The sequence below is a fragment of the Crocodylus siamensis genome, chromosome 2, assembly GCF_052110815.1.
Source record: "Crocodylus siamensis isolate JL-2025a chromosome 2, ASM5211081v1, whole genome shotgun sequence".
NCBI lineage: Eukaryota > Metazoa > Chordata > Crocodylia > Crocodylidae > Crocodylus > Crocodylus siamensis.
Window position 1 is genome coordinate 147,164,886 of NC_143396.1, and position 144,179 is coordinate 147,309,064.

General features: G+C 42.7%; 1 protein-coding gene across 2 annotated transcripts; it reads left to right on the forward strand.

Moving 5' to 3' along the window:
• Nucleotides 1–7,812: 7,812 nt before the first annotated feature.
• Nucleotides 7,813–77,976, forward strand: MMRN1 (multimerin 1). 2 transcript variants are annotated; one of them, XM_090037071.1, is made up of 8 exons: nucleotides 7,813–8,410; nucleotides 31,374–31,493; nucleotides 35,512–35,621; nucleotides 42,706–42,804; nucleotides 46,818–46,991; nucleotides 53,366–55,345; nucleotides 69,607–69,750; nucleotides 71,138–77,976. In XM_090037071.1, the coding sequence occupies exons 1-8, from the start codon at nucleotides 7,866–7,868 to the stop codon at nucleotides 71,557–71,559; spliced, it is 3,594 nt and encodes a 1,197-aa protein (XP_089893197.1). In that variant the 5' UTR covers nucleotides 7,813–7,865; the 3' UTR covers nucleotides 71,560–77,976. The 2 variants fall into 2 exon arrangements, with proteins under 2 accessions (XP_089893197.1, XP_089893198.1); XM_090037072.1 differs by having other exon boundaries at nucleotides 46,821–46,991.
• Nucleotides 77,977–144,179: the final 66,203 nt, after the last annotated feature.

The following is a 144,179-nucleotide window of genomic DNA, read 5'->3' on the forward strand; positions in this document are numbered from 1 at the left end:
TTTGTTCAATATCTTCATCAGTGACCTGGAAGATAGAACAGAGTGCACCCTCAGCAAGTTTGCACGTGACACCAAGCTGGAAAAAGTAACAGATATCCTAGAGGATGGTGCTAGGATTCAGAGAGACCTCGACAAATTGGAGGATTGGGCCAAAAGAAATCTCGTGAGGTTCAATAGGGAGAAGCGCAAAGCTCCGCACTTAGAACAGAACAATCCCCTGTGCACAGGTACAGGCTGGGGATCAACTGGCTAAACAGCAGCTCTGAAGAAAAGGACCTGGGTGTTACTGTGGACAATAAACTGAATATGAGCCAAAAGCGTGACCTTGTTGCCAACAACACTAACAGCATACTGGACTGCATTGTTAGGAGTTTTTGCAGAAGGTCAAGGGAAGTGATTCTTCCCCTTTATTCAGCACCGGTGAGTGAAGCCACATCTGGAGTGCTGTGTCCAGTTTTCAGGCCCCCCACTACAGAAATAATGTGGACAAATTAGAGAGAGTCCAGCAGAGGGCAATGAAAATGGTGAGGGGGCTGGAGCACATGACTTATGAGGAAAGGCTGAGGGAACTGGGCTTATTTAGTCTAGAGAAGAGAAGATTGAGGTGGGATTTAATAGCAGCCTTCAAGTGCCTGATAGGTGGTTCCAAAGAGGATGGAGCTAAACTATTCTCAGTGGTGACAGATGACAGAAGGAGGAACAATGGTCTCAAGTTGCAGCAAGGCAAGTTTAGGTTAGATACTAGGAAGAATTCTCTCACTAGGAGGGTTGTAAAGCACTGGAACAGGTTACCCAGAGAGGTGGTGGAAGCTCCATCCTTGGAGGTTTTTAAGACCTGGCTAGACAGCCTTGCCCAGGATGAACTAGTTGGGGATGGTCCTGCTCTGAGCAGGGGGTTGGGCCTAGATAGCCTTCCAACCCTAATTTTCTAAGATTCTATATGAAGACTCAGCAGTGAAGACTGCTCTTGCCCTCTGAAGTATAAACCAGGTGTTGGGAGGGGACAGACCTAAAAAGAGCAGGACATAGAGGGTGATGTCCTGCTCCCACTGCCCCCACCCCCAGTCTTTTCTGAAACAAAACTTGTGATCAGTGATTTTCAATGGGGATGCTGCAAAATTCAGAAAAATTATGGGGGGTGGGTCTTGAGGCTAAGCAGGTTAAGAACCACTGGTCTGGAGACTCATCCTTTGCTTAAAGAAAGATGTATTTGGTGTCATTTTTTGAACAGTCTCTCTCAGTGCTGATACAAATTTCATCTGGCAAGAGAATGGACTATGTTGCATGTTTTGAAAAAAAAAGATCTATCTATCTTTATCTATCTATATAAAAACCTTTTTTAAAAAGAGTAAAGTGCGCCTCCAATTTTTACAAAAATGTACTGCGCAGTAGCTCCAGGTATCAAAATTTTGGGAAACAGTATCTTACACACAGCCCCTTTTCATGAGAGGGGCCTGAAGGTTGTGTTTTTTGATATTACCCTGTTCTGTAGCAAAATAACTCTAGACGGATATTTAGAAATGCCCACTTTTTGTGACTATCAGTCCAATAATTCTACAATGGATCTAAAAATGAGTAACAACATCAGCAAGTTTTATAGAAGCAGCCTGGAAGTAGGTGACTTTAATCTACACAAATTATGGTTTCATGAATCTTAAACAAACAAACCCCAACAGAATATTACAACTGATTATACTCTGGGGCTTCTATGTTTCAACAGTCTGAAAAATAGGTAGCAGGCTCTTACAGTGCTGTGCTTATAAATAAATTAAAATCTTCCCAAATTTTTATAATGTTTACTACCATGAATTATTAATCAAATAAAAATACGTTCTTATTTAAACGTGTTTAGGTAAGAGAATAAAATACCTTGTCATAACTAAGTACACTAATCACTAAAGCCCGGATTCTACTGTGCTTGTTTACTCTGCACAAATCCATTGATTTCAGGTGACACAATCCAACTTTCTAGGGATATAACTCAGACCAGAATTTGGTCCTAATCTTTTATCTTTTACAAGCTGTGTTTGTTTCACAATCATTCAAATATTCTAAATAAACAGAATATATACGTGCCACAATATATTAAAATCTAAATTACTTTTAATGTGTGAAAGATATGGACTAATGTAACCCTCCTTTTGTTTTGGGACCTCTGAAAAAAACTGGATGTTGAATGCTTATGCAGGTAAATAGCTTAATTCAAAATAGTGAGATCTCCTGTATTGTAGTTTAAATTATCCTTTAAATGAGAGTAGAGCATCACTCCATTTTGTACATGAAGCTCTCTTTTATGTATTTCCATATAACAAGGAGCATCGATATATTTTCATTACGAATGACAATTTAAAAATTAAGACAAAACAGTAAAACAAGAGAAATCTGGGAAAAGAAATCTCTAGGAGAGAACAAATGTCTCCTTTCTCAAACAAGTTATACCACAAAATAGTAGGTATTTTAAACACCCTTCAGGATCCTAGAAATGTAAAGGTACTGTACATATAAAACCCAATAACAGTGGCATATATTCTAACCATCTCTCCAAGGGCTGTGCAACCACTTACAAACAAAAAAAAAACAGGCTAAGCAGTTTTCATTAGTGGTTCAGTATGAGATGAGAGCTGTTGGTGGAGTGTATTTCATGTTCTCCAGAACTCGAATGTTCTCTCTCAATTGTGTCTTGAGTTACAAAAATGCTGTCTCCAAAGCACTAACTTTAGTAATTGACATTTTACCCCCAAACTAGAGAACAATATGATTAGGAGAACAATGACTACTGGATCAGTCCTGGAAAATGAGCTGGTTCATGACTGCTTTAGAGTGCACATTTTATATTTTCCTTCAGTGCTTCCATGTTAATATATCCCCACTCCTTACCCTCTTCCCTCCCCAAAAGGTACCTATATACATAAAACGTAGACTTCAGAAGGAAAAAATATTTCGTTTAAAGAGACTCTGGAACTCTGTGGTTAGAATATTCTTTCTGTCCATGTTTTTAAGAACACATACTATCATTTTTGTTGTTCTGGGCAGTAAGCTAGGGAAGAGGAGAAACATTACAGTAGCTATTACATGCTAGCTCATTGATACTGCATAGGAGCATCTGAAAAAAAAAAACTGGGGGACACTACTGCACAGTATTGCCTGTTACTGTGCAGTCATTTAGTACTTGTTTATGCCAGTCCCAGCCCTGCTTCCTGTATCCCTGCCAGCCCCAAACATAGAGCTTATTTGTTTCCAGGGGCCTGCTTCCTTCTGCTCCACTGACCATGTGCAGATGCCAGTTAATTTCCTCATTAGCTGGCTGCCCATGCAACCTGTGGCTGCGGAGCTCTGCTTAGCTCACAGGGCTCTCTGGGTAGGTGTCACAGCTGGGCACTGTGAGTATATCAGTTTAGTTGCAGACTGACTGATCACTGCAACTTTATTAGCCACTGGGCTTTTTGGTTCGGGATCAAGTAGGTAATGCTGGAAAGGAAAGCAATGACAAGTTTCACTTGCACAAAGGAATGAACTTTACTTGTGACAACAAAAGATATAGTTTGCATATATAATAATTAATAAAAAGGTTAAGCTAATAAACAGACAATATAACAATACAGATTAAAATTGACAGTGATTATAAAACAGATAAAGAAATTAACTAAGAGTTCCCACTTGGTTAATAAGTTATCCACAGTCCCTCGATTAGAAGATGCACATAAAGTTGATTCAACAGTCAGACGTTTCTGAACTGGGCTGCCCGAAGGAGAACCGGTGGAAGCCCCTCAGTCAGGATTTGGTCCTTGCTCTCAGGGAGTAAGAGAGATCGGGGGGTATGGGACAGCAATGACCCTTCTGTTCTGTCCTTCCCAAGGGTTACTTTGATGTGCGTGTTCTTTTATATCCTAATTATGCTAATTTTTAGTTATATAGCCATTCATAATATTATTATATAGCTGTTATCCTATGGGGTTAAGGTGTTAGAAATTATTATAATAAATTACTGCCTAAACTTGGATTTATCCAATAAGCAAACTGCAACACAGCATCTTCAGGTTTGAAATTAACATTACCCCACCTAAATCCAGCCCCTTCAGAACTTTCTGACTATGCTTTTTTGAGATGTGCTTTTTTGAAATGTACTGGATAAGCTGGGCAGTTGAATCTAGTTTTTATCATCATCACAGCTAAATTCTGAGTGTGAAAACTATTAGGTCAGCTAATTTCACAGCTATAGCTTTGTCTTTGAGGCCTAGTCAGTCCCACAAACAGTTACAAGTTACATTTGCAGGTTACAAAAATACAAGCTTCATATTAGACAGAAGTTCCAAATGCCTCCAAGAAGCACAGATTTATTGCTTATTCATTTCTTTGGTTCTGGCCATCACAGTAGGCTACTTCTACCCTCAAAGAGCAGGCACACCTTAGTGCCCTGTGACAACATCACCTAGGGATTCTTGAGGAATCCACCCAGCATGCTCCCATTACTGTAAATACTAGTGGACCTAAACTGATGGAAGCAAAATTTTGAGACCAGACCTCAGTGTAAAAAAAGGCCGTCTTTGATGCCAAATCAAGACTTCAGTGTGTATGGAACAGGAGAATTCATCACTTCTATCTGGGAATGCATAAACATTTCTATATTTTTTAACTGTTTTCCATAAATCAGGTACTGAGAGCAGGTGGACAAGTGCATTATAAGACAAGCATAGGTGTGGAAGCCTACTTTCTAATTCTAGATCATTAGATACCCATGTGTTCTCTCTTGTCTGCAGCATTTTGACAGTCACATTTACTTGTTTAAGATGCCTGAAGGAAGCTTTCAGGGGAAGGGCTATGATAAACACTAAAGTCTCTCATTTTGCACAGGTGTGATTGATTACACAAGATACGAGGCTGTAGAAAATGATGCCCACAATTATTTTAATCTCCCTCAATTCTTTTTGTTCTTAAAATACTCAGTATTGTGTTTGGACCATTTTAGACCATTATTTGTCTTTTAATACCACCTAGCACCAGTCAATCCCCTTTGTGCTGAGCACCATACATTCTGTGAGGCTCTGGGAAAGAAGGACAAATAGTTTTAAGATGGAACTTGCTACATTTTCAAAAGGGACTGTATCATGTGGCTGCCTGTGATAGCAGGGGGCTGAACTAGGTGACTCGGAGAATCCCTTCCACTCCCATTTCTGCATGCACACACATACACAGCTGGCTCTGCCCCTCAGAAGATTAACTTACATAGATAATGCAATGAAAGCTAAAAGAAAGGCAGTATCATCATCCTCATTTGGGGACAACAAGACAAAGACAAATGCAGTGACATGCCCGAGTTCACACAATCTGTGGTATTGGATCCTAATCCCATGCTTTAACCTCAAAACCATCCTTCAGCTTTGATCTCACTTTGACTAATAATATCTCGCATTAATTGGTGAGAAAATAACCAGTTTTGCCAATCACCCTAACAGCAGTAAGTAAATCACGCACCCAACCTCCCCCCCACAACCCCTTTAAAATACATGGAGAAGTTATGGGACAAGGAATCCTAGACCCAGGCCTAGTTGATCATTGTACAATCTTTCCTTTGGTTTCTCTCTCTCCCACCCTCCCAGCATATCTCCTTACTTATAAAAATTAAAGTGCTTGTTACTGTGCCCTTTGCTGTTCCACCTGATAATTTTGTGCAGTTGTGTGCAGAAAGTACATTTTTACCAAGAGTCTAAGGAATGTAAAATTCCTGCCAATTTAAATGTAGGAAAAACACTATTCACTTAAAAGAAACCCTGCATGGTAGCCTATTCCAGTATCTCTAGGCAACTGAGAAAACAAAAGTGTGAGAATCTTGTCTCATCAGTAAAGGAGGAAAAACTGCAGAAGGTAGGAAAGGGCCAGAAAAGGACCTGCAAGTTGCTTGAGGACTGGAAATGGAGATAAGGAAGGCATAAATCAGGTGGAAGGTAGGCCACCAAGCTGTGGCTTCATCCAATGACAGCTCAGAAAGAAATATGAGAGAAGAGATCAATGCATTGTCATGGTTTTAATCTGTACCTACCAGCTCTCTCTCCTTGGACACTCATAGGAGGAACAACTGGGAATGAGAAGGGAAAATGTGAGTGTGGCACTGAATGCTAGGGGCTGAGGGGGAAAATTAGTGGGAAAGATACTTTAAGTAGGGTACTCAATGTCTGTATGTTGCCATATTGGTATTTAAAGAGTTACTAGACATTGCTGCTTCAGTTCTCCAGAGAGCTTGTGAGCTACCACTGCTGTAGAAAGCCCACAATGTACAAATAACTTGATACAGAGATACTGGACTTCTCTAGTTTTGCTTTCTGTTAAGGATGAATGGGAGAACAGCACAAATGGAGTCTGTCTATGCTGCCACCTTGACTCTTTAACACCATGGGCATCAACCTAGTGTACATAGCTCACTGACCCTTCCTTGCTTATCTCTGGTCCTCCCCACTTAGTCCCCAATGCCCTGCTGACTTTGATAGTCTCACAATTTCTGCTCTCCCTTTCTCCTCAGCTCCCTCTTAGGTCACTGTTGCCTAATGCACTGTGGAACTGAAACACTATAAATGTGACCTACACACATAGACATAGAGCCAACACCCTTCATGACTGTAGAAGAATGCCCTCTCCTCTATTGCTCTACTTTTCTCCATTTCCTCCAATATTCATAGCCTCCCAGTGCTCCAGAGATTAGAAAGTAGCCAGTACAACTTAGCAGCTCTAGTGTCTTTTTTTATCTTGGAAATAAACCAGATTATAATGAGAATGGTCAATAGGTCTACTTGTTTTTAAAATGAAGTTCTATGGAAAGGGCCTATCTGCGCTGTGATGGAGATGCCTATGATGTTAACTGACACTTCTAGTCATTATGGTTCTTCAGACAGAACAAATGGGGGAAAAAAAAAAAAATAGGAAAACTTTAAAAAAGAGCTCATTCAAAAACATATCCTGTGTCAAAGATGGCAATTTTTTGTTTTATTTTATTTTATTTTTTTTTAAACCAAAAATGTGATATCATTTCAATCTGTCCCTCAAATACAAGTATGGCAAATTTAGAGACTAAACCTAATTGTTAAAAACAAAATAAGGGCTTTAGGTGATAAGCTTTAATACTGCCTTTCCTTTTTTTGCCAGTGTTTACATCCTGATAGGATTCAAAATACCTTGGTTCTCCAGGGTAGTGTTCTAAAGGGAAGGATTTGTGAGTGCAGGTTAGCAAATGGTATGGGGATTAGTTTTTACATTAAATGTTTTACTATATTCACTATTATTTCTCAGTTTTGTGCACTGGACATCTCTCCCTTCCCAACTCCATTCTTTCATAATGTGTTTGCTTGAACATTCAAATCAGAACAAGCAGTACAACATATCTTGAACCTCAAGGAATGTATCAGGATATCCAAGTCCTTTTCTCAGTACCAAATTCACATACATGAACAGCCAAGTGGCATGGTTGACAAATAATTTGTGTTCTCTATGTACATACACACAAAAGGAAAATTACTTAATAGTTTTGATTCCCCCCCCCAGACTGATTTCACTGACAGTATTTTCCCACATTTGTTTTGTGTCATTAATCTTCATTCTGTAGCTTCAGCAGAGCATCCTTTCTTCCTTCCCCTAAGGCTTTCCAGGCTTCAACACTCCAGGGGGGTCACAGGTTGCAGAGGAATCCACAGAAACAGGAAATCAAGCTTCCTTTGTCCATTTTGAGAGACTAAAACCTGTTTCCTTTCCTACAAAAAGGAAAGCAGCAGAGCTCTTTCCACATAGCCACTGCTTTCACAGTGATCCTAAGGAAAGATACTGGATCCTTGCACAAGGGATACATGTAAAGCATCTTGTGGTTCTTACTAACAAACAGCATGAAGAAGATAATCGTCTTGTTGCTTCTGTCACATTTACAGTTTGGCAGCCTGGTGGTTAGTACCCCAGCTGGGGATGGTGAAAGCCAAGCAAGCCACTCAGACTTTATTTCACTTTCTGCTGCAATGCACAGCTTCAGAAACCAGACAACACCATCAACATTTACCCTATCTGAGATCCAACCATCTGCAGTGAGTGCATCACAGGATCATCTCGAAAAGCTCACCTCTGCACCCACAGAAGAGGTTCCGGGATTGAAAGCATTGCCAGGGACCCAGGCAAAGAAATCCTCCACTCCAACAACCCAGCCCAGCAGGAATAGTACTAGTGGTCATGCTAGTGCTAAGCCAAGAACCCAATCCAGCAGCACAAGGACACTGCCACAGAGCATACCTAAAAAAGTACTTCCCCAGCAAGTGGTCACCAAAAGCCAAACTGCAACAGGGAACAGATCTCCCAGGCAGTCATTCTATAGCACTGACAGCACCAGCACTAAGCAGAATGCCAGCGTCCACAAGTCCAGCTTTGAAACTACTCGTGGAAAGTAAGGAAAGCTACATATTTTATTCTTTCACCTTAGTTTGCTTATAGAGTCTTTGGGCTATATCCTGATCCCACTGACATCAATGACAAGTCACTGATTTCAGTAGGGCTCAGCCCTGAGTGGTAGTACAGCAGTTTACACATGAGTGGCTGTTATACTTGCTAAGTTTAATGAATCATCTTTGGAGCTGTAGACCTGAAACTGGCTAGTTTTGTAACCTATTCTTTGTGCCTCAATTTCTTCAGCTTTAAATGAGGTAATAATACTTACCTACCTTAAAAAGGAGGCAGTGTGATGCTTAAACTGTACAGAAAAAAGTGCAAGATATTCCTGTTGTTCAGTAATATCCAAGACTCAGTGGTTATATAAAAGAGATTCCATTTTCTACAGAATGCATATACGTGTTGAAGTAGAAAATTTAGATTTGTTTTTAATTCAAGCAAAAGAGAATTTGCAAACTCCTGTACATTTCTCCATAGTATAACTACATTGCCTGAAGCTCTTTGAAGTCAGTGAAAAAATTTCCACTGATGTCACTGCACATAGGGACCTATGTGAACATGATCTCTCATAAAAAAAATAAAAGGAAGAAATACTAGTACTTCAGTAAGCGAGTGTTTCCTTAGAGACCTATAATGCAATGCTTCTCCAGAAGTGAATATAATCTGTTACAACACACACCTACCCACACCTTTTCTGGTTGGGTTAACTCTAGTGAAATTGGATCTCTTTACTGGTAAGAGGTCATATAATTTCATCATTGTTTTTATGAGGTAGCAGGTAAAAGCTTTAATATATGCTAATACTGAAGTCTATAGGATTCCCCATATTGATTATGTAGTCAGTTATGTAACAATTTACTAGGTACTGGAACTTCCAAGCATTCCTGAACTTGTCAAAAATGAAAGCCAGCTCTGGCAAAGCCACCTGTTCAGTATTCTAGTGAAATTAATCTTCACTACATTGTAGTAGTGAGGCAAGCATTGCAGACAGCATAATGGACAAGAGAGCTCAGTCAATTTGCACCTATACAAGCTTGGCTGTGGCTCAGAGAGATAAAATACACACATCTTAAATTGTATTGTACTTAAATTATACTGTATTTTGTGAGTGGTCCCACTGGGGATATGCGTAGTGATCCACGTAAGTCAGTGGCAAAGCCAAGATTAGATACTGTGCTAAGTGATTACAGTCACTGGGGAGTAGTATAGACCCTACTAGGGGTCAGAATGCCAACTTCCCACCCTGTTTCTCATGCCAGACTACCTGGCTTCTCACTCTGAATAGATAAAACAAACTTTTACAGTTCAGAGTAGATTGTCTGGTTGGTGAGGTAGAAGGTTAGTATTTTGTTTCCAGGATTCTTTACACTTTGTCTGTATATGGGTCTAGTTTCTAAAGTATGTACATGTATGTGTATTTTTACAGTAATTTTTAGAAGATCTATATTCTATTCCCAGATCTACTAGTGGTCTTTTAGATTATCTTTAGCAAGTCAATTTAATGCCTTATGCCTTGGTTTCCCCATCTGTATAGTCTTAGGCTGAATGAATAACATTTTCAATTTAGTGTAAAAATAAATATAAAAATCGGGGGGGACTTGGTCTGGTGAAACTGAAGCATAAATGTTTTTAAAGCTTAGTTTGAAAGGAAAAAGAAATTAAACAAACAAACATTCTCTTTCATTTGCAGGTTAATTTAACTGTTTTTAAATATCTTTTCTTTTCTAATTTATGTCAGTGTGTAAATGATGTCATTCTGAAAAGGAAACTGTACAAAACATTGTTAGTAAATAGAGGAAGGAAATATTTTGATTTTTCAAAAATGAAACATTTTCAAACTTTCCCCCTATTTTTGACAGTAATGATTAGCCAAAGTCTATCCGAATTAGCTAGTAGTTCTGATCTCCAACAATTCTAGTTTCCAACAAATGTATTATTTGTTGAAAACAATTGTTCCTGTAATGAATGATATTGATCCCTTCTGTAAAATATCTACTGTTGAAAAGCACTATAAGATTTAAGTGAAGCTTTTAATCTCTAAACCATAAATATGTAAACATAATCAAATATATCCTTTTTACCACTGTGATGTTAAACAAAATAGAATGATGCAGTCTAAAACTTTATATCGATACAGAAAGCTTGATGGATCTGTCTCTCATGGTATAATGTGAGCACAGCACAAATATAGCCAATGCAATTAATAGTTTTAAGGTCATCGTCTTGGATGATATTATACATATGACTTTCCCTTTATTTTATTTTGAATGGACATATTCATTTTTTGGTATGTTCAGTTTATCAAAGTGAATTTTCCAATGACCTTGTAGAAACCATTTGACAGAGTTATTCTTTGCAACAACCCATTGTGCTACCACATGGGTAGGGACACTGATGTGAAAAGGTTTTGTACACAATGCACAATAGGAAGAGGCAGAAAGGGGAAATAACAAAAGAAATAGTAGGGAAACCTATTGGATTTGTTATGAAAAATAAACACAAGACTAATTCAGTAATTCTGTGGAGAAAAAAAAAAAAAATCAGTTTCCAGTCCTGTCAAACTGGCACATCTGCTGAACAGTTCAGTCTGTATATATTAGTGCAAGCTTTAATTGTTCTAATAACCATCCTCTGAAACAAGGTTTTGTACCCTACTTTTGTTTTTTTTAAATTACAATGAAAATTCCATCAGTTATACCTATTCTCAGTTAACTGAATTTATACATCTTCACATATGCCATTTGGGTAATAGAAGTTGTACTATGTATATATTATGTAAACAGTCAGGCTTACTGAAAAATAGAATTAAAGTTTGAAAAATATTCATGAGAAATGCATCCCTTCTGGTACTAATTACATCAGTTTTTAGTAATCATTTTACCTAGAGTGTGTTTTTACAATCAAACCACCTAGAGTACTATACAGACAATCAAAACAAAAATATGGAAAACAAACCAGACAAAGAACTCAGAGTGATAACACAGAAGGGATAACACAAAATAGAAACAGAATTTAAAACTAGTTACCTACTTTATCACATATCTATAATCACATTATGATATATATTTAAACATGAGAGCTCACCGACACAGTTTTGTTGAAACCACTATATTTCTGCACAACATCTCCTGAATCCATGAAAAAGTTGTCAAATGTAACTGGTGAAGTATCTCAGGTTCAACATAGAATTTCTGGTTGGAAGAAAGGAACGGTGGGGAGAGAGACACCATGTTAATATAGTCAATGGCCTTTTAGGCTGTAGGAGCCTAACAAAAAATACCTGCATCAAAAAGTACAGTTGTTCTTAAAGGAATACAAGGTTTGTCTACATTGTTCACAAACTGGAACTACTATATTTTTAGCTATCCCTAGTGAGTATTTATGAAGATATAGGCTACTACTCCTTAAACAGGGAGCAAATGTGCTCATTACTACAAGACATTAACCTAAGACAGCACTTAACCCCAAGTACTTAATCTAGTAGAAAGAAACATGCAATGTAGCAACTGCCCTACTGGATCAGAGCAGAGGTCCATCAACTTCAGCAGTCCTCTGGCATAATAGCCACTGTAGTGGAATATTACGGGGCAACCTGCTCCAAAAAAAAAGTTTCTTCTTAGCACCCACTGATGAGCTTGCTATAAGTTCTGAAACATGAAGGCCTATATTCCTTCTGTGAGGCTGGGTCACACTGGGAAACCCAGAAGAAAAAATAATTAATGAATCATTCAGTTTGGGTCATTTCCCTGTTAGTCTTGCAAAAGAAATGAGTTTTAAAAGAGGAACTTGAATATATTTATTAAAAAAGATCTTAATACTCTTCTCTGAATGTAGTTAGAGAACTCTGGTCACCTTACCAAAGACCAGCAACCGTTTGGATTTAATTTCCAGGGGGAAGGAGTAAAGTTTAGTCCTTCAAATCACAGGGAGAACCACACTGTAGTGTTTGTGGGACTGAGTTAGAAGTGTTGAATGGTTAGTTAGAAGTGGGCCTGACCAAAAACGTTAGTGCCTGACCTGAAGTCCTGAAAAGGTCCAAGGAGTTTCAATCTAAGCCTCTCCTTGTAATTTGGTAAGGAATACTAATAGGGCACTTCACTGATTTGGCTTTACATTAGATTCATGTTGATTGTGGGAACAACAGGAACAGGATAACCTGAAACCAAAGCTGGTTTCCCAATGCAAGATGACTTGCTGGGTGATTTATGTGATTGTCCGGGTTCAAATTCTTAGTAACATTATTGGAAATTCTGAGCAATTCCTTTGATTTTATTGGAGGCAGCGCCTGCCACCGAATAGATTTTCCTCTTCTTTCCCCACCCCCTGCACTGGGCCCATTTTGGCTCTACTAACAGGATACTGGGCTGAGGATCAGGGCTATGTTCCTAAATTGAAAGGTGCATTAGAAGTACAAAGGATTGTAATTGCTTGACCATTTGCCTCAAAGAAAGAATAAAGATGTAATTTAATAATATCAGTAATTTCCTATTGACAATTGCAACAGTATCTTACTGATGTCAATTTAAAAAAAAAAAAAAAAAAAAAAAAAGGACAGAGAAAAAGACAAAGAAAAAAACCCTTAAAATTCACAGCAATCTAATGTGTGGTGTCTAATCAACATTCAAATGAAACGATGCCAAAAAGAATGCAAGTAAGATGCAATTAAAATTAAATTAAGCCTTGTTTTGAAACTAGATAACCGAGTCAGATTTGACCCAAGGTATTAATTTACAACAATGGGCAAACTACTGCAGTTTTTCATTCCAAGTTATGGTGTAACAGTTTTATTTACTAGGGAGCATAGATCTAGTCTGAAGCTAGTCTACACACCATCCCAAAGAGATGGAAAGGTGGGATTTTGATCTCAAGAACTCTTGTTAATTACTCATTATAGTCATTAAGCACAAAAAGGTTTAATGATAGATTTGTTTAGTTGTCACATCAGATGCGAGCGCTAGAAGAACATTGCACAGAAAAAACCAGAGCTCTGAAATTTTAAATGTATGCTAGTATATTGTTTGTGACATTATAAACCTAATGATATGTATAGTGCACAAATGAAATAGTACTCTGGCTGATTCAGCAACACAAGGCAGCTGTAAACCCAGTTCAACTGATTAGTTAGGCCAGGTTTATGGCTGCTTTGCAACTCAGAAGTCACATAAAGCATTTAGAAAGTATTGGCGAATCTAGCATTCAAGAGAGGATAGTTCTGGAGTGGGTGACTGAAGTTTTTGCAAGTCCACCTGCTATTTTAATCCTCTCCTCCATATTGCCTGGTGGTGGTGGTAGCTCTTTTACTATGGCCTGTGCGGGAGGCCCCATCATGCAAGGCTGAGTTTCTCAAGTAACTAAATATCTGGAGGTACTTGAAAAGTTAGTTGTCCTTACTGTTCCTTCCTACCATGCAAGTCCTTCCATAATGTTCTGCTCCTTTCCAACAGTGCAAGAATGAAAATATTTTTAACCCACCCTAGTATCCCAAGTCTAATACTACTTAATTTTTCTGTATATAGTGAGCACATGGGCTCAGCATACATGGTTTACTAAAGACCCAAGCAAATTATTAAGCAGAGTATTAGTTTTTGCCATTTTATATCCTGTGTAACAAATAAAATGCACCACCATTGCTGTTGCATGCAACTTGAATATGCCACTAAAGAAAGGTCTGTGTCTATGGGCAGATCCAGCTGTTTCCTACAGCCCCCAGCTGGAGCAGGACAGAAACAAGTCTGGGATTCCCCGTTACAGGGCATGACAGGCAGGTGACCCAGGGGGTTTCAATCCACTGCTGGCCTCAGACTCCCCCTTTTACTTGCATGCCCTGCCTTAGTGTTAAATAACTTGGAGAGCTTGCCTCATCAAGGGGTGGGGTGGTATGGATTTAAATCTAAGGGCCTTGTCCTTACCTATATTACTACTATCAGTGGTTGGGTCCAGGCCCCCAGCTTTTCAGTCTATAAAGTCTCTCCTTGCCTGAGCAAACAATCCTAGTTTTGTCCGTTCTGAATCTCAAACCTAGAGCTCTCAGCTCTGCAGGCTAACGGACTAACCTCTGAGCCAGGTCTGTGGATTCTCTACTTTCACTGCCTTGGAAAATCCCAGGGCTTAATGCAAGCACTCACAACCCACTTAGTATCAACTGCTGCAGAGTCCCATGTTTCAGTATTCTACTATGCAGGCTCCACATCTCCCGTTATAGTCATGTCCATTCCACCAGTTGTCAGAGATTTTAACAAGTTATAATGCCACTCTGGGCCATGAATAAAGTCCCAAACAAACTATCCCCCTGGCACAAAAGGTAACAAAGGAAAAAAAAATAATTATGCAGCTTACCCCCTCTAAGATCCACCTGTCTTCAGGTCCATTCCCTGCATGCCCCAGGGCGTCTCATGTCTCCCATCTCTCACTCAAGGGTAGTCTACCCTTGTTCTACTATCAGACCTTGCCTTCCTCCCCATGGGAACTTGGGTACCAGGTTCTATGTCCGGTGAGGTTAACCCAGGAGGTCCTCCTTGCCAGTGTGCAGTCTCCAGGAACGGTAAGTCTGTAGTTTGACCCCAGCTATGTTTCTTCACTGCTTCTGGCTTGAAAGATCCTCACTTTGAAAGGGACTTAGCCTTGCAGGTCTATCCCACAGCCTCTCCCCAGTAATGGGGATGAAACCCCCTGTGCCTGCCTCAGCTGGGGACAGTGGCAGGCAGGCTTTTTCAAGCACTTGCTCCTGGTCAGCAAAGGACACAGGACAGGGAGGTGGCAGAGAGCAGGTGCAGGAAGTGGAAGTGTGCCTGCTGCTGCTGTCCCCTGTACAGCTGCAGTATGTGACTGGAGTGGGGCAGGAGGACCTCTGGGGCTTCCCCGTGCCTTGGTCAGCCAGGAACACTGCCACAACCTGTCTATGTCTCAATAAAAATTGCATGGCCTGCTGAATACAGAAGTAAAAAAGGGTAAAGAGTTTTTAGAAAAGGATGCATGTTTTAAGAAAATGTTTGCTTAGGACTTCAGTGACATTGTTATGGAATTAACAGTAGTACTGGCCTATGGATATAGTGGACAGAAACATTGTTTAGGTCAGTTTTACTATTTACATTCCAAATACTTAGTCGCAGATGGAACATTTTTGGAGGAAGTATACATAATTCTGAAAGGTTCTCTGAATTCTTACAGAGGTTTTACAGGTACCACAATAAATGAACTCATCACCTGCATTTCCCCCTTCCCCTCCCACTGCCTTCTCCTAAGGCACTCTAGAAGAAAGGAAAAAAGAAAGCATTATGTAAAATGCCCCTGCAATTCTGAAAAGGTTAATGGCTGAAAACAAACAGTGGTTCAGAAAAAAAAAACAAAAAACAAAAAACCACACACCACTTTTTCTGAACAGCAAAATCTAATAGCAAAATCTAAAGGGCAGGTTTTTTAAGTTGCAGCTTTGTGGTGAAGATTACTAGGTATTATAAAAGCCAGGTCTGGTTTGAACTCAATGGGAAATTCAGTGCTAGAATAACCTAAACCCATTTCCAAGTGGCACTTGGGGACAGATGCAAGGAAAAACACTCATTACCTCTTCTCTTCACCTCTTCATTTAAAAGGCCAAATTTGGATGCTTCTTTGATCAGCTTCATCTGAGGCATTACTCTAAGTGCTAATGATTTTGCTGGCTCAAGTCTGTAATATTTTATGGCAGTAATAACTACTCCCACTCTCTTCATTATACTGATTACTTTTCATCTAGTATTCTAGATGTTTATCTGTGCTCTTATGCTTTGTTTCACTTACTATATGAGTTGCACTGATTAAAAACAAAAAAGGGTTTTTTTACATTAATGTCATTCTTTCTCATTACACAAATTAAGATTGCACTAACAAATTAGCCAGTTAATGTTAGGATTCAGTTTCAAAATCATTCACCTAGGTTGGACATTTAGATCTTTGCAGTATTTTAAGTCAACTGTTGCTTAAAATTTGCACAGAGAATATGGACTCTCATAGATATGAATTTAATTAACACTGTAGAAAATTAACACATTATAATTCCTAGAATAAATGTGGCAAGAAAAAGAACAGCAGCAAGGTACCTCCATATGTTCTCAGAAGGTGTTTTTCTTGTTGCTTATTAGAGAACAAAAGTGGTTTAAGGACAATTTCTATACTGACATAGCTGAGAGACAGATTCTGTCACCTGTACTCCCAGGACATAAATGCCACAGGGCTGGATTCCAAGCCACTCAAGGACATGAAATAACTTGCATCAAATTTCAAACAGATTTTTGGATCACACTGTTAATCTGTAAATCTCACTAAAAGCAATCAGGGAGAGAGTGAGGTTCTAGCCAGCAAGAGTAGGTAAGTAGCAGAACTAGTCTCAAGGTGAAAAGTAAGGCAATATAAACTTGGAGTTTAACTAAATACAAAGGTTCAGATTTGTTTATGGACTGGCTAGGCACAAGATCTGCAGAAAAGGACCTGGGGGTTACAGTGGACAATAAGCTGAATGAGCCAACAGTGTGCCCTTGTTGCCAAGAAGGCTAATGGCATATTGGGCTGCATTGGTAGGGGTCTTGCCAGTAGGTCAAGGGCAGTGATTATTCCCCTCTATTCAGCACTGGTGATGCCATATTTAGAGTACTGTGTTCAGTTTTGGGGTGCCCACTACATAAAGTATGTGGACAAATTGGACAGAGTCCAGCAGAGGGAAATGAAAATGGTTAGGGGGCTGGGACACATGACTTATGAGAAGAGGCTCAGGGGCCTGGGTTTATTTAGTCTAGAGAAAAGACGACTGAGAGGGGATTTAGTAGATTACTTCAACTACCGGAAGTGGGGGTGTTCAAAAGATGATGGAGCAAGACTGTTCTCGGTGCTGGCAGTTGCCAGAACAAGGAGCAATGACCTCAAGTTACAGAGAGGGAAGTTTAGGTTAGATATTAGAAAAGACTTGCTCACTAGGAGGGTATTAAAACACTGAAACAGGTTATCCATAGAAACTGTGGACACTCCATCCTTGAGATTTTTAAGACCAGGCTAGATAATCTAGTTGGGGATGGTCCTGCTTTGAGCAGGGGGTTGGACTCCATGACTAGATGACCTCCTTCCAACACTCATTTTCTATGATATAAACAGGCAATCCACCAGAAGGATGTTAGCATTTGGGACATCACACTCAGGGCTGATTAGAGAATGGGAGATAATACTCCAGAGGTAGAACCTTATTAATAAACTGTAATTAGGAGTTGTTTTTAAAAAAAAAAAAAAAAAACAACCCAAAAAGCCACAATGGGTGTTGGCTTGGACTCTCAACTAAATTTATTCGAACCATGCTAATGGAACTGATTTTGAAAACTTAACTTCCTTCTGTAGGAAACTGGGATTATTTTGACTGGGGTATGAAAACTTAGGTTTCACTCACTATCACTTGGGTGCAGAAAGTAAGGTCACACATAATGTCACAAGATAGTTTTTTCCTTGTCTAAGCCAGCTAGGTGATCCCTATAAATTACTACAAGAGAAAAAGTGGAAATGGTATATTAACACTGAAGCATCTGATAGAAGAAGATTTAACTCATCATAATATTAAATCAAAATTTGGATAGAACAAAGGGCTGTTCTGTTCACAGTCCAAGATTTGTACATGAAATCGGTGACAAAGGAAATGGGTGATGACAGTAGAACATGTGTTTTGGAGTATGCAGGACAAAATGTCAGGGCCTTGAATCCTGCTAAAAAACAAATTGTACTATTTTATTTTTCTCTATTGTGTCATATGCAAGTTACAGGAAGTGATTTTTCCACTTTTCAGTAGGCCTCAGCTGGAGCACTGTGTCCAGTACTGGTTCACCATACTGTGAGAAACATATGGACAAACTAGCTTAAGTTAAGCAGAGAACAAGAACAATTAGATATTTTGAAAACATGACACATGAGAAAAGGTTGAAAGAACCAAAATTACTAAGTCTAGAGAAGAGAAGACAGGGAAATTTGACAACACTTCAAATACAAGAAAAGGCTGTTTTAAAGAAGATGGCAATCAACTGTTCTCTGTTCCCACAGGGATCAGGATAAGAAGTCATGGGTTTAAATTACCATGAATGAGATGTAGGTTGGGTATTAGGAAGAGCTTTGTCTGTGGGTGATTCAGCAGCAGAACAGATCATACAGAAAAGTTGTGGAATTTCTGTTAGTTGAAATGTTTAACAGCAAGTTGGACAAGATTTTGTCTGGGACGGTATAGGTAGAGATATGATCGCTTGGATGATATGACCTCCTCAGGCTGCATCCAGTTATCATTTTCAATGATCCTGTAACCAGGTGCAATTTATGCCCATAGTCAGTGTCTATACCCGTGTTTAAATCAGTTTATTACTCTGCCATGAGATAGTACTATCCCCAACAGTAATATCTTACTGTGGTGTTAGTTAGTTTACTGTGGCCTAATAATATCATCACATGTGTAGACAGTGATGCTTTACTCCACAGCTAATTAATTAGTCTACTCCACAGTAAAGTGCACATGTAGATGTAGCCACCTTTATATACTAAATAACCTGAGCTGAAAAAAATTATGTGAAAATAAACATTTTTTTCCCTTATACTATTTGCTTCTTACACTTCAAATTCAGCATGGGTAATCAATTTCACAGTTGCTTTGACTTTTTTTTTTTTTTTTTTTTTTACCTAGAAAAAAGAACCAAATCTGACTTTTTAACTGGGATTCATGGACAAAAAGAAACCATTATGAGCATCTGTTCCGACTTCCTGCTTAACCCCAGCCAGCATAAGATCTTACCAAATACTTTCTGCCTCCAGCCCATACCCTCTGTTTAAACTATAGCATATCTTCTGGAAAATAGGCTGAAGGAGTACAGATTTTGGAGATTCCACGATGTCCATAGATATTAAACAGGTGAGGAATAGATAAAGACAGCCATTGGGAATCTTTGGATACGTCTACACATGCTATTAGCATGCAGCAATAAACTCCAGTGCATCTTGCACCAGAATTTATTGCTCCCAGGTATACAATTTGAATATTCACCCAGGACCACGTTGTACTGCATAGGGGCTGGCTGCGGCACAAGGGTGCTCCAGTGTCAGGCTAGCCAGCAGGCAGCCCCTGCACTGAAGTACCCTCATACCCTAGCTAGCCACATGAGCATCTACAAGTGTGGTGCTGAAGAGTAAAATATTCTGCACCAGGGTTGTACTTGTTTTTCCAAGTTTGATCCTGCTGCAGAGTTTATTAGTTCCCTGTGGCCCAGTAGGGCCACATGTGTAGACACAAGACATTTACTGCAAAGCTAATTAGTCTACTACACAGTAAACATCTAGTGTAAATGCACCCATTAAGAAGAAACTGTGGTCCTTGCATGTTGGCATCTCACAGAGTAACACACAAAAAAAAAAATCCCCTTCAATCTACATATTATACAATACAAATTAGCATCCTCTCTCAACAGAAAACTTGGGATCCTTAATGCCAAACTAAAAACAATTCTTTATTGCTTTTAGGGAATGTTCTTCATTTCATAGGCTTTGCAGTGTCTTGTTTCTATGCAACCCAAAAATCAAGGCTTAAATCAACCTAACAACACTCCCGGGAAATAGTCCCTGTGCTTGGGAAAATTATTATGAGGTTTAAAAAGGAAACACAGTAAATTCACTATTGCTCTCACAAGATTTCCCCATCAGCTTGCATTTTCTTTAACATTTATGCCTGGGCAGACTGGGCATAATAGAGAGACAGAATTCTTCTCTCAAGTCTTCTTGGTATGAATGCTTGGATAAAAATCACTTTTAAGATGAGTTTGGCAAAGTACTGCAAACCAACCTGTGGGCCCTTTAAAACTAATTCAACTTGATTCATTTGGCCTAGGAACAGATATTACACATAAACCAGTACAAGTGATCATAAACTGGTTCAAATCTGTAACACAACAGAAGGCCAGTGCAAATAAACTGCTTTCAAATGCCTGAAACTGGTTTAAGGTAAAGGCAAAGGATAGATGCAATATCAGACTTAACTGAGTTAGGTTAAAATTGGTTTATTGAACTTCTGTCCCAGATCCTCTCCAGACTCAAATTAACTCACCGTCGCCCAGCATCCCAAAATGCTTTGCACCTCCCCTGCAACCATCTCCTCCCCCCCTCCCCCCACAGGGTGAGTGGGTAGCCTTGACCCTAGCTGTCTGCTTTATCTGAGCCAGGAGGTGTGCTGTAGTGCCATCCATATTCTGGCCTGGGTCAATGTAGGCATGTGGCTGCATTTACAGAATCAAAAGTAAATGTCTGTTCACTTGCTTCAATGTATGCAGCTTAGACTAACCTGTAAGGATTTAATAGATTCAGCCTGTCTGTACTTAGCCTTCAATGTTCAACTGTATCCATTTAGAGGTACAAGTTATTGGAGAATTAGTTCAATCAGTCCATCTGCAGGACTATCTGGTAGCCGGCCTTTCAGTACTTTTCAAGAGGCCAATGAACTGAAGTAAAATGGAATACAGTAGGAAAAATTTATCAGTCTGCTTTTGCTTTCAGCTTAGCTTACTTATTAATAATATCATTTAACACACTCTAGCTAAAAGCTTTCAGTGTGAATTGCAAGGAAAATGGGTAAGTATTAGTCAGTAATGGAGACAGTCAGATCATGTGGATAAGTCTATAATTGCCTACTTAACTTGAAGTCAGTCAGAAAGTTCATGTTTAAAATGAAATCTCTGCTTCTGTGGTTTTCTGAATCAAAACCTGAAAAAGCAATCAAAAGAATTTCCTGTCTTTTTGAAGCAGTCAAAAATATTTACATAATTTGGAATATAGTCTCACCAAAGTAATATGGTGAGAGCACAGGGTCTAATACCTTTATCCTTACATTTTACTTTCATGCATTCTGCACCTGATTCTCCATGGTCCTGCACCTTGCAGGATCCTATACCTCCAGTGCAAAGCAGTTCTGATCTACAGTTCTGACTTGGTAAAGTTTTACAATCACTCTGCACTCCATTTACACTAGTGAAAACAATGGGCACCTATACACATGCTCTGATGCATTCCGATTAGAACACGTCAGAGCAGATTCAAATGGACACTTTAAAGCTCATTGAGCTAGCTTTAGTTAAAGCACCTCTGCTGCCATTTTGAAATACAGGACACTGAATACACAAGACATTGTGGGCATTTTAATTAGAGTGCCTCCAGAGAGCTGCTCTAATTAAAGACACCCCCCTCCCCCACCCTGGAACATATGTAAAAATGGCCTATGGTACCAACCCTTGTATATCCTAAATTGCTTCATGAAATACATGCACTGGAGACAGTCTGAGTTAAATCACAACTGCAAAGCCCTCTGTTGTCTTTAACAAAAGCTCCAGATCTAGTCTCTTTTGTGTTTCTTCAGTCACCCAGTAATCCAAATAGCCATGATTCAATGTTCAGCTGTGCTGATTCAGTATCACTTCTGGTAAAAGCTAAGTAATCCAATTTACTTCCCGACAGAAATAAATCTTTTCTCTGTGACAATGGAAAAAAGAATAGAACAAAACCTTTGGATTTTTGGGTGCTATTCTTTGGCATTTTGCATAGATTTGGGAACACTTGGCAGGAATTGTTCAGAAGCATTATCTGTATTTACAAGCATACAGAAGCACGTGAACAAAGATATGCTACAAGTTACGCAGTGTAGCTGAAAGGATTGCCAGCAGTGGAAACACAGTATGGAAGGGCTTATTACAGTCTTGCAAATCTTCACTCACTCGGTTCCCTTTTGGAAATAATTGTTTTTTGATGAAAAGTGAAATCTAATTTACTCTACCATTAGCATCAATCATTGTAGTATAAGGGAACTTACCCAAACCTTGTTCAAGTCTGTGGAAAAGACTTATCCAAGATGGAACAGAGACAGCAGGACACTGTGCAGGGAGATCAAAGTGGCAAAAGTGAAACTGTGGTGGGCAGAGCCACCACGGGAAAATTCAAAAAGGAAAAACAGAAGTGGCAGATCCCAAGAGAGCTGGGATTGGCATCCCCATCAGTGTGGGCATGCTTTATAGCAGTGTGCCAGGACCGATTGGGCAGCCAGACCTCCAGATCCAGGATAAGAAGCCCAACAGAAGACAAGCAGGGGGGACTGGAAGTGGCATCCCCAACCAGCCCAGAGGGGCAGAGAACATAAACAGTCCTAGCAAGGGGACCTGGTGGATACCCCAAGAAGGGGTCTCCATGACTACACAGAACCAGAAGGGGCCCGAGAAGTGGTTCACAGAGCTGACGTGGACCAAGGAACCTGGCAGCAGAGACTGGAGCCTGGCAGAACTCGGCAGAGTTGGGACACAGGCAAGTCGGACAGACGACAAGTACCAAACCCAGAGCAGAGGTGACGCAATGGGGGACAGACTGGTACTGAAGCTGGACAATGTAATTGGGAGGAGGAAGGTTGGGGGAGGTGCTTGGGATAGCAACATCTTTCACACCCAGCAGCTTTCATATTTCAGGAACCTGAGCATCAAAGACGGCACAGTACATGAGCCTGAACAACACAGGTGATGACATCAAGGTTGGCATTAGGCAGGGTGTAGAGGAGGTTAGAGCTGCACAAAGGTGAAGCAGCAAGAATGACCAAGGGAGAACGCCAAGGGGAGACAGGACCAAAACATCATCCTCCCAATCTGGAAGCAATCATTAGAGATGTGGCAGGCGAGGCCTCTTGGCAAACCGACTCAAAGTCGTTCCCATAATCAAGCTGTTCATCCCTAAGAATAACAGCGAGGCTAGAGAGGAATCCCCATACAAGACATACTGGAGAAAGACACGGAAGATTGCAAAGTCAAAAGAACAACTCCCAGCAACTTCTTGGGTCTTTGGAGCTAGCCTATAATACACAAGGCTGGGTTTGTCAGTGGGCTGGTAAATTTATCACAGATGTTTTGCCAAGCTAATCTTCTTTTATTAAAATAAACTCCTTCAGTGAGTATACAGTCCCCTTTTTCTTGCAAGTATTGAAATAAAGTGGATCAATTTTTGGTTATGTACAGGTCAGTTATATTTCCACGTGCTATACCCAGGCTTGGCAGTGTCATTTGCATCCTGCCCCGATTGTACCTGTGCAAGGAAATTCAGTGTGCTAAATGATGCGCTTAGGACTGATCTGATGGCTACCAGGGAATCGTATATAGTCACAAAATGTAGCCAAGACATTCTACTTCACTAAACACGCATAAAGGACAAAATCCTCAGTTAGTGTAAACTAAGGCATCTCTATTGCTGCCAGTAGAGCCATAATCTACACATAGGGTATCTGGGACTGTGACCACAAAGTTAGGTTTACAGGGGCCCTTTAACTTTAAAAAAAACAATTGTAATAACATCTCTTCCCTAATACTTTATGGAGTTATTTTTTAAGAAAATGTTATTATAAGGGAAAAAAAAAAAAAAAAAAAAAAAAAAAAAAAATCAGTAAGTCTACATATAGTGGGGGGGAAAGTGTTGTATAGGCCCAGGGAAATGGTTCAGATATAGTTAACAGGGTGAATATTGTCAGTGAAATGCAGTTTACCACATTCAGCTGTGTATGTTGGGAAAGACTGCCACCTACTGCCTTTTAGTGGTAATAGGAATGAACTATGCTGACTCAATAGATATTAACAGAGCAATTGAAAGTAATTTAGCAACTAAGATAAAGATAATTTTAGTACTTAAGAAAAAACCCCATACACTTTAAACCAAACAAGACCAGTCCTCCATAGCTGAACCCTGAGCTCAGCTTATTATCCTTTTACTGGGTGTTGGCAGGGTGTTCTACACTGGAGAGAATTTGATGCTTGTTCTACATACAACCCTATCACAGAAGGAATGAGTGTTATTGTTAAAATTTTAGTCCCGCAAAGCATTTGATCATGTGCTTAAATCCCACTGACTTCCAATGAGACTTAAATTGGAAATCATAATGGATATTTTACTTTCAATGAACATTTCTGTAGCTGAAATCCAGCTTGTAACCAGCTGTTGCTTGCTTCATTATATGTATTCCATTCAAGCTCCAGAAACCCAGACAGTCAATTAGGATAACTGTTTGCTGGTTATCAAAGGCAAAAACAAGTTACCAATGTATGCAGAGATACTAGACAGTTTGTATCTGCTAACAATGCAGCCCCTGCACAGGATTATAAATGCTACTTGTTTGTATTACACAGAAACAAACAGTATTTTTCCAAGTTCTGGATCCCATTGAAGTTCAAAAAAAACCAATGCTCATAACTCAGGTGACACACCATAATATCATGAGCTCGTAGCACATAACTCAGCCACCTCAGTCAGCTGAAGAAGGGGTAAACTTTTCAGGAATTTGTCTAACACATTAAGAAACAAAATTTTGCCAATTGAGGACAATGGATTGTTTCTGGATATTTGTGATGTCCTGGCACTATGCAAAAAGAGAACCCCTGCTTGGAATTAGAACTGGTTAAAAATTAATTTCATAATTAATCCTTCCATTTATTTTCTGAAGAACTATAGAACTGGTGAGTATGCCTCATGTTTTGAGCCTTTGACAATTTTATGAATTTTTTTAAACCATTTGTTATTCCTGTTTCTTTTCAACCACCCTTGTAATGAACAGGGAAGTAAGACAGGGAAGCCTAACAGAAGGAAACCAAGAGAAGGAATTGGAGAGTTAAGACATTTAATATTGACTTTGGCTCACTGTGGGTACCTCATGGAAGAGCTGGAATGTGGAGTATGTCATGCCTGAATGAATCAGAAAAAAAGGCAAAATTCATGCATGGGCAGAGAACTGGCACAAGAACTAGACTCATACTGAACTGGTTCCGCCTGCACAGGGATTGATTTCAGGGACACTTAGAGCAAGGATTCATTGTACACAGAAAATGGCACAGTGGTGGGTAAAACTGAAAGAAAGGCGGTCTGCCCAGTGGTTAGGGGACTATAGTAAGATTTGAAAGATTTAGATTCAAGTTCCTGTTCCACCACAGACTTTCTGTACAATTTTGAGCAATTTGTAGTAGGATTACATCTTTAAAGATAATTCATTTCCTAAACTAACTTCCCCAAGTTTACTATTTGGTGCACCTAACTCTATAAGTACTAACACTTTTACTGAGAGAGACATGTGAAATATTACAGCTAGTGAGCTACTTATAAACGTAAAAGTGATAGCCTCAAACTCTCACCAGCAGGACCCAAGACCAGAGACACGTTGTGAGCATGACTATGAAAAATATTTCCTGTACAAGAGACCCTTAGAATGAAGGAAAATATGCACGTTACTGAGGCAATCAGTATAGTTTTATCTACAAACCACCAGTTAACACAACCTAAATACAATCCCATGGGCTATAATGTGAACACCAACATAGAACAGCCTTCCACCCCTGCAAGAATAAAAACCCTCACTAACCCAGCATCTGGGACAGGCGCTCCTTCCCTGATGACAGCCAGGACAAGACTGCCCTGCTAGCTCCAGCCCTGAGCTTATATGCTCCCCTGGTCCTGCCTGTATCTAGTCATCTGACCTCTTCCAGGTGTTGGCTAATTATCCATTAGCCAGTTGCCCTGGTGATCTGCAGCTGCTGGCCCCTGCCTGCCTGCAGAGCTTGGTGGCTGGGCTGCTTTTTCTCTTTAAGTAACAGCGAGCCTGATGTTCAGGCAAAGTGTCCTTTTAATCCCTAATAACCAATTACTGTAGCCCTGATTCTCAGATCAGACTAAGCTGCACCTCAGACAGAACTCAAATATTGTGGAGCAAAGCTGGCTTTATGCCCAAACAATATTCTGAATGAGGCCAACAAACAGGTGAACATGTGGGTGAACATGTGTTCTGATCACTCTCAAACTAATCTAGGGTACTTAAAACATAAAAATTAGATCACTTCCACCTCTGGATTTTTTAATGTCTGTAACTTGCCCAAATGTGCGTGTGTGTTTACAGTGAAACAATAAACACACACATACTTTCTCACCTAGAACACCATTTTTTCAAAAAAAGCAGCTGCTAGAAATCGGGGTATGCATTATAAGCAAAGAAATAAGATAACAATAGTTTCTTCTGCTTAAGCTTCTGGGGGACAAAAGCAAAAGTAACTTCACACCTGATCCACAGGGAGCTGAACAATAAGCAAGCTTGGTTCCCCAGTTCCTGTTATTCAGTTACTTATTACAAGAAAATATTTGTTTTCCTTCATTCTGCCTTTCAAAAACAAAGTGAGTATCTTATTCTAGGACATGTTGTATGTGAGAAAATGTGGCATTTCACAATCCAGAATCAAATCAAAGCATCCCAATAGAAACGTGTTTCTGCAGATCTTACTAAAATCCAAATTTTAGGAATCTGTATTTCCAATGGGGACTAAATTATTCCATGAAAGGCAAGGAGGATTGTTAGGTTTAAGTTCTCTTTTATGCAAAGCAGCTAAGTGGCTGCCTTTGCATTACCCCTCCACCACACTTCACTTTCTATTTTTAAATCTACATTTTTTCAGACAATTTGGTTTTAAAATTATATTTACATTTTTAACATCTCTTAATGAGCTTATTTCATTGGCAGCGCAAACCTAATTATGAGTCACACCAGGGGCTCTTTTGCTATGGATATTTCCTCCAATTTAGGCTGATCAAAGATTACTAGGCCATAAGAGAACCACAACTTCAGACATTCCACTGATTTTTTAAACTGAAATAATCTATTGAGGTACAGTTCAATTTTTATAAAGATCAGAATTTTTAATTCAGAGGAGCTTTAAAAAAAACCCCAACAACTCATGTTCTGGGGTGAGTTTTATCCCCCGTCCTCCTCCCCATTAAAATATGTGTATAAGTTGAACCTCTAGTAACCTTTTCTTTGAAGGTAGCCACTCTCAACAATTATGATCATAAGTGGATTTGCATTATGAATCTTAAAAAGTAGGTTACATTCTTATAAACTAGACTCGCTGTCCTTCAGGACTATAATGTATTTTGAAATTGCTGCTTATGAGTGCTTTTGTTTATTTTTACTTTTTACTCTGAATATATATTCAAGTGTAAAAAAAGCATCTAATTAACAAAAATTTGCCCCAAACCCCATGCAGCACATTGACAATGCTGCCACATTTATCTTATTTCATCTCTTTCTTTGGGGAGGTATATAACCTGACATTTAAAGCACAGTTGTCAGCCCCAGGGGCTTTCACATTCTAACCTCACCCAGGCTCACTGTATTTCTAGGCAAGTCATTTTTTAAAAAATGCCTCTAATTTCAGGGGCCTCAGTTCCCAGATGACTAATTTTAGAAACAGAGAGGTCTGATGTTTCTTGTGCTCTCTATCCGCTACAGTTGGAATTGAAGGCATGCAACAGATTTACAAATCAGGCCCTAGATGGGTTGGGCACCCAACATCCTAAGTCACTTTTATGGAAAATGTAAATTTAGCACAAACCACTGCATCAGCTGGAGCTGCACTTCTTTATGGCTTTCCTAAATTTGTTCAGCCTTATTTTCTATATCTGTAGAACAATATAATGCTCACTTATTCCACAGATATACTGAGAGGCTTAGTTCATCTTTGTGCTGTATATCAAAGACAAAGGGCAATTTCTGATCTAATTTATATCCACATAAAATCTTCACCTGAGCCACAGTGGTAACAAGGGCTTGGAGATGTGATAATTCAGAAGCTGGAGATGTGCAGATTGATGATCACTATTCCACAGAGGAGTAATAGGCAATGCAATAGCACATATTCCTAGCTATACCAGATGCATAGAAAAGCCAGCAGCCTATACATGCACATAAAAGAGCACACAGGGCATGTCTACACATTCATTAATGCACTTTAAATATAGTACCTCCATTGTAAGGCACTAGAAAAATGTGCATTAGCCTATTTTAATGCACTGTAAAGGGACCCAAGCCAAGCAGCTACACTGGGATGGAGCCCATGTGCCACACACTCAGGGGACATCTCACTCTCTTATTCTTAAATCTCACCCACCATGACTTGGAGAGATGTACCAGGAGGTGGTATCTGATTGGAAAGGGAGATAGTTGAGATTGGCATGAGTCACAATGTCCTCAGATCTTCTGTTGGGCTCTTTCTCCCCTATACCCCACCCCTTTCCACTTGGGTGTTCTTGTTGATGCTTGATATGAGCACCTAGCCATACTAGGTGTCAGCCTCATTATTCAAGGCAATGAATCCATAACAGAAAGACAACTGTGTTTCCAAGAGTCAGAGTCTCTCAGCTGAGCTTTCTGGGCTCTGCTGCAGTTCTGGGTCAGAGGTACATGGCCTGCATAAGGAAATGAATAAAGTAATCTAGCTCAAACAGCAACATCCAAGCCTGTTTCAGGCCTTTCCTTGGCCTGGTAGTGTATCTTAGCCACCTTCCCTCAGGCAGCCCAAGCTCTTCAGGGTTTCCCCTGTACACAAGTTTGGCCAAAGTAGGCTGGTCAGTCCCAGTCCAAGCCCCTTTTTGTAAGGTGGGACCAGGGGTGTCATGAACCCTGGAGTAGCCCCTAAAGGTATCTGACCTCATATGGTAGAATTCTGATCCAGATTCTCAACCCTAGGCCTTCTGCCTCTTTGGGGAAACATGGTAAGCTAACCTTGCCCGTACCTGTGTTCCCACATCCTGGGGTTGGTGCATCCTTATGTAAGGGGTTTAGAACTGGTCTGAGCCAATCCAGACCCCTGCTCATTCCCACGTGCTCTGCCACTGCTGACAGATGCTGGTAGCCCTAGATGGGCCCATTATCTCCTACACCTGTCACCCCTAGATGCTAGATGGTGCCTCCTGTGCTGGCCACCTGCCTTCTTGTCAGGAAGCAGCCTGTACCCATGTGAGGCTGGGGTTCTGACCCTGCTCTAGGAGTGGAGCCTGTGGGGGTGTTGACTGCACTCTGACAGCCTCTCCAGCAGTGCAGCAGAACACATTCTGTGTGTGCAAGCTCATTGCTTCTCCACAGCCCAAGCCAGGGATCTGCTATATGAGGACTGTGCCAGCTGCCCTGAATCCAGTAAGTGCAGGGCTCAGCTTGGCCCCTGTTGCATGTGCATAAACTAAAGAACGTGGGTTTTTTGTTATGCTTTAATGCACATTAAAATAAGCTAATGCACCTTAAAGTGAACATGTAGACAGGGTCACTGTTTCCTTAGTATTGAGTGCATCTACACAAGACATTTAATGTACAGTATACTAAATAGATGTGCAGTAAACAATGTGTGTCTCCACGTGCGCCCATATTAGGATGGAGTAAACTAATTAACTTTGCAGCAAGATAGTACTAGTATTTACTTGTAAATACTAGTACTATCCTGCTGCAGAGTTTATTTACTCTGCAGAAACACTGTGCCAGCTGGCAGAGGCACAAGGGTGCTTCAGTGCAGGAGCTGCTTGCCAGCTAGCCCTGCACTGAAGCTCCCCTGTGCCCCAGTCAGCCCTTCCACAGCATGTTGAGCTGGGGAAGAGTAGGCTGGCCCACCCCCCCAATAGTCTACCATCCAGAGCTGCTTTGATCCAGATGGATGTGCTACAGTCCCAGATGCATGTGAAGACATAGTGCCTTGGAGCAGTAAACTTCAGAGCAATAAGCTCCAGGTTCATTTTTATGCCTTAATTTCAGGTGTAGGTGTGACCATTGTAGAATACCTTCAGGAGCATTAACTAGCCAGACCTCATTCATGGCAATCACTAGCAATAGAGTGTCTGGAGTTAATCTCTTCCTACTGTTGCATGGATGTGCTGAGAGGTTTCATGAGCTTTTTCCCCCTCCCTGTGTAAACATGTAGCAGGGCTTCACTGAAAGCATCGTTAATATTTTGATTTCCTATCCATTAATTTCTGATGTATTCCCTTTTTTCCCTGTTCCACTGGGGGGAAGTTTATATGCTACACAACCACAGTGTGGCTTTAAGTAATTTTATGACCTCACTGCTATATTTGGTTCTGTTCCTGCTTACAACAGTTATACATGAAAATAATCCCATAGATTTCCCTACAGTTCTTCCTGATCTGCATCTGGTAAAAAGGAGATGCATTTACACTTTACATTGACAAGTGAGGGCTGCATTTATCCTTGTCCAATATTTATTTTTGCAATTTGCAAACTGGCATGTAAAGGGAAAAAAAGGTACAAGTCCCAGACCTAGGAAAAGAATATAAATAGACCCTCATTCAAAGGCATAGAGTTTTTAAATCCCAATTAAAAAGAAATGTATCTTAATGTAAACTCCCAAGGAAGCATGCAGTGAGTGAGGGGAATAAGATCAAAGAAATGACACAAAAAACTCCCTTATAGAGCACATTCTTCAATAATTAAGCAACGTGTGCTGTGTCCTGGTGCTGCATAATGTGGTGCATGTAACAAAAAGACAGAGAGTCTCATTCTATTACCTTTACTCAATAGATCATTGCTTCATGGGTTGCCTCACTCATTTCATTGGGACTGCACATAAAATACTATTCAACCTAATTAGGATGAAGCATCAGGATCTGTATAAACAAAGCCAGTTGGGCTTGCTTGTCTTATTCTTCTTCGTGGCTAGCACCATTGCTTCCATTTGCACAGGTTTAATTGCAAAAGGGATTTCTCTGAGGTAAATGCTACTATTCTACATTTAAATGAGTACTGTTATATTGTGTTTATGGTTTCTACTTTTTCCAGACCATTGTAAGATGTTAGTTCTGGAGCTGGGTTGATAATACATGCACGTGTAAGTAGAGATTGAGAAAATGATCATCATTCCCATTTTGCCAGTGAGGAACCCCAAGGCACCAAGATTAAATGATTGGTCACAGGTAACACAGAAAGTTTGTGACAGGGCCTAGAACTGAACCCAGACCTTGTGTATTCTGGACCTGCAACTTAATTAAAAGAATCATGGAGAATTGTGTTTCTGTTCTATTTTGAAATAGGCTTTTTTATATAACAGTTTTGATTAAATGTGTAAACTGATTTTGTTCCCTCTTTTTTTATACAGGAACTGGTGTGCATATGTCCATACCAGACTCTTACCTACTGTGGTAATAGACAACCTGGAAACCTTTTCATCAAGCAGAGGGAAGCCATGTACCTGGATAACTGGAGGCTGTGGTGTCAGGTGGGCAATGCTATAAGAAAACAGGACTTGCATGACCTTTAAATAGAAACATTTAGGTAATTAATACAATCATGACTTCAAAAACATTGTCAATATGAACAAAAGATGGATATTCAAGCTTCATCTATTCACTCTGTCCTGGTTATAGACCTAATGGCCAGATCCAAGAAAATATGAACAACCCACAGGTCAGACACAAAGACACCTTGCTTTTAAACTTCTATCCCCTAAAGCAGAATTTAGAACTCCGAATTAGGTGCCTAGGCTTACTACATTTCCATCTACTTGGGATCTGAAGCCTAGGAAGGGACTGCATTTATACTGTTCATTCCAGAATAAGAGCATCTACAAAGGATGTTGATCAGGAATAAATATTCTGCTTTTATTCCAGTTTAATCCTTATTGTCTGTAAAGACAAGCCTTTACTCCTACAGTCTGAGCTCAGCAGGTTGAAGGGAATAAGGAGAGATACAATACAATATTATATCTCTTGTGAAAGGGGGCCAACACTTCAGAGTAAAGCTAAATAGCATTTTAGAGTTCACAGGGAGAACATTTTGGCTAGGTATAGACATTATATTTTTACCGGTGTAAGAGACTGGAAATCAGTTGTAGCGGGTTCAGGGAAATCATTTCACTCACACAGTCTATTGTGGTTTGTTTGAAGTTCACCTGGCTATTTATTGTCCCTATTTCCCTGGGCAAACTCCCTCTGGACAGGGATCTACATATACACTTAGCAGTGCAAGCAAACATACCCCATAGTTATCTAATTTCTCAGTCAGTTTCCCTCTGACAGCACACAGTCTTTGCTTAAACTCGCATGTCTCTATAGCTACAGACAGACATTATACATAAACCAGTTAAAGTAATCAGAAACTGGTTTAAACATGTAACAGAACAGATGTTCAGTGCACACAAACCAGTTTGAAAATAGCTGAAATAGGTTTGAGATAAACCTGGTTGAATGTAGTATCAGACTTAACTGATTTGGCTCAAACCAGTTTACGCACCATGTGTCCCAGACCCCTTGCTGGTTTAAGATAAACCAGACACCCCAACATCCTGGCATGCTCTCTGGTCTGGGTGGGACTGTCTGTTCCGCAGCAGGGCTCACCCCTCTCCTCTGCTCCCTGGCTGCAGCTCCAGAGACTGTGGGATGTTTCCCCCATGCTGTCACACTCCCTGCTAAGCAGGAATTCCCCCTTCCCCTCTGCGTTGCTGAGGAGGTGTCTGTGTATTAGCTAGCAGACCACATGCTGTCTATGGTCTATGCTGAGTCAATAGGCAGAATCAACAGGTAGCTGGTAATGTCCCTCTGTTTTCTTAATGGGGGGATAAACACTGAGTTTGGGGGTGATAAACACTGTTATGAATTCCCCGCTGGGCTAATTGGAGCAGCCTGCTGGACCATGGCCATGCCTGGCCTCAACTCAGTACTATTAAAGGGAAGGGAGGGCTGCTCTAGCATCACCTGGCTTCTAGCCTGAGCCACTGCAGGCATGTGCCTGCATTTCTGAGTTCTCTGTCTGATTACAAAACTGATTTGCCTAGCCAGGTTAGACTTAAAAATGGTATTTAAAAGTCTGTGTTTGGGGAATTAGCTTATAGGTATAGATATATGCATTATAAGGGGTCAAGTTGGGCAGCAGGGGTTAATTGGATTTCTAAGAGTCTGGGTTTCACACACAATGTGTCTCACAGCCCTGGAAGCAGGCAGGCTGTCCTGCATGACAAGGTCAACAGATGGACACAGCCTGAGAACTGAGGGGGGCAGGCCATAACACAAGATCACAGCCTTTAAGGCAGACAGGTTGTTTAACACAACAAGGATACATAGTCTAGAAAACAGTCTGGGAATCAAGGAAGTATGTACCATACTGTCCCAAAACATGAGATAAGTGACAACAGCTACAAGGCCCCAGAGCAGCAGGGGGGCTGAGTCCCAGTTTTGGGGGAACAGACCAAATTAGGAAAAGGCCCAGAAGACTACATGGACATGTGACCACAGAGAGATGGCCCCCCACGTATGAAGACTCAGCATGAGTCATCATGGGGGAAGGAAAATACAAAAGCAGAGACTTGAGAGTAACAAAGGGTCCCTCACTGTTCCTTCTCATTCCTCCTTCTCTTCCTCCCTGTCCCTCCTGTCCCTCCTTTTCTTTTCCGTCCCTCCCCATTCTTCCTTCTTTTCCCTATCCCCATTCCCATTCCCTGGGAAGGGTCCCCGAGGCCACCAATGACCAAGGGCATACCAGCAGCCCATCTCATGCACCTCACCGGAGTGGGGCTGTGAACCTCAGCTTCCCACCTCCAGACTGCTGACACCTAAGAGAGACAGCCTCAGAGTGGAGCCTGCATCATGGTCAGATGTACTGTGACTTTGATGACAGCCCTAGGATTGGTAGATATAGAATTGCTTGTTGTTCGTATTGTTGCTATTTTGTTCTTACGCTGTATTAATAAACTCACCTGTTATCAACTGGCAGGTGGTGTGGTCAGTCTAAGGGTTGTGCTCGCATGGAACAAAGGTATAGGGGCTGGGTCCAAATCCGGTGCCAACAATAGTGGTCAGTAGGGTTGTTTATCATTCTTTGCTACAAGAGTTTTTTAATCCCTTTATTTTGGGGTTTTTTTAGCATGGGAAAAGAGGACGGGAGATTGGCTCTATCTTCCCATATACCAAGGACAATTCTTAGCAAAATTACAAACCAAGACATCATAATTAAATAGTTACATGCATCTTCAACTGACTCTCAGATTGGCTTGTAGACTTCCTTTTCCTAACTCCCTCTGCTCTTCACCAAGAGCCCTCTAGAAATTTCTTCTGCTAATCCATAAGGTTTTCCATCTTAGTCAGTGCCTTGAGGGAGCTGAGCTCATGTCCTTACTCAGATATTATGCAATCTCTACTAAAAAATCAACTCTGAGTTGCTACACAGAGAAAAATGCTCTGAAAACAAGAATGTTTCAATGTCGGGTAGCAAAACAGAATCCCAGTCATTTCAGAGTGGACAATATCTGCCTCCCATCCTCGTAGCTTCCTTTTGTGGGGAAAAACTAAACAGTTTTAGGGATGGTGGAAACAAAAAATAGCTAGAAGTCAAGCTGCAAGGTGGTCTCTGAGAAGCATCCACATGTGCATGTAAGGTATTAAAAACTTAAACGGGGCCCTGGGGCCCAGGAAGAATAGCTGGAAATGAGTATTTTGGAACCAGACCTAACTTTTCAAACACCATAACTTTGTATGGTTGCTTATTCCTGACTATGCCCATCTTTTAGGACTAGACATAATCTTTCTTACTTCAGAATAAATCCTTACACAATTTACAGTGTGTCCTTGTGCATACCAGCAACCAGCTTTTGTGTGTAGAGCCAGTGAGAAAGCAAAGATGAGCTGTTTTGTTGTGGTATAATTGCATCAGTGTGGTGACTTTTTATAGGAGATATTTAAATATGCAAAAAATACTCTCATTTTGCCTGTGAAACCCTGTTCTCAATAGGAAAGAGTTTATACTCTAGCTTTGATAAATAAGTGGTTTGCATGAACAAAAAGAGAATAAAGACTTCAGATAAAATCCTAGGAGTTTAGCATAGATTACAGTGGGTCTGGGATTTCATCTTAATCATTTGTTTCATTGCACACAGTATTGTATACATCATGGCTAAAATCTGCCAGAGTAACTAGAGATTTTGAATTCTGGGTTAAGTTCCAAGTTTCATAGATCTTAAAGCAACCTGAATCTTTCAAAAAATAAGTACCCATCTCATGAAAATCAGACCCATTTAAGATGTCTCAAGCTGAGTACTCAGAAACTTCATTGCCCAAATCTACAGTTAATTTTAAAATATAAAAGAGTGTTTGGTTATTTTATTTTCACCCTCATGGAGTTATAAAGAATATTGAGTTATGTTATTGTTCATCATAATGGGTTTATCACAGATTTATCTTCCAGGATCATATCCAGTGATCTGAGACAGACTCAGAATGGTTGATTTTTAAAATCTTCTTGCTCAGGGGATCACAAACAACAACCCATCAGGTTTACAGAATCAAACATAAAATCGTGACATCGTTGGAGTGGAAGTGCTGCCCTGGGTACAGTGGACAAAACTGCCAGCCCAAAGGTACACAATTTGTACACATATGAAGCAAATTCAGTTTGGAAAGATAAGCAAAGACAACAATCTCATTCAAAAGTAAATGGCTTAGATGATTATCAGTCAAGTTCATTCTGCTAGAATAGGATCTGAAGCTTATTATAATCAGGGAAAGTGCAGACTGGGGTAAAATTTTGCAGAAAATTGCTTTATTGCTTTTGCTGCCCCGTCACATAATTTTGAAAAATAATTGAATAAGTAAATAAAGTGACCTCTTCTCTCCTCCACCCTATTTAAAGAAAACTGCTCATGAAATCTTAATTATGATTCTATTTAGCAATAATCTGGAGTCTGTATTAAACACTTCACTACCCCGAATGCCTGACCTTTTAATAGGAGAGGGGAGTTAGGCATACAATATTGTCATCATGGGAATATTATATCAAGGTCTTCTCCTGAATACATATAGCAGGGTCACCCCTTTTCTAGTCAAAGGCAGATAGCCAGGAAAAAGAGAAAATAAGATGCCCAATCCTGTTTCTTCCTCAAATCAAGGGAAATTTTATCATCAACTTCAGTGGTAACAGGACTGAACATGACTGACTTTCACAAAAAGCCACACAGGGTATATGCATGTTCTGTATATAACTATGCCCTTTTTAGATGGAGAATGCAGTTTTATCATTGCCCTAGTGATCAAACATATGGCAAAGCACTGTAGTTTAAAATCTGTATAACTGCTATTACTTTGCCCCTGGTCTTAAACAAGCTGCCCTTGAAAAATAAGATATGGCATCAGCATACATATTTTAAATGAATGAATATTGCAAGAAAGACCATTAGCTGTGGTAGAGAATTCAATCAACACTGGTAGAGTAGAGACTGTGATTAAAAATTAATGTAGAGAAATGTAGAGAAATCACTGCTATTCACATCCAGAAGAGGAAACTCTTAATACTGAAGAGCTAGAACCCTAGCAGGCATGGAAGTCTCATTTCTATTACTGATAAATGAGTCAGGGTCAAATGTGGCCTGATCAGTCACCAAAATATACATCCCAAGCCTGGATTTGATATATTACATGGGTTTGCATTTTTAAAAAATATATATAAAAGCTAATGACAGTAGAGAAAATATAGGCATAAAAAAAGAGACAGAGTCTAACTGAAGTAACTGATGCAATATTAAGGGAACATGGGAAAGCTGAGGAGGAAAAACGTCCAGAGCCCTATTCATTGTTCATTTGTGTAATAAAATGGCTATGAGTATTTTCTGGGAAGGAACAGGAAGTGATTTGGAATCAGTTTTGGGTTCTATTCCCAGATCTTCCAGTATCCTGTTGCAGACATAGGAAAGACACTAAATCTTTCTATACCTAGTTTTATCCAGATAAAAATGGAGAATATTGAGATGAATGAATCGATGCTTGTAGAACACTTCCAGAGCCATGGATGAAAGGCAGGGTGTAAGCACAAAGCATTTCCCTTCTCTGCCTCAGAATCCTTTCTCCAAAGAGAGTGAACCACTAGCAAACTGCTGCCACTGTTGCCCACACCCCATGTGGAGGTGTTTGCCAATGAATCTGAAAAAGCCAGGGGACAATGTCTCTCCCTAGCTGCAGAGAAACCTCCTGTAAGGCACTGTTCCATGGTCCTCTTCACAAGCTGCTGGGTAGCCTCTCTAAAACTTGTCCATGTGCATGCTTGTCCACCATAGGGTCTTTCCTCCTCCCGCTCCCCCCTGCTGCACAGACCCTTGCAGATCCAGTCCACTCTCTGCCAGAGCTGAGGGGGGGAGGGGGCTGGCAAAGGGGTGGGGCTCGGGCAGCAGAGCCATGCTCCAGACAAGGGGAAAGCCCATGCAGACCCCAGCTGGTGGGAGCCAGGGCCAGAGCAGGGGTCCATCTCCGCTCCTGTGCACCCATCTGCTGCCACCATCTGCACTGGGGAGACTGCCTCAGCTCTGTCACAGCCAGGGTCAGGGGCTCAGCTGGAGCAGACAACTGTGGAAGAGGCTAGCCTGCCTGATTTGCAAGGCAGGGGTTAGCGGCAGGCTAAAATGCATTCTGGGTTGCCAGGGGACTGAAATGTAACTTTTATCAGGAAGAGATCTGGGACAGAAGCGCGGTAGATGCGTTCAACCCAAATCATATATGTCTGATACTACATCCATTCAGAGCTATCTTAAAGTGGTTTTGGCCATTTTGAAACCAGTCTTTGCGCAGTGAACTTCAGTTCTTTTCCAAGATTAGACCAGTTTCCAATCACTTACGCTGGTTTGTGTGTGACGTCTGTCCCTAGCCATAGTGAGCTAAATGTATTACTATCTGAGCACGTCTACATGTGCAATTAATGTGCACAAATAAACTCCAGCACTTATTGCCCCAGAGTTTTTTTTCTCCCGGGCTCACCAACCAGGCTTCACATGCTGCAGCGTGGCTGTTTGAGGCACAAGGGGGCTTCAGCTCAGGGGCGGCCTCCTGGCTCGTCCTTCACTGAAACGTTCTGTGCCCCAGTCAGCCAGAGCAGTGTTTACACATGAGCTGCTGTGCATGAAAAAACTCTGCAGCACGGTAGTGTTTGTATTTTACTAATAAACTCTGCAGCAGGGTAGTGCTTGTAAAAAAGAAACACTACCTTGCCACAGAGTTTATTAATTCTATATGCCCTAATAGAGGCACATGTGTAGATGTTGAGACGTTTACTGCATAGTTAATTAGCCAACTGTGCAGTAAATGTCTCATGTAGATGTGCCCTCTGACACTTGTCATTGAGCATAAACAGAGTGGTAGTCTTATTTGGAGATAGGTGTGTAGGTAACTGTGTCAGGTATGGTAAAATCAACCAACGAAGAGAGTCAGATGTCCACATCACAACTTCCTGTTTTGTATCCCATGATGCAACACTGTCTCTTCCCTGACCAAGTAAGGCAGTGCATCCTGGACATCACATGGATACAGATGAATGGGGGGATATAATTTGACCAGGGAGGAATAATGGGGCTATTGGTATGCTGAATTAAAACTCTCAGGAGCCAATGTGGCATTATTGAAGTATGCAGTTTAATGGTGATCTGACTCTAAATGACATAAACAAAAATGAAATATTTTGATTCAGGAAGAATGAAATATTTCTTTTTGTTCAACGTTGGCTAAAAAAAAGGTTTTAGCCTTTCTGAATTGAAGTCCTATGAAAGATTTCATTCCATGGAGAATTTCTACATTTCAACTTTTCTTCCCAACTCAGGATGAAAATATTGCTCAAATCTTTGAACTTGCCTGTGATACTAAAATTTTGAATTTTATTCTCTTCTATTTACAAAACTTCATAAGTCCAATTCTGGAAAGCCTCCATACAAACTATCAATATTTACAGTCTCCACAGAGTATGTCTGGAAAGGAAAAATATCCTCGTAAATGTTGTTTTCAAATGGAGTGTAAAAGCAAAAGGCTGGCTGCATGTGTCTGAACTCAGCTGAGTCCCTCCAAACCATTTCACTTCATGTATGTCTGTGTCCAGACTGCTTTGAATGAGGCACCAGAGTAAGGCACGGATCGTTCTGCAGTACTGATGCAAGAAATGCAGAGCATGCAGCCACCTCAGAGCAATGCTAGGAGTATGCCAACATGTACCCCTGTGAGTTTACTGGCATACACTCTCTTCTCTCAAGCAACTATAGATTGCATCTATTTCCAGGGACTGCAAGCATGGAGTGGTTGTACTGAGCTTCACTGCAGCCCTTCCTAGTGTGGTCTGGAGGCAGTATAGCTATGCCCAAGGTATCCTCAGTTTTGCTGATAGGATGGTAACTGCTGTTTACTCTTAACTCTGCAGTAATATCATTTTTCCAGCAGATGGCTCTAAAATGTTCTGAACAGAAGCAAGGAGGCTACAGCACCCTGGAAAAAAAAACACAAAGGGCAGCAATGCTGATTTAAACACAAAACTGTCAGAAGGATTAGGAGGAGAAAGGGGAAGATTCATTTAATGAAACTATGGAGCTTCCCACAGTGATTCCCCTTCAGCTGCTCCTGCTTCATCAAAAATGTATTCAGAGGAAAAGACCAATTTCCATATTTTTAGTACTCCCTGAAAACAATTTCATGCTTTATATATTTAAAAATACATGGAACAATGCATTATACATCTGGGCCAACATGTTCAAAGACAGACACCGATTGTTCGACTGCAAAGTAAGTTACCCTGCATTAAAAAGTGCTGAGCATTCAATAGGTCCCCCAGGAGTTTGTAGAAAGCACTGATTGCTCAGCACTTTTAAATAACAGGCTTTTGTTTTATGTAGCATACCTAGATATGGATTCCAGGGCAACTTCAACTCCTGAGGCAGCTTTAAATGCCATCTTTGCAGTATTGACTTCATTTCAGCCTGCAAAATTTGTTTGCACAAAATATACAAAGCAAGGGTGACTGAGTTCTAGCTTTGAATACCTTGTTGTTTCTCCGCTAACATGGAATGAAAAAGAAAACAAGAGGTTTTCCCCTAGGGTGGCTATAAGCTTTCCTCTGGGAAATAGTAATAGTAGTTTCAATCAAGTGTCCACCCAGCCACCAAAATATGGCATCCTTATTGGTGCTGTCAGTAAAGAGACCAATAACTGAATAAGTGAGAGACTTAAGTACCCTCTTATCCCTCAATATAGTTCTTTCAGAACAAAACAAAACAGGTTTAGTGGCTATAGGGCAGATACTGGACTAGTGGAGTAACTGGCCTGATCCAATCTGGAAATTCCTATGTCAGAAGTATTAAATGAATTTGACTCTTTAAACATTAGTGAAATAACCTTGAAGGGACAGAACTGATTCCCCAAACTGTAAAAGGGACATAGAAAACAGAGAAAATTTTGGTTGGAAGAGACCTTAGGAGGTCATCTAATTCACACCCCCGGTCAAAGCAAGATCATCCCCAACTAGATCATCCCAGCCAAGGCTTTGTCTAGCCGGGTCTTAACAGCCTCCAAGGACGGAGCTTCACCTCACTGGGGAACCTATTCCAGTGTTTTACTACCCTCCTAGTGAGAGAGTTTTTTGCAGATCTAACCTAAACTCCCATTGCTGCAACTTCAGCCCATTGCTCCTTGTTCTGTCATCTTCCACCACTGAGAACAGTCTAGCTCCATCCTTTTTTGAACCACCCTTCAGGTAGTAGAAGGCTGCTATTAAATCTCCCCTCAGTCTTCTCTTCTCTAAACTAAAAAGGCCCAGTTCCCTCAGCCTCTTCTCATGTGTCATGTCCCCAAGCTTGCTCATCCTTTTTTGTTGCCCTCTGCTGGACTTTCTCCAATTTGTCCATATCCTTACTGTGCCAAAACTGGACACAGTACTCCACTTGTGGCCTCACCAGTGCTGAATAGAGGGAAATAATCACTTCCCTTGACCTACTGGCAGCACATCTACCAAATACAGCCCAGTATGCTATTAGCCTTCTTGGCAACAAGGGCACATAACAATGACATCATAGTTCTGTGACTCTGAAAGGACTTCCAGTTCTTCCTGTTGTTTCCCAGGCTTTGTGCAGGCAACTGAGATGACTAGCTCATTGCACTGATTTCTCAGGAAGTATGAGAGCACTTCCCCTATTTCCCCTTCTTGCTTGCTCTGCCTCCAGGTTTCTCACTTACCTCAGGGCTTTGGTCTCCATCCCTCAGCAAACTTAATTTAAAGCCCTTCTCACTACGTTAGCAAGCCTGTCTGTGAAGATGCTCTTCCAAGATCACTTACACATACCCAGACTTGAACTGCTAGTCTTTTTGTTCCCAGTTCATGACACAGGGCCTTCAGGTACAGTAGAGGCCTAACTAAAAATCAGTAAGGAATCAGGACTCCTTCAAGATGTCTGAAGCAGGGAACAAGCTATTTGATTTAATAGGGAGGATGAAAGATAAGATTGATTGCAGCAGGAATAGTGGGGGTGAATATATCTGGGGAGACAGAAAGTTTGGTAAATGAAAGAATAAAAGAGCATTGATAAGCTGGGCCTTTATCACAGGCAAGTAACTGACTTTACTGTCATGGATTTTATCACAACATCACTGTCTGATAAATCCTGTGTAATGAATTGGGATGAATGCAAGTATTTAACTCCTGTCAGCAATGATAGGAAAAGAAAGATAACAGTAGCTACTGAAATTGGAAACAGATATTTCCATTTTTTAACCAGCCACGGTAGTCCCAAAAGCTTCCACTTACTACTTGGTAGCTCTAATAATTTGGTCTGATGTGCTGCTGTGCAACACATGGTTGTTACTTCTTCTGTTCATTTAAAATAGAACATCTCCTTATATCAGCCTATCAATTGTCCACCATAAATTTTAGTTCAAGGCTAATTGTCAACTGAAGGGTGCTACATCAATGCACCCTGCTAATAGACAATGGATCCGGATTCCAAACTTTGGATGGCTTTTCGCCATCAGAGGTGCCATCACAGGTGACAGTTTTGCAGTCTTGGAATGCTTTTTAAAAATAGTCCCATCAGAACGGAACCAAGCCCTTTGGGATTTCTCATTTACAAAAAACCAAAAACCAACAAGAGCAGCAACAGCAACAGTAGGTCAAGACATTTACCTTGTATGTTGGAAATCATGTTAGAATCTCTAGACTCAGACAAAGGAGGAACTTAAACCTAGGTTTCTAGTATCCAAAGCGGGTGTGTCACTAGGCTACTAGATATTTTGGGGAGGCTTTTTCTGTTTTTGACTAGAAATTCCATCCTGGACAGTGATCATTTTGCTTTATGTCTGTCTTAAAACACTCTACATTTAATCCAGGAAATTTGTGTGTGTTCCTAATTATAGAGCAAGGCTAACCTTTCCTATATTAGCACCAGCACCTGCAGATCACAACCAATTGGTACCTCAAGGAGTCATTTATAATCTTCTCTGGTCAGAATGAAAGCCATTCACTATTGTCACCAATATGGAGCTACATTGTGTTACAAATGTGCTAAGCAGCTAACTCAGAAATCACTACAGACAATTAGGCTGAGGTAGAGATTGAACAGGGGGAATGAAAAGCCAGGGCAGTATTGCTGAGTATTGGATAAATTACTCAGGTTGAATGTTTCGCTCACTCCATTTCTTTTTCCTCCTTTATAGCCCAACAACATCAATTGATTATACATAGCAACCAGGCTGAGAGCAACCAAGCTATCAATGGGGAAATACCAGGAAACCAGCAGGACCTGAATGACCCAGGTCAGCAGCTACAATTACTATCATCCCTCACACAGTCATTGTCAACATTGTTTATTAAGATAACTACAAAGGAAATCCTTAGCTGCTGAAAGCTCTGGGATGAAGCATTAAAGCTTCCTGCAGTCTTCTTTCATGTAGTAGTACTCTGAGAGTGGTCAAAGGAGAGAATGAACTTGAAGAATTAGAGGGTGAAGTTAGGCAAAAGACAGAGTGGTACCTTATTACACACTAACTTAGGGGTCAGCAACGTATGAAGCAACTATAGCCCATGAAGCTACTGGATCCAGCCCACAGAGTGAGGCATCAGCAGTGTTCAGTAGCAGCAGGCACTTCCTCCTGTGCAGTAGTGCAGAGAAGCAGTGTCAGCTGGATCCTAGCACCCACTCACCCACGTATCTGACTCGAGCTGAGTCATTCCAGCACATGCCCAGGAAAGGTTGCTGACTGCTGGACTATCTTGTTCAGGCCTGCTTTCCCCTCTTACAGAGGTTTGCTCTCAGGCAGCTCCAGGGCACATCTCTATAAGCAGAGAATACCAACTTTCTCCCGTTAAAAAACATGCCCTAGAGATTCCCAAGGGTGCATCTCTCTAAGTGAGGAACACATAACGTGGATTGTTCCACATGATCAGCAAGCAGGACAGCAGGTGACGTGTTTTGCCCAATGAAGCAGATCAGCTGTGCTGGACACATCCCAGTACAGATGGTCCACTTAATTTGGCAATGTCTACTTATGCCCTTTGAGTTACATGATAAGGTTTTGCAGGTGAGAAAAGCTTTCTCAATATGTGTGTATAGAATCTAGCCATGACTGAGAAGAAACAATAATAATCTTATAGTTGTATTCAAACATTAAGTTAAATTGAGAAGTGACCTGAAATATGGCATAAGTGAGTGGTAGAAAGCCTACCCCAATCTTTATTCTTTTGAATTTTTGAATGAATGCTCATTTTCTTCTTGTATTCATTTCCCATTACCATTTGTGTGGTTTGAAGTTTACTAGCACAAATGTTCCAGAAAATGAATTTCATAGTTGTCTGCACAGAGAAATCAAATTTTATTCATGACAGGAGCACCTGTACATGCAATATACTAGGAACAGGAACAATAACATGTGACTTATCTGACCAGCCCAATTAACTAGCACAGCTCAAATATCAATACATGTGGAGAACTAATAGTCATCAATACACAATAATGTTTTTAAAAAATCAGAAAATAAATATGTTTAATGTTTATGAACAATGAATACATCTAAAGAAATTGTATTCTGCTTGCAGTATATTCACTACCACAAAGTGAAACTACATTTGTCAGACAATTCATCTCTGGCAAATTATTTGCTTCTCTGTAAATGGCAGTGTTAGCAATACACTGACAAGTCTAATCTGCTGTATCTTACAGCCCTCAAAGCACAACGTGGTGCTATGTAAAGATACCAAAGCTGGTTCTGAATAAACTGGTTCAAATACTGGTAGCAGTATAGCCTTATTAAGGTAGTTCTCTGCCTGCTGTGAAGCCTGGTATATTTTGCCATGCAAACATACTTTATATTCTAAAAAGCCAGAAAAGAACTAGGAAAAAGATCAACAGGAGGTGAAAGAAATGTTAAGATGAAGCAGGATTGTGTTATTTGCTTTTCTTTTTTTCAAATTCCATGTTATATGAGTTGCACAATCTGTATGCAGCAAGTACCCTGTTACACATGCAGCCCCTGCTGCATTCAACCCTATGTCCCTAAACACTTTATAAACTCAAATAAAGTTATTCCCCTCCCAGTACCCTATACTTCTCAATATACTACTCTTCTACGGGGAGATCCTTACATGTAGGAAGAAAAGACTGTCAGAATCCTGCCTGCGGTGTAAATCCATCAGGAGAAAGTGAGAGTATGCATGCGTGCGTGTGTATGTATCTGCCATTAAGTAATACTTGGCAAAAAGGAGTTGACAGGAGAGGAAAGATGTTGCATGTGGCAACACTAAAAGGGTGCTTCAAAGGAAAGCTATAGAGGAGAAGGCTCTTGTACTACCAAAAGGGAGACTGAAAAAAAAAGATCTCAATGCCAGTCCATAGGGGGACCAGAGATTTCAGCAGAGCAGGATATGTGAGATACACAAGGAAGTAAAGCACAGCTAATGTATCAAAAAGTAAATTAGGAAATGAAAAAAATCCATCTTTTCTCTTCTTTCGTTCAAACTTCTAGCTGCTTTTGGGACATATTCTGAACAGTAACTGTAAAATGGGCATCTTCCAGTTCCATGTAATATTGTCTCTTATTGATTTTAGATCAAATTTGCTCCATTCATGGCCAAGAGGTATCTGTTCTGGCTGTAAGCCCTGTAAACACATTCTAGGCCCAGACAGTTTAACCATCCTGTCTTATACTCCATCAATAGCTACCAAGATACTTACAAGGCACATTCTGTTCTCAGTTACTACAGCACAACCCCACTGTCTAAAGACTATGTCCTCAGCTGTACTTATCCAGTATTACTGTCTTCAACTGGAGTTTGTACTACTATAGCTGAGGCCATGTAAAGGCATTCAATTTCTCCTGGAAGAGTCATCATGAGTGTACAGATGTCCATGATTTTTATCCCAGAGCAAAAATGGCTGGTCTGGGAGAAAACCTGGGAGTTAAATTGCCAGAGTTAAATTGCTCTTGGGAAAGTTCTCCTACAAAAGTGAATATCTGTACACATGCTCTTCTTAGAAAAGCCAAAGCACCATTCTTCAGTACCCCAGAGTGCTTTGCTGCCATAATGAAAAGTGACACAAGATCAATACTAATACTGTACATCTCCATTAATATATATTTGCGTGTATTACTAAAGAAGCTATTGCAAAGTAGACTATTAAGAAGACTATGGGTTGGTCCATACAGGGCGTATCTACATATGCATTAATGTATTTTTCCTAATGTTTATTAAATTTAGTACCTCCAATGTGAGAGCTGAATAAATGCGCATTAGACTGCCCTAATGCGTGGTACCGAAAGCGCATGTTTTTTAAATGACACTTAATGCACAGTAGCCTATTTTATTGTGCATTAACAAAATTGCATAGGGTTTTTTACGTGATACATTAAAGCACACCTGTAGGTGCATCCACAGGGTAGTGGTCTAGTCATTTAGGTTGAATTTTCAAAGGAGCATCAGGGAGGTGGGCAACCAACTCATTGGAATCTGGGCACAGTTCTCTCAGGTTCATTTTAAAAGTTCCGCTTTAAGCCCTACTTCTGCAATCTGTTAAATACAAGAGGACACTTGCATTTATATGGAGTCTCAGTTTAAAAGATCTTTAGTTCTTTACTAGCTGATTTAGAAACATTCAGCCAGGCATCCTTTCACCTAAACAGACCAACCTCAAAATGAGGGGCAATGTAGACTGGCATTTACATAACCAAATGTCTCAAACTGAATGACTTGTTCTTGTGAACTAGCTTTAGAAATATCATTATTGTATTAGCTACTAAATGTCAATTTGCCTCCCTATCACTTTACTGCTTGTTCCTGTAGCATCTGGACACTGTGTTAAAAAGGCTATTTTTTGACCTCAACACTCAAAAATTGATCTAGTTCTATAAACTAAGGCCATTGAAAATAAATGGGTTCATTATTTGGTGAAGCATAAGTAAAGAGATATGTCTTTGTAATGCTATTAAGGACAAAGACTAAATGAGAGAGAGCTAACTGAATCCCCCCACAGGGTGCTAGATGGAAGAAGACTGGCATTATGCTGATTAAAATATGTTAACTATTCTAAGTACTCTTCTAGAATTATAAATACTTTATAATGGATACAGATGCTTCAGTAATTAGTTACTGCTGTGCTGCTGAATGTCACTAATACATGATACATGACAAAAATCAAGATGATTCACTCATGGCTAATAACTCAGAAACTTTTCACTCCACTTTCAGCTAATGTTTCTCAAGTCAATTATACTTTCCCTTTCCCCAATTATTTAATAAAATACTCTCTTTTTTTTTGTTCTATTCTCCCACTAAGCAGTTACACAAAAAATGAATGAGCAGATTAGCAGCCAGGAGATGAAACTGACTTTCCTGCAGAAGAAGGTTGACAACATTTCTGCTGCCATGAGTGATGTGAGCAAGATGCTTTCCTCTCTGGAAGGCAAAATCAATGAAGATAAGGGCAGAGACTTCCAGTCTTTTCTAAAAGGTAAAAGAAATAAATTAATGCAATCACTCACCCAGTTAAAGGTGCCAGCAAAAAAAAAATACTATTAAAAACGTTCTTCGACTGTCCTATTGTATTATTCCACATTCGTAGAGAAAAACCTTTTTTCGCTTTGTTTCACAGTATAATTTTTTTTAAGCCTTTCTTTTAGTCCTGTTAATAGTAACAAGAAAGCAGTTACAATGCACTGTATACTCTACATGGTAACTTTAAACCAAGTTATTATTAAGGCATTTGACTTCACATTCAGCTGCTGGCAATACCCCTATCTGTGTGATTAGTTTATTTTGTCCGCTGCTGGGACAAAGTATTTGGGTTTTTTTACTGAGAAGTCTGAGTAATATGTCTATAATATACATTTCACATAGGTTGGAGAGAAAAAGTAAGCATTCAAGGCCACTGAATGGCAATGGCACAATTCATGAAAAACAAAACTCAACTGAGCCAGGACTTCACCCACAGAAAAGAAGAATCCTTCATGATACAAGGAGTAAAAGCATCCATTGCAAACAGAGAAAACAAAAGGCGACATATGCTAGTTACCTTCTTTGTTTCCTAAAACTATGATCAATGTTTGCAGTAAAATCAGGTTCTTTTCTAACTTTGCATAATACCTCTATCTACATATAAATATAAAATTGATGTGAACCAACACCCAAAGTCAAGTTAGGAATTATCCCTTAGTATTACTATACTGGGAGAGCAACATGGTCAGTATATGATACAGATCTAATTGGTCAAACCCAATTTACAGGGATGTACAGTGACATTCTATATCCACTCATTTTTTGCTTATGCAGTCAACAGTGGCAGATTTGGAGGTGGCAGGTGAAAATTAATCAGGTGTAGAAATAATTGGTGGTGAAGCATTAAATACACTGTAAAGATGTTCAAGAAGGCTAGATTTATCTTTATGAATCTAAAAGAGATGCACATGTATTCTAATGACAACAGAACTAAAGAAACAACTTGGTTAATTTTTTACCTAATTTGTTGTGTTTTTACTCATAATATATGGTATAGAAAATGAATACACATTCCAATAAAGTTATATTTGTTTTTGCTTTTATCTTTAATTGAATAATATAACCCTAGGCCCTTAGCATATTAGTAAAGCTTTGAGTTCCTTTTAACCTGGAGAAAAATGTGTGTTGTGTTATATGTGGTGATGTATCACACCAGCTTCATCCCATTTTGCAAAATCCTAGATCCACCTATAGTAGTTGGTATGGACCAGTTACTTCTCAGACACCTCGAAAAATCAGGGTTCAGGATTCCATCTTAAAAGACTGGGAACATTTTGCTCCTTTCCCAGGATTTGCCCTAAAATGTTATTTCCTTTTAAAATTGAAGTAGTTTTCCACTAGCTAAGAATAATTTTAGGGAGCTGGCTGTACAATCCTAAAAGAGCAACATTTCTTTGCCGGTCTGATTTACACCCAACATAAATCCCATTTTTAATCCTTTTATATCTCTTGCACATGCCACATACTGTAAAGCATCCCTCTACCCCAATCATATTTTTATTGCATCTCTCACATTTAAAGTGGCCTGCTTTCACCTCTATGTTTATAGCTGCATGGCATAGTTGACCCTTGGGTATACATTTAATTTGTTTTTGAACATGTTCCATTTCCCTTTTGCATCCTTTCCATCCATTTCTTTATATCTCTCAATTTGATCCATCGTTTCTACATTATTAGAAGACGTTTTGCTGAAATCCTTTGCCTATGCTTTTCCCCTTCCCTCTCCCTCCCCTCCCCCTCTCCCATTTTGGTATCCTTCTTACCCTAATTACACATTCACATTATAAGAACTGCAGATATATACAATGTTGTGTTTTTCACCTTTACTGCTTTTGCATTAATCCTACCATTACTACTTCCCTTTTTTTATTTATATTGGTAATCTTTAGGTGTAATTATGAACCTCCCAGGTTGAACCTGATCCTTACATAGGTGCATGGTAGAGGTAGGGAACAAGGAGCCCATTTTCCCATTGGCCTGGCTACTCAAAGGCAGGGAACAAGTACACTCTACACTCTGTGGAACACAGGGATTGCTATCTTCCCTGGGCATAACCAGCATCCTAAAGTGGAAGGAGTTGAAAGAAAAGCTATGTTCCCAGATCCCCACCTGCAGAATAGGGCAGATACATATGGTACATGGCCCACATGGTTCCCATGCTGGTGCTGTGCCCTGAAGTGGGTCAGGACAACTTATTCCAAAGATTCTGTAGTGCTCAGAATTCTTCCAAACAGAATCCTTTCCATTCAGATCTGTTGCTCCCCTTCTGTGCTCTCCACACTTTTTGCCATCCCTCCCTATCACAGCAACATTTCCAATAGCCATGGCATTTTCTAATCTAGATGTACTGAAGCTGAGATCTGTTCTATAGATGAACACCACTATGTAAGCCAAAGTCCTTGTGTTGTGTTTGCATGTGAGAAAAGCCTTTCTCCTTCTACTTCTGAAATGTTGTACTACTCACCAAAGTATCTGTACCCTTTGAATTTGAGTGGTGAGACCCATCTTCAAGGATGATCTTTTCCATAATCAGTAGGTTCTTTCCATTGCCATGCACCCCTGCTGACATAGTGCCTAAATTATTCTCTCTGAACATTTCCCATTATTTTCTGCCTAAGTTTGCTGTTTTCTCCCTCTTACTATTTTCTTGCTCTCATCTCTGTTTCTTTTAACTTATTTTCTCCTGTGTCCTTTTATATCTTTCTTTCATTTATTATAGTTTATATTCTGTCAAACTAGAGTAAGATTGTTGTGTTAATGGCTTGGAAAAGCCAGTTTGACAGGGAACTTTAACTCTACTCCTTTGTGCATATACTTTAAAACATATACTATTATTCAAGTAATTGTTTAAATTGCATTGAGAATTTATGCAGGCAAAGTGTAATTGCCTAGTTGGCCAATAAATTTGGACTAAATCCTATAATCACATAAAAATGCCTGAGATCTTTAAAAGACCACAAGCATCTGGGTCCTTGTTTTTACAAAAAACCAACAGATAAATTCAGACATGTCACTGAGCTGCATGGGGGGAGAGGGGGCCAAATAAGGTGCATCACCCAAAAGTAGTAGACCTTGGACAGGGGAGGGGACATAGACACTGGGGGTGTGCGAAGTGGGCTGTTTTTGATTCAGATTCGGCCCGATTCAGGCAACAGTGATTCGAGTCATTGATTTGGATCACTGTCCCAACTCAATTTGGCCATAGACACAGCTTTAGATATTTTTTCTACATACCTTGAGGTACCAGGCATGGCTCATGAATGCTGAGATGGTGGGGCAGATGGAGTGTCCCACAGGAGCATGGGGGAGGGGCTCTGCCTGCTCAGCAATGGACCCAGAAATGGACCAGAGGGTTGCAGGACCCTCCTCCCTGCAGCTCCCCAGCTCAGCTATCAGCCGTGGGGGACCCCTGGGTGCCCCCCCAGACCCAGGAGGCACCAGTTGCCGACCCAGGGAGGGGTGGTCCCCGTACACTCTGCAGTAGACCCGGAAGTAGAACGGACATCTTTCTGGTCCACTTCTGGGTCCGCCACTGGGGACTCCTCCCCCCACCTCCCCGCACTCCCGTGGGACGCTCCATCCTCCCCACCATCTCGGCATTCGTGAGTTACCTGGTACCTTGAGGTATGTAGAAAAAAAACATGTAAAGCTGTGTCTATGTCCAAATCGTTGCATCTTTTCAAATCTCTCCAAATCAATTCAGAGGGTTCCAATTCGATTCAGAGAGATTACAGGGTCTCCTGATTTGATTCAGATTTGGAGATTCAGCTGCCAAATTGGGCCAAAACTCCGCCAAATTGAATCAGCCACCGAAGCTTTGCACAGCCCTAATAGACACCCTTTTGAGGCACAGTTCCTACCCTCCTCTCTCTAGACTGAAGTAAGTTACAGTCAACCCTAACAGGGTACAGACTGCTTCTTGCTTCATGTCGGGCCAGCTATCTTGGTCAGCCAATAATGGGAATACAGAACAAAGGGTCATCCATTTCATTAGTCTCTACCCATTTGTTCATGGGAAGTCCATCTGAAGAGTAAGGTCTCTGCTCCATACTAGATACAAATTTCTGGAGGGGTGGATGTGGAAACAAGATTTACAGCTCTGGTCCCTGTTAGATAAGGGCACAGTTTAGCCCCTACTGAGCACCAAATTTTAAAGTGGCCTTTCCATTATTAACTAAAGATCACTCTACTTAGGTAAAGAGAGCTGACTATATCTTCTTGTCCATTATACTCTTCTTCGCTCCCTTGCTTCTCTTAACATTACAGAACACTTTGAAAAAACAAAGCACCAGGAATAGCATGGGAGTGGACATAAGGAACACACTTTGTATCCATGTAAAGAATTTTTTTCTTAAATGACAACTTCAGTTTTCACTTCAGAAACCAAGGGGTCCTCAGGATCTTCCCTAACTTTGCTGATAGAGCAGAGCTGTGTCTAGGGCTTAACCAACAATGTACTACATAAACGTCCAGCTGTCTGGTTGAAAGAGATTTGTGTGTTTTAAAAAGGAAGAGAAAGGAGCTGCTCAATTTTATATTTCTGCTCTTTTATTCCGTGTGTAAAAATCACCTGATATCTGTATACATGATACATAAGCAAGTGCGTTTCCAGAAAAAAAAAAAATCAGTCCCTTTTTTCAGTGGTATATTTCTAGGTTCTTAAAAATATTACATCTCCTCTCTATTATATCTCTTAACTTGAAAAAGCCAGTGGCTCAACTATTGAGAGCTTTTTCCTTAAAGCACCAGAGGTGTTTTCTGTCCATTTTGGCAGATACAATGTAGGGCAGGGCCCATTTTTACTTCCTGAAAAGCTTCTATTACCAATTTGGCTGGCTCTCTTTTCAGCTGGAATCACACACACAATTCAAGTGGGTTTTCTTAAAAAAAAAAAAAAAAGCAAAAAAAAAAAAGCATGCCATGCGGAGAGACTTGCTGAATGAAATATTTTCATTTTGAATCCTTGTTGAACCCCTGCTGCCCAAATAATTTTCAGAAGTTGCAGAGGCATGTGCAAACAGTTGGCTGTTATTGGCTTGCTTCCTGGATTTTACTGTCACTTGCTGAATATGTATTTTCAGCTAAGATTTTCGAATTTGCTATGCTGTTTTAGAGATGAAGCAATAACATCCTGACAATAGCAGGGACATGGGAGGTTAATGGCTCAGGATGAAGACAGAGGAAACTAACAGAGGAATCTCTTGCCATTACCTTAAGTGTTCTAGGCAGAGAATTGACTATCATTATCGACCAACAGTAAAAGTAACAGAATTTAACCACTGTACAGCAAGCAGGCTGCAGTGTTCCTAGGATCTCATGTATGTATTTTGTAGGCCATAATAGTTTCTTTTTATTTGACTTGCTAGATTTAGGGACTTATATTTCAGAACAAGCTTAAGAAACTCCTTTCAGCCCAGCAGAACTACTTACCTACATTTTGATGCAAAATTTAGGTCAGTTATTGTACCCACTCCTTGCCTGGAGAAGTAATGGCTATCTGTCAATATTGTCTTTATGTTATTCTTCAGGCCAAATTTATTCCTAGTTTAATTCCAATGTAGCCTGTCTTGATACTTCTGGGAAGTCTGTTAAAACTTCAAAAGGTATCTTAATGAAAAGATAAAGGTGAAAGCTGTAAAATGACTACCTTTTCAGTGCTACCTAGCCTGCCTATGTTTCATATGTGACATACCTGTATGAAGAGTTAGAAAGACTCATCCTCTGAGTATTGACTCCCTTTCTTTCATGCAATAATATTTCATCTCCACACTTGCCACACCTGACAGGAAGGTTTTTATTTATTTTCTTTATTTCTCCCTCTTTTGAGCCAACATAGCTAGGGTAAAACAGCTCTTTTTCCCCCTACCCTTCCAAAAGTGGTGGTTGAGTGAAAAGATAAATCTCTCAGAGACCAACTGCACAAACTCAAAAATGTCTCTCTTGCTGAATATGGGGCTACCAAATTAAGAAATTCCTTTACTCTCTCAGTCCATCATAGCTATTTATCTATTTTGATGTAAAAAAATTAGGTCAAAGTTACTATACCCACTACCTGCCTGTAGAAGTGATAGACATCTTTCAGGCTTGACTTCATGTTAGCTACCAAATTAATGTTAAGGGTGTGACATTGCACCTATGAAACTCAACTGACATCAATAGGGGCAGGACTGAGATCACCTCTATACTATCTATAGATAGGCAGATGCCTGGATACGAGCTACTATGACATTCAGTTTCACATGACACCTTGTGAGTGTTCATGCAATGAAAGAATGCTGGATGTAATTAAAACATGTCTTGATTACTTACTTTTTTCCCCTCTTCTTTAAGGTCTCAAATCTACAAGTATTAGTGAACTGGTCAAAGATATTGTCAGAGAGCAGTTTAAAGTCTTCCAAAGTGAAGTGCAAGAGACTGTGGCACAAATTTTCAAGACTATGTCTAGTTTATCAGAGGACCTGGAGAGCACAAAAGAGCTAGTCAAACATCTGAACGACAGCCACCAAAAAATTGTCTTGAAAGAAAGCCAGCTAACAAAGACTGAAATCCTGGAACTGAAGAACCAAATAGTACAGATGGAAGAGGAAATTGTCCTTGTTTGTGACAAGCCCATCAAAGACCTACAAGTGAAGCAAAAATCCTTAGAGGGTGACTTGAAGTATGAGCAGTCAAGAAGCATCATTTACTATGACTCTCTGAATAAGACTCTTACTCAGCTGAAAGAGGTGCATGAACAACTGTTATTGGGTGAATCAGAATCAGATCAAAATATCCTTTCTGTAGATACATCAATGAATGATACAATCGCAAACTATATGTCCATTCTTCATGAGAAAGTGAAGAAACAGGACCTTATGGTATTGCAGCTATATGACAACTTCAGAGTCCAAGATAGCAAGATCAGCAATCTCACTGTTACATTAGAGATTCAGAGAGAGACTGCTTATCAAGCAGGTGAAGACATCTTGTCAAAGTGCAGGAAGGATTTTCAAACACAGATGAAGGGTGCAGAACAGAATGTGCATGTCTTAAACAAAACCCTCTCTAACATACTCCTTCCACTGGACAACAAGATGGATAAAATGAATGAGCAGATTAATGATTTGTGTTATGATATGGAGATCCTCCAACCCTTGATTGAGCAGGGAGCACCATTCAGCTTGACAGCAGAGTACGAACAGCAAATTGAAACAGAAACAGTTAGTAGGAAGTTAGAAAACCTAACAACAGTTGTTAATAATCTGAGCTCTATCATCAAAGAACTTACCAAAAGCCAGGTGGCACTTAAAAGTGAAGCTCAAATCCGTGAAGAAGTCTTTGAGCGACGTATTAATGAATGCTTTATGGAAATAGAAGATGGCTTAAATAACACCATGATAATTATAAATAATGCTGTTGACACTGTTCAGGATAACTATGTACTGAAGGACTCACTAAGTGCTCTAAAAAAAGAAACTGAGGCCTGTTGTGGCAATGCTGAGAAGTTGGATAGCATTTTATCATTCATTCCTCAGTTCCTGAAGTTTAATGAGTCCCTTCAAATACTGTTCAGTGACAAGGGGAGGTATCAATATGCTTCAGAAGTAACTGAAACCCTTTCAGATCATCCATACGAAGAACTGGAGAAGGGAATTATGGCTGACATCAGAAAAGTTTACCAAATTTTAAACAGAACATCATTAAAAGTAGATGAGCACCACCGAGATATCAGTCTCCTGGAAGAAAAGCTGGTCCACTCAATGGAAGATTCCAGAGACCACGGAGTTCGTTTACAGAGTGTGGAATCAAAAATGACCAAGATTTTGACAAGCAATTGTCTTTCACTGAAAAAAAACCAAGTTGCAGTGACAGAGAGAGACCAAATGGTCACTCTTCAGCTTCTGTCACTGAGCTCTAGGATCAAAGCGCTGGAAGCCAAGTCTATCCGTTTCTCAAATGCTATCCCCCTCTTAAATAAGACTGTGTATGATGCTTGGGCACTATGTAAGGATGCCTCTGTCAACATCCAAAAGGTGAATTCCAGTGTACCCCAGTTAATTAAACTTGCTCAGCCAGATATCCCATTGCTGCAGAGAGGCTTGAAAGAGCTCACAGAATCTGTACTTGAAATAAAAGCAGTGACTATCCTAACCAATTTAACTTGGTATGTAGACAAATATATGGCTGATGCAATGAGCAATATTACCAGACTTCAAAAGCAGATGAAACAGGTTCCAAAGAAACCAGCTACAGGAAAAAAAGTGACAGCAGATGTTACCGCAAGCCTGGCAAGCCGAAGTCAGAGAAATGCAGACAATACAATAGATCCAGGTAATAAATTTCAGAGATATTAATTGTTGGGATCATTATTACAATATGGGAAAGGCTAATGAAATTGATATGATGATTCAAGTTAATCTATAGTTTCAATGACGGTGGCTGGGGAAATGGAGACTGAAAATGGATAAAAATAAACAAAATAATACAGATCACTCTAGACTAGTGATTCTCAACTAAGGAGCCAGGATACCCTGGGGTGCCTTGAGATCATTTCAAGGGTGCCATACAATGTTAGCAGTTAGGTGTGCAAACATTGTTTCACAAGGTTAACCCAGAGATTTGAAATAGGAATCCATAGTGTTAAATACATCTTGACATTTCTGAATTATTTGCAACAAAAATGCTCTGTTACTTTTCTGCAAACACAAAGTGAGTGAAAACTAAGAGCTGGCATTTTCTAAGGGGTGCCTTAAGTCTAAAAAAGTTGAGAACTACTGCTTTAGGCATACTTGCGATTTAAAATCTATTACCCCTCTGGAAAGAGACTGTGTGGTAAAGGCTGAAGTGCTGTTCTTTTATGAGTGAATGCACATGTATCCCATTTTAGATACTGTGATAAACAGTGTTAGGGTGACCCCAGATCCCCAAGCCTCTCCTCACTGTTCTCCTACATGCCTTCAGGGAGCAGACTAGATTTTACCTTTTAAGAAACTCCTCACCCCCAGCAAATTGCATTTTCCCCAGCCCCTGATCAGACCTAGCAGCTCTAGTAGAGGAAGCTTTATGGGATTTCACCCCCGATTTGCAAAATATTGAGGATCTGCTGTCTCTATAGAAATGGTACACCTGTAATTGTCAGCATCTCAAAAGCTTTATTACATAAGACAGAAGGACATGTAACAAAGCAGAGAAAGAATCAGTAAGGTTTGGAGACAAAGGTACCAGGAAATAAAATCAGAAATCAGTTATTGTTACTTTCTAACTGCAACATTCTCTTGGTAGTCTCAGAGTCCAGCTGACTTCTTAAATACACTCATTGCTATCCACAGATGATTCCACCATCTAGCCTAGCTTGTGGCCTTTCTCTTTTCACAGACTTGGTGAGTCTTGTCTGACTTGATGTCCTGAACAAAACATTCCTCTCAGGGCTTCCTGATTAAATCGCCCAACTCTCAATACTCCCTTATCTATCCCATTCTGTTCAAGGACAGAAATATTTATATTCTTTGCATTCAATTTTGTTTCTAGATAGAAACCTGTCTTCCTTGAATACTGTATCCAAGGAGGACAGTAATATACATATCCTTGCATAAGGTTGATCTTGTTGACAGATAAACCTCTAATCATGTTTCCTTAGTTATTCTTTCATTGTATTCAAGAAAGTGAAAAATTTGGATCTCTGAATGATATAGTCCCTTCTTCCTGGGTGCCTGGTCTGGCTAATAGCTTTTCCCTATTAAGGGCTTTTTCTTTTGGAATGTAACCACCTTATTTGAGGTTAACACCTCTCACTACCTTTCAACAAGGCTTCTTAACCTAAGATGAAAGAACTAGCCATTGACTAATCAAACTGGCTACACTTGTCGATAAACCAGCTGATGACTCATTAAATATGTAGATTCTACAGCATAAAATATAACTTATGTCAAGCCACATGTCATTTACAAATATATAAATGATGTAGCATAGTAGCTTAATATCAGCTGTAAACAGATGCTAACCATAACAATCATTAATCCAATTTGGAGAAATACCCATGTACAACAGCGTACCCCAAAATTATTCACTACAGATAGGGACGCTGTGGCAGTACAGCTCAGTCAGCCATGGCTGCAGCCAGGCTGAGGCTCCCTGATGATGACCTGGAAGCACATTAGACACATACATACATTTATATATTTTATTTATTACATAAATGCATACATACATTACATAAATACAGGCATACAATTATATATATGTATTACATAAATACAGATTACATTACATAAGGAAACACAGATTTTCCAGCACACCAAACTCACTATGAAATCCACTATGAAGTGTGCTGGAACAGCAGCTGGCAAGCCCTCAGGGAGGTGTGGAAGACAGGGTAGAAGGAGAGCTGGAAGTCCCCGCACACCCTCCCAAACTGAGACACAGCCTCTTTCCCACAACTAGCAGACATGAGGCTTCCGGTTCTACTGGCAGGAAGGAGAGGAGAGCAGTGCCACTGCCCAAGTCTACATCCCCTCCAAGAGCACCAGCCATAACCGCCCCCACCACCACCACAACAACAAGCACCAGCACCAGCATGACAGTCTCCTCCACCCCCATTTCACTCCCCATGCTAAGCCTTCCATTGCCAGAGGAAGAGCTGGAGCTGAGTGCCATACCAAGGGAAAGTCTGGTGAAGGAGGGGAAATCATCTGAGTTTGTGCTCCATACCCCTCAAGTTTCCCCAGAGCCAGGTCTCCTTCCCCAGAAGGCACTTTGGAGGAGGTTGAGGTAGAGGTTGTGGAGGCCAGTGGCTCAGCTGGGTCCGCTTCTCCAGTTGCTGTGCCTCTGCCTGCTGAGGAAAGGGAAAGGCAGTATCTGCACATGCACCCACACCCCAGAAGCGAGTGGGTAGTGTGGTCTGGGATCATTTTGAGCTGGCAGATGATCCTACATATGCTATCTGCCTGCACAGGTGAGCCAAAACCAGCTGGTTCAAAGGAACAAAACAGGGAATGCTGATGCATCTCCACAGGCACTATCCCCTTGCCCTAGCTCCTCCTCAGCCTGAAACTAGCGGAAGCATGCCCTTAAAGAAGCCCCCCTCTTGCTCCAAAGTCCCCATCCCCCAAAGCAGAGGCAGGCCACCCTGGAGTGGCAGACAGAAATGGGGGCACATTGTAAAGGTGAGTGAGATCAACAAGAGCACTGGGTAGATGCTCGCTGTGGATGGCCAGCCCTTTTCCCTAGTTGAGCAGCCAGGGTTCAGGTGGCTCATGGCCCCATCATACCAAGTACCTGCATGCACTACCTTTAGCAGGACAGTGGCACCAGCACCACCAGCAAGCTCATTTCCAAGTGCAGGAAGGTGGCAGGCTACTTCCACCAGACCATCAAGGCGGGCAAGATGCTGTGGGACAAACAGGCAGAGCTGAACATCCTGCAGCACAAAATCATTCAGGATATGGATACTTGGTGGAACTCCACATACCTGATATTGAGAGGCTGGTGGAGCAACAGAAGGCGATCCATGAGATGGCCTTGCTTGGGGAGATTGGGATCAGCAGTGCCCTTAACAGAACTGAATGGGATAATATCTCCCAGATCTTGGTGGTCCTCAAACCCTTCCTTGAGGCCACCGGGAGCCTCAATGCTGGCACTGCCCTCCTTATCCAGGTGTTCCCTGTAGTAAGGGAACTTCAGAACCAAATGGAGAAGTTCCAGGGGATCAATGTTCCTGGCTGGGGCAAGCTGCTGTCACCAGACTTGCAGGCATTGGTGAGGCAGCTGAAGGAGGCACCACTGAGGCGGCTTGTAAATTCCCTTTGAGGATCTGGCCTGAGAGATTGGAGACAGGTAGTTGGATGTTCTTGTCTTGGATAGATTTTTGGTGTGCACCTATTATGGTGCGCAGTTGTTACTTGGTGTCTCCTATGTATTTTCCATCAGGGCACCAAGTGCCCTGATGGAGATATGTATTGTGAAGATATCTCCATACTGGAGATATTGTTGGCAAGTTTTGAACGTTTTGTCATGGAATGTTCTGAATCCATTTGGTGTATTTTGGGCTGTAGAAAGTTGGCTTCTGGTGATGAAGTTAGCGAGCTTCAGTGCTTGTTTGAATTTACAAACCACTTTTCACAGACGAGCCCATGGGGATGCACTTCACCAACCTCCTAGGTATAGAAATTGATGAACTCAGTGTAGACACTGGAATTCTGACACACTACAACCTGCCAGACATCTGACTCCCCATGTGCCCCTCCACTTTTACCTGCTACATCCCTCTTCCCACCCCCCCAAAACTGTCCCTCACCCCCTGATGCCTCCATTTTCATTTTCACTGACTGGCTTTCTTGCCTTCATTGCAGGCCAGCCTCTGGCTTCTTCACTATTCTTTCCATCCAGGAACAGCACACACATCAACTGCAGGTGCTTCCTCAGCCTGACAAAGGGTTTTTCAACCCAAAGGCCTGCTAAGATATATTTCTCCAACTATTCAGTTTGTCTACTAAAAGATATCGAATTGACCCAAAGAACTTTGTCTGCCAGTGTCATGTCCTTAGACCAACATGGCTATAACCTATAGCACCTGTCCCCAGTCAGCTGACTGAAAGGAGGCAGGGCTCTGGCACATCTAAACCCCAGGGCTGGGGCTGGCAGGGAGAGTTCTCTGACAGCTGCTGGAAAAGAATCTTTTACAGGAAAGGAAAGAAAAGCTCTGTGACAGTTTGGCTGCCTGAGATGCTGCTGGTGCTACTGTGCTGCTTACTTACCTGTTGTTATTTAAAGTGATGGACTGCGATGAGGCTGTAGGGGAGAAGACCTCACTGGGGTACACTACTGTGTCATGCAGAGGCTCTAGTGCCAGTGAGGGCGCACCTTCACTCACACACACAGTCACACGTCACGAGTTTTGCTTGTCAGCAGCTTGAGGTGAGGTTTCCCAGAAACCCCTGCACCTATCTCCTTGAAACTTGACACGCTTCATGACCTCTGAAGGGTCTACTATACCTACTGTTTTCACCTCCCTGTGCCTTCACACTTACATGTGACATGAGTTTTGCTCTGAACAGTTTGAGGTGCAGTTTCCCAGAAACACCTGCATCTATCTCCTTTAAACTTGACAGGCTTTGTGGCCTCAGCAGGGGCTACCCTCCCTCCTCTTTTTATTCAAACAGACAAGAAATTACAAAGTTATAGGCATTTGCATGATTCCCCATTATAGCCTATGGGTGAAACATCAAAATGTGTCAAAACAGCATCAAAAGAGGAAAACAGTTTTGACAAAATGAAACAAAACAGTGCTTCAAAACAGCAAAATGAAATAGTGTTCCTTTGAAATAGTGAAACAGAAGTTGAAACAGAACAATGCTGTTTCCAACAGCCCTAGCATTTATACGATGCGGGGAGGGGGAGTGCTTTAATTAGATCAGTTCCAAGAGCCACTCTAATTAAAACACCCAGAAGATCACATGTATTAGCATCCCTGTGCTGAAAAATGGAAGCGGGGATGCCTTAAAGCTAATTGAATGAGCTTTAGTAAAAGCATCCCTGCCACCATTTTTCCGCATGGGGACACTGATGCACATGATGCTGGAGTGTGCTGGAGCATGATAATTACCACTCAATTAATTGAGTCTTCTCTGATGTACTGTAATTACAGTGCATTGGAGCAGTCTCACTGCATGTGTATATGCACCCTAAGGATACCTATATGCATGTTCGAAGGTCAGGGGGTACATTTTAATTACTAGTTCATGGACAGCCAGTTTAATTTAAAAGCTGATTGTCAGGTGTATTAACCCTTCCCCCTCCCCCTGTCATTTCAAAATGGCCATGGAGGCACTTTAACTAAAGCTTATTCGATGAGATTAAGTTCAAGTGTCCCCACGCCCATTTTGAAATTCAGGGGGCTTAATACACATGATGGTGAGTGTGGTGGGCCAGTAGGGGCTGCTCCTGTGCTGAGCCATCCACCTCACTGTGCCTGACCACCTTCCAGACTCCAAATGCCTCCCTGGGGGCACCTCACGTCTGGCTGACCCCCTTCCTGGAGCACACCTGCTAGTCTGGGGGTTACGCCACCATCACCCAGGGTCTGGACTGATCCTGGCTCTGTGACCCCTGGGAAACACAGGCCTAGTAGTCCTTGAGAGTGTCTGACTCACTGCAAGAACATGGGGTGCTTCCCTTAGTCTGAACCACAAATAGTGGTCTCCCTTAGTCAGCCGAACCAAGGGGACCCCAAGGTATAATCTAGCTCCTCTCCCAATAAGTCTCCCACACTAGGTATAAAGGAGAACTTTATTGCTTAGAAGAAGTAGATTTGGAATAGGGTACAGGGTAGAGAGATATCAGAGAAATCCCATAGAGCAAACTGGCATGGCTAGGTAGCCTTTCATCATGCATCTGAGTTACCGCAAGCTATATATCTAGTTAGATCTCAGGGTATCATCCAGAGGCAGGTGGAGATTCTCTCCGAAGGCCGGCTGTTCATAGTGTGTCCATATGTTTCAAGAGAGAGAGCAAGTTCTAGATGGTCCAGCTTCTCTCTCTGAGTTTTTTCATCATGGCGTCTGCATCTCCTCCTGAGCAGTCCTTAACTTATATAAACCTTATGACCTCATTTACCTGGTCCAGTGGAAGCCAGCACCTGTTGGCTGCCAGCCAACCAATTTGAAATGCATCACTGATTGCCAGGTAGACTGTCAGGGTCTCTAGCCCCCTTCCAGTCAGATTGGCATTGCTTAGCAAAATATGGAATCTAAGCCTCCCACCCAGGTATGTGATACCAGTCACACAGGCAGAGGGAGCAGGTTTCCCCCCTCCCTCAGGAATGTATCCAACTCAGGGTTACCTAAAGAGATGGGATGTCTGCTCTCTGCAGGGACCAGGTTAACCAAATTGTCACATAGAACAGTTTTTGGGAAAACAGAGGTGGCCTTCTGCCATAGTAAGGCAACATTGCAGTTTTCTAATTAGAATATATAAATGAGCTTCAGCTGGATCTCATTTAACAACAAAATTCTGTAAACATGCAAGGACCTGTTTAACTATAAGCACAAATGGTTCCATTGACTTTAGTGGGACTTTTGCCAAGATTATTAACATACCTGATGCTAAGCATGTGTGTTCCTTGTTACATGGGACACTTAGCATGTTTTATTTAGATCATAGGAAGCATTATGGTGCTGTATTAAAAAGTTAGAACATGTTCAGAGCACTTGCTCGGTAATGTTTGGTACAATTTCAGGCCACTCTGGACAGGGCTGGACCTGGCTGTGACCCACCCCCCACTGCTGTCCCAACACTGATGCTGGCAACGGGTGCCTCAGCTCACATGTCTGCCCATAATATGCAAGCCTAGTGCTTGGAGCCTGTGCCGTCCCCATTCAGTGTCCACTGCTGCCCAGTCTGGGATTGCCTGCCTCTGGCATGCTTGCATGAGCCAGGTGTCTGCCACTGGTAGCACACAGAGGGAAGCACAGGAGAGGGGGCCATTTGTGCCACTGGATCCGTAGAGTCAGCTGGGCCTCTGCTGATGGTCAGTCCCAGCTCCAACACTGCACAGGAATCTTGAACCAGTTTTGGTGCAGTGTGAGAGCTGGGACCTACAACCAACTGATTGTGGGTCTCAGCCCCTGCACCACACCAGAATCTTGAACTCATATTATCTCTGTGGAGCAGTCTGACAACAGCTGTTCATATGTTACTGAATATAACCTGGAGATACTTCTCCCACAAAAAGTCGTAACTTTATGATGATACAATGGCACGTAACATGTTTTACTGTTTGAAAGTGTGGATGCTCACATTTAAGTGCAGTTAGCACCTCCTAAGTTTAATGTGGAACATGGCCCTGAATTGAATGCAGAGTAAGGGCTCTGTCCACTTGGTAGGCAGCTTCTGAGTATACCCAGAAAACAGATCAGTTGAGTAGTAGCTGCCACATTTACAAAAGCACTTTTCAATGTAGAACCATACCAAAAAGGGTGGAGCACTGCTGAAACTGAAAGTCCCCTCACATATTGCACCTTGAGCCTGGGAACCCTGTCAGCACCAGGCACAAGGGGAGATTCTGCTACACATGCAAATTAAAACCAGGTAAAAACCAACTATAAAATTATTGCCTGTTTTCCAGCTCTAACTGTATAGCTGGCTGTACCTTTTAATGGTACGATAGTCAATTTGCACATGTAGTCAGTCTAAATTAATTGCTCATTTAACCCAATAATCATGTGATGCATGTAATATGTAGAGGGGGCTAAAGGAAAAGAAAAATAAGATGCTGGGTAAGCAGTTTCAAAGGTGGTGAAGAAGCCTAGAAGCCTCAGCTCCGGACCAGCAAAAGTTTTCAAATACCTCACTCCTATTTAGGTTCCTGTGTCCTACTGAAATAGTAAAATTTTGAGTGGAAATGTCTGCACTGAAATCATTGTTAGTTAGGCATCTAAATGGGATTTTACTGCTTACGTATTTGGAGGATCTGAGACTTAATCACTTTCATAAAGTAAACTTTTATCACTTTCTATTCCGACTTCTCCCAGGATCTTTGCTAAATTCATTTAGGACATGCATTGCATACAGAAACTTGTTGGTTCCTTCCACACTGGTAATCTAATTTACAATTTTCTAGATACCCATTTAACTTAGAAAGTGAACTGCAAATTTACTGCATCTGAGATGTTTTTGTGTTCGTTTTTGAGAGCTCCAGCTTTACTGAGTTAGACACTCATTAAGGCTCCTATACTGGAAAAATATTTAGGATGTTCTTAAACTAATCCGTTCAGCAGAGCATGTAATCTGAAGTCACCTTAACCCACCATTGCAGTATCATGCCTACAGTTGTCTTTTTCCAGAGGCAAATAATTAAGTAGTTTTTTTGACTTGCAAGAATGCCTAAAAAGGAATGCTTCAAAATACCTAAAAAGGTTTTGCACTTTGCAAAACCCAAGTTATAAACCAAGCCATTCCAATAATTTATGTTTAATACTGCAACTTGTTCTCAGCTATCTGTTTCCCAATGGTCTTTGTCATTGCAAGATGGAATGGGTGAAAATTCAAAAGCCTCAATCCTAATTAAAAATAAATGAGAAAAAAATCTGATTTTACTCTGATCCCTATTGGATCTTCCACTTTGTTGGAAACTGCCACTAGTACCACCTGCCTGGAGCACAGGAAGCTGCCAGCTGTTTCAAGGGCTTATTTTTTAGCATTAATGAATAAATGTCATTCCTATGTATGATTTATTTGACTCTGAATTTTAACAAATAGCTTTCTATATAATATTGGTTGTGCTCTCACTCCTTATAGAAAGCAAGGATTGTGCAGAGTATAACAAAACCCTAGATTTTTTGCAAGTAAGATCTCTATAGGGTTTGAAAATAAGACACATATAAGATTTTCTTAAATAATGAACCTTTTGAATGCACTCTAGATATACCTTTAGCAATGCCACTTGTTTATTGCATTTGTATAAACAAAAAACATCCAACCATTATCTTTCTTATATATTTGTTCTCTATTTACAATGGATTTTTTTCTTCCAAGAAGGCTCTTCCTATCTATGTTTTACGGAAGCTTATAGCAATGTGTATTAGCCCCATAGGAGTTACCACTGAGATGCAAATAGCTAATTATACATGTAGATATTTGTTTTTCTGTTTAGGTTTGCAACAGATCAAAGAACATGACTGTGACATATGCACAACTGTAAATAGCAAAAGTCCCAATTGGCTTTAATGTGATCAAGATTTAGCCCTGTTTAAATGAGTGGGAATTTTGTCATTGCCTTTAATGGGGTCAGGATTTAGCCTCCAGTCTGTATTCAGTTGATTAGGTCTGTTGCTATCAATGGACCTATTCCTACTACTATTCTACATGAGTTTGCACTAGGTGTGCATGTTAGTTAGGATTAACAAAACTCCGTGCACTTTTTAAAAATGTTATAGAGAAGTTGAAATCAAGGACCCAATATAGCAATTACTAAAGATTTTTTGGTATAGGAGGAGTGCAAAATCAATCCATTACATTTTGTCTCTTGGTGACTATAATGGGAATTAGGAATGAATAAAGAATGCAAAGCAAAATTGAAAAATGTCTCCAAGTAGCTGACTTCAGCGGGCTGTCAGGCTGAAAGGAGAAAGCAGATAGCAGGAATATATAAGTGAGATGAAGAGATAAACATACATGTTATCTTTTTTGTTCTCATCTTCTGTATCTTATTTCCATTCCTTCTATCTCAGTACACTCAACCTGGACATGACTAAAGTTAACTGTTCACAGGTCATCAGAGAATCAAGCACCCAAGATGTTAAAATCTATTGAGCTTTCAATAACATTTCTACTTTATTTCCTGTCTCCCTGTTTCTGGCCCAAACTCCCCAAAGCATTGCACGTGATACCGTTAAATAATGGATAACAACAATACAGACTGAATGTTGTTGTCTTTCAATCAGCTATATTCTATCTTTTAATTTTACTACAAACCACCGACTTGTTTCACTGAGGATGGCAGGCTCAAAATGAAGGGTCATGTTATAAAGTCTACCATCTGCTTGTTGGGAAATAGAGATTTTTTTTTTTACTTACATTTTCATGTTACATGTAAATTTTCATTCTCCCCATCAGAGATGCAAGCTTCCGCTATTGCTTTATCATTCAAGCCTGCAGTAAAATAAGCCCATTTGAATGGTTTGCATGTCGCATTTTAATTGTGAGAGCTTGATTGTTATTCTAATTCAATTTGACTCCTCAGTGTTTCAGTTTTGCATATTTAGTCTACTACAGTAACAGACAGATAAAAGAGGGTTCTTCTGTTGTTTTTAATTTAGTGCTCATGAAAGCCATTGCATGAAAGTACTACACACTGGGTGCATCTACATGTGCAGTTAACATGGAACAATAAAAGTGCCAGAGTCAGCTGTTCCCAGATGCAACAGATACACGTGCGCCTGAGTCTGTGGCAGTTAGAGCCTGGGTGAAGCAGCTCTGAGCTAGCAGCAGGCCCAGGGGGTCAGCCCCAGCCTCCCGATCACAGTACCACGTGGCAGAGAGGCTGTCTGGGACATGAAGGTGCTACAGTGTGGAGCTAAAATGGGTAAAGCAGCCCTCATCACCATCTACACATGCATTGAGGTGGCGTAAATACTGTGCCATAGGATAGTACTTATGCCAAACAGTACTGTCCAACAATGGAGTTAATTAATTTACTATACACTAATGCAGGCACATGTGTAGATGCTGACACTTTATTGCAGAGCTAATTAGTCATCTTTGCAGTAAAGTGTATGGGTAGATACACCCACTAACACTCTGTTTAACAAAAAAGTAGCTCAAATAGAACTGCTGCAGTACAAGCTGCTTACAACCTGCATTGTCCAGGTGCCTTAACTCTGATCTGGCAAGCAAACTTACGTTGAGGCTAAAGGATAATTCAGTGCCTATGCCCATTCTGGCTTTGGCCCTCATGCACAGTTTGCTTTCAGGGGAATCTTTTTTTGTGCTATAGACCTATACACTGGACTCAGACACCAAGCTCATGTTACCCAGATAACAAAAACCATTACTTTTTCCACTACCATTCAGGGCCTTATACAGACAGGTGGACTTAAAGGTGATTCACTGTGACAGTTTTGTGGAATGAAAGCCATGGTGGCTATCAGCAACCAGCTGGGCTTCAAATGCTTCCAATCTCTTCCTTTCCCATGTTTTATTGGTCACAGACAGGTAGTCCACTACTGATAACCAAGGACTGAAAAACTACTTGTAAGTCACTCCCTCTCATGCCAATCCCAAATTAAATAACTGCAGTCATTCCTCTCCATTATCAGACCAGCTGCAATAAGTTGTTCCACCAAGTTACTAAATATTTGATTTGCTTCTAAACACCACCCCAACAGATACCGACAGAGTTTCATTACTTGCTTGAGATTTGTTTGTACAGTAATCGGCAGACTATTCCCTAAAGAAAGACTTTGGCTGCCTGCCCTCAATAAGAGTAGCAGAATGCTGCCTTACCATTGCATCTGTCTTCAATCCCACCATATCACATGTAACTAGTAACCTCATTTATCTTATCCTCTGCTGTTATTTCTGCCCCTTAAACATTTAATTTAACTACCCTTACAAAGTCTGCCTCTTCCACTTATCTGCCTTAATGACTTGTAAAGTCTTAAATAAAAAGAGATTAGATACTATACTTGGGGATATTTTCCTAGCCAAAGTCTGTTCATATCTTTACTACATTCAGAAGGTATATGTAGCATGGAAGTCTACTGGTATTGGGTAGCAGCAAAAAGAAAGAAAATACAAGGTGAATTGGCTTAGGTGAGCTACAAGCATTTTGGGAACACAAAGAAAACAGGTGCAAGAAAACTCATGCTTCAGCACACAGCTAAAGGATAGTCTTCTCCGTGGACATCCCTTACCTTGACTGAATTTCCCATGTTCCTTGTCCTTTTCAAGAAGAGGAGGGCAGGGACTCACTACAGTGGAAACTGGCCCAGCTCCAGTGGACTCAGTAGAGGTATTGGCCAGTTTATACCAGCTCATTGTCGAAGTGTTCCTCTCTAATGTAAAATTCTCCCATTGTAGGCCCTTACATAACCATCTCACCCCCACCATAGGTTCTTTCATTAGATTCTTTTCTTGTCAGCTTCATAGATATGTTTTGTTCCCATTTGGGTCTGCCAAAATACACATAAACAAAGGCCAATTCATGGACCTGTCAATGCATTCAGTGTGCCAACCACACTGGCTAGTTTACCTGGAGCAATTGATATTTTTAAATTATGCAGAATTAGCCACTCCCCCATCCTTCCATACAGCAAACAGTTAATAGCTGAGTAGCTAAACAGTTGTGAGGGTCTGAAGTGAGAGCCAAATGTATGTTCAATTAAATATAAAGCAAAGAAAACTCTGGGGGTGGGGAGGGTGGGGGAGAACAAGTGCTTCATCTCTGGCTGTGTTGTGGCATTTGGCCACTGCGCTCATACATTGCTGTATTTCAGGCATTATTGTGGTGCTGTGGTAGGGGGAAAAAAGGACATACGGCACATGAGAAATGTTGTGGTGTTTCAGCCCATAAGCTTCATCAGTCTAAACTCAAGGGGCATTGCATGAAAAGCTTTAACATTCTGCTCAGTCAACTCAAATTCATCATGGAAATAATGTAACTGAATGCAGTAGCACCTGAAATGCCTGTTCTGGAAATTAAAGATAACTCTATGAGTGCTAGTGAGGTATCTATGAAAAGAGGCAATACAACATTCCCCCCAGGTAATGAGCACTTCTATGAAAGGCCCTTTCAACTCCCACCTAGCTCTTAGATTTGTCATCCTATTATTTACACTCATCAAGGTTGTCCAACCTTGCTGCCTTTTCCCAAGATTATACATCATTTCAACTGCTGGACTCTGGTCTTAAGACCTGAATCTGTTGTATTAGTATAGCTGAGGCTAATGCCCTGAAGATCACAGCAAGGAAAAATACATTTCATAATTCTATGTGAGAATTAAAAATTTGCAAGTTCCCAACCTGAGAAGAATGTATACAACTGGAAGAGCCTTGGGAGCTCTTCATCTTCAGCATGTTCACAAATGCCTTTCTAAATTGTCAGGCAAAATTGGGCATATCTGCATATTCAAAATAATGGGGGCAACATTTTGAATGGGCAAAACAGGATAACCCAAGTTCCGATACACTGATCTGACATATGAGTGTAATATTGATCTGTGTAATATTACATATTACAGATCAGTGTAATATTGATCCTCATGTAATATTGCTAACAACTCTGGAGGTACCTGAGCACACAATGGAAGAGAAGGAGAATCCAGGTGTGGTATTCCTTGTGAGGGCACCAAACCATAGTAATTAGATTCCTGTCCTGTCCAAACTGGTCCTTATTTGGTGACCTGAGTACATCACAAAAGACATTTGTTCTATAGGTTTTTGGTATGTGCTGGCTATCACAATGAAAAGGAAGAAAGGATTCTCTGAAAATGATTATTTTAAAGCCTCTTGCTATATTGCAGAAGTAATTAATGTGGTAATATGCTTAGAGCCTTGGAGAGCCATCTTATTTTAAATTGAAATAATTGTGCATCTCAAGAGCCAAATATTCCATATTCTGTGATTCAACTAGGGTTAGTTCTACCGTAGCCTATGAGAAACACTGTTAGTGGACACAGCATAAAGTGTCTGCTCCCAGTAAGAATAGTGAGCAATGAACCTGCTCTTTTGAGATGTCTTCCTATATGGAGAATGAATCAAGGAGGGAAGAAAGGCTTTTGCTGTACCCGAAGTGCAAATATGCTAGACAACAATGGGCCCATAAACAATAGGGTAATAATATCATCCTCCTTATCTATCTAAGCTCCAGAAGGAATATGGAGATAAGAGTGGCTTAATGCCTTTGGAATTCTTGTGTGAGTGTGTCAGCATGGAGGTAGAAGAGGCAGAGTACAGGATGGAAAAGTTCTGAGGAAGCTGAACCCTTTCAGAGGTTGGCTCTAAGTACAAAACTCAGCAGAGGGATTTCACATGGTTTCATGTGGGCAGGTTTGTATTGACTGTATCAACACAAATTCTTTTTCTACCCTTTCAAACAGGGTATTTGGCCTGTGCTAGCTCCCCCTGCCAAAATGGAGGAACCTGCATAAATGATAAACAGAGGTTTGTTTGTGCTTGTCGTCACCCCTTTGGAGGAGTCAACTGCAGCACAAAGCTGGTGGATGACAATACTCTGGCCATTGGTAAGTATAATATTTAGTGATGCAGTAAGCAGGCAGATGTGACCATTTTCCACTGAGCTCTAATCATTTGCTAACATAATTGACTGATGAAATGTTTTGTGTCCTCTGCTAGCAACTAGTTGAAAGAAAATATATCTAGTACTGCTACTAAAAAAGTTACCCCTTTAGCTCAAGTAGCAAAGTCCTGTGCATCCCTACTTATGATTGATAATCCACTATTTTAATATGGCCAACATCATAGGTTGAAAATGAGCTGGGTAATCAGCCTATCTATAAAAACCAGATAACTCCCTGGTAGATGGAGCAGAAAGGCAGCTGTGGAAGAAATGTTATAAAAGTATTTGATGGAAATGTCATGAAATTTTGCTACTAACAAGTGAAAGCCCATCACTAGGAATGACAACTCCAGCATTTCTTGGACTGCATCTTAAATACCAATACTTTGCAACAGAGGGACCAGAGACCTTTTTCCTAGAGGCTTATTGAGTACCCACCATGGGCAACTCAATGATACTGATAATGCTCAACAGTCAAGAATAAAGTTCCCTTGCTGCCAGCAGATTGAGGGAAGTGATTATTCCCCTCTATTCAGCACTGGGGAGGCCACATCTGGAGTACTGTGTCCAGTTTTGGGTCCCCCACTACAAAAAGGATGTGGACAAATTGGAGAGGGTCCAGCAGAGGGCAATGAAAATGGTTAGGGGGCTGGGTCACATGACTTATGGGGACAAGCTGAGGGAACTGAGATTATTGTGTCTGGAGAAGAGAAGACTGAGCAAGGATTTAATAATAGCCTTTAACTACCTGAAGAGTCATTCCAAAGAGGATGGAGCTAGACTGTTCTCAGTGGTGACAGATGACAGAACAAGAAGCAATGGTCTCAAGTTGAAGCAAGGGGAGTTTAGATATTAAGAAAAACTTTCTCACTAGGAGGGTAGTTAAACACTAGAACAGGTTACCCAGAGAGGTTGTGGAATCTCCATCCTTGGAGGTTTTTTTAGACCCAGCTAGACAAAGCCTTGGCTGGGTGGATCTAGTTGGGAATGGTCTTGCTTTGAGCAAGGGGTTGACTAGATGACCTTCTGAAGTCCCTTCCAACCCCAATCTTCTCATTCTATGATCCTGAAATGCAGCTTTTATAGGTATGCTTGGCACTAATTGTGTAAAAATTTGCTTTTTCTACAGTGCATAGGAACTCATTTTGCTTCTTTTTTACCTGTTCAAGCTACTTGACAAAGTGCCTTAGGAAAAGTTTCTATACTATGTCATTTTCAGTTCCTATTTGAAACTAACATACAGTTCACAATGACTTTAGTCTACAAGGCAGCTTGTGGATGTGGAGGGAAAAAACAAGAAATGTAATTCATTTGTTTTTATTCCTTTGCAGATTTTTCAAAAGGTTCTTACAGGTATGCACCCATGGTGGCTTTCTTTGCATCTCACACCTATGGGATGACAACTCCAGGCCCCATCAGATTTAATAACCTGGATGTCAACTATGGCGCTTCCTTTAGTCCAGCAACTGGAAAGTTTCATGTTCCGTATCTTGGGGTTTATGTTTTTGGGTATAACATAGAGTCATTCAGTCCACGTTTCTCTGGCTATTTGGTAGTTGATGAAATAGACAAACTTGCTTTCCAGTCTGAAAACATTAATGGTAACAAGTACATTGATAGAGTAATTACAGGAGGTGCTTTACTGGAGTTAAATTATGGTCAAGAAGTCTGGCTCAGACTGGCAACTGGATCCATCCCAGCCAAGTATCCACCTGTTACTACCTTTACTGGTTACTTGTTATATCGTACATAAGTCAGTCATAAATGCCAACTGTCTTAAAATCTAGTAGCAAGCACAGTAGTACCTTAAAAATTTTCCTGTCTTGCTGGATACATTCATTTCCTAACACGTATGTTTCTGAAAGAAAGCCACTAACATCCTGCAGGACACACAGAATTTCATGATTCCTGAGACCTGTTTCTCCACAACCGTATCACTATATAGACATGTTCACCTCAACAAAATGAGTGTGCAGTGGTTGCAAAGTGTAGAATTATCATCCTCTGTAAGCCAATGCAAGTGAATAAAGAACACTGGTCTGATCTGGTTCTGTGCTTGTGTTCCACAGATACATGTGCTTATACAAAGGAGTGGAGAATCTTTCACCTTGGGTGCCTATACATGTGCAGCAACACTTCCTAATTACAGTGCATCAGAGCAGACTTGATTAACTGAGTCTGCTGAAGCATGATAATAACAGCGGACTCCAGTGTCTCATGTATTAGTATCCCGCACTGAAAAATGGTGGCTTATTTGATGAGCTTTAGTTAATGCACTCCCACTGCCATTTTTCAGGTCAGGGATACTGATACATGAGATGCTCTGGGCGCTTTAATTAGAGCAGCTCTCAGAGCCCTAGCTGAAGTGCCCTCCCTCCCCTCCCTGAGCACATGTATAAATGCCCTATCTCCAAACAGTGCATTAAATTGTCCTAATTTTTTCTGTGACTCAAATTCACTGCAGAGGCATTGCATAGGTTTCTTAGAACTTGGGAGATAAGGTTCTTTGGGTAAATGTGATATCTTTTATTAGAACAACTAAATAATAAAAGATATTACATTTACCTGAAGAACCTTGTCTGCCTATGTTCTTAGATGAACACAGCTACAACCAACACCATAGAACTTGGGACTGTTTTATAGCTTATTGTATCAAATGCAAATTATGTCAGTTTTCCTTCTGGTGTTATATTATTTGTCAAATATCTTGGTATATCAATTTTATATTTACTTCATAGTTTCGTAAAACATCTTGTATGTAAAAAATATCGTAGTAGACAGTACTTTAATCTTTCAGGGGAAAAAATGACAAGCTCCAGTGTTTAAAAGGGGAAACTAGGCAAATTCTGACTGGAAATAAGTAGGGACTTAATTTGCAGTTTCACGATCTTTGCAGAAACCACAAAAATAGGCAGTTTCCACAGTCACCGTGAAAATGGCATTTCCCCCAATTTTGTGTAGAATTGGCAGAAAAGAAAAAAGGTTACCAGAATACAAAGGAAGGATGGGAATCTTTGCAGACATAGAGCACATGGTAAGAGAGAGAATTATTGAGAGAGCTGAGCTAGTGACGCAGACTCAGTGAAGACGCCAGTTAGGAAAGCAAAAGAGTTTTGATGTCACCTTTTAAGAATCCAGATGCAATGCCGAAGTAATGCTGTAGTCTGAAGATGAGTTATTGGCCTCTTAGCCAATCAGTGGGGAAAAGGGAGGGGGGGCAAGGGCGGGGGGGGCTGTCCGTGAAAAGACTGCAAAATTGGCTCCATGCAAAGCAAGCAGCCTATGAACATCCCTTTATCTCACCACAGTTTAGGTAGGTCCCTAGAAATAAGGCCCTTATTTTTAAAACAGTAACGGTAACTGATCATTAGAATAACTTGTATATGTATTTTATGGATTCTCCATCATCTGAAACACATAAATCAAGTCTAGATATCTTTTTAAATGATATGCTGTTGTTCAAAGAAGAAATTAGTGGGTAAGATTCATTTGCCCGTGTTATCCAGGAGGTCAAATGAGTTTTTTCTAATGATCCCTTTTGGCCTCAGACTCTATCGCCATGCCTGTAAGACTTCCTTCCCAAACTTGGTTCTACCACCAACAAAGCAAGACTGCTTCCACTTCTGCTCATGACACTAGTAAAGCATACAGCTTGGAACAATCATAAGTGCTACCAACCAAACACCACTCTAAACTCTTCTAAATGAAAGAGCCTGATCACAGCTGAAGCATGTACTCAAGACTGCTCCAAGCAGTCTACTCTCCTGATATCCAGCCAAAGATGCATCTGAGTGGAAGCAAGTTAGTAGGGTTTATTTGGCCAGTTTTAGGAAGGGAGGCTGTGCTGACATGTCCTATAAATCTGTCAGTGAATATATTATTTTGTTTGTGTCTTTACATTATTCATATTCAGTAAACATGAATGCCAGGTAAAATGCGCTCCCTCTGTAGGAGTCATTCCAAATTGGCCTAATCCAATAAAACAGCATTTTCAACCCATCTGATAAGCAGGGGTGTCACATCTACAGCATGTGCAGGAGACAGCAGAGCAACCAATTGCAGGGAGAAGAGAGCTTAGCAACAGATTGGGCAGAAGGAAACTGGAGTTGCACTGCAGGAGAAGGCAGGGCTTACTTGCCAAAAAGCTTGACCGCCACTGAGCTTGTGCATATAGCCAGATAGACTACACTTTCTTCAAATGGTATCAACCTGACTCTATTTTTGTCTTAAAAATTGCAGGCCTAATCCTTCATGCACAGTCATGTACAGTCATGGTACCATGCACAGAGATGATGTAAAATGCTAACACTGATTTAAATGACTGGGCAAACCTGTTTTGGTAGACTTTTACACCCACTTGGTACTCACTCTCTTTGGACATAAATGACTATTCAAGGGGAAAGGCGGGAGGGATTACACTTCTAATATCAAGTTAATTTAAATAGATTTTTCAGTGTAGATCATGGACCGATTGCATTGAATCAACATATCTCCACTGAAGTCAGTGGAGTAACACCAGTTTAGAGCAGCTGCATCCAATATGTTTATTACGTTATATCTCTACATTATATTGCTTTCCTGTGACAGGATTTTTTCTCTAAAGTCCAGACTTCAGTTTTATTCTGAATACTTGTCAGTTGATGTGCCCAAACATAAACCAAGAAGAAGAAAGAATGCACAGATATTAGAAAAATGAGGTTAGAGTCCTGTCATCTGAAAAGAGGACTTTGAAGACAGGCACTCTACTCAGAACTGCTTTTCAGGAATCCATAGAGTATGAATGCTGAGCCAGTTCATGGTTCTCAAAGTTAAGTCAATGGTTTTCTATGGAAGCAAAAAGATATAGCAAGCCTTTGCCCTTCTGCATTGATCAGGAATGAAAAGGCTGGGCCAAATTTATATAATAATGTCTGTATTTTCCCCCATGGAAGCTAATCCTGCCAAGTTCCCTCCACCTCCATATAGAAACTTCTTCCTGAAGGAGGTGCCAAGCAGATAGTACCATGCTAGACATATGTAGCACCGTGCTTTATGCACAGCCACATATAATATGCCAAATTAGCCCTGCTTCCCAAAATGCCAGCCACCCTTGCATACAAGCCCATCCCTTAGAAAGTTAAAGCTGCACTATGTGGGAAACAAAATCATTAACTGAACTATGCATAAACCTGGCTGAGGTGGCGCTGGGATGAGTTGACTCAGCACATCCCATAGCAGTATTTGCTAGAGGGGATTCCTGTAGAGCATCTGCTGAATATTAAGCCTGCTCTCAATTGATGGAAACCTGAAGGGGTTGATATCACCATCTGCTCTAAGATTGAATTAATCCCTGCTGAGGAATGGCAAGCCTATGCAGAACAAGGAAATGTATCAAACCTACCTTGGTCCAGGTTGACCCACAGAATTTTGTTTTTCTTATGAATCCCATGATCTGAAAGAAAGCTCCTTGTCATTTCTTTGCTCACATCAGTCATTGGGTTACAAAAATGAGGCCCATGCTTTGTTTTGAAAAGTCTGTATTTAAAGTTCAGAAATTTAAAGAGAAAATAAACACCTTCAATAGAAACTTATTTCCTGTAGCACTAAATCCACTAATTATTTAATAATGGGTCTCCCAATACATATATTGTCACAAAAATACCCTACCGTTCTTTGAACTATTTGCCCAATTGTTCCCTACCACCCTGGGGAACAATTGCAAACCTTGCTAATAGATTTTTTTTTTGGTAATCCTTTCTTCTGCTTATGAAACTAATCCTCAACACTCCATGAACCCTGAATGAGTACGCTCCTGCCCCTTTCTCCCCTGGCATACCGTGTCTCTCTGTAAACACTTGAAATCCCTGATTTGTCACTAACTCATCCTACCGTATCATTGAATTTTATCAAACGCACTGCCCACATGCCCAAATTCCCCAGTGTATGACTTTGTCATTTTAATAACGTGTTTAGTCCTCTTTATTCCTGCTGTGGATACGGCTAAATGGCGTGGAAATTACCCTGCAGATGAAATTCAAATGACCCACCAGAGACTGCATCTCTTTTTAATGTGACTTTCTTTACCCTTGCTGCCCTTGCCTCTAAATCCTTCAGGCTGGGTCTCCATCTTCATAGGCACTAATTATATTCTCCCAACACAGCCTGATTCTTGAGAGATCATCACTTTTTTTTTTAAAGGTTTTATTATTATTATATTTCCTATTACAAAAACTAATTAATTTCTTTCAAACCAGGAATTCTAGGCCTTTGAGAAACAATAATAGCAAATCATCTTATTGATACACAGTATGTTTGATGCTTATTCCTGTGGCACCAATAATGGGGAAAAGAACATCTGATTTGTTTCAATAAATAGTAAATGCATACCAAGCTGCATCTCCTTGCAAGTACATACTATGCATTAATCCACAATGGTGTCTTGCCCCAAATACACAAAAGAATATGGATTTGACCGTATGTAGTGTTAAAAACTTACAGTTTGTGTGTGTCTATCTATCTGTATTATATACACATATGCACACACACACACATATACACACATGTATACATATATATCTGTCTTGGCTTTCAATTCTCATTAATGTGCATGTGACTAAGTATATCAGTTATCTGAACTAATGAAGCATACAATATTGAACATAACTGAGGATCAATAAAATCAGTCAGACTAGCCATTATGCAGAAAAGACAGGGATAAATCAATCAATCTACATTCTCATAAGATCCTTTTAGGAATCGTCCCCAACAGTGGCTCCAACAGCATTTTGCCACCCTTCATCTGCCTTTTAATTCTTTAACTTGCATTCCCCCATGATACAGTTTCCGGGCTGCAAATCTGAATGCTTGTATCTACCCAAAGACCTTATAAGGAATCGCAAAGTCTATTCCCAGGCTCTGTACAGTATAGTGAGCAGAATTCTCTTTCTTTGGGTAATTTATTTGCCAATAACCATGGCAACATTTTATCTGGTTTGGCTTTGACAAGCCCATCTAATTTACTCTGGAGCTTTGTATTATTATTATCTCACCTATACCAATCTAGTTGTCACTGAATACATTCCCCAGCCCTGCCTAATACTTAACATTCATGCTGAGATCAGCATGCCAAGGGTTATTTTTTTTTCTTTAGCAAAGCATACAGCCCCTTTTCTAGTTGAATAACCAGTACCGCCCTAGTCTTTCCACCGCACCCCATTGTACAAGCCTCTAGCAGCAGTAAAAGCACATGGTGTGCTGAACCTGAGATATAGATAGAAGACTTATTAGCTTCCTTCTACTTCCCTCTTTTCTTACTGCTCTTTTTTCCCCTCCCATGGAAAAGAATTATTTCATTTGAAGTAACAGTAACTAAAGGCAGAATTTTAAAAAGGGCTTAGGCACATACAAGTACAGCGAGGCATTGAGTGGGATTTTCAAAGGATTCTGTGCCTCTAACTCCCTTGGAAAACAGTGGAAGCCTGTGCCTAAATTCCTTTGATGCTCTGGACCTACATGCTTTGAGTTATTTTTTAAGGTAATTATTATTAAGAATTAAAAATTCAGTCACACGAGAAGAACTATATGCTACTCAAAGATCATTTTACACAAGTTCCCAATAAATTCTAGATACAACATAGGTCTAGCAAGAATATGCATTTGCAAGCAGTATGCTGTTATTAAGACCTGATAGCGATGCTGGCATTGTAGAAGACAGATAAAGACAAAGACATCACCCAGATAAATTATAATATAAAATCAAACTCCCGTTGATGGGTTTTACTCACGAGCCATTTACTGACCTTACTGAGCATATCATAACGGCATCAACGCAGCGAATCTAGTAACATCCAGGACCTGAATAACCCTTTATGGGAATCAGGTATGCCTCCACAGAGATACTAAATTCCAGATTATTCAATCTAATTTTTAACAGATCAGCTTCACATTTATTCATTGTTTCAGCCTATTATTACAAAGTACAGGCCAGGTGAGCCAGGTGAGTTGTTATCATCCCCGATATCTGAAAAAGAGGTAGCAAAAGAGAGTTGTCTTGATTTATCTTGAAATAGGCCATTACATTTCCTGAATCACATTAATCTACTGTATCAGTAAAATTCAACAATGACTGCTGTGAATTCAACACCATTGTATGTATCATGTGTGCAATAAAGTCTTGTTTTCCTTTTCAGTATGCAGAATTGTTCTGATTCTTGAACAGTAGCAATAATGTATGATCTAAACACCATTTTGCCTTCATGGATCATGAAACTTTGCCCTCCAATGGTTTAGAAAGGTACTTAGTCGTTTTAGTCTGAAGTCAGGTAAAAGGCAGGGCAGAGTGGCAGTTTTTACATGTGCTCCAGGGGTAGGGGGAACACTGTAATTAGAGTGCCCTAATTAAAGTGCCTGAGGCATCTTGTGTATCAGCATCCCCACACATCAAAATAATGTCAGGAGCACTTTATCTAAAGCTAGTCATATGAGCTTTAGTTAAAGCACCTCTGCCACCATTTTGAAGCATGAAGACATTGATACACATGATGTGGAAGCTGCCCGGAGTGCAGTAGTTACCACATTTAATTGAACTGAGCGCGGTAATTACCATGATTGAGTTTACTCCAACACGCTGTAATTATAGCATGTCAGAGCAGCCTCCCAGCTTGTGTACAGGTACTAGAAACTAATTGGCTCAGAGAGGCAAGAGTTTTCATAGGCAACAGCCTATTTCATCCAAAAGCTCATGGCTCTCCTGGGACTTACACAGCGCCAGTGGGAAGCCCCACATGATGGAGCTGGCTGGCTTCCCTGCTCCCTGCCACAACATGCAGCTCCTGGGACTCCTCTGGAAGTGGCAAGGATCCCTGCTCCCTGCTTCCCAGTGGAGTCCCAGGAGCTGCATGTGGCAGCAGGGAGTGGGGCCAGGCCACTGGCTCCATCACATGGGGTTTCCCTCCAGTGGCACATGAGTCCCAAGAGCTGCACATAAGCTGTGGGGAACCCTGCATGATAGAGGCAGGCTAGCCTGACTCCACTCCTTACCACCACATGTAGCTCCCAGAACTGGCTGGAACCCCATGCCACCAAATGACTGTGTCTGTGCAGGCCATGAGCAGCCTGAAGGCCCACTGCCTGTTGCTGCTCTGCCGATGGAAGGGGATATGTGCCATGAGGAGGTATGTGGGGATGTCCCCCAACCCTCCCTCACACCTACGGCCATGCCTACACCCTGACCACACACTCCCCATAACCCTTCCACACATACACATACCCATACTCATGACCCATCATACCCTGCACTCTGCACCAATGCAGCCACACCACCTCACAAATCCCACACACACACCCTGCACCCCACCATACACATACCCTCCACACCCGAAACCACACGCCATACATCCCCACCACACTCCTTCCCCCCCACAATATAGAACTCATTAAGTGACCCTCCGGTCAAAATAATTGCTCACCCCTGAGTTAGTCTCTAAGGAGGCACTCTATCTCTGCCTTCTACCTTTCAATGGTTTGTCAACTTTTAAAATTTCAGGAAGAAAATAAAAACTTTTGCCTGGTAAATGAAGCTGCTATAATTCTACTGTGATCTATGTTGATTGTAACAGTGCCCAGTCCTTAGAGTGTTGTGGTGGCTGCTTAGAAAAAAAGTATAGGAATGTATGTTCACTGATTTAATATAGCTCAGTGAAATGATTAGGAAAAACTTCTTTGTAGAGGAAGGTTATATTGTTCTTGAGTATTCTTATATTAGAAAGCACAACATAAAAACAAATGGTGAGGATGGTGAGAACTCAACTGTCTCAGATGAAATCACATGTATCTAACACTAAACATGTTAGAGCTTCCTGTCTTGTTACCTGGATTCAAAGCCAGGAGAGAGAGCAATTAAAAAAATCCTGACTAAAATGATAGATGTGTTTAGAGACAGAATTATCCTTGGCTCTATCTGAAAATCTGACCCTTCTGCAAATTGCCTTGCAAGGGGAAAAAAATGAGTTTAGCAACCCATCACTTTGCTACTTATTGCTTTATATCATGAAGGGAAAAAAAACATACATGTGGCAAAGTTGCTTATGACTCCTGTCTGCCAAAGAAAGTTCCATGAATGACTTATATTCATAGAAGACAGCAGTATGGTCCTGGTGGACTCAGTCTTATGAAGACCCCATTCACTTCAGCCTGAACTTGTGCTCAGTACCTTACATGAGCTGTGCCAAAATGTGTGTGGTAAACAGTCCTAGCATCACTATATAACCCAAAGAACTGAACAATATTGCCATTTGTTAACACATACACACTGTTTATATACAAAATGCTGTAGAAACATGAAACAGACTTGGCTTAAAAGCCAACAACACAAACTCTGCAGTTATCAGGAAAGAAATAAGCTGTTGTAGGGTCCATCAGCTCCACCCAATACACCTACAGTAAGTGTCAGGCATGGAGGGATGGGTTGAAAAGAGAACCCAGATGGCTTTGGGATGGGCTTAGAAGAAGGAGGAGGCTCTCAGATCTCTCTTTGTGAGAAGCTCTGGGTGTTAAGGGCATGTCACTTACTAGAACCTCTCCAGGGGGGGCAGGAAGGGTGGCAGGCTAGATGGGAGGGGTGGACGCTGGTCAGTTTTTCATTAGGTCTTCCTTGCTGCCAATGCTGCCTCATTTGAAGAGGGAAATGGCTAAATGAAAGCTTGCATGCCAATCCTGCAGCCCCAGAAACTGGCACAAGAAGCAAGGGGGAGTTCCCTCTTTTATATAGAAAATCATAGGGCACCTAAATATGTGCATCAAGACTGCTCCAAAGCATTGTAATTACAGCCTGTGTGGCACAGCACTTGTAGTATCTGCCACTTTAAGGGCTGAGTCAAGCAGCCAGCAGGTGCTTGATTGCAACAGACATTTAAAACACTGCCTATATAAACACAGCAGTTTGCTGCTGGTAGGGAAGGCAGAAACATTGTTTAGCTGAGCTGCAACAGAGACAACCAGGAGGTAAGGGCAAGAGTATATGGAGATAGTTAGGAAGCTCTTGGTCCTGGGCATGACCTAAAAGTGCATCCTGCCAGGGATGGGCAGCCTTGTGGGGCTCCTAGTGGCATAGGAGTCCCCAGGAAATGCCAGGCCAGTTACCACCTTGGTGAAAGGTAGGTCAGGGTGCCTTAACCCCTAGCCCCCACAACACTGTGGGTACAGCCACCTGAGCCTGAAGAGGGTGTAAGATTCAAGTGGGGCCAGGCATGGCTGTGGCCACCTGAGCCTCCACAAGGGAGGGAAACCCCAGAGCCCTGAAGGAGAGTGCAGATGTGTAACCCCAGAGAGGGCATGGTAGTAAGCACCCGGAAGAGGATTGAGTAGGGCTGTGGGACAGCTTGAAGGGCAGCACGTGAACCAACCCTCTGGAGAGCAAGTTGAGAGAAGTGTGGAGCCCCAGAAAGGGGGAACATGGGGCTGGGGGCCCAGTGTGTGTTTATGTATGTTTTATGTAAAACTGCCCTGGGAGGGACCAGGGCAAACTTGGCCCAGGTCAGGAACTTCACTGGCTACTACCCAGGTGAGGGTCATGGGAGAGGCCCAAGGGACTGTATGTCTATCACCCAAGGCATGATCTGGATATGGCCTATGGGAGCAGCTCTAAGAGGGAGCAGGGTGGAACAAGTTCTCGATGCACTCCATCCCTCCTCACAGGGTCCCTCTTGCAAGAGGCCCTAGTGAGAGGAGGGCAGTGTGAAAGAGGCCTGACAGTGAGGGCTAAGTTTGACCTGGCTCTAGGCCGGGACCATAATGACACCATGGATGCCATCTGTGAGGCATGAGCTGCAGTATAGGGAAGGTTTGGAGCTGCAGATAGTGCCCTGGCATTAGGGTATGTAATAGGCAGTCTCCTGCATCTTGCCACCCATTTTGAGAACAGCAAAGTTGTCACAGGTGAGACTGGGTGGGCTTCCCTATAAATAGGTGAGTGGGCTGGCATGATGCCTGGCCTTGATCTGCCCCCTGTCACAATATGTCAGAGCAGACTTGATTAATCTGGACTGCAAATTAATCTGGACTGCTAGGATTTGCACTCCAGCAGACTCAATTAATCGAGTCTGCTGGACTGCAGTAATTACTACTTTCCAGCGGACTCCAGTCATGTGTATCAGCATCCCCATGCTGAAAAATGGCAGTTTAACTAAAACTTGCCAAAAGAGCTTTAGTTAAAGTGCCCCCACTACCATTTTTCAGCATGGGGATGCCGATGCATGCGATGCTCTGGAAACTTTAACTAGAGCAGCCTTTGGAATCACTCTAAGTCCCATCCCCCCTCCCTTCCCCCCCCCCCCCCCCACACACACCTCCTGGCACATATGTATAAATGCTAAGTACAGAAAGTCAAAAAAGCCCAAGGCTGAATTGATTCAGGATTTGCAGGTTAGTCTAAACTGCACAGATTAAATTGAAATGGAGGTGACAGACATTTACCTTTGATTAAGAAAATGTAGGCACATGCTTACAGTGGCTCAGGCCAGAAGCTGGGGGATGCTAGAAAAGGGCTCTCTGGCTGTGTGTTCACTTCCTCTTCCTGCTGCCACTGAGGTTGCTAGGATTTGAAGTCCAGAATTACAACAACAGGACTCTGCAGGTTAGCTCATCACTTCCTCTTCCTGCTTCCAGGTGCCTCTGAGATTTGTAGTCCACAGTTGCAGCCAGCAGTAAGTTTGAGAGGTGGAAGGGGCATTTAAGCCCCTGCCCCAGCCCCAGACACCAGCTGGGGTTTGCTAGGGGAGTGCAGTGTTTCTCTCTTTCCCACCCCCACCCCCCCCAACTGGACTGCATTCCTAGCCAGGCTTGCCCTCTCCTCCCCACCCCTTTGTCAGCTAGCCATCATTGCTCCAGCTAGGAAACAGAGGCCCAGGCCAGCTCTGCTTTCTGGAACAGACAGCACAGCTTATCCCAGGGCTGGAAAGCATGCTAGGATGCTTGGGGACTGTGATTTAACATGAACCAGGAAGAGGTCTGGGACATGCATTTCATAACCCAGTTTAACCCAAATCAGTTCGATCTGATACTACATTCTACCAGATTTATCTTAAACCAGTTTCAGCCATTTTGAAATGGATTTATGTGCACTAGGCTTCTGTTCTGTTACAGGTTTAAACCAGTTCCTGATTGCTTAAACTAGTTTGTGTAACTTCTGCCCCTAGCCATAGTGTTTCTCTAAGATCCAACCTGCTTTTCCTAGTAAGCATAGGCTGATACAACTGCAGCATGTGGCATTCCAGGATTTATTCAGTAGGTCATCCTTCCTAGTCCAACAGTCTGACTTTAAAACTAACAATAGCCTGTGGTACCCCTAGAAACAAAGACACATACAAGTGGGTGGAGAAAGGTGGACTGTCATTTCATATACAATGTATATTCTACTTCAAATAAAAGCAGTTCATAATGAGACTGACTTAACACAGTTCTGCACTTCCACTTGTGCAAAGTGAGTTTAAAGCAAATCTGTATTTGTTTTGGGGGGGGGTTGTTTTGTATTTATTTATTTTGGCGGGGGGGAGTCTCCTGGCCACTTTGCCAGTGGTGGCTTTTTCTTAAATGTCTCTATTTTGCTCTCAAGAGAGGTGATAGAGCAAAGACTGACTTTTTTCCTTTGGGGAGGAAAATATTGGATGCAAAAAATATTTTGGTAAGCTCTTACGAATATGACAGGGCTGTGCAGGAATGATCAGAATGGAAGTGACAGGAAGCAATATGGTGACATCATGAGGTAACAAATGCTCGAAGGATCCTAAAATAAAGAAAGTTGAAAGAAGAAAATAGTTTAAATACATTACACACAAACATTTAATATGCAGGATAATTAACAATCCATCATGGACTGTGAAAAGCACACTTGTATCATTTGTCAATCACCCCAAATCTAGACTCACAACACTGAGAAAATGTCTGGATTATCACTGACAAGAAAACAATACAAAGATTTTTAAATTAAACAAACCCAAATCAGACATTTTTGAGAGCAGGAATGCAGTTGCTTAATGCTATGCAATAGTTTTACAGAGGTAATTTTTATTAGTGCTACTGAGAGTTAAGTAATAAATCTCCTGTGGGCTGATCAGAAAAAGACCTATTTTAATTAAGATGAGATGAATAGAAAGTAAATTGATATATAAAAGCTGGGCTTAGAGCTTTAATTATATGAAAGGGCAACAATGTCTTGTAATCAGTCTAAGAAAAAATAGTAAAAAATGAAGACTATTAAGATTTATGAAACTTGTGAGAGAATGTTGAAGGGAACACAAGAAAAGTGATGCTGAGTACTGTCTGGCTTCCAGAGGTAACAACTGGCCTAGATGCCCAGAGGTAGCTGCTAAACACAGGGGCAGTGGAGACTTCCAGTTGCTACCTTTACCAATGTGATTGTGCAGTGGCTCTGGCAGCCAGCTTTTTCTACCCCCTCCCAAGTCAATGCCTGGAGCAACTACCTAGTCGCCCACCCTAGTTACACCATTGCTGATTGCCTCTATTTCTGAAAATATCCACTGCTCACCAAGCGTGCTCAGTGCAAGGGTCCCTGGCATGGGCACCAACTCTGTGGGTGTCAATGACTAAGAACCCACCAAAAAAATTACCAGGTGTCCAGCACCCGCAAGCCACCCAAATCGCACTTTAACAGAAGCAGTAGCAGAGCATTACTTCAACCCATCTCTGCAGCATCTGTAAAGATAGGGAGCTTCATTCAGCAGGGCTTTTTGGCACTTTGAGCTAAAGCTGATTCAAGCAGCTATTAAATAAAAGCGCCCAAAACCCCCCCCATGAAAGCACCCAATCTATACAGATGATGAAGAACTGGCTTGAAGTAATGTACTCCTGCTTCTGGGCATGCAGGGGGCTTGGTGAAGGAATGCAACAAGTTTGAAATAAAGCACCATTTGGGGGAGGGGGTTACAACTGCAAGCACCCACTGTCAAAAACCAGTCAGAACCTATTGACCCTAGTTCAGAATCCAAGACACATGAGCTCTCATTTAGAAGTCTCCAGGGGACAGCGTGAAAGCTACTACCACAATCCTGCACATGTTTAAATTTACTCTAGTTAAAAGGTCCATTATGTGCATATCTGTCTGTGGGACTGGGACTGTATTAGAATTTCTCTGATTATGGTTTCTGGTACCCAGGAGTAAAAATGTATTTATTAGAAATATGGAAAAGAATGTAAAATGTTAATCACATTTTATTTCACAGAGTGTAACATTTAATTTCATTAAAAAATGTTACCAACTTTCATCCAAATGGGTGTCAGCATTTTATAGGCTCAATAAAAGGGTCTCTCACATTTCAGTAACAATTTCAAAGATATTCAGTTACAATAAACTGGTTTTGCAAATTAAGACTTTTGAGGACATTGTTTATGAAAATAAGCAATTTTTTTAAAAAGATCATTTAATATGAAGAGGAGGTCTTCTATGTTGGTGATTTTTATTTTTTTTTCACTTGAAATATCAGAGAAGAGGTTAAAATGCCATTTTTCATCAACAACAATGTTCAAAAAAAGATTCAACAGAAATTACGATGTTTTACTCTGTTCATTCATTATGATGACAATATATATAGTCTACTTAAAAAAAAAAAATCAAATTTGGGGTTTTATAGAAGTACATACCAGCTGGCACCTATAGCTGTTCATATTCATTTTTATATTTATTCACATCTTCCATACACAAGAGAATGAGACAGAATGAGTATAATATCTTATATCAAAGATATTTTTCCTTAGTAATTTTGAAAGCATTACTTTATATAAATATATTTAAAACAAATGTTTGGCAAAGGCATGTCAGAAGAAAAAACTAAGATTACAAAGGGACTCTCTACACAGATGGTGGTGGGAATGTCTTCATATTAAAATATTCACAGAATCATCATGTTTTCAATGGATTCAAAATTACTGGTCAAATCCTAGGCTCAGTGAAATCAATACTAGTTTTGCTATCCCTTCATCCTAGGGCATCTCTATGGATTACACCATTTAATTTGGAAGTTTTATGGGCCTTGTTACATGGCAAATTTAGGCAGCTTCTAGAGCTCTTAACCCCTGGATTGGCTGCACATTAATACCTTTAAGTGTATTAAAGCACTCATTATTTGTCTTAAAGTTATGCCACTCCAGGGCAGGATTATCTCTAATTACCTAATTTTACTCTGGATCAGGGCGGGCAATTATTTTGGGTGGAGGGCTGCTTGATGAGTTTTGGTGAGCTGTTGAGGGCTGCATGGGTAGCCCTGCCCCCTGGTCACCATCTTGGGACCAGAAGTCCTTCCCCCCGCCCCCTGATCCTTGCCATCAGAAGTCCCTCCCCTTGCCCCTGGAAGTACTCCTTTTGGGGAGGTGACCTTGGAACTGGAAGTTACACCCTGTCACATGGTCTGTGTCATAAGACCCACCCACTCAACACCAGACTTTGCCCCGCTTACCACATCTGTCCCAGAATCCTCTGCCCTCATCACATGATCCCTGACATCAGAAGGTCTACACCTTGACTGGGAAACACTGCCCAACAACCGGGCCCACCCCCACAGTGCACGGCCTGCTTCTGGGGCCCCAAGAGTTCTGCCCTCTAGGCCACAAGGCACAGACACAGCTTACCAGGAAGCAAGGGGTTGTGACCCCTCTAACATCCTGCCCCATCAGTGGGGTTTCAGGGGCATCAGACCTCCCCCAGAATGGAGCCAAACCAGTTGAGTCAAGGACTGCACACAAAATCTTTCAGAACAAATCATTTTAACAAAGTATAGATAAAGTATCATATACTAAAAATCAAACATCTACTATAACAGATTTTAGTTTTATTTAAAAAAATAATTTGAGTAGTGATTGACTTAACTTGATGTTCCTGAAAACAACATGACAAATATACAACCATAATATAAATAAATGATTAACTTAAAGACAAACAAAGGAACTCAATGTGAAGAATGAAGCCTTTGATGTGCGTTAACCAGAAAATCAAAATCGGGAGTAATTTCTGTGGTTGCAATGCAGACCACTGCTGCAAGGTGATCATTGCTAACTGAAGATCTAAAGTTTGATTTGTTGATTTGCATTACAAAAAATGTCTGCTCACATACATACACTGATCCAAACAGCACAAGCATCTTCTGGGCATGAGCCTTGATCTCTGGAAACTTTTGTTCATTGAGAGAGACATAAATGCTAGGAAGTGGCACTGATTTGAATTGCTCTGCAAGCAGTGCATCACACTGCAGGTCAATAAGCTCAAATTGCAGGTCACATGGAGTGCTGTCAACAGTAAACGTGAAAGGTGAGGAGACCAAAGACAAGTCTTTTTCTATCATTTGAAAATCTTCAAATCAGCGAGAAAATTCAGCATGCAACTCCACTAGTAATGACATATATTTTTTTAGGTTTTGATCAGAAACAGTAATCTGCTGCAGTGTAGGAAAATGGCCGGAATCTTTGTTTTCTGTCTGATGAGAGAAAAGGAGTAACTTCATAAATGACTTGACACTGAAATGCAATTCTTGAGCAAAAAGCCTCTTTCCTTGCAGTCCTGAATTCAGATCATTCATGTAGCCCATGATATTAACAGCAAATGCAAAATCAGAGAGCCAATTTGCATCATTCAGCTGTGGGAAATCCAAATCTTTTCCTTTCATATTGGTTCATTTTTTAATCTCAGTTCTTGATTCCCACACTCTTTTCAAAACATTACCCAAACTAAGCTATCTTACATTGGTATGATACGGAACATATGTGTGCTCGGATTCAGACTCCTTAAGCAGAGTTACAAATTGCCTGTGATTTAATCCTCTTGCTCCAATGTAGTTGACCACTTTTGTCACTGTGTCCACAACAGCGCTTAATTTTAGAACATTTTTACAGAGGGCCTCTTGATTTATAATACAGTGTAAAAAAATAATTTTCTGTTCTGGATTTGTTTCTTTGATTTGATCTTGAATTCTTTTGAGCAATCCAACATGTTTGCCTGTCAAGTTTGGGCTTCCATCACAGGTCACACTCACCAATTTTTTCCAGTCCATTCCTAATTTTGGCACGCATTGTTTTACTGCGTCCAATAAATCTTTTCCAGTTGTTGTGTCTTTCATTGACTGCATGGATGCCAATTCTTCTAAGAGCTCAACATTTTCAGTGATTCCTCGAATGAAAATCAACAATTAGGCTGCGTCTTTGACATCACCACAGTCAACAAGTGCCAACGCATAGTATGAAAAATCGTTTATCTTGCTTTTCAACTGCTGGTGCAGGTTCTCAGGGGTACGTTCAATATGTCTCACAATAGTGTGCCTTGACAAGCTAACATTCTCAGACTGCTTTTTCTTGTCTGGGCACAAACTTGCAGCAAACTTGAGTACACATTCCTTTACAAACTCTTCATCAGAGAATGGTTTGTTCCTCTTGGTGATTAGGTGTGTAACCTCATTACTTGTTCTCTTAATTCCATCCTGCACTGCCAATGCTTTTGTGAAAAAAAACTTTACTCTGTCTGCATTGCAGGAACCATCTTCTCTACTTTCTTTGCTTTTGCTTGAGCTAACAATTGCTCATATTTAGATACATGCTTGGTCTCAAAATGCTGATTCAGATTGTATTCTTTGAATCCAGCCATACTTACTTTGCAAATTAAGAACACAGCTTTTCCACCTACTTTGGTAAAAAAATATTTAGAGGCCCATTCTTTGTTGAATATTCAGCATACAGCATCTACCTTCCTCTTCTTCAGTGTACTCATATCCAAATAATTATTCTGTGGAGTGGTAATTTTAGGGATGTAAATATCATTTTAAAAAATCCATTTATATTTTTCTAAGTTTGTCACTTAACCATAACACGTCTTGGGGCACTGCTATTGCCCTGGCCTCTGCCCTTACCAGTCACATAGATGTCATTGTTATAACAGCCACCCAAGTGACTGGGGGAATTTGACAGGTGTGCCAGTAACTGCAGTCTGAGCACTGGGCCTATGTACCTAGCCGGGCCCAGCCCCCAGGTTGCCCATGGCTCCCATGGAAAGCAGTTCCTGACTACAAGGCCCAGCCCTGCACAGTACAGCAAGGAGCAAGCCCCGCCTGTCCTGTTCTGGCTGCAGCAACTGGTTGCCAGATGCAAGCCTGGACCTGCATGTGAGGGGTAAGGAGCCAGCCAGGGCCAGCCTGGCAGCACCTCGATCCCAGCTACAATGTCAGGACCTCATGGCCAGGCACATCCCCTCCCAGCAAGGGTTGCTAGCTGCAAGACAGGGGCTGGCACCCCACAGCACAGCAGAAGCCAGCCTAGCCTGTCAGCCCCCTCCAGTGCTGCAAGACCCATCACATCCCAAGCTGCAGGCAGCTCAGGCATGTCTTTCCCTCCCCAGTGCCAGCCCAACTGAGCCTGTACCGTCCCAACCCAAGTGTCATGGGGCCAACACTTGCCCAGCTATGGCTTCCCCACATGTTACCAGGGAGGGTATGAGTTTGGCCAGAGTGGCACATGGCTCAGCTACACCTTCCCCCTACTTGCGCCAGCCAGTCCCAAGCAGCAGAAGGGTCCGCCACCGTTTTTCTTGGCCAGGGGTAGCTGGTCCTCAGTGCCACGTGGCTGAAGCCGGCTTTCCCACGTGTTGCCTAGGATGGGACGAGCCCAGCCAAGGTGGCATCAGCCAGCAGAAGCAGCGGCTGAGGCACGTGCTGCTCGGGACGGAATGAGCCCAGCCGGAGTGGTACATGGCTCAGCTGCACATTCCCCTACTTGTGCCAGGCTGGTCCCCAATGGCAGGAGGCTCCAATGCCACTTCTCCTGGCCAGTGCTTACCCAGCTGGGTCCAGCAGGTCCCAAGGAGCATGGGGCCAACGCCAGCCTAGCCTCAGCTTCCCCACATGCTGCTGGGGACAGGATGAGCATAGCCAGGTCAGCACTGGCCACCAGGAGTGGTGGCTGAGTTGTGTGCTACTTGGGATGGGATGAGCCCAGCTGGAGTGGTGCACAACTCAGCTGCACCTTCCCCTACCTACACCAACCAGTCTCAAGCAGCTGTAGGCTCCGCTGCCACTTTTCCTGACCAGGCCTGGCCAGTCCCCAGTGGCATGCAGCTGAAGGCGGTTTCCCCACAGGCTGCTGGGAATGGCTCAGAAGTTGGCCCAGGCACTCCTTCCCCTCACTGGCACCACAGGATCTGGCACAGCCCCTGCTGCCCCTCTCAAGCTGAAAACATGGCCTGAGCCAGGGGCAGGATGAGGCCAGCTGGGTTAGGCTGAGGTCAGAGCTGGTTACCTCACAACCAGAACCCAAGTAAACAGCCTGAGGTGCCTGCAGCCAGTGGCTTGTGACTCCAGCTGCCACTGGAGGCTTTTAGGTAGGCAGCCACCATTACCTGGGTTTTGAATTTTGAAGGGATTCTGTGGGCTGGAGAGAAGTGCCTGGTGGGCCGGATCTGGCCCACAGGCCATATTTTGCCCACCCCTGCTATTGATCCATTTAGGTGTGGCCACTCCCTACAGCTATTCTGCCCAAGTTGAAGTCCTTTAGCATCCCAAGATGCAGTGGCCTCTCCTGACTCAGGTTGAGCAGGGATGGCAGGGTGCAGCAGGCCTGGGCACAGCACCTTGCCCCCCAAGGATGTTGAGCAGAATGAGGGCCACAGCCTCAGCCCGGTGATTCCTGCTGCTGTCCAGCCTGGCTCATTGCTCCCACCAGCAGGAGCACAGGGGTGGGGGCAAGCTCTGGTTGAAAAAAAGATCAGGACCCTTGGAGTTCAGGCTGTGCCTGGCAGCAGGTCACTCCCCCCACCACCCTTCCCCACTGCTACTGGCTGGGTACTGCCTGAGCTCTGAGGCGCGCCATCCTCTTCAGAGCTCATGCAGTACTCAGCCAGCCAGCAGCCCAGGCAGGGGCAGCGCAGGGAGGGGAGGGGGGCTATGCAGAAAAAAAAGATTGGGCTCCTCAGAACTCAAGCAGTGAGTGAATCCAGGCAATGGTAGGAGGTGCCACAGCCACTGCAGGGCTTTGGCACTTGCTCTTCCCGGCAGGAGCAGTGAGCCAGTCCTGCCTCCAGCTCCTAGTTAGGGTTACCATATGTCCAGGTTTTCCCAGACATGTTCTCTTTTTGGGTCCTCTGATCTCCATCCAGGTGGGGGGGGGGGGGCAGGGTTAGTATGATCCAATGTCCAGGATTTTGCTTTGCTCCACTGGTGGGAGTGGGTGGAGGGTGATTGGAGGCACAGTCAGTACATGGCTCTATGGTCAGCATGCAACTGGGCAGGAAGGTGGGAGCAATGTTGGCATCTAGATGCAGGTGAGTTTGTGGGAGCAAAGGTTGAAGGGCCAGGGCATGGGGAACATCGTGGTGGGGGCTGGAGGGAATGGGTGTATGAGGGGGAGTAGGTGTCTACCAGCCCTGGGGGTCATATCTAGGCATGAGGGCTGCAGCAGGGCACAGAAGCAGAGGTGAGGTGTCTGCCCCTCCAGTGGGGGAGGAGGGGCTTTCAGGGGCTGCATGGAGCTATGCAGCTGGGCTAGTGGCACTAGGGGCTGGTGCCTGCACTCACAGGGATGAGGTACCCAGAAGGTGCTGCTTGGAGGGGCATACCTGGGCCACCTGGTGTGGTACAGAAGCCTCAGCCTGGGGCTGGGGGTGCTACAGGCATCCCCTCCTCCTCCCTCCAGCCAGCACCAGGTTCAGACTCACTCCACTGCCACCCACATGAGCCAGAGCCACTGAGTTTTGGCCCAGTAGGACAGGGGCAGCTGGACACCCATTCCAGCAGGGCTGGGGGGAGCAGGGGAGGTGTGGGTCATGAGTGAGGGGCACTGGAAGAGTTGGAGGGGCCTGTGGGCTGGGAACATGGGCTACTGGCAGCACCAGGGGGGCTGTGGGTTGGTAGCGAGGGGCACCAGCTTCCTGAGGGGTGGGGGGGCAGAGAACTGTGGGTAAGAAGTGAGGGGCACTAGATGCTCCAGAGGTCTGCAGGTTAGGAGTGAGGGGCAGCAGTAGGGAAAGGGGGCTGCAGGTTGGGACTGAGGGGCACCAGCATTGCCTGGTGTGGGCAAGGGACCGTGGTCAGGAGTAAGGGCCACTAGCAGGGCCAGGAGCCTGCGGGTTGAGAGTGAGGGGCAGTAGCAGGGATGGAGGGCTGCAGGTTGGGAATGAAGGGCACTGGCAGGGAAAGGGGGCTGTGGGTTTGGAGTGAGGTGTCCTCCAAGCCAGTGTCCTCTTTTTTGGAACTAGAAATATGGTAACCTTACTCCTAGTCCTTGGTGGTCCATCTTACCAAGCCTCTAATGGCAAGTCACAGCTGTGCAGGTGAAGAACAGTCAGAGATGGTTTTTTACCTTAAGGTCTAACTGCTCCACTAAGCCAAACAACACTAAGCTGATTAGCATGTGTTTGGTTTACAGCATAAGGTGTAACAAGACCCATGTAAAGAAAGTCATGGAATCACAAACCCCACACTCAACATTCAGCTGAACAGTGCTGTGAACAGCAATGGACCCCTGACCCAAAGCCTCAATTTCCCCGCCTATAAAGTGTGAATAACAATATTTTATCTATGTTGTCAGTACTGGTGAATGCCTACACAGCCCTTGTGAAATGTGAAACAGTGGATTAGTTGACACATTACCATACCACAACAACATTGTTTGTAGCCCTTTGCTTGCATCCATTTATAAACTGGATAACTTATTTCTTAAGCAATGAGGGAAAAAAAGAGTAAGAAGTCTGAGGTGGGGAAGGCTGATGACTTGGAGCAATTTTCTACTACCATCCAATTTGCTACTTTTCAAACCAAGATTGTTTTTAAAAAGTGCTGACAATAACAGTTATGAAGCTCCCTCCCAACTCACAGTCTTAATGAGAAATTTCTTTCTGGGTTTTGATCTTCCCACAGCATGATGGCCACCCTTTACAGAGCTGCAGCACCAATCATCTGCTCATGTATGCTGATAACAGCATGCTGCCAGCCCTGACATTGCCAGACCTGTCTATTGAACATGACAGAATTGATCACAGGAATTCACCTCTCTACGGGCCTCAATATTGCCTGCAAGTGATTCTATTTCTTATTTGGTACATAATACACAGTTTCTTGTTGGTAAGTTCCTTTTTTTCTTCCAAATCACTTCAAGTATACTGTGAAGTCCCATGATGCTCAGTTGTTTAAAGCAATGCTCTTCAGAATCTACAGCTTTGTCTCAGGAATAAGCTGTCCAGTGCATAATTTAACTGTCATCGTTACGCTGACGATACACAGGTTTATTTATCAACCTCCCAGGGAAACGGTTTCAAATTTGATTAAGTACCTAAGTGACATTTTAGTCTGGATTGACTGAAAAACTTCTGAAGTTAATTTAAGGAACATCCTTCTCTCTCTCTCTCTCTCTCTCTCTCTCTCTCTCTCTCCAACTTGAATGGGACTCAGCATTTCCTTTACAGCAATATTTCCTGTGTAGTCCTAAAGCCATTCTTGGTTATAAACTTTAGTTACATATCAAAAGCATCACTGAGCTGATGTATGCCAGCAGTGGGTCCAGCCCATGCATATATTGCCACAGGCAAAACCTAACAGGTTTATGCCTTTTGATGGCTCAAGAAGTTAAGTGATATGTTGATAAAGCATGGATTTTTCTGCCCAAGGCTATATCTGGGATTCCCACCTCTTCCTCGTCTGCCATTAATGCTACTTCTACAAGGCAGAGTCTGTGCTCAGTTTTCATCAGGCCAGACTATACTTTTCCTTACATTCATCTAAACCCACCCAGGCTTGCACCACATACTTGAAAGCTGAATCTAACCAACTGATTTCAAAGGAAGCTTAGGGTACTCAACTCCAAGGCAAGTGGCATTCCACAGGATCAGACCACGGACAAACCTGCATGGCAAGTGCATGGAATCATAGATAAATATCTCAGTCTACATTTTTCATTGGTGAAAACTAACTTCAGTAAAAGCATGCTGATCTATAACAATGGAGAATCTGGCTCTATAGTACCCTTTGGCAAAGATATTTTGCAGCTTAACCTGAGATTTCATAAAAGTGGGGTTTTCCCCCCATTTTTTAATAAAAAAGAGATAAAAAATATTTGAAAGAATGCATTTATTTTTTTCCTTTTTTTTGTACAAAAATCTAGTTGGTCTAATAAAAGATATCGCCTCTACACAAGTTCTGATTCCTTTTGCCTCTAGACCAGCTACAATCTGGATACATTGCTTTTCTTTTTGACATTTCTTTTTTTCCAAAGTAGGACCTTATTTTGAACCATTTGTCTTCATGAGAGTGACAAAAGAAGACTGTGCACCATATTTTGCTGTTTCTTTTAGTCAAGTAAACTCCTCATTGATTTCAATAGAGGTGTTGTTTTACTTTCAGATCACAGATTTAGCACAGCTAACTCAGGGCTATTTACGTGCCTCATGTTCCCTAACTCTGCCAGGCTGTCACATGATGTAGATGATTTAATGTGAACATTATTAAGCTAAATGCTTGACTTAAAAGAATCTGAATTCTTCTTCGTCATTTTTAAGTTACCATTTTCTTTTTGAAAATGGTGACATTTTCATTGGAAAATGTTTTTGTTTGTTTTGTTTGGCATTATGAGATGTTTTTTGCTCATACTAATGCTATTTAAGGTGGATTGTGTGACTATAATTAAAAAAAGCAAATTGACTTAAATATAACACTCAGAAGATAAACAGGCCAATATTCTGGTGAGTAAAATTACATTACCACAGAGTTTGCTTGTGTGTTTCTCCAGTGGTCATGCAGTTTTTCATCTCAGACTTTCAGCTTCTATCTCTTGCAGAATCTCTGCTTCATAGATTGTTGTAACATAGCTATCAGTCTAATACATTTCTGTTCATGCAGTGATCAGTTACACACCACCTGCCAGCCATCGTAACTGATCGCCAAACAGACGACTATGACAGGCCATTCCCTAGAGATGCCTGTGCTTTGTTTTGTAACAGGCGGCTGCACAGCACGATGAGAGCCTAGGAATGTAAACCTGAAAATGTGAGTAGGAGAAAGAAACTAGATTCTAGACATAAAGCTTTAGAAAGCAAAAAATTAAAAGCTCTGGCTGAGAGACACTCATGAAAATAACAATGAAAAGACCAATCTAACAGGAGATAGAGAGGAGGACAGAAGTGTTAGAGGGAAAACAGCAACAAAAAGGAAAGTGACTGTGTATTGTGAGCTAAGCATGGCAAAGCCAACAGAATAAAACATGTAAAACTGGAAAACAGGAAGCAAGAAAGGAAAAGCAATATTTGGCAGGCAGTGCTGAGCCAGACAAGACATGGAGGGACAATGCAGAACATAGCAGGGGCAAGGAGAAAAACAGGAAACACAAAGAAAAATAAGTACAAATTAAGATTCATTAGCTTGCATTTACAATGGTCAGCTACCTTCCAGAAGGCTGTGGCTTACTTAGAGGTCTAGTTCACAATGCATTCATGTCTCTGGAAACAATGGGGAAGGAAGCCATCACTTAGCTAATTAGAACAAAGAAAAATAATGGAAGAAACAAACTACTGTATTTAGAAAATGCCATGGTCCTACTACTACATAGTGGGCACATCAACATTTAGTACTTGCTAATTTACTTTTAGTATTTTAGCAAGTACTAAATGACCATGCAGTACCCACTGGCACTGCACAGTCCTGGTGGCACATCAGTTGTTTCAAACCCTACTTCGCAGGAGCAGTGTCACGGTTAGTGCCCGCTGACACTGTGTCACCACAGCAATGAGCTATGGTGTGGTAACTCCTTGCTACAGTGATGTAGCATCTCACGTAGATCTGCCCACGGGCAAGTTAATCTCTTTCAAGTACTCCCTTAGCTCCTATTACGTTTGCATCTGATTGCCTCATCACCTTGAACAGATATAGTCTGACAACACCCCAGTGAGGTAATCCAGTTCCATTAACCCCATTTTAGCAATGAGAAACCGAGGCCATGTCTATATGTTCCAGACCAGCATCCTCAGCATGCTGCACTGGTCCAGGCAGGCTGCTTCCTAAACCAGGAGCAGTGTGGCCATGTCTGTGTGGACTAATTGCAACAGCTGAGTGACAGGGATACTTAGCTGGTCTGCAGTGCTGCATGGACTCAGCTATAGTGCTACCAGAGCAATACAGCATTCCTGAGGATGGAGCACTGTGCATTTCTGCCTGGACATGGTCTAGGCCACAAAAAGGCTACAGGCTTTCCCCAAGGTCACAAGGGAAGTATGTGGCAGAGCAGGAAGTTGGATTTTGTCCCTCGAATTTTAAGCTGGTGCCTAATAACTGCACCATCCAAAACCTGAAAAATGTAACTGCCTTGACTCTTATTTTATCAAAATACTATATGTGCCACCACTTCATTTCTCTTCTCTGTGGAAACATGGTAGGTATTCCCTGTTCTTGGTTATTCTGACTTGTATCCAGCCCAGTCCCTCTGTGGTGTCAAAAGGTGAGGTGCTGTAACCCAACCAATTACTCCATGATGTTTGTTCAGAGGCTTCCTGATTAAATGAAGGAACATCAACTAAAGCAGTGCGAAATGCTTAAATAATGAGTTCATATTATTGCTGCGATTTTAATAATGCTACTGACATGCTAAGGACCTCATCCTGGAAATACTGATGTGCAAAAGTAACTTCTGTCATAGAGGTATTCCACTAAATTCAGCAGGACATTTTATATGAATAAACTGATTCATTCCATGAACATAAGGTGAGTAAATTTGTAGAGAGGTTTTACTATGTGTAAGTGGAGGATTTTGGAGGAGAATGGGAGCATAATTTCTTACCATATTATTTATTTAAAAGCCACAATTCCCTTTTCTGTAAAAATGCATATAACTTTCTATTAAATAGTGACTTTTCTACAGATCCTATCCCACCATGCCTTAAATAATACAGAAGAGCAATGGGAGAGAGAATTTCAGGCTTAGTCAAGGTGGGGAGGAGAAAATATGTTGCTTCAACTCAGGTTTAAAGTGAAGAGAGAAAATAGGCCAGGACAGATCCAGAATTTTGTAAAAGAGGGTGCAGAAGCAGTGACAAGCACTGCAGGTGTGACTGCACCCCCAGCTCCAAGCTTCCCCACCCCACACTGGGGCAGGCAGACCATGCCGCAGAAGCAGTAGCTGGAGACTTCTTTTGAGGAACCTCAAGGCTAGGGACAGACATTCAAAAAGTCTGAGCCTGAATTGATTAGTCTAACCTGGTTAGGCTGAACTGGTTTGTAACCAGACAGACATTCTCTCTGTGCTGAGGAAATTCAGGTACATGCCTGCACTGGCTCAGGCTAGAAGCTGGGGGGGGGGGGGGGGGGGGGGGGCTAGAGCAGCCCTCCATTCCCTTCCCTACCACAGGGACCTGAGTTGAGGGGGGGTGTGGTCAGGCCCCGGCAGGACCTCTGATTAGGGAGGTCTGCCTGCACCATCCCAGGTTTTTCCCCACTGGCTGCTCAAGGGGTGGGAGTGTTGCCAGACCCCAGACTCCTATTAGCAATCTTAGGTGTGCAGTGCATGCATCTGTTGATGATATGGAGCTTTCCAGCCTCCCTCCCTGCTTCTTTATACTGTCTACAGCAAACTGACAGGCAAACAAGCCAGCAGGGGGTTGATAACAGTGTTTATCACCCCTTCAGCAAAACAACAGCCTCTCTCCATTAGTTCAAACTTTTCTTAAACAGCTTACCAGCTGACCTTTTGATTTTCTCCACAACACCCTAAGCAGTCACTGTTCTGGCTGCCTGTCCCTGTGAAACTGGAGACACACAGACATATCTCAGCATTAGCTAGCTTACTACATGCCTAGGGTCCATGGGGCTGGGGTCTGTGCTGTGGGAGATGGGAGGGGGGAGTGGGGATTCCTGCTTGAGCAGAGAGCAGCAAGGCGGGGTAGGGCAGGGGGAAGCCAGGAGACCCTGCTGTACCTGCAGTCTCTGCCAGAGCTCCAGCTAGGGAGCAGCTAGGAAGCAGAGGGGAAGAGCGAGCCCTGCTGTGAAGCAGAGAGCCCCACCCAGCCCAGAGAGCATGCCGGGATGCTGGGGGACACTGGTTTACCTTAAACCAGCAAGGGGTCTGGCACAGATGTTGCATAAACCAGTTTGTTCCAAATCAACTAAGTCTGATACTACATTCAGCCAGGTTTATCTCAAATTAGTTTCAGTCATTTTCAAACTGGTTTATGTGCATTGAACATCTGTTCTGTTACAGGTTTAAACCAGTTTCTGACCACTTAAACTGGTTTATGTGTAGTGTTTGTTCCTAGCCCAGTAGGGTAAGGATCTTCCTGCTCCCTTGCCTCCATACAGCATGTCATGTCATCTCCACTCCCATTCCTGCTTTCAAAGCCTGCTGCTGCCACTGTCCCTGCTGTCCCCAGCTGACCAGGAAGGGGAGAGAAGCTTGAGAGCCACTCCTGTCCCACTCCAGATCAGTTGCAAGAGAAGCCAGGCTTGGCTGGACAGCAGCAGGTTCACAGTGGGCAGAACCCACCAACCACTGTGGCTGTCCCTGGCTGAGCCCAGCTCACCATATTGCCCAGCTGGAGAGGGCAGGGGCAGATCTGGACCTTCCCCGACCCCTGCCCCTGTCCCTGGGCCAGCCAGAGGAAGCAACATGATGAGGAGAGGCAGAGGGAGGGAAGGGAAGGGAAGGGGAGGTACTGTTCAGCATGGAGAGGGAGGGAGGGTGGGAGAGAATTCTTACCCAATTCAGGATCTTTAAAAAGTCCCCAGGTGCTGCTCCTGTGGCAGCATCCATTGAAAAAGGGGTTGTGTCCAAACCATTGTGTCCCCTTTGGATCCACCCCTGAAAATCAGAGATCGAGAAATGCTGTTCTAAAAATCAAGAGTTTCAGAGAAGTCTGTAAACCAAAGATGGTGCAATTCCTTAGAGGGAATGAAAAATTAGCAGAATTAAGTGATGAAACCAGTCTGCTCTATTCTGGAGCATAATCCACATGGTGCCAATTCTCTTGATTCCATAATAAGTTATATGCTTTTGTCCCTTGCTGGAGTCAGTCTTAGGATAACATAGGAATACCCACTTGGAATTTCAATTTCAACCTGGCTTGGGGAAAGCCTCCTCTAACTGGCTGCTTTTCCCCATTCCTGAGAAAGAAAAAAAGCCAATCAGAGTTGTTGTAGAGTATTAGCACTCTGCACTAAGGAGCTGAGAGGACTTTTTGTGTATGGGTATGGGAGGATAAAACAGCTGGTATGGTGGTCTTAAGAAGAGAGGAGGGAGCAACAAGAGTTCAATAGTGCCAACTCTCATGATTTTTGGTATTGCTCTTAAAGTTTACATTTCGGGAACATGAAAAACTTTATTTTATATATATAAAGCCATTAACAAACTTTATATATATATATATATATATATATATATAAAAATAAAAGAAAGAGCTAAGTTTTTCACATTCCTGAAGCGTAGACTTTAAGAACAATACCAAAAATCATGAGAGTTGGCAGTACTGAGAGTTTGACAGTTCAGGTACCTTTGTTCTCTTCTTCTCTGGGACAAGTCATTCTTTCCTTTGCTTGTCTCTCCCTGCAGCCCCAGGAATGGGGAAAAACTAAAGCACCTCTAGAACTGGGAATGGAAAATGATGGTTCTCCTGTGGCTGCCCCTCAGGTCTGGGTAGGGGGATGAGGAGCACCTGGAGTTGCAAGAGAAGTAAAGGTATATTGAGGGGGCTGAGGGTAAGAACACAACTTAATCAGAAGAATTTGGAGGTATGGGATGAAACTAGGTCTGCACTATCTGGTAGCCAGTGAGATCTCTGGGACTAAAACTACCTTCTTCTAGCAATCTGGGGGAGATGTAAATTTTAACAACTATACACATGCATGCATGTGTATGTGTGTGCTTACGTGAATACACATATGCATGCACACACACAGGATGGCTATAGGCATAGGGAAGTCAGAAACTGAAAGACCAAAACCACAGGATTACTTTTTCCTCATGGGCTGAAGTTGTTTGTGCTGCTGTGTCTTGTTTTGTTTTGGATGTTTGAGAGTTTTTTGAGGGAGGGGGTTTACTGATTGATACAGAATGCTTTACCATTTTAGGTCTGGTTGCTACATAATGGCATAACTACAAAGACACCTTCTTTGGAGTCACCCCTTAATAAAAGAAACAGTGAGGCCACTCCTCAGCAGATCTAAATCAGCATAGCTCAACTGACTTTATGTAAGCTGCTCTGAAACCAGCCAAAGATCTGGCTCCCCACTTCTTCCCCTCCTCCAAATCACAAGACCAAAGTTAATTGCAGCACATTCAGTTTTGTTCTCACTGCCTGTGCTGTTGGAACAAAGTACATATGAGGAAAGCTTTATATTTTCTAATCTTCAGTGATATGACACTTGTTTACTGGATGATGGTGATGACCATAATTTATTTGCTTTTCAAACAGCCTGCACAGTTCACGCAGTAGTGACATTCATGTAGTAGGGTTTTTCCAATTCCATTAGGCTCCTATGGAATACATATCTACCTTCTAAGGGCACATACTTGAAATAGCTCTACATAAGCCCCCTTCCTCCACCAGCAGGGTAAATAGAGGGTTAAAGATTAAAGGAGAGAGGAAATCCTTCCAGTCACTGACTTGCCTGACCATAGTGGGACAGGCTTACTGATGCTTATTATAAAGGGCACAGGCCGCTGCAGGTTTGGGCCATGTATATCAGAGAGAGTGCTGGGGTGACTCGCACACAAACTGCTACAGGGCCCATCTATCAAACTGGGCAAGAAGGTCCTAGAACTGATTCTATATTAAGGAGAACCTACAAAGGATTTCCTTTGGAAAAAAACCAAAAACATGTTTAAAACCAGCTAAGGGTTTCTACATGGTATGTTACTTTGTCATGGAATTTGGTTTTATGTTTAGCACTACCATTTTGCCTATCATAAACTTGAAAAATCACCTGTTGGGTCTCAAACCTTCCTACAACTGGCTTATAAATCATGAGATTCAAAAAAAAAAACAAAAATTATTTAAATAAAAAAATGTATATAGAAAAAATCAGAAAATTATATATATATATATATATATTTTTTACATAAAATATGACTATAGAAACTGGAGCTTTAAGAAAAATGCCCAATTTTGAGACTTTAGATAAAATGATGAGAGGCAACATTGACATTGTGGTTACCTTTACTGGACTAAAGATAAACACACAAGATATTTAGCCATTACAATGATAAGGTGGGGTTCCCTATCATTGCATCAGAACTGTCAGACTCCCATTCTTGTCCTTCCTTGCCTCCCATCCTTCACACATGAACGCACATACATGCTTTCACAGCAAACTCTCTCTTCTGTACATTCCAACATGACTGCAATAAAGCATTTATTATGAAGCTTTAGTTGTCATATTGTTATTGTATGTTAACGTTAGGATGGCGGGGGGGTGGGAGGGGCTGTACACACATTCACACCTGTGTGTGTGTACACATATGCATGCACATCATGTTTTGTACTAGAGGTTAGGTATCTGGATCCCAAAATTGTGTCCTGTGCAGCTAACACTTCTTATTTAAATTAAATTCACACTAAGTGACAGATGTTGAAATAGACAAACACAAGAAAAATGGAAAGGTATTAGTGATATGTAGTCATTTATCTTCTGATAGTGTGAGCAAAATTCAAGTCAGATATAGTTAAATGGACTGAAGCTTTAACAGTGCCTTTTGAACTGCTTGAATTAACAAAATCAATCCTCATAAATTAAACTATCATTGATCTATAATACAATTAAGTTCTATAATCAAAAAATGCTACCAGTGCATGCAGTGTCACCATGCTAGTTCCAATGCTGAATTTTAACCGCTGCTGGCTAACTGCTCCTGCCATGTTGTATAAACCTCCCATCTGGCATATGAGACACTAACATTATGATACAGTATTTTCTTTTCCATTTTTCAATTTAGGCTGACATCTGCTGGTCTAAGCAAATGGTAGGCAACCCTGCTGAATGTAAACCAATTTCAGGAGGCAGCTATTTTAGTTTTCCTTTTGTCATTTTAGAGAGCTTGGAACAGCAACCAAACCACTTAATTACAAAGGAAATTCACATAGAATAATAATTTGTTGGGAGAAGAAGAAAAGCAAGAACAATACTATCTATATAAAAGAAAATGAGGTTGACATGATAAATTATATGCATGCATGTACAGTGTGCTGTGCATTCACTAAATGGAGCCAATAGAAACTACTATGTATTGGCCAATTAGACCTATACAAAGAGGGTGCTATTTAAGGGCACCACACTGTGGATCATAATGAGAAGTCTGGAGATAGGAGTTTTCTCTTTTTACCCTGTCAGTAAGGCTAAAGAGAAGGGGAGTGGCGCCATGGTGGGCAATCAGCAATAGATGTTTGAGCAGACATAAGGTAATTTTCACAAAGTGTTTATATGTCTTCAGGGGGTCAGAGGTAGCTCCAGTGGCAGTACTTAGTGGCATTCCAGATGGAGAAGTACTATATGTTTGGCCAAAAGTAGCAGCATAACTAGAAGCCTCTCTCATACTCTGACTTAAAAAAAAAAAAGTCCAAATTTCTGAAATATCAGCTTATTGTAGGTTCTTTTCTTCACATATTCAGTTGTAAACAATAAATAAATCTAGAAAAATCAGCACCCAGTAACTTCTACAATGCTTCTTGTTCTGTTAGCTAGCAGCTAGATATTTAGACTATACCACTACTTCTAGTGTGTCTAAAATTCAACAGGGTGGAAGTTGGGTTGTATCTATTTTTGTTCTGAATGCTACCCAGGTATTTCCAAATAGAACTGTGCATACTTTTTTGTTTTTTCTAATGCAGTTGTGTAAGTTGAAATGACCCCTGAAGCAAAAAAGTATTAGAAGTGTGGGGATATAGAACATGATAATCCACAAGTATTTATATATACACATATATATACAATCCTTATATAGATACTAGCCAATTGCCCATCAAGAATGATGGGGGCCTGGGAAGAGGCCCATGTCTAGCCCCCACCTCCCTCCCTCATTTCAGGTCTGACCCTGCTCCCCTGTCTCCGCCCCCCCGAAGTCTGGGCCCATTCCCACCCTACCTCCCCTTCTGGTCCGAGCCTGTTCCCCACAACCCCTGCACTCTGGGTCCAGCACAGCTCCCCCCAACCCCTGTGCTCTGGGTCTGCCTGGCCCGTGTCCACCTGCCTCCCCTCCCAGCTGTGGGCAGGGCCCAGCAGCAGTGGGGAGCAGTCATTATGGCATCATGGTGGGTGGGGACAGAGTCCTGCATTCAGCCCTGCCCCCACTTCTCATCCAGTCAGGGGAGGGGGCAAATGGGTTCACTCCTCCCACTCTCATCCCTTCCACTTCTCATCCTCATTGCTTGAAGGGAGTGAGGCAGGGGAGGCTGGCACTGCTGGCCTTGCCTCCCCCAAACTCTGCCTGATTCTTGGCACCAGTTGTGGGGAGTGAGATGGGGGACCCGAAGCCACACTCAGAACAGTCCTCATTGCCACTTTGCCATCATGGCAGCAGTCTGCCATGCCGTCTCCTGTCAAACACTTGTGGAGCATTCTGATTGGCTGATTCAGTCAACCATTCTGAGTGTGAATAAAGGGTTATGGACAGACTAAGGCTTTTATAATATCAGAATAATATATATATTATATATCTATATGGATGTGACAGCTGCCATGTGGATGCCAGGTGGAGGAGGTGATCCCCACTGCCCCCTACTGCCCTACGCTGCACGGGGGGGGCTCTGCCATGAGCTCCCAGAGGCCCTGATCACTGCTGCTGCATCTGATGAGTGCAGAGCTTTAAAAAACAAAACCCCCGCACTCACTAGCTGTAGCAGCAGCAATTGGGGCCTCTGAGGGCTTGTGGCAGAGCCCACACATGCAGCCATCACATGACACAGGTGCAGCCCAGCTCAGCAGAGCGCTGTGCACTGTCCTGGAGCTGAGACCACTCCAGCAGTCACCTGGAACCTGGCAGCACTGAGGCTGAGCAGCCCCTGCTCTTGGACAGTGTGCAGAACCCCTCAGTGCCTTGCAACACAATGCAACAGCTGCCACACAGGTACCAGGCAGGGGAACTGATCCCCATTGCCCCATGCTGTGTGTGTGCGGGAACTCTGCCATGAGCCCCCAGAAGCCCTGATCACTGCTGCTGCAGCTGGTGAGTGTGGGGCTTTTTTTTTTTTGAAGTGCCGGAATGCTGGGGCCAGGTGGGGCAGCCATGGGCAGGGGGGCTGAGGGAACGGGGGGAAAAGCTGGCAGGAGGATGCTGTGGGAGCTGGGGGAGCCAGGGGAGGATGGGGTTGGGCAGGGGTCCCTCCATGGTCCCTTCCCCCTCCTCCAGTCCCCTACTTACTGGCACGGAGCCTGGGTCCAGCTACCTGCAGCAGCGAGCGGGGACCACCCAAATCTCTGAATTGATTCAGAGGCTTCTGAATCTATTTGGAGGCTTCTGATTTGATTCAGACCTTTTAAAGGGTCTCCTGATTCAATTTGGATTCAGAGCTTTGGCACCTAAATCAGGCCATATCTCCTCCGAATCGAATCGGCTACTGAAGCTTCTCACCGCCCTGGTATCTCCACTACTACAAAAGTTCTGGACACCTAAACCTTTCTCCAGCTATGTCTACTATGCATAAACCCATTGTGAAGACAGGGGAAGTGTAAAAGCCACTGCAGAAGTTGTTCACCATTCAGGAATTTCCAGAGACAGTGGGAATCCTCCTACAGCTTGCTCAGTGGTTCTTTGAATGATCCTACACCCCCAGATCAGTACAAAAGTGTGCCTGCACTTGGAAGAGTGAGTACTAAAGTCTATTCCATTTACTTGCAAAAATATATTTAACTCACTGCTAACGTACGACACTCAGCCTGGAATATGAAACCTAGCTGTGTTCTTTCTGGTTCAGACATAATGATTCTTAGTAATTACTGTTAATCATTATTATTTATTAAGCACTGACAGACACAGGAAAAGACACTGTCCCATCCTCAAGGACATTACAAACCAAATAAATCATCAGTCATTGCCAATAATCTTGACCCAAGGGAGGCTTATTATTGGTGTCGTTAAGGTGAAATTGATGCGTAGAGATGTACTAGATAAAATTTCTCAGCTAGAACTTAATTAGCATTGCTTCTGATGATGAGAAGAATCCTTTTTTGCTCTCTAGCTGAATTGGCCCTTGGGTGCTAACAGGAGAAAAATTCATAAGAAACTTATTTCAATCCTGAAAGTTCATGTGTAAGTCCCAGAATATGGCCAAGGACAGAAGGGTTGAGCAGAAAGATGATGGTTTTGCACTGCTACACCTTGAACATGCTAATTAACTTTAAAGCAAACAAATCTTGAGCAGAGATGACTGTAGCTCATTAGCACAGATGTCCCCAATGGCCAGTCTAGAGTGTGAAGTATTTGCCCACACTTAAATTCAATATTTAGAGTTATGACTATTCCCTTTATAAATACTTAGGTTATAGACTATAATAAATTTAACACCGGTCAAAAATTGATTAATTCAGGCTGGTTTTTGTAGCCAACAGTATGAAAGAACCCACAAGTGTCTGTAGATGAAGCTAGTGTTCTTGTAAGAAATGTACTCAGGTATAAATTGAACAGTTCACATATCAAGAAAACCCTTAGTTTACCTTAAAATTTTCACATCTGTCAATACTGTTAGGTGAAATGGTACTGCAGTGTCTTGTGCCAGTTGTACTATATTTCTGTTGCTGTGATGCATAGGTGTTTCTTCCACCTAAAGGCCTCTGCATTAATGTTCAGATCACTAACTAAAGTCACTTCCAAATGAAAATGAATGTGTTTACCTCTGAGTTCCCATTTTATTGCTGGTATTCATTTTTTTTCATCTGAAAAACTCTACAGATGTCTTGTTTCTGTTAGATTCTTGAGCATGACATTAATATACTGATAAAAACAAGTAAGCCTAACACCATGTGGGATGCAGATGCACCTAGGTACCAGAGCTTGTGGGCAAAATACTCTTTAAAATATAGCAAGTTTAGACTTCTGAACTTCTAAATGGCCTAAGTTGGTGCCCCTAGCTTTTAGGAAAGGCCCTAAGTAATTTCATTTAAACTTATTTCTCTGGTGATCATGATGGACACTTGTACCTGTGATGGTTGTAACAATATGCATGTGACAAAAATGACTTTTTTGTGGAATCACCATTACGCATGTGACAGTTTGGAGGGTTTTAGATGAGTTTGCATCATTGCAAACTAAACCACATCCAGATGTAGTTTAGTTTGCAATGATCCTAGAATCATAGAAAGTTAGGGGTGGAAAGAACCTCGGGGGTAATCTAGTCCAACCTCCAGCTCAGACCAGGACCAGCCCCAACTAGGTCATACCAGCCAAAACTTTGTCTAGCAAGGTTTTGAAAACATCCAAGGATAGAGCTTCTAACTCTCTGGGTAACCTGTTCCAGTGTTTTACTACATTCCTAGTGAGAAAATTCTCCCTAATATCTAACCTAAACTTCCCTTGCTGCAACTTCAGATTGTTGCTTCTTGTTCTGTCATCTGCCACCACTGAGAACAGTCTAAGTCCATCCTATTTCAAACCACCCTTCAGGTAGTTGAAGGCTGCTATTAGGTTCTGCAACAAAAAAAAACGATTGGGCCCCTTGCCACTTCTGCTTTCAGCAGTTGCCTGCTCAAGACAGAAGCAACAAGGAGCCCGATACCTTTTTTCCTCAGTGGAACATGTGCCAGGCCAGTAGGGGGTGCTCCTGCACTGAGCTACCCACCTCACTGCGCCCAACCACATTCCAGGCTCTGAGTGCCTCCCTGAGAGTGCCTCATGTCTGGCAAATCCCCTTCCTGGAGCACACCCACTAGCTTGGAAGTAACGCCGCCACCACCCAGGGCCTGGAATGATCCTGGCTCTCTGCCTCCTGGGAAATACAGGCTTAGTAGCCCTTGAGGGTACTCAACCCACTCCAAGAACTTGGGGTGCTTCCATCAGTCTGAAACACAAATAGTGGTCTCCCTTAGTCAGCCGAACCAAGGGGACCCCAAGGCATAAACTAGACCCACTCCCAATAAGTCTCCCATGCTAGGTACAAAGGAGACCTTTATTGGTTACAAGGAACAGGTTTGGAATAGGTTACCAGGTAAAGCAATATCAGAGAAATTCCATAGAGCAAACTGGCATGGCTGGGTAGCCTTTGATCACACATCTGAGTTACTGCAAGCTATATATCTAGTCAGATCTCAGGTAGCTTACTCATGAGCATCATCCAGAGGCAGGTGGACATTCCCTCTGGAGGCAGGCAGTTAATTTCATAGATTTCATAGATTTCATAGACATTAGGGCTGGAAGGGACCTTAGAAGATCATCGAGTCCAGCCCCCCGCCTGAAGGGAAGGAAGGCAGCTGGGGTCATAGGATCCTAGCAAGATAAGCATCCAATTTACTCTTGAAGGTGTTCAATGTAGGTGCTTGAACCACCTCTGATGGCAGTCTGTTCCAGACCTTGGGGGCTCAGACAGTAAAGAAATTCTTCCTTATGTCCAGCCTAAAACGGTCTTGCAGTAGTTTATAACCGTTTGACCTCGTCATCCATTGGGGCGCTCTGGTGATCAAACGTTCCCCCAGATAATGGTGGTCACCCTTGATAAATGTACAGGTGGCCATCAGGTCACCCCTGAGCCTGTGCTTTTCCAGGCTAAAGAGCCCCATAGCTCTCAGCTGTCATTATAAGGTCTATTTTCCTGACCTCTGATCATGCATGTGGCCCTTCTCTGGATTCTCTCAAGCTTCTCCACATCCTTTTTGAATTGTGGAGCCGAAAACTGGACACAGTACTCCAGCTGTGGCCTCACCAAGGCTGAGTACAAGGGGAGAATGACGTCCCAGGATTTGCTTGAGAAGCATCTATGGATGCAAGCCAGCATTTTGGTCGCTTTACTAGCTGCAGCATCACATCACAGGTTTTTTTGGTGATCATGAGTTTCAAAAGAGAGCAAGTTTCAGATGGTCCAGCTTCTCTCTAAGTTTTCATCATGGCTACTGCCTCTCCTTCTGGGCAGTCCTAAACTTATATAGACTTTATGACCCCGTTTACCTGGTCTAATGGAGGCCAGCACCTGTTGGCTGTGAGCCAACCAATTTGAAATGCATCACTGGCTGCTGGGTAGACTGGCATTGCTTAGAATAGGGAGTCTAAGCCCCCCCACCCAGGTATGTGATGCTAGTCACGTAGGCAGAGGAAGCAGGTTTTCCCCCTCGCTTAGGAATGTATCCAACCCAGGTTACCTAAAGAGATGGGATGTCTGCCCTCTGCAGGGACCATGTTAACCAAATTGTCACATAGCAGAGTTTTTGGGGAGAGACAGAGGTGGCAGTCTGCCACAGACCCTGCCCACCTCTCCCATGGCTGGGTGGGGGGTAAGTTGCAAGTGGGCTAAGCAGCCCCTGAGCCATGGGGGCCCCAGGTCCTTCCCTCTGCAGTGGCAGTGCCCCCTGGGGCTGCCCAGGTAGGATGCTAGACAGCTAGGCACTGCCCCAGCACCTGGCCCAATCTAACTATTTCCTGAGCATGCCCGCTAGAAGCCCACTGAGTGCTGCTTCCTGGGTGGGCTCAGGGAACATTTGGATTGGGCCAAGTGCTGCCTCTGAGCTGGGGCAGCACACAGCCTGCTAGCAGTCCACTCAGCAGACCTGGAGGGTGTCACTGTTATGGAAGCAAGGACCAACGCCCCTGCAGCTCAGAGACTGCTCAGCCCAGTGGGACCTTGCCTCCTAACCACACACAGGCTCCAGATCCAAAAAAAAAAAGTGAGGATCAAGCCCCTCACTATAACATTGCGGAAAATTGAAATGGTGGGTTTCAAATAAAAACCTATCATTTCAATTTAGGGGGCATAGAATAAAACCATGAGGACTAAACCTCCATCATGTGTACAAGTACCCAATGATAGTTGCTTTTAGCATAGTTCAGTGAACTGGAAACCAAGGGCAAACCAAGGGCACAGGACTTGATATAAATCTGAACAAAGGTTGCAGTGTCTGATGCAATAGGAAAGAAAAGTATGTTAAATCAAAACCCTCAGAACAAGAAAAACAGTGTAAACACCAGTACACTGCTAACCTTAGCTTCAGTCCTTTTCACTTGGTAAAGAAAGTCAACCCTCTTTTGTCCTAAAACAGGGCAGTCTGTCCCTTCAAAAGGAAGCAGTCAGCCCTGGTTGAAATACCCCAGCTACCAGGCATTTAGATAGGCAGGAAGTGTTCCACTAGGAGTTTTAAACAGCTCCCAGAAAAGTAAGCAAGAGAATAGGAAGCAATTTCTATGTAGAGTAGCTGTATACACAGAGGGTGTGTCTACACATGTATTTGATCCAGGATTAGTTTATTCATGAGTAAGCTACTCATGAGTAAAAGCTCCCAGGAAGGTATCTGCATATACAGGGAAGCAGGAACAGATTTGTTACTAGTGGCAGCAAACTCTTCTTGCTTCCTGGGGCACTGCAATGGGCCCCTGCCACCACCTGAGGGAGCTGTAGGCACCCCCTTAGTGCTAGCCCAGGGCCTGACAGGGAGTATTGGGCAAGGAGATGGCTATCTCCTGGCTGTGGCTGGGACATTACACCCTTCCCTCAGGGGCTGCCTGCTGCTGGGAAAGGGACAATGCCCCCTGCCCTGGCAGGAGGAGCTCCTGGCCCCGGCTCCCCAGTCAGGAACAGGAGACTTGAATAGAGCTGCAGAGGAAAGGCCTCTTGCCCTGATTCTCTGGTAGGGCAGCTAGCACCTAGCTTGCTTCTAACTACCCCACCAGCAGTTTGGAGTAGGGGGCTGGGATCTACCCCACCCCTGCAGCTCTTTCTAAACCCCCTGCCTTGATCACCCAACTGGGGCACAGGGCTGAGACCTATCCCTGACCAGGACAGTTCCCAACCCACACCGTGCATGTGGGGCAGAGGCTGTGGAGCCTGTTCCCCACTCAGCTCCACAAGCACAGAGTTGGGTGGAGAACAGGCTGTGGAGCTTGTTCTCTGCTCAACTGAGTGAAGATCTGGGTGGGGAGCAAGCTGGGGAGCCTGTTTCCCACCCAGATCTGATCATGAAGCTGGACAGCAAACAGGCTCCCAAGCCCAGGGAGTTCCCAGAACCAGGTCTGTGACTATGGGGCCAGCACTGCGAGATACAGGAAGTACTTGAGGGAGGGGATGCACAAGGCAGGTCTGCAGGTAGCTGCAGGACATCTGGAGCATCACTGGTGATATCAGTCAGGCCATTGGTGGGCTCTTCTTCAAGCAGAGGTGTTGGATGAGTCCCACACAGCAAGAGAAATCATGGTGTCCATGAACTGCATGGTGCAGGGGTGGCTCAATGGGCAGGACGAGCTCACCCGCAGGCTCATGGTCACTGACAATGGGGCCACTATGGTCAAGGCAGTGCATGACGTCAACTTTGTTGTCATCCACTGTGTGGCACACTAGTTCCACCTTATAGTCAGGGATGCTTTGGAGGGAGACAAGGCTGCTGGTGAGGGTGCTGTCACAACCATCCAGCTCATTTCAAAGTGCAGGAAGGTGGTAGGCTACTTCCACTGGAGCATCAAGGCGGGCAAGATGCTGTGGAACAAACAGGCAGAGCTGAACATCCTGTAGCACAAAATCATGCAGGATGTGGAGACTCAGTGGAACTCCACATACCTGATGCTCAGAAAGCTAGTCAAGCAACAGAAGGCCATCCATGAGATAGCTTTGTTCAGGGAGATTGGGATCAGTGGCCCCCTTAAAGCAGAGTGGGATACCATCTCTGAGATCTTGGTGGTCCTCAAGCCATTCCTCGAGGCCATTGAGACCCTCAGCACTGGTGATGCCCTCCATAGCCAGGTGATCCCTGTAGTCAAGGAGATTGAGAACTAAATGGAGAAGTCCCAGGGGACCAATGTTCCTGGCTGGGACAAGCCACTGTCACCAGAGGTGCAGGCACTGATGAAGCAGTTGAAGGAGGGCATCGAATAATGGCTGGATCCATGTGCTGGTGGGCATGTGCAATCTAAAGGTTAAGGGGAGCATGTGCAGCACCAGAATCCTCAATCACTGGATGGAGGTGCTGGTGAACAGAGTCAGGGAGGCAGAAGGGCAGAGGCAAGGGGACATGGAAGAGGGGGATCCATTTTCCTGTGCCAGTACTCCCAGAACCAGTACCAGCCAGCCTCCTCCAAGCTAGCCACTGCCAACATGGGCCAAGGTCATAGCTTCAATGTTGGGGTCCAGACATACCAGCCCCTAGCCTCGGGCAGGTAGTGCCAAGGCTTCAGTGGCTACCTATCCTGCCAAGGATGTGAAGCTGCTGGACTGTGACCCCTTGGCCTATTGAGCAACCCACAGCCAGATGTGGCAAAATCTCACCATGGTTGCCCAGGAACACCTGTTCTGTCCACTGACCACTGTTCCAAGTGAGAAGGTGTTCAGCATTGCTGAGGATGTTGTGACATCTCACCGCACCTCCTTGGATCCTGGTTTGGTAGAGTAGCTGATGTTCCTGAAGGTGAACCTCCTGCTGCTGGGGTTCCCTAAGCTCCACCTGCAAACAGAATGAGTGCCACCCTCCTCACTCTGTCCGCACCCATTTCCCTTTTTTATTTTTTTTAAACCATTTAATGCTCTGCTCTCAGAGCTGGAGGTGGCACTCACTGCATCACCAGCCAGCAGGGAAGAACATCTCCCTGCTGAACTCTCTCCCATGCCAGGATGAACTTGGAGGTATGGACTGGAGCTACGGAGAAGGAGGAGGCCCCAGGTCCTGGGCATAACCTAAAACTGCACCCTGTCATGGTTGGGATGCCTGGTGGGACTGCCGGTGGCGCGGCAGCCTCCAAGAAATGCCAGGACCGCAAATCTCCAGCCACCTTATAACCTCCAGCCACTACACACACACAGAGTCCTGGCTAGGGAAAGCCCAGACCTGTAAGATTCATAGATACTAGTGTTGGAAGGGACCTCAGTGGGCTATCTAGTCTGACCCCCTGTCCTCAGCAGCCACGAAAAGGGTCACCAAACCTGGGATCACATGATCCCAGCTAGTTGCCAGTTCATTCTCCTCTTGAAGACCCCCAAGGACGGGGCGAGCACCACCTCCCTTGGAAGCCCATTCCAGATCCTAGCAACCCTGACCATGAAGAACTTTTTTCTAATATCTAGTCTAAACCTACTCTCCAGTAGCTTATGGCCATTGTTCCTTGTTGTTTCAGGGGGTGCACTGGTAAACAGATCATCGCCTACTTCATGTTGATCTCCCCTTATGAATTTGTACACCACCACAAGGTCCCCTTTTAGCTTTCTCTAGGAGTGGCTGAAGAGGTTAAGGTCCCTTAGCCTTTACTTGTACGGCCTTCCCTGGAGGCCTCCAATCAGATTAGTGGCTCTTCTTTGGCCCCTCTACAGGTTGTCTGCGTCTCATTTGAACTGCAGCATCCAGAACTGGACATAGTACTCCAGCTGTGGCCTGACCAGTGCCGCGTAGAGAGGGAGAATCACCTCCCTGGACCTGTTTACGAAGCACCTACAGATGCATGGCAAGGTGCGATTGGCTCTGCTGACTACTTCATCACATTGAAGAATCACGTTCATCCTGGAATCAACAGTGAGACCAAGATCTCTTTCTGCCTCAGTGGTGCTGAGAAGGTTGCCCTCCAGCCTATAGGTATGATGGCAGTTCTTTCTCCCTGGATGCAGCACCTTGCACTTGTCCTTATTGAATTGCATCCTGTTGCTCTCTGCCCACTTCCCCAACTTGTCTAGGTCAGCCTGGATCTGGTTCCTCCTCTCCAGGGTGTTAGCTTCACCCCATATTTTTGTGTCATCTGCAAATTTGGATAGGGTGCTTCCCATCCCCTCATCCAGATCACTGATGAAGATGTTGAAGGTCGTGCGTGTGGGCACTTGTTAGGATGGGGCTATGAGCACCATGAGCTGCCTGAACCATGGCCACTCAATTAAGGACAAGGGCTGGCCATCCAGAGCAAGCATCTCCCCAGTGCTCTGGGTGACCTCACTCACCCTTACAACATGCCCCACTTTGTCTGCAGCTTTTCCCCACTACTCCAGAGTGGCCTGACTCTGCTTCATGAGGATGAGGACTTTGGAGTGAGGGGGGGACTTCCCTTTGGGCACACTCTGACTGGTGCCAGGCTAAGGAGGAACAAGGGTAAGGGGCACCACCTCCCAAGAGGCAGCAGCATCTCCATGGGTGGTGAAGTGTTTTGCCTCTGCTGATCTGCCTTTGGCAGTGCTGGCAGATGGCATACTTGGGATCATCTTTGCACCTCAGAATGATCCCAGACTACACTATTCCACCCCTGCTTCTTGGTTGAGGGTGGGGATTATTCCCCTTATCCCCCACCTCAGCAGGCAGAGGCACAACAGTGGAAGCTGAGCCACCTGCCCCCACAACCTCCTCTGAGGTACCTTCTGGAGGAGACCTGGGTCTAGGGCAACTTTGAGGGGTGTGGATCACAAATTCATATTCCCCTCATTCCCCAGAATTTCTTTTTTTGGGTGCTCAGGTTTCCTGCTTTCAGATCCTGACACTGGGATGCTCATGCTGGGAGATGAAATTGGGGTGCTTGTGGCTATTTCTGGTGTTAGGGGAGGTGGTGCAGGTGCAGGGACAGATATTGCTTCCACCTCCTTGCTCCCACTGGCAGCAGAAGACTCATCACTGCCAGGAAAGAGGATGTGTCTATGTTTGGCAGGGGAGGGAACTTGTAGCTGTCCCCCTACCCCCTCTAGCTCCTCTCTCTTCCCTGCCAGAAGACCTGGCACCTGCCTTTCCAGCATACTTCATAATGTTTGCTGTGCTGGAAAATGTGTGTGTGTGTGCAACTGTAATATCTCTTCTTCTCTCTGTTTACTACATGTGTGAGTGTGTGTAATGTATGTCCTACACAGGGATGGATCACACACTGTCAAGCAAACCACAGCTTTCTTTTTAAAAAGTATAGAGAGAAAATAACAAGAACAAGAGGTTTGGGGGGAAGAATAAGTTGAAAGAAATGGAGTGGATAGGGATAGATAGAGGGATTCCAGGCAAGGGTAATTAGTAAGCTGTATCCAATCCTTTCCAAGAAGAGAGACTAGCAGGAAACTGACTAGGAAGCTAAGCCAGTCCAGTAGTACCTTTCAGATGCTGTTGCTCAGGCAGAAACAGCTCATGAAAGGGACAGAAAGGCTGCAGACAGTGGGTTATATGCTGTTTCTATGTCCAGAGCACTGTGATTGGGAGGGGACTCAAGGAAAGATCACTGTCACTGACGAGCTATAAATGTCAGTCTTTCCCCACCCTGCTATCCCTCCCTTTTTTAGTTTCTGTTTCCTTGCACAACTGCCTTTTGAATTGCGGAATCTTGTCTGAATCAATTGATTGGGGGGTGGGGGGTGTTTCCCAATTTGATTCAGATTTGGTGTTTCGGTCTCCAAATTGAGCCAAATCTTCTCCGAATCGAAACGGCAACCAAAGCTTTGCACGCCTCCAATGGTTGAAATTAGGTATGTGAATGTTGAGTTGAGTTGTTTCACAGTAACAAAGACTATGATGTGCTTCTTGTTTGTTTGTCTTAGTGCAGAGAGCAATGCCAATGCCAGTTTGTTACTGGTTTATCCAGTTGTTTGTGACTTCACAACAATTGTATCAGCACTTTGGTGTGCTTTATTTTGCATGTAATTTCATCTTGTGGAAAGCCCCAGGAAACAATTTTAGGGTTCTTTTATTATTAGTTGAGGCATCACTTGCTAGTGAGAGAGACCTTTTAAACTTAGCTTTCATGAACTTACAAGTATAGAACTGGTAAGGACTCAGGGTTCCTATTAGAAACAGATATTGTACCTCTTTCTTTAAATCCCACCTGTCTGTTCTCAGTTCCCTTCCTCCCCACTCTCCCAAGTCATCAAATCATGCTGCATATCCATGTATTCTTGCAGCAAAACTGAAGCAGATCCATGGCATACAGAGCCCATGAAATCCATGGAGGTGGATGCTGGGCAGATAAACCCTGCAAGAAAAATCTTTTCATTGCAATCCTGGAAGGCTTTTTAAAGGGCTGAGAGGAATCTAGAATTAGTAATCCTTGAATTTGAGAAAAGAGAGACAGATGGAAATTGCTGTCTTTTTGACCTTGGTGACCTTTCAGCAAAGTCAAGCCCTATAAATCTCTCCCAGCAATTTGCAAAAAAACAGCAGCTCATATTTCACACTAACGTTATTAATAGAACATATTTCAAGGCTCTGATTTGATTTCCATGAAACACAACTGTTTTAAAAACTCCTGTTTTTTTTTTATGTGAATCATCCTATTGGCAACTGCCATCAACCTGTTGCCACCACTACAGCTTCTGGCTTAATTCTCCAGTGCCTTGCAGCTTGTCATCATTTACACTTGTGCAAAGTGGGTGTGAATTGTTACCCACTTAAAATATATCATTTTACAAATACTTTGCCAAGATATTGCTTAGCTGTAAAACATTACACAAGGAATAGGAAAAGAAAAAATGGAACACAAGCGAAACTCCAGAGTCAGGCTGTGACCTCCAGTTAGCTATTTGAGACTTTGTAGTAGTGCAAAGGGAAGAAGCCAGATAGCTGTGCAGAAATTCTTGCACAAAGAAATCCTGAGCAGCATGAGGACAGTAAAGCTGGCTCTAACATGTAGTGGGTACTGTGAGCACTGTCAGGGGAAGGCTTAATGCTGCCCAGTACTGGATCCATGAACAGGACAAGGGGTTGTGCTGGGCATGCACAATAAGCTGACTACCTGGAAACAGCAGGTTTCTATTGGAGCTCTGCTTAAGTAAGTGAGCTTTGAGCTCACACTCTGATCACGGCAGGATCTACCCAGAGTCCTTGTTTTCATGCAGCTCTAGAGCCCAGGATTTCAGTGGTGCTGCTGTTTGCACCTTCCGCCTTCTTTCCCTCCCCACTGAATTCAGTAGCAAGGGAAAGGAGGGGACTGCAGACACAGCACCACTCCCCCGCCAAATGTGGAGCTGTGGGAAAACAAGGGCTCCAGGCAAATCCTGTGCTGAAAGCTCACATATGCACTGCTGCATCCCCGCTGTGCACATCTGCACCTGATGCTGCCTTCTAGAGGCTTTCTGGGACAGTAGTGGGAGCACCTGCATCTGGCTATAATTTAGAGGAATCCTGAGACTACTCTTAATCATTCTGAGCAGGTTGAAAATAACCCCTTTAGCCTGTGGAACTGGGGGGCTGGAGAGAAATGGGAAACAACAATAATGCAGAGTACTATTGCCTCTTTCCAACCCTCAGCTTTGGTGTTGAGTGCTGACCACTAATGGTCTGTCAACTCTTTACAGCAATTTGTCTCACTCAAGTATCTTTAAGCACTGAGCTGTTAACCTGTGAATCAGATCCCTCCTAGATAATAAACCTTTCCATGATTTGATATTTTTTCATCCTATATCATTGGATAAGTAAAGCAATGGCAATATTTGGTATAAGCAAAGCACAAGTGTCATTGTTTTCCTTTTCTTCACTCTGAAACTCTCCCCTTACTCTCCTATGTTCCCACTTGTGGACTCAGGTGGACACAGCACTGTTTGTGTTGTCCATCCATTAAGTATCTCTAAATACATGGCTCACCAGAACACAGCAGGGAAACTTGGTTGGTGATATTATGGTCCCTACAGCTTGTGCTTGATATCAGTGGGAAGTCTGGACCCAATAGGCACGTGTACACATGCAATTAATGTAAAGCGATAAACTCTGGGGTTTATTGTTCTGGAGTCTATTGCTCCAAGATGCATCATTTGAATGTGTGCTTGGAGCAATAAACTCCAGACCAATAAAATCTGGAGTTGATTGTCATTTGAACATGCACCCAGGACTGCAGCATGTTGAGCCAAGTCAGAGCAGCCCCAGCTGGCAGAGTGTCCGGGGAAGGTCAACCTGCCAGCCTGGGGCTGCTCCCCCTGGCTCAATGTACTGTGGAGGGGCTGGCTAGGATGCCAGGGTGCTTCAGTGCAGGGCTAGCCAGCAGGCAGCTCCCACACTGGAGCACCTTCATACCGCAGCCAGCTGGGACAGCTGGTCTACACATGTGCTGTTTGCTCCAGCCTAATGCAGGCACACATTGAGACATTTACTGTGCAGTCTATTAGTCTACTGCACAGTAAAGGTCTCATGTAGACGTGCCTAGTGAGGACTTAGGGATTGGGCCCTGAATAGATGGATTAAAAAGCTTAACTTGGAAAAGCACGCCACAGAAATGGTCAGGGAGGCCATGGGACTCACAAAGAAAGCTATTGTCTCAGCATGTGTAGTCTGACCTCCACATTAGCTCTCCTTCTGTTGCCAGCAACCAGGATTAAAAGAATGCGCTTGTGTCCGCAGCAGCAGGTAACAGTGGGAAAAATAATCTGAGATGAGGAAGAAAGGAGAGAAATTTCTAATTAAAAGCTCAGTTTTGCAACAGCTGCCCTCCTTTCCCTGGCTTTACTGCTTCACAGTAGTGAGAGAAACAGTGGGGCTTTCCTCTTGCCATTATGAGCTCACCCCCATTCCCTTTGACAGCGTGGTGTTTACAGTCTGTACTGTCTTTTATAAATGACATTTTTAACAATTATAAAGCTTTAAGAGCAGGTAGGGCTTTTATTCTATAAATATCAATGCAATTTTCTCTGAGGCACATATGCGAACACATTTCCCCTCCCCCGCCTAGCCCCAACCAGCCCATACTTCTCATCTAATTGTTAGTGAAAAAGGAACTGCCTGCTTCCCCAGGCTATGTGGCTCTAGGCAGTTTTTTTCACAATTCACACAGAAACATTTAATTTACAGAACTGACATGTTAACTCCAATGGCCTGAGAGAATAAATGAGTAATACCATATATTTATTTGCTAAACAACAGGAATGTTTTCCCAAAGATTTTTTTTTAATTGAAACCATTTATCATTTTGGATGGAGAATGTATTCATTAGAAAGCAAGATCTCAGAGAGAGCTGGAGGGCTCTGGAGATTAGTAATAGGACACAAAGGTTTTTTGCCTCTAGGTTGTCTATTCCAAATCTGGCCAGGTCACTATTGATTCCAAGAAGTTATTACAGTCTGATAGATGCATGGTGGCCCATATAACAGTGACCTTGTCAGACTAGTTCAGCTTTTTGTGGCAGGATCTGTTCACATTACAAAAACCAATGTCTTTATTAGAACCCTCACTGATAGTCTCAGTAAAGTACAATCAGCTTTTTCATGCCCTATCAGAATGAAAACATGTCTGTCTGTATGTTTATGGGAGAGCAGAAAAAATCATGGAAGATTTTCAAATGTTAAGGTTGGTTTCATTTTGACTTAGAACCGTATTCTGGCTTTCTTTTTTACCCCATCAAAATTTTTAAGCAATATTTTAATTGAATAGCTGTTTTCCAAAACTATTATTGAAATGTTTTCATAGTTTCTAGGGTCAGAAGGGACCTGAGTAGATCATCTAGTCCGACCCCCTGCCATAGCAGGAAAGATTAGTGGGGTCAAACGATCCCAGCAAGGTGTTCATCTAACCTCCTCTTAAAGACCCCCAGGGTAGGAGCCAGCACCACTTCTCTTGCAAGTTGGTTCCAGATCCTAGCCGCCCTGACCGTGAAGTAGCTACTCCTGATATCTAACCTAAATCTTCCCTCTACCAGCTTGTGACCGTTATTCCTGGTCACTCCTGGCAGTGCTCAGGGGAATAGGGACTTCCCCAGTGCCTGCTGGTCCCCCATGACTAGTTTGTAACAGGCCACTAGATCCCCCATCAGCCTTCTCTTGTGGAAGCTGAACAGGTTCAGGTCCCGTAGCCTCTCCTCATAGGGCCTGCCCTGCTGCCCCCGATCATGCGAGTGGCCCTCCTCTGGACCCTCTCAATGTTGTCCACATCCCTCTTGAAGTGCGGTGCCCAGAACTGGACGCAGTACTCCAGCTGTGGCCTGACCAGTGCCGCATAGAGGTAGAGTATCACCTCCTTGGACCTGCTCGAGATGCATCTGTGGATGCATGACAGGGTACGGTTGGCCTTCCAGACTGCATCTCCACACTGCCGGCCCATGTTCCTCCTGGAGTCAATGATGACTCCAAGATCCTTTTCTGCCTCTGTACTGACAAGAAGGGATTTCCCCAACCTGTAGGTATGGTGCCGGTTGTTCCTCCCCAGGTGCATCACTTTGCACTTGTCAGAGTTGAATCCCATCCTATTCTCGTCTACACACCCTTGTAACCTGCCTAGGTCCGATTGCAGTCTATTGCTCCCTTCTAGCATGCCCACATCCCCCCACATCTTAGTGTCATCAGCAAATTTGAACAAGGTGCTTTTTACCCCCTCATCCAAGTTACTGATGAAGATGTTGAACAGTGCGGGCCCGAGGACAGAGCCCTGGGGGTCCCCACTGCCCACATCCCTCCAGGCTGAAACTGACCCATCCACCACCACTGTCTGGGTGTGGCCCTCCAGCCAGTTGGTGACCCACTTGACTGTGTGGGTGTCGACACCACAGTCCCCCAGTTTCTTAATGAGAACAGGGTGAGAGACAGTGTCGAATGCCTTCCAAAAGTCCAGGAAAACTATGTCCACTGCTACCCCTGCATTTAATGATTTGGTGATCTGATCATAGAAGGCCAGCAGGTTGGTCTGACAGGACCTGCCACTGATGAACCCGTGTTGGTTGCCCCTAAGCATGAAATCCCCTGCTGGCCCCTCGTGGATGTATGCCAGCATAATTTTCTTGAACAGCTTGCCTAGGATTGAAGTAAGACTAACTGGCCTATAGTTTCCCAGGTCCTCCTTCTTACCGTTTTTGAAGATGGGAACCACATTGGCCCTCTTCCAGTCCTCTGGCACCACACCAGAGCACCACAAGTGCTCATAAAGCCATGCCGGGGTCCTGCAATGACCTCAGCCAATTCCTATAGTACTCTAGGGTGGAGATTGTCTGGACCGGCTGACTTGAATACATCCAGTCCTTCCAGAAACTCCCTAACTAGTTCCTCACTAACCCTTGGCCTAGGTGTGCCTCTCCTGGGGCCTGAGGGGGGCCCAATGGGGGAGTGGCTGTTCTGGTCCCTGCTTAGGAAGATGTAGGCAAAGAAATCATTAAATATTTTGGCTTTATCGTCTGGTGTGACGACCAAATTTCCTAACGTGTCCTGCAGGGGCCCCACATTACTCAGAACCTTCTTTTTACCCTCTATGTATTTAAAGAAGGACTTCTTATTGTCCTTAATCCAGGAAGCTAGCCCCAGTTCCATCTCTGCCTTGGCCTTCCTGACTGCCCCCCTACATCCCCGAGCAACTGCAGTATAGTCATCCCTGGTGATGTCCCCTCCTTTCCATTGGGTGTACACCTCCCTTTTAGCTAAGAGACATTCCTGGATGCTTTTGGTGAGCCATGGGGGCTTGTGTGCCCTCTGGCTCCCTTTGATCCTTGTTGGGATTACCTTCCTTTGGGCTTGGAGGATCATCTTCTTAAGGAGCAACCACTCTCCTTGGACACCTGGCTCCCCTCCCCTCTGGGACCTCAGCTATTCTCCTTAGCTCATTGAAGTTTGCCCTCCTGAAATCTAGTGCTGCTGCCTTGCTGCAGGCCTTTGCCACCTTGCGCTGGATGGTGAATTGCAGCAGGTGATGATCACTGTCACCCAGGTGGTCAAGCACCTGCAGCCCCCTCACCAGGTCATCTCCCGTGGCCAGCACCAGGTCCAACAAGGTGTCTCCCCTGGTGGGGCTGTGCACCTCTGAGTTAGATGGAGGTCCTGCATTCTAGCTAAGAACCTATGTGAGCAGTCAGACCTGGCTGACTGCTCTTCCCAGCAGATGTCCAGGAAGTTCAGGACCCCCATGACTACCACATCCTTAGACTTCACTACCTCCATGAGCTGACCTAAGAATTCCTGGTTGAGATCTTCCCCTTGGTTGGGAGTTCCATAGTAGACCCCCACTGTTAAGTCTCTTTCCCCTTGACTGCCTTGTAATCTAACCCAAAGCACTTCAGAGTGCCCTTCCTCTGATTCCTTATTAATTGGTGAGGATGGGTATTCCTCCTTAAGGTAGAGTGCCATGCCCCCACCTTTCCTTCCTATACTGTCCCTCCTGTACAGCCTATAGCCCTTGATATTCACCACCCAGTCATGCATTGTATCCCACCATGTTTCAGTGATCCCCACTATATCCGGATTGGTGTCAGCTAGCAGGAGGGTGAGTTCCTCCTGCTTGTTTCCCATACTACGAGCATTTATGTAGAGGCATTTGAGGCCTCCTGTGGATGTGTATACTGGCCCCCTAATCACAGCATTGCCTTGGCCCCTGTCGCTTACCTGTGTATACGATTCACTCGTTAGTCTAGGCTGGGCTGTTCTTGTGGGTGTTGCTTGGTCTGGCAGTCCAATGATTACTCCACCCTCGTCTTCCCCTTCCCCCGATAAGCCTAGTTTAAAGCTCACTGGAGGAGGTCCACCAACCTAGAAGAAAACACACGCTTACCTTTAGGTTTTATGTATCAAAAGTATTTTATTACTGAAATATCGGTCCCAGTGAGAAAAAGTAAACAAAGGTTGTTACTAGATCCATGCATTACCAACTGATGAGGGTGCTCTGATTGATCTGCTGTGGACAGTGGAGTCTGTTTCACCCTCAGCTCGAGAGTTACAGCTCAACTTTTAACAGCTCATGATTTTAGCTCTAGCTCACTGTTTCTCGAACTGGGGTGTATGCAACACATTTCTAGAGAAAAAGGAATGAGAAAGTAGAGTCAGAGAGGGGGAAAACATAAATGTTGAAAAAGAAAAAACCGATTGCATCACTTAGGTTGTTATCAAGGTTACGCTGTGGTTGTAGTGATGTACAGGTTCTTTTTTATTACTCATAACCTCAAATCGGAAGGGGTACACAGCTATATAACAGCTCTAATCGGGGTGACTGGACAGAGAGGCCAGGAGGTGTATTATGAGAGGACAGAGCAGGTACAGAAATGCAGGATCTTTATTCAGACAGTTCTGGGAATCACCAGGTTTGGAGGCAGGCTTTGTTGTCTTTTCTAAGGGGAACAGGGCAAAGCCCCAAAATTCAATTACATGTGTGGTGTGTATTTTACATGGGGAACCTCACAATGATGACTTCCTGCCTGAATTTCCTCTGTAGATTTTAACCTGGGAGCAACTGCTTGGAGGAAGAGGGGTGAGGAGCCCCTGGATCTAGCTGAAGACTGCGCTTTACAGGTCTGGCAGACTTCAGCTGTGTGGGCTCCAGTGTAGACAAAAGCCCAGCATGGTCAGCACACTGGGCAGAGATGGCAAGGGACATTAGAGAGTGAAGAGCCTCCACAGGATCCCCTCTTCGCCCCAGCAGTGTGCAGGCTGGTGTACGGGGCTCAGGCTCTGGGAGCCGCGCTGAGACAGCTCGAGCCTGTATCCTCAGTAGAGGGTGGGACAAAGCGGTGTGCAGACCAGCACATGGAGAACCTGCCCAGGGAGCAGCTTGAGTCTGCTCAGGTTAGCCCCAGCGTAAATCAGATAACTGGAGCCCTGCAGTGTGGCCTGGCCAAAGAACTAAAAGAGCCCCAGAACCTAGAGCAAGGCCCAAAAAAGGGGACGCCTAGGCAAAAGGCTAGGTAAACCCAGCCAGCAGTGGCTAGATTCCCCCCATGAGCGTTGGAAGAACCCTTGATGGCCAAACTGTAGCACAGGGCCAGGAGGGGAGGTCTCTGAGTGATGCAGACAATGCTGGTGGGGCCTTTAATTGGCTGAAGGGCTCTGAGGCCCAGTTGATGGCTCCTCAAGGAAAACTGTAAGTTGCTGGTGGAGCCGGGTCCCACAAGTGAGGCATTCCTGAAATAAGAAAACCCCTCCCCTCAGAGGGAGGCCCCGGGTAGAAGTTTCCTTCCCAGCTAGACCCATAGAAGGGGAGGCACGCCTTGCTAGCTGGGATCCAGGGGTAAATGAGCCTTATATCATGTAAAGCTGTGCCTCATATTTTGTATAACTGTTATTATAATTATGAATATGTTGTACAAAATTTTATGGAATTGGGTTAGTTTGGTATAATGGGTTTTTGGTTTATCATCTTGTAAATATTTATCTGTATGCCTTTGGTGTTGTTGAAAGATATTGCTACAAATATTTTCAGAAAGTTTTCTTTTGTTACCTATTAAAATATTTACATATATATATATATAGAGAGAGAGAAAGAGAGAGAATAAGAAATAACATCTATATTATAATTCAATAAACTGTAAATAGTTAAGAGCATTGGCATGGAGTTGACTCTATAGAGGAGTGAGGGACCTACACTCAAATCACCGGTATCCATCTCACAGCACTGTCGCCAGCCTCATCTATCCCTTCCAGCTGATGATGGGTACACCCTTGGGTCTTCCTGGGTTACAGAATGATTGAGATAGAGAGTTCAAACTGGTCCCATAAGGCTTCTTACGTCATCACCCAAGAATAATTATTCTAAGGCCTAAGTGAAGCTAATAATTTTCCCAGTGGTGCTTGAGGGAGAACAAAATGTATACCACATTGGTTCTATAGTGCTAACTGTAGGGAAAAGGTATATTTGTCACTGAGGCAAGTGGATAAAGCTTAGAAGAAATATTTTCTCATTGCTGGCTCTGCCAAATTTCACAGTTGCATGAGAGTATAGAGATCTATAGCTTATCTTAAATTCACCACAGTGCAGGTACTTTGCTTGAGATCTTTTACCTTATTTGACCCAAAAGAAACACCTTCACATGGGTCTTATGAGATACAAGGAGCATTGGATGGGTATCTGTACTGGGATAGCTTGTCCTCAGGGACACTATGTCTTTGGCACATCTTGCCATATCCTTGATGCAATTCTAGCATGTGACTAGTTCCTTTTGTGTCAAGCACACTTGTTGTCAAAATGCCTCAAGGAGACAGCAAGGTGTGCCAAAGCTTTGGTGCACCTCAAAGCATTCTCAAGGTGATGAGAAAATAAGGGTAATCATACCACACATTTAAAGGTGGAAATTCAGTCATCTGCTGAGCACAGGGAACCATGCTCTGCTTAAGTCTTGTGCAAGTAGCTGAAGCACTGCATTGTGTTCAAAGTCGTCATATTATGCATCACGCCAATGAATAAAAATGATCATTTAGCATATAAATCTTTTATGCAATACTTTATTTTCAAGCCTGATGATCTCACATAGCATATTTATTCAAATACAAGACAGAGTTTTCCCTTCAATTAGCATGGGGGGAAAGCCCATTGTTTTATAATCCCATACAAGGGAATCTCACTAAAAACATTGTCATTAAACTGCTGCAAAAAGCAGCATGTGCTCAGCAATGAAAACCAACTATGAAGTGGATTAAATGCAGCCAGCACTGAGAATGACTATAAAACACATGGCTGACATTGAGCAAACATGCTGATGAGAACCTTTTTTTTCTTGACCCTTAAAAAAAAAAGGGGCAGGTGTTCCCCCAGCACAGACCAGGCACCAGGCCTGGAGGTACTCCTATACTGCAATACCAGCCTGACACCAGAAAGGACAAAGCAAGCCCAATAACCCTCCCCTTGGTGCCAAAAATGCTATATTACATGAGGATAGGAACTTTTTTTATGGCCCTTAAAAAAAACAGATAGGCGTTTTTGATCTTGTCCAAAAGGCTGAGGTTTGGGGGGTTTTTTAAGGAATTTTTTTCATGTCCCAGGTCAAATTAGCCAGATCAGATCCATATCCATTTGAATCATCCAAGAACCATATGTGGCCCTGCTACTGGCAAGTATCTTACACCCCAGCCTAGGACTTCAGATACTTCCAAAATTTTTGGCAGGCATCCCACGTGCAGGCCCAAGCCCAGAGACTTGGAGTTTGGATGCCTCCAAGTTTTGTTTGCCATCAGCCATATGGCCACAGGAACAAGCTAGGGAGGAGTCTTCCAGTTCCATAAAGTCATCATGTAGCTGAGATCCTCCCACTGGAAGCTAACTATGAGGCCCTCGTAGGAAGTCCTGTCCACAAGCAGACAAGGATGCACACTCCATTACACAAAGCCATTTGTAAGGCACTTACTTGGTCAGGGTACTGCCCCCTGCCATCTTTGTGGTCATGGTATTACCCTTCCAAGTAAGACCGAGACTTTTTTTTAAGGAAAATTTTTCGTGTCCCAAGTCAAATTAGCCAAATCATCCAGATCAGTTCTAAATCCTATGAATCATTCAAGAGCCATATGTGGCTCTACTTCCAGCAAGTATCCTCCACCCCAAATTTTTCAGCCTGGGGCTTCAGATATTTCTAAATCTTTTGGCAGGCATCCTATGTACAGGCCCAAGCCCAGAGTCTTGGGGTTCAGATGCTCCCAAGTTTCACTTGCCCTTAGCCTTATGGTCACAGGGGCAAGCTAGGGAGGAATCTCCCATTTCCATAAAGTCAGCATGTAGGCAAGATCCTCCTACTGGAAGCTGGTCAGTGGGAAAATAACTATGAGGCTCTCGTAGAAAGTCCTGTCCACAACCAGAAAAGGGTGCATCTTCCACAGTGCTATTTTACTTGCATTACCTTGGTCAGGGTATTTTCCTGCCACCATTTTGGTCATGGTATTTCCCCTACTAGGTAAGAATGACATTTTAATTTTTTTTAAGAATTTTTTTGTGTCCCAGGTCAAATTAGCTAAATGAGATCCACTTAAATCATTCAAGATCCATATGTGGCCCTGCTACTGACAACTACCCTCCACCCCAGCCTGGGGCTTCAGATACTTCCAAATCCTTTGGCAGGCATCCTGCATGCAAGCCCAAGCCCAGAGGGTTGAGGTTCAGATGGCCCTGTGTTTCACTTGGGTTGCACCCTTGTCTGCTTGCAAACAGGACTCCCCACAAGAGCCTCACAGTTGGCATCCCACTGGCCAGCTTCCAGTGGAAAGATCTTGACTCATGCAAATTGGAGACTCCTCCCTAGCTTGCTCCTGTGGCCAGGTAAATATGGGATTTTTTTTTTAAGGAAATTTTTTTGTGTTCTAAGCCAAATCAATTCCAAATCCATGAGTCATTCAAGAACCATATGTGGCCCCTACTACTGGCAAACATCCAGAGTACCCATTGCTACCAGGCATGAGGAAGTAACTGATAGTGTATCTGCCAGTAAAAGAACTTAAATATTTCAGCAAGTATATTTTAATATTTGACCTGCCTTATAGGCTTAATTAAGTAATGGTACCAAGTGCTTCAGATCAATATAAATGCAAATTATTATTTATATTACAGTAGTGCTAAAGGCCCCAATTCAGATCAGGGCCAGGTGACTGGCACTGCAGAAATATGCTGAGAGGCAGAACACATGCACAGGACTTACTGCACATTAAATCAGTGAAATGCACTGTTTGCTAGTACCAACACATACAGGTACTTGAAAAATGGTGCATTAGTCAATGCACTGTAGCACACTTGTTGATACTGACTGGGAGCAATATGTTCCTGCTGCTTCCTGGCTAAGTCCCAGTGTGGGGGGAGCTGTGCTGGCTGTAAAGGAAGATGTCTCCCTAGCACATGGGGATTGGGATGGTCCTGATTCCCATCCAGCCAGGAGAGCTGTGCCAGCTGCATGGGCAGCTTGTTGTCCCAGCCATGTGAGGGTTGGGATCCCCATATGGCCCCATCCTGATCCCCACATGCTGGGGAGACTGCTGTCCCTGCAGCCAGCACAGCTCTCTCTGCCTGACAGACCAGAATTGGCCCCCGTGCCCCTGACAGTTCCCAGGGGGCAGCAGGGGGGCAAAGCAGGGCAGAAGCAGCCTGGACTGGGTTTCTCCTGTCAGGCACAATGTGCTCATGATGGGGACACACATGTAGATGTGCTCCTGGGACCACATTAATGAGCTTGAATATTCTGCACAGAAAATTCAGGTGCATTATCATAGTATCATAGTATCATAGTAGCTAGAGTCGGAAGGGACCTAGGTAGATCATCTAGTCCGACCCCCTGCCTTGGCAGGAAAGAGCACCGGGGTCAGATGACCCCGGCAAGGTGCTTATCTAACTTCCTTTTAAAAATCCCCAGGCTAGGAGCCTGCACCACTTCCCCTGGAAGCCGGTTCCAGGCCCTAGCCGCCCTGACTGTGAAGTAGCGCCTCCTAATATCTAATCTAAACTTACCCTCCGCCAGCTTGTGACCGTTATTCCTGGTCACTCCTGGCAGCGCACGGGGGAACAGGGACTCCCCCAATACCCGCTGATCCCCCCTGACCAGTTTGTAGCAGGCCACAAGGTCCCCCCTTAACCTTCTCTTGTGGAGGCTAAACAGGTTCAGGTCCCGTAGCCTCTCCTCATAAGGCCTGCCCTGCTGACCCCTGATCATACGAGTGGCCCTCCTCTGGACTCTTTCCATATCGTCCATGTCCCTCTTGAATTGCACATGTAGATGCACCCTTTATTATTACACTGAATTCTTCCAGTTCTAGGTTAGCACATAATCTAAAATGCAAAATTAACATGAACTATGACACAACTAGAAACATGTTCTTGTGACTTTCTTGGATGAAGAGAAAGTAAAAAGCCCAATATTTTAGTGTTCATTGATTAAGAAAAGATAATAAGCAAGCAGCTCTGAATAACACTCACCCTGCCTCAGAATATTGCTCAATGAAGCCCCATGTATAGTTTATAATTATATTAGAAGAGACATCTTTGACCTCGACCTCAGTTAATTGACCCTTTACAGTTTTTCAGATTTGGATAAAAAGTCAGCTGAGGGAGAGTTACAAAAATGAAAGTCTATTCAAACACTGTATTTTAAACTCTGACTCTAAAGAATATACAATAAATACCCCTTGAAGATAAAAAGAGCAAAAATCAGAGAAGACTAAGACTTCTTGTGCCTGTCTTTAAAGGAAAAGCTGATGAGTTTATGAAAGTGGACTGGGTTGCCTTTCTGTGAGTATTCAGACTGTAGAAAAGCATCTGAAAGGCCCACAAAGAAATAACACTATAGAGCTAAAGTAATTATATAAGCTGATAAAGACTTCCTTCAGTGTTTTATTCTTTCTTGAAGGGGTTAAAAAATGTATTATTTAAAACATAAAAGCCACTGTAGTAAGGACTGGATTTGCTTCAAACTGAAATGATGAACTTTGGAACCAGAGTGAAAAAAAATAAATGATTTTCAAATATATATAAAAAATCACAAAAGAAGGAAAAAGCAAAAGATTAATAGGAAAAAGCATAAACAAACATATACTAGTACAAATTTGTTCAATTAGATGCTATTTTAGCCTGGCACACAGATGGTTGCAGAAAGAGACTATACTGCCAATATAAAAAGGAAGGCACAAACATCAGAGTAGATATGAGAAATTACTTTGTCAGGGACAGAATAAGAAAACTGTAGAAAAGCTTACAGGGCAAAGTTATTAAAGCTGAGATAATCTGTAACACAAATGTATCTAGGTGCTGGATTCCAGGAAATGCTGAGACATGGAAGGTAAAACTTGACTTTGATGACCAAATAGCCTTTTTCTCCAAAAATGCCTTGAACTTTTATCGACCAGATTATTTCATTTGCATTTTTTTCTTTTGCTTTTAATCAGGCTTCCAAGGCAGACCAATAAATTTATTACATGTCAAAATGAACACACTGAATATTATCTTCAATGGTGACTTCTTTGCATTTTTGAAAGGGTGATGGGATGATGCTATAGCAGATTCTTTATGATCTGAGTTACCATTTCTGAAAATGCCAAGGTGTCTGAGGATGTGACCAAGCTGTACTTCACAAAGGAAACAAGGGGAGGCAAAAAACGTATATCTGGTCTCCTGCAAGTTTGACTAGGATCCTAGTGTTGTCTATCTTCACTGTAACTGGCCACCAAAGTCTGTTATGCCAATTGGTCTCATCAGATTTCCAAAGTTCGCTGGCCATCAAGCACGTTCCTGGAAGAGTAGTACAGACTCATATGTGAAAGGCTGTGTTCTCTGGATCATCTATGTTTAAATGCTCTTCTGAACTTGAATACTTTCCTGAATAATGTCCATAAAGAGCTAATCATTTTTTAAATCTAACAAAACTATTTGCTTCAGTAATATTCTCAGGTTAGTTTAAGTGTCGTCTTGAACGGGAGCCTACATAAATAATAACAGCAGTTACACTCATTAGGATAAAAAGTATAATGGTTGTCAGCCTTTATAGTACAGGACATCAGCCAACTACTAATTGTCTGGTTTAGGAAGGAAGTTCTTTTATCATGATCCATGGCGACTCTCACTAAATTAATACTATCACTATATTAATATAACAAAATTTTTTAGTCTTAACTCTGAACTGGATTCTCTTTTGACACCTACAATACATTTGTAAGGATTTTTTTTTATCTCCCAAATGACTAATACATGATCTTGAACTTAACTCCAGATCAGCAATATGTTATTGTCTAAGATCTAATTGAGAGGGTAGTCCTCGGTACAACTGGATGAGTTTCTTGACCAGTTATGTTTTAAATTTAAGTTGCAATGGCTACAAATGCTTTATTGGCAAAGAAAATCATACCTCAAACTAAAATTTCCCCACTATAAAGCTAATATTCCTTCCTGTAATATCATTTGTGATTTATTGCCTCTTTCGTCTGTCAGATAATATCTTGTTGTTTAATGCATCTGAGTAACTCTGATGATGTAGTTTTAATCTCTTTTTAAAATCTGAAAATATTTATATCACCCCATAGTAGGGCAGTTCCCACATGACTGATCTGAGCTGCTAGAGTAGTAGAAAGCAGCTGTCAGAGAGCAGAGGGTCAGAGCATTTAATTGCAGTCATTACAGACAGGAAAATCGCCTCTGAGTTAACCTCACAAATCAAGATAATACAAATCCTAGCCCAATACTTAGTGGAAAAAAGCATTTATATCATATACCACCTTTTCACCTGCTTTCTTGTGAAAGATGAGGGTTACCAGGAGAGAAACTAGAAAGTACACTTCCAAGTAGCATATACCTTAAGTATCATAACTTAAGTTTTGCTGGATGTAAGTCATCAATACAACAACACTTCTAGTTCAGATTTCTCAACATTTCTAAACCTTTCTATGTCTATCAGTGGCTGTGTTATAGCCATTACCACGGTATCTGTGTCTACAAAAACCCTGTGGAGTGAAAAAAAATACCGTTATCCCCATTTCCCTGAAGCGGAACTGAGGCATAGAGATTGCTTAGAAAATCAAACTATAAATGAATCACTTATGATCACACAGGAAACGTGGTTGGTTCAGGAACTGAACTTAAATCTGTTAAGTGCTTTTACCAGCATCCCCCCACTCCCCCGCAAAAAAAAAAGAAAAGAAAAAAAACCTAAGCAGACCATCATGTACATCTAATTTCTGGTTGGGTCTGTCACAAGGTAGCTCCATTTTTTCCCTGAGTTGCTCACCTAATGCCTTCTGTGACAATGCTCAACAACGACCCCCCCATGATGCAAGAAACCTGCTACCATTGGAATGATGCTTTATTTTTTAAATGTTTTATTATCACTAAAATTTGAAATGTCACTACCAGTCATTGTTGTTTCTTTGATTTCACCTCCATTTTGATTTTTAATCTGGTTATTTTGGCAGGTTGCTACTACACTTGGGTCTCTCTTTATGTGAATTCATATGCTTCAGGGGCTCCACCCCCGAAGTTCTCCAGACCTGGCTGGGCACAGTCTCGAATCAGGTCCAAACAGCTCCTTGCCCCTTCCCTTCTGGGAAAGGGCAGGGCCTTGCTTTCCCTGGCTTGCTTCTGATTGGCAGATGGGCTCCACCAATCGGAACTGCAGAATCTCGAGCCCAGGACTCATCTGGAGCTTAAGAGGTAAGTCTGCTACACACACAAGTGTCTATGAGGTCACTAGGTCAGCCCCCGTAGTTAGCCAGTGAAATGTCTAAGTATGGGCCTTTGTGAGATAACTACCAGGGCTGAAATCATAACAGAGAGGTCTGTGAGGTGGGTGACTGACTGACTCAGCTGTTTCTAATGTGAAAGAAAAAACTGCATTAAGGCCAGGGGCTCAGGAGGCCCAATCTAGCTTGCTTGGTTGATTTCAAGGCAAAAGCCTCTGGGCATATTTACCTAAGCACTCAAACCTACTGCTCTGATAACAATTTTTAGATCTCTCTGAAGTCAGTAGTTCAATACGCAGATAGGATCTTAAGACTTAGATTTCCATAAGACCTGTCATACATGCAGCCTGTGTGTTGAAATCCAGTCCAGGGCTTGTGCAGTTCATGTCCCACTTTAGTTCCCTGGGTTGAGCACTGCTACCATGGCAGACTGGTTTCTAAGAGATTTCTGGTTCAGCAAAGGGATTCTGAATAGAGAGAAATGTATAGGATCTTGATTCTGTTACCTTTTCTGAAAGTTCTTGTTTCAGTGATTTTCAACATATCAAAAGACATTTATGTCAGCTGAAATTGACATCTCTGTTGTTTGGACTGAAGCATAGAAGAAATTTAGAATCAATGTGTCCAAAAGTTGACAAGCCACCTGCTACAGCAACAGAGGCTCTCAGTAAACTTTACATTACAGTAGTGAAATATTTTTCTGGTTTGATGCTCTCTGTAGATTTTGGAAACATCTCACAGCATGTTATGCAAAAGCAGCAGGAGGAAGATAGTTCTTGACAGACAGAACATTTATTCCGTGAACTTTTTCTTGACCTTTTATCAATTCTGTGAACTTTCTGGAGAGAACAAAAAGTTCCTCTATTGAAAATCATGTTTGTATTTAGGTGTTCTAATACATGAAGGTTGGTGTGGCAGTACATTAGTGGAAGTGCACACGGTTGTTTCTCTGTTCATGGGGGGGTACTCTAAAATAGGGGTGTTAAAAATATGGTCTGTGGGCTTGATCTGGCCCAGCAAGCTGTGTCTTCTAGCCCATGTGGCTGCCTACAGTGTTGAAAATTTGATGAAGGATTCTGTCTTCAGGTCACTTCCTCCTCCATTTACACATGCAGTTAATGTGATGCAATAACATCCAGAACAATTTGCACTGGACAAAAATGCTTTCACATGCAACATCTGCACGTGCACCCAGGAGAGCAGCAATTTGAGCTTGGGTGGAGTAGTCCCAGGCTGGCAGAGGACACAAGGGTTCAGTCACGGGCTCCAGGTGATAGCATGGGGTGGTGGAAAGGTTGGGAGGGGTATGAGGGTACAGAATCTGTGGAGACATGTGGCTAGGCAACAGGCAGTCCCTGTACTACTGTATCTTTGAGACACAGCCAACCCATGTCACCATCTACACCTGCATTTCAGTGCAGTTACTTACTCCACTGATAGATAGTACTGCTCTTGACAGTACTGTCTTTCAGTGAAGTTAATTAATTTACTGTGCCCTAGTACCAGTGCACATGTAGACAGTGATACTTTACTGAGGAAAATGTCACTTTACTATAGCCTAATTAGTCTACTCTGCAGAAAAATGTATGTAGAGATACTCCTAGTCTGACCTATATTAGGTTGCCTTCATTTTGTGCATTCATTAATGCTGAAGAGTTAAAATATAGGCTATTTCATACCAGCATCAATGTGTTCTGTTGTTGGTTTTGATCTTACCTTTAGAAAGGAAAAGAAACTTAGTTCCTAAAATACAGTTCCAGCAATATCACTCCCAATTTCAGAAAATGATGCTACACCTTGCTTATGCAATTGTATTCAGAATGCACAGTTTTAAGGAAAGAAAAAGATTTTTCTCCGTTTCAGACTTGAGAAATAAGCCAATTTTCTAACTAGATAGCACTGAGCTAATCATCCAAGTGCTACATGTGCATGGCAATAATAAACATCTCATAACAATTAACCAGTGTTGTGGGCATTGTCTTTGATTAAAAAGCATCATCTATTAATTGGGGGTTCTAACTCTGAGCTCACTTGCAGCCAAAATTTCTTGGCTGCAATGAAGGGATTCATCTCACAGTGCACATAGTACAAATGTACGACTTTGCCCTTATATGGGCCAGTTGTCCCTTTTGGGGACTCCCAGGACCATACTCGGTCAAGGCATCTGCTAGTTTCCTTATGTGGCAATCTATGACAATGGTTTTCTTGCTGGGGGACCTATTTGGCCTCCATATATGGGTAAAGCCAGTCTGTCACAATCAGCAGCTAGTCCATAAAAAGGCCCAACCTGCCAGCAGGTCTCAGATCTCCCACCAGACAGGGTCAGGGTGGCTGCTCCAAACCAACCAAGGTGCTCCAGCTGCTGAGAGGCTGACAGACATCAAGACCTCGTGAGGAAATGGCAAGATACTTCCGCAACAGGAGCCGCAGCAGGAGCCGCCACAGAAGGCGATGAAGAGGCCATCGTGGGGGTAGATATCGAAGAAGAAGAAGAAGAGGCCACTATGGCTACAGAAGACACCACAGAGGGCACTCTCGGAGAAGGAGGAGGAGAAGGAGGAGCAGACATTAATCTCCTGAGGAGGACGAGAAGGAGGAGATGATGACTTTGGTTCTCCTGAGTGGTCTTCTCCTGCACTGTCATCACCTCTCCTTTCTGCCACTTCTCCAAAGACATGACAGAACAAGCCTTCTGTGAGACCCCCCCGCCCCTCTCCAGCAATGACTGCCCAAAATGCAAAGAGCCTGCCACCATTTGAACAATACCACCTGTCAATAAACAGTGGAAGTTTAATTTCTCATTGTTCCTGCCCCTTTCTTTTTCATCTGCATTTTGATTCATAGTCTGGATTTTAATGCACTGCTTCTTTCTCCCTTACCTTAGCACTTAACTGGTTGGACCTTACAGGAAGCACAGCACTTCCATTTTCATACCAAAAGGGATCATACTACTCATTAGCAATTTCACAGTACTGCCTTCTTGTCACCATACGTGCTTAGATGATACCACATTCTGTGATTCCTGAGACAGAGCCTGATCCCTAAAGATAATATGGAATTTGGCCAAGCAAAGTAGAAATCAGTGCATCGCTGCAGGGGTCTGTGTGAGGTTGTAGGCTATCTAGTCTTTCACAGCTGGGATAAAATCAAGATAAAACAGGTCTGTGAAGTTCATAAGTAAACTTTAAGATATAAAGACACATATTTCTATGAGATTTAGCACCTTGAGTCAACTGGATTGATGTCACAGTACAGACTGTAAAGTAACTGGCTGGGTTGATATCATTACAGGAGCATCTTTGTGTTGACCTGCCCAGGACACGTATCTCTGTATTCTGACGTGAGTGAACTGGCTATAAGTGATACTGGATAGGGCATTTATTTCATCAACTTTCTTAACGTTTTATATATTCTGTGACATTTCTGGAGAAAAGCTTCCACTCTTGCCAGTTGCATGTTGCCAGTAGGAGTTCTACTATGTGTTTGAGGGTTCTTGTGCTGAGGCACTGTGGTTGCTTTTCTGCTCATAGGTGATACTGTAAAAATAGTTAACATAGTCCCAGACTCTACCCTCCTTCCTCCTGGGATGTACTGTTGTCAAAGGGAGTTCCAGATACTATTGTTGCAATACAAACATATTTCCAAGAAACTATGGGAGGTCTGGCTTGTGGGACTTTTTGGCTGGAGAACAAACTTTCCATTCCACCATCATGGAATGAAGAGTTGTACCTCCACCTGTTTTTATCCAGAGAATGAGAAACTGTGATACATAAATTATCCAACACAGTTTGGAAGTTAGTTAGATCTGTCTAGCTACACAGGGAGTCCCTTTGATGCCTCAAAATTAAGGGCATGTCACTAAGGGAACATACCTAGAAATAGCAGGAACTCGAAGGGAAAAAAAGTCAAGAAAGCCAATGAAAAAAGGAATTGTACTTAGTGAGGAAAGTTGAATACAACAGGAAGAGGCCCTATACATGGAAGAATACAAAAGAAAAACCAAGGAAGTAGTGCATCCTACTGCTTAACAGCCAGGCTATGATAATAACCGAAGACAGAAAGGCAGAGTTTTTCAACGACTGCTTTGCTTCAGTCTTCACAAGACAAACAAATGAACAAAAAATACTGCAACCAGATCACTAACAAAAATAATATAGACAAAGAAAGGGAAAGATTGAGGGTTATGAGGGCTTTTCATTAATTCAAATGATTTAAAATCCACAGGGCCAGACAAAATTCATTTCAGGATTCTGAAGAAAATAGCTCAGGGGATTTTGAAGCCATTGGCAATTATATTTACAGTGTCATAGGAAATGGGTAAGGATGGAAAAGAGCTAACACAGTGCCCATATTTCAAAAAGGGGCATGAAGGATCTGGGGAATTATAGACTGATGATTTGATTTCAATATCTGAGAAGTTACTGAAGCAAACTATGAAGTGGTTGGTTCGTAAACATGTGGACAAGGAAAGGTATCAACAGAAGCACTCAGCCTGGATGTGTTTAGGACAAATCATACCAAGCCAACATGACTTCCTTCTCTGATAAAGTAATTAGTTGGATAGGTGAAGGGAATGTGTGTAGTTGTAGTGTACTTGGACTTTAGGAAAGTTGTTCATATGCTTCTAGATGACATTCTCATAAGTAAACCAGAGAAATGTGTGATAGATAAAACAGCTTTAAGGTGGATATAGAATTGGTTCAGTAACCACAGGCAAAGGGTGATTATAGACAAATCCATGTCAAAATGGTGGCTGGTTTTAAGTGGGGTCCCATAGGGATCTCTCCTGTGCTGCCAAAAGCTGTTTAAGTGTTTGCTAATGATTGGGGTGTCAGAATAGAGAACTTTCTGATCAATTTTGCAGATGTCAGAAAACTGGGGAGGATTGTAAATACTTTGGAGGAGCAGAGTGGGTTTCAAAAGATCTTGATAAACTGGAAAGTTGTGCTAGGAGCAGCAGAATGAAGTCCAATGTAGGCAAATATGAGGTGCCACACATATGAACATAAGAAGTGTCAGGTACTGGGTCAGGCCACAGGACCATCTTGCCAAGTATGCTGTCACATAGGGTTACCATAGTTCCAGGTCCAAAAAAGAGGATGCCTGACATGGCGGGGCGTTGCAGGGGAATATGATGGTGGGGGCACAGTGATATACCAGTGCCCTGCCCCTGCCCATTCTGTTGCCCCTCACTGACAAGCCCCTCCACCCCCAGCCCTTCTGCTGCCCCTCACTCCAGACCCACTGACCTCAGCCCTGCCAGTGGCCCTCACTCCCAAACAGCAGTACCCTGCCTTTCAGCCCTGCCAGTGCCCCTCACTCCTGACCCACAGCCCCCTGCCCTGCACTGCCCCTCAGCCCTGCTGGTGCCCCTCACTCCTGACCTGCAGCCCCCCCAGCCCTGCCAGTGCCCCTCTCTCCCAAACAGCAGCTCCCTGCCCCCCCACCCCTAGCTGGTACCCCTCACTCCCGACCCATAGTCCCCTAATGCTGCCAGTGCCCTGCATACCCAACCCACAGTCACCTGTCCCATCCCATCCCCACGTCTCTCACTCCCAACCCACAGCCCCCTGCCCTCATGCCAGCCCTGCCTAGTGCTGCTGGTGCCCCTCACTCCCGACCTGCAGCTACTGCCCCCTCTGCCTAGTACCCCTCACTCCTGACCTGCAGCCCCCTGCCCCGCTCCTAGCCCTCGTGGTGCCCCTCACTCCCAATCTGCAGCCTCTTTCCCACCTCCCAGCCCTGCTGGCTGGTGCCTCTCATTCCCAGCCTGCAGGCCCCTGTTCCTCCATGCGGCCCCTCACTCCCAACCCGCAGCCCCCTGCCTCCCAGTGCTGCCAGTGCTCTGCACTTCTGACCACAGCCACTGTCCTGTCCCAGCCCTGCTGCCCAAGCAGCTTGCTCACACACCCACCTTCCACCAGCTGCCAGGCCCCTGCAGAGAGCACATAATCTCCTAACAGCCAATCAGCTTCCCCACTGCCCTCAGTCCCAAGCAAAAGCAGAGGCTAAAGCAAAAATACAGACATTTGGTCATATTTTAAAAACCCACCTGGATGGAGCACAAGGGCCCAAAAAAGAGGACGTGTCTGGGAAAACCCGGACATATGGTCTTGCTGTGTCACACAGTGGCAGAGAGTGGCTGCTGAAAGGGAGAGTGAAATATACATGATCAGGGTTTTTCCCACTGTTCCTCTCCCACTTGCAGCCTCCAACATTTGAGGTCTAAGAAATGTTAATTCAGAGGCTGTGCCCCTGACTCCTGTACTCAATAGCTAGTGATGCCCCTTTCCTCCAAGAATGTGTCCTGTCCCATTCTGAATCTGGCTAAACTGTCAGCTTCCACAACATCTGTGGCAATGGGTTCCACACTTTAATTACAGGCTGTGTATAAAAGAACTTCATAGTGTCAATTTTAAACTTACTATCTACTAGTTTAATTTTTGACCCCTAGTTTTGTATTCTGAGAGATAGTAAACAATACTTTCTATTTACCTTCTCTTCACTACTTAGTATTTTTTAACCCTTATTATACCCTTTCTCCCCCCAACCCCACCCCTGGCATCTTTGTCCTAAACTGAGTAAGTCTAGCCTCTTTAGTTTCTCCTCATATGGAAACCTCTCCATGCCACTAAACATCCTTGTTGCTCTTCTCCCCTTCTCTGGACCTTCTCTAGTTCTTCTATATCATTTTTTTGAGGTGTGGTGAACAGAACTGGGCACAGTATTCAAGGTTTATATGCACCATAGATTTAGAAAGGGGCTTAATGATACTTTGCCTTTTGTTTACAATTCCCTTCTTAATAATCCCTAACATTTCATTTGCTTTTTGATGGCTCCTGAGCACTGAGGTGATGTTTTTAGCAAACTGTCCACAATGACTCCCAGATCTCTAGGGAAGAATACCCAAATATACAACAGGAGATTAAGGGTGGGGCAGTAGCTTTGCTGGCAAGAGCCAGGAGATTTTGGTGGATCACACTCAGCATGAGTCAGTGATGTGATGCAGCTCCAAAAAAGCAAATGTAATTTTAGACTGCAAGAAGAGGAATAGTAAGTGTCACATACAGAAGGTTAGTACTGTTCTACTATAGTATGTAAGGAGGAACAACAAAAATGATAAAGGTGTTGGAGAGCAAACCATCCAAGAACAGACTGAGCAAGTTTGATATGTCCAGCTGGGAAAAAAGGAACTTTCAAGGAAACATGATAGTGGGTATCAAATATTTGAAAGGCTGCAATGAAAAAGGGAGTAAAAACTGTTCTCCTTCACTGCATAGACCAGGACATGAAGCAATGGTTTTATATTGCAAGAAAACAGATCTATGTTAGATTTCAGGAAAAAACATCCTACCTTTTATAACAGTGAGGTAGTGGAATAGATTGTTCAAAGAAATCGTAAAATCTTTTTTACTATTTGACAGAAAAAGGTTTCCTTCAGTCATGAAGTCTTTTGGAGAAGAGACCATTGACCCTATGCTTCTAAAATCAATGACTGAGTGGGGATTGATTTCTGTAGGCATCACAGTTGCTTACAGTTTTAGCTATCTGTAAGTTCAGCAGGGAATATTTCAGGACAACTGGAATTGCATGTCCACTTTTTTGATAGTAGGAGGAAACTTAATGAGTACAAATTATAATAAAGTCCATAACTGTGACATTGCTAGCAAATTTAATCAGTTCCCACAACTATAGCATGTTGGGAAGAAGTACCTGTATAGACTGGACTGAAGACTGACTGCCAGAGGACTGGTATTCTAATCATAGCTCACGCTCTTGTTCTCTGTCCTAAATATGGTTACCTTCATTTTGTGAATTCATGAATGCTCAAGAATTATTGTGTTGTTTATGACCTTACCTTTACAAAGGAAAAGAAATTTAGTTCCTAAAATACAGTTCCAGCAATATCACTCTCTATTTCACAAAATGATGCTATTACCTTCCTTATGCAATTGTGATCAGAACACACATTTCTGAGGAAAGGAGAAAAATTTTCCTCCTTTTCAGATGTGAGAGATAAGCCAATTTTCTCACTGGACAGCATTGAGCTAATCATCTAAGTGCTGCAGGTGCGTGGCAATAATAAACCCCTCATAAGGAAGTTTACCATTCTTACCCAGGGCTGTCGGAATTGTCTTTTATTAAAAATGGTATTCCATTAATAAGGGGTTCTGACCCTGAGCAAACTTGCAGTCAAAATTTCTTCGTGTTTCATTATACAGTCATTACCACAAAGTGATCCCGCTCACAGTGCATAGAGTCCAAATTTATGACTCTCCCTTACATGGGCCAATTGTCCCTTTTGGGGGCTCCCAGAACCATACTCGGTCAAGGCAACTGCTAGTTTCCTTATATGGCAATCTATGACAATGGTTTTCTTGCTGGGGGACCTATTTGGCCTCCATATATGGGTAAAGCCAGTCTGTCACAATCAGCAGCTAGTCCATAAAAAGGCCCAACCTGCCAGCAGGTCTCAGATCTCCCACCAGACAGGGTCAGGGTGGCTGCTCCAAACCAACCAAGGTGCTCCAGCTGCTGAGAGGCTGACAGACATCAAGACCTCGTGAGGAAATGGCAAGATACTTCCGCAACAGGAGCCGCAGCAGGAGCCGCCACAGAAGGCGATGAAGAGGCCATCGTGGGGGTAGATATCGAAGAAGAAGAAGAAGAGGCCGCTATGGCCACAGAAGACACCACAGAGGGCACTCTCGGAGAAGGAGGAGGAGAAGGAGGAGCAGACATTAATCTCCTGAGGAGGACGAGAAGGAGGAGATGATGACTTTGGTTCTCCTGAGTGGTCTTCTCCTGCACTGTCATCACCTCTCCTTTCTGCCACTTCTCCAAAGACATGATAGAACAAGCCTTCTGTGAGACCCCCCGCCCCTCTCCAGCAATGACTGCCCAAAATGCAAAGAGCCTGCCACCATTTGAACAATACCACCTGTCAATAAACAGTGGAAGTTTAATTTCTCATTGTTCCTGCCCCTTTCTTTTTCATCTGCATTTTGATTCATAGTCTGGATTTTAAAGGGCTTCTTCTTTCTCCCTTACCTTAGCACTTAACTGGTTGCACCTTACAGGAATGATACCAAGAGGGATCACACATTCTGATCTCTAAACATAGCGTGGAATTTGGCCAAGCAAAGTGGAAATCAGTGCATCACTGCAGAGGTCTGTGTGAGGTTGCAGGTTAAGTAGCTTTTCTCAGCTGGGATAAAATCAAGACAAACCGGATCTGTGACGTTCATAAGTAAACTTTAAGATGTAAAGACACATGTTACCATGAGGCTTATCACCTTGAGTTAGCTGGACTGATATCATAGTGCAGACTTTGTGAGGTAACTGGCTGGGCTGATATCATTACAGGTGTGTTTTTGTGGTGACTTGCACAAAAGATTTATCTCTGTATTCTCATGTGAAAGAACAAGCTATAGGGACACCATGACAAAGGTGGGCTCTAAGCTGCTATGTTCATTTCAAGGCAGAAGATTCTAGGTCTGTTTACCTAACTCCCAAATTGGACAGCAGGTCTTAACCCTCTGTGGAGCCATTATTCAAATATTTGAAGAGTTGCCATACAGAAGTAGGACAACTTTTCCCCTCTAGGTGCCTAATGCAGTGTGTATACCAGTGACTTCAAATTGCAGTGAAGTAGGTTGAGACTGGAAAACCTTCTTTACTGTTAGTGTGTTGGTGGAATAGAATACCCACTGAGTATTCTTTTTTGGAGTCTTCCTTTTTGAAAGCTTTTGAGAAGATGCTGGACCATTGTTCAGGGTTGATTTAGGAGAAGCAATGCCTAGAACATGGAGTAAAGAGGAATAGTTGGATGTTCACAACATCCACAAACATACACTCAAGAGACTTCCACGACCACCACTCAGAGACCATGAGAAGGCCTCTGCATCCCAGAGCAGATGTAAATTGGATAGGTACATGCTCAGCAGAAGGAGAATAAAGCTACAACCTGCTTCATGATGAAAAAAGTTATGAAAGAAGATTGAAGGGGGTGGAATAAGTTTATGGACAGTATAGAATCATAGGAATGAGAGTTCTGCTCTCCTATCAGAGTACGAAAGTCACCATATGGGACCAGAAAAGATTTTTTCCCTTTCTGTTGTTGTCAGTGTCTAGATTGTTTTTTTGCCTTCCTTCCATTGGGTGTTGGCCACAACAAGATTGGGGATTTTGACTGGCGTGTGCTGATGCTCTTGCTGGGGCTTAAAAAAGACATAGAGGTTTCTGGCTAGAGAGGCTTATACCTCCACTCAGAGTCAGATCCACATTTGGGATCAGAAAGAAATTGCTTCCCCACAGATCAGCATGGACTGTTGGGGTTTTTACCTTCCTCTGTAGCAGGAGACAGGATCCTCTTTCTTGGATCTCTTGAGCATATTTTAACAAACTGCTTCCTGTCCTTTTGGAGGCAAAACACTGACAGTACCCTTACCTCCCTGCTTTAGCTGTGGCAAGTTAAAGACTATATTTTTATGTCTCAGGCATTATGCCTGGCCATTGTGTCTCTGTGAAGAATTATCCTGCCTTGGGCATGGAGGGTTGGACTAGGTGGTCTCTTGAAGTCCCTTCTAGCCCTAGTTTTCTATCCATGTAAACCTAATAGGAAAGGGTGATACATTGGTTCTGAGCAGGACCTCACAGAACCAGTCAAGTAGGATTTCTGAGTCTAGGCTATCATTGCATCTGACTTCAGCCATAATAATGCTTGGAAGGGGTAGAAACAAGATAGCTACCTTAATCTTTGGTGTAATGTAGAACCCATTAGTGCTCATTTATACCCTCTCCTTTGCTAGCCACTTCAATACATTTGTCCATTAATAGTAATCTCCAAAAATACTTGATCCTGTATTGATATTTTCTTGCGTGAAACCGTTAATTTTTGAATGACTGTTTCCGATGTTTTCAGTTTTCTGTTTAGTATGTAAGAGGTCAAAATCCTAGTGAAATGTTTTGATTTTTCTCAAACCAAAATGATTCAAATAGATAAATTGGGAGAGGGGTTCCTTGGTTGTGAATTCCGCAATGTACTAGTGCTTTATTGACAGGTAAGCTGCCTTTCATTTACTTCATATAAATTCATACTATCAGCTGACTCATCTGTTACCTGACCTTTTCTCACTGAAGTCAAAGGGAGTGTTGTAGTTGACCCTCAGCCTGGACTGAGGTCTTGGCCTTACTTTCTCTGGTTTCAGAAAGGCAGGGTTCTGCTCTTAAAAATGTATTTTCTGTCTATCTTTCAGAGCTCTCCTAATTTGTATCTCTGCCACTTCACTGTTTATTCCATCTCTTCTGAGCAATAGGTATTTAACACCTATTGACATACTTTCTTCTACCTTTATGATGATTTTCTACAATCAACATTGTCCTTATGTGAACATTTTGCACACATATGTATTCATGTCTCCTTTCAGTGACCTTGTCCTCCTCCTCATTGTTCTACTTCATTTGGACTTCTCCACCCACATTTTTCAGAAGTGGAAGCTTCAAGTTAGGCATCCAGATCAGAGACTCGATCATCAAAATGGCTGAAATAGAGACCCAGGAGACATTACTTCATTGTTGTGCTCCTAATGAAAGGGAAACATTTTCAACACTGTCAGTGCTAGTGTATGCACTAATCATAAATGTTCCCAAAAGAAGACGTCCTCTAGGCTTCAAATTCAGGCCTCTAAAAAGGCTTTTATAGACATATAGAAGCATGGATTAGATGTTGTTAAACTAATAAAATTTTCACTGAAATATGTTTACTGACACTGTGCTTTTAGGTCAGCTGGGAATAACAACCTCAATCAAGGAAAACCCTTCTAGACTCATAGACCCATCTTTACACTCCCTCTCCTTTTGATCCTTGAACACAAAAAGTAAGGGAAACGATTAGCTTTAGTTTTCATTCTCGTAAGAAAAATAATTTCTTTGAGGCAGTACTAGCAGATGACAAAACTGACAATGCCTTTAGTTAAGTTGAATTAACATAGAGAAATAATCTACAGTAATTGTTTAGATTTTCAAGAGATCTCATCATACTGAGTCTTGAATCAGGCCAGCAAGAGTGGTTTCTATCTGACTGTGTTCGTCAGAAATGCAATCAATTCTGTGAAATGCCAAAAAGTTGAAAGAACCAGTTTCTATCTATTTGTTTAAGGACCCTCTTTGTCTCTACATTGGGTAGGTCTCCACAGCTGTTTGGCATCAGAGATGTGCGTGTGTGTAAATTTGGTCTCTGCATGATGTCCTATATTAACATGGGCTAACGCTACTTAGTATGAGATGCTGAGATTGCTTGTTTAGCTGAACCTAGTCACTAAAATTTGGTATCAGAGATATACACACAAACACTGACACAAATATTATACACACACATACATATTAGTGTGTGTATTAGTGTGTGTATACATAAGTGTGTGTGCGTGTATCTCTGATACCAAATTTAAGCAACTTGGTTCAGCTAAACAAGCAATCTCAGAGTGTTATATTAGATAGCATTAGCCCATGTTAATATGTGACATCATGCAGAGATGATTTCTACTAAGGCCCAAGGGACAACCAGAATAAAGACATTTTCTGACTTCTGAATGGGTTATTCAGAGCCTCTTGCTTTACAATGTGGCCTTCTCACCAAATCTGTAGGAGAGGCCCCAAGAGCAGCTTCAGTGCCTCATTTCTGGGTTTGGTGTGTGCAAAACGGGAACAGGAGCAGATGGGCAAGATGAGCTCTTTGATGCTGTCCTCAAAGCACCACACAAGCATAGAAATGTACTTTTAAATGCTATTTAAGGCCTTGAGATAATAGTGGAATGGCGGCTGTTTCACTTGGCAGGTTCAGAGATGCTGGTATGGGAGAAAGAGAGGGAAATAAGCTGCAGCCAGGCTTACTGAACTGAAACCCACTTTACAGTACTGTTATGCATCTATCACCCTAACACTGAAAAGAAAGAAAAGACTAGGAAGAGCAGGGAGAACTTACTGGCCAGTGATTGGATCAGATGAAGTCAGCCCCCCATGAGAGAATATGTAGTATTCAGATGCACTTGGCAGGCTGAAAAACACATCAAGCAGGATGACTACCACTGGAGGAGAGAGGACTCGCTTTAAGCACCCATTTCAGGAAAGAGAACACTGAATGAGGAAAGGAATTTGCTAGCTGCTAACACAGTGTGCAATAAGCTAGAGTGCACCGAGCCATATACTTAGGGAATGACCTAAATCTCAGTAAAATTAAAGGATTTTGGTGGACTGCTCACAGCACTCAAAGCCTATATTTCATGGTCTTTTTGAGACAAGCTGCCACTCACCGATCACTGGCCGAGGGCCCAATCACTCACCTTCAGACTGCAGTGTTGGTGCAACATTGCATCTGGCTTCTTAAAAGATGGTGCTGAAATATTTTCACTTTCTTGGCTGATGCTTTTACTGAGTCTACGTCACTAGCTTAGTAGCTCTTTCAAATCATGTGTTCTATGGGTGCAGATGTTGCCACACTTTCTTTGTATCCAGTAAGCTTTTATTTTTTGGGA

Excerpts from the sequence above, each read along its gene's own strand:
- MMRN1 (XM_090037071.1), top strand. The coding sequence starts at position 7,866 with ATGAAGAAGATAATCGTCTTGTTGCTTCTGTCACATTTACAGTTTGGC. Across the intron at positions 42,805-46,817 it reads GCAGGACCTGAATGACCCAG|CAGTTACACAAAAAATGAAT; the intron begins GTCAGCAGCTAC and ends TCTCCCACTAAG. Across the intron at positions 55,346-69,606 it reads AGACAATACAATAGATCCAG|GGTATTTGGCCTGTGCTAGC; the intron begins GTAATAAATTTC and ends CCTTTCAAACAG.